The following is a 144,179-nucleotide window of genomic DNA, read 5'->3' as shown; positions in this document are numbered from 1 at the left end:
CTGACAGCACTTTAGAATGGGAAAATATAATTCACACTTTAAAAAAGATTCTTGCAATATTAGCTCAATTGTAGTCCCATCATGAAAGTATAAGGGCCAGCATTGTTTGAAAACTTAGGAAGAAATATCAATTTGTAATTAAGATAGAGGAAAATAACATATATCAAGTTGTACTATGGCCAGGGAAAGCAGTAGAATATGGCCGAAGTCCTTGGACTCATGCACTCACGTGGGAGACCTGGAAGAAGCTCCTGGCTCCTGGCTTCAGATAGGTGCAGCACAGGCCATTGCAGCCAATTGGAGAGCGAACCAGCAGATGGAAGACCTCTCTCTCTCTTTCCTCTCTGCCTCTCCTTCTCACTCTATGTAACTCTGGCTTCCAAATAAATAAATAAATCTTAAAAAAAAAAAAAGAAATCAAAAGCAGAGCTAGCACTGGAACTTGATACTAATATACGATCTGGGTATCCCAAGTGTGTGTGAAATGTTTGTCTCTTGAGATATTTTAAAATACTGAACATTGTTTATACATTACAGCTATGTTTAGCAGTGCCCTAGGAAACCCATGTTATGGAGAATGCATACTAAAAATAAAAATTAAAAAGCATTCTATGTAAATAGTTCTTTTGTTACAAAATTATTTGTTTGAGACATAGAGAAGGAGAAGAACAAGGAGGATGAGGGAGCTCTCATCCATTGATTCATTTCCTAAATGTTCACAACAGCTGGTACTAGGCAAAGGTGGGAAGATGGGAACTGAGTCCAAGTTTCCCACATGGGTAGCAGGAATCCAACTACTTGAGCTGACAGCACTGTCTCTCAAGGTCATAGCAGTAACAGTAAGTTGGAATTATAAACAGGATAGGGGAACGCCAGGTACTCTGATGTGGGACTTGGGTGTCTTAACTGGTGTCTTAACACAAGGCTGAATCTCTACTATAATAAATTACTTTTCAATAACCATGTGAACAGTAAGCCTATTTAGATAAGCAAAATATAAAAGGTGAAATGTAATCAAGATAATTTATGAATCATTTGAAGAATGCTTCAAAATATTCATGGAAAAAATAGACTACACTAAAAAATTTATTTTAGCACAATATAATTTTTGAAATTATATATATGAAGGATTTTCAAAAATATAATGGAAAATGAAATGTTTATATGCACAAAAACTATGAGTGTATTTCAACATTTTTTTCACTAAAATAAATTTAATTATATTCCCCATGAACTTTTGGAGATTTTATGTATGTTTGGCCCTAGATCTGAAACTGACAGGAAGTGTTGAACACTGCAGGTTATTCTACTATCATAGAATTATCAAAATATTCAATTTTTATGATGAAGGAAACATGGAGATTTCTCTAGTTTATCCTCATTTTGTTAATAATTAATAACATATTTTCTCTTTCCCCCCATAACTTCCCTACACCCACACCCCTCCCATCTCCTGCTCCCTCTCCCATTCCATTCACATCAAGATTCATTTTCAATTCTCTTTATATATAGAAGATTGATTTATTATATATTAAGTAAAGATTTCATCAGTTTGCACCCACACAGAAACACAAAGTGTAAAATACTGTTTCAGTACTAGTTATAGCATTAATTCACATTGAAAAACACATTAAGGACAGAGATCCTACATGAGGAGTAAGTGCACAGTGATTCCTGTTGTTGACTTAACAATTTGACACTCTTGTTTATGGCATCAGTAATTACCCTAGGCTCTAGTCATGAGTTGCCAAGGCTATGGAAACCTTTTGAGTTCACCGACTTCTATCTTATTCAGACAAGGTCATAGTCAAAGTGGAAGTTCTCTCTTCCCTTCAGAGAAAGGTACTTCCTTCTTTGATGGCCCATTCTTTCCACTGGGATCTCACTTGCAGAGATCTTTCATTTAGGTCGTCTTTTTTTTTTTTTTTTTTTTTTTACAGAGTGTCTTGGCTTTCCATGCCTAAAATACTCTCATGTGCTCTTCAGCCAGAACCAAATGCCTTTGACTCTTAGACCTATCAGTGTGATCAATTGTGAACTGAAATTGATCACTTGGACTAGTGAAGTGGCATAGGTACATGCCACCTTGATGGAATTGTATTGGAATCCCCTGGCACATTTCTAACTCCACAATTTGGGGCAAGTCCGATTGAGCATGTCCCAAATTGTACATCTCCTCCCTCTCTTACTCCCACTCTTATATTTAACATGGATCACTCTCCAGTTAAATTTAAACACCTAAGAATAATTGTGAGTTAATTACAGAGTTCAACAAATAGTATTAAGTAGAACAAAAAAATACTAAAAGGGATAAAGTATTAAATTGTACATTAACAGTCAGGACAAGGGCTGATCAAGTCACTGTTTCTTATAGTGTCCCTTTCACTTCAACAGGTTTCCTTTTTGGTGCTTGGTTAATTGTCACTGATCATGGAGAACATATTATATTTGTCCCTTTGGGACTGGCTTAATTCACTCAGCATGATGTGTTCCAGATTCCTCCATTTTGTTGCAACTGACCGGATTGCATTGTTTTTGAGTGTTATATAGTATTCTATAGAATACATGTCCCATAATTTCTTTATCCAGTCTACTGTTGATGGGCATTTGGGTTGATTCCAAGTCTTAGCTATTGTGAATTGAGCTGCAATAAACATTAAGGTGCAGACAGCTTTTTTGTTTGCCAATTTAATTTCCTTTGGGTAAATTCCAAGGAGTAGGATGGCTGGGTTGTATGGTAGGGTTATGTTCAGGTTTCTGAGGAATCTCCAGACTGACTTCCATAGTGGCTTAACCAGTTTGCATTCCCACCAACAGTGGGTTAGTGTCCCTTTTTCCCCACATCCTCACCAGCATCTGTTGTTGGTGCATTTCTGAATATGAGCCATTCTAACCGGGGTGAGGCTAAACCTCATTTGGTTTTGATTTGAATTTCCCTGATTGTTAGTGATCCTGAACATTTTTTCATGTGTCTGTTGACCATTTGGATTTCCTCTTTTGAAAAATGTCTATTGAGGTCCTTTGCCCATCTCTTGAGTGGGATGTTTGTTTTGATGTTGTGGAGTTTCTTGATCTATTTGAGATTCTGGTTATTAATCCTTTATCTGTTGCATAGTTTGCAAATAGTTTTTCCAATTCTGTTGATTGCCTCTTCACTTTCCTGACTGTTTCTTTTGCAGTACAGAAACTTCTCAATTTGATGCAATACCAATAGTTCATTTTAGCTTTGACTGCCTGTGCTTCCTGGGTCTTTTCCAAGAAGTCTTTGCCGGTACCTATATCTTGTAGGGTTCCTCCAATGTTCTCTAATAATTTGATGGTGTTGGGTCGTAGATTTAGATCTTTAATCCATGTTGAATGGATTTTTGTATAAGGTGTAATGTAGAGGTCTTGCTTCATGCTTCTGCATGTGGAAATCCAGTTTTCCCAGCACCATTTGTTGAATAGACTGTCCTTGTTCCAGGAATTGATTTTAGATCCTTGATCAAATATAAGCTGGTTGTAGATGTTTGGATTTATTACTGCTGTTTCTATTCTGTTCCATTGGTCTATCCATCTGTTTGTGTACCAGATTTTCTTAAACTTACAGTGGCCTGTATCTTTTTTCTCAGTAGAGTTTGATATTTGAACACTCATTAAGCGTTAGGTACTGTGTTAAGTACATTAAAAGCATTTTCTCTGAATTCTAATCATTATTCTATTAGGTTGGTGTCACAGGCATAATGAAATTATTTCTTTTAGAAGGATTTTTTAGTTATTAAGTTGAAAATTTTTAGTCAATTTTTTCCTTGTGAAATGCTTTAGAAGGTATTATGTGGAAAATTAATGCAAAATTTCTCCACAGAAACTTTCAGCTGAATTTTGCGTTTATTTCTATCACTTTATCATTGATTGAGTTAGATAAAGTACTTGGGTTGCTACACATGATAAATAGATCTCTTTAAATGCCACTGACATAATCAAAGACTTTCAGAAACCTAATGATTATTTTGGAGTAATCTTTCACTGAGTGGAATAGAAAGCAGTTCACAACATTTAATTTTCTACCATCAGATTTCTATTTTTCAGGGATCACACACTTACCTTTGTGTAAGATAAAAACACTTGGTTAAAATTTACTGTATTAAACTTTGGTTTTCTTATAAAGGGAGGAAATAGGTATTAGAGACCTTATGTAACTTACTTGAAGTTAACATAACTAGAAATAGGTAAAGCTTGATTTATAACATTTATCTAAGACTTCTAAACTTTTGTTTCTATCTTTTGGCTTAAACTGGTCTGAAGCTCAGAGAAATCCAATTAACAGCCACCTAACCATTAATAGTATAACTAGAATGAACAACTCCTATGTCACTGTATCCCTGTAGAATATATTCTCATTTAATAAATTCGGAAGCTGAATCAAACATCATGAAAACAGCTACAGTTTTAAAATAAAATTTTACTATAAAACAACTTCAGAAATTTATGAAAATTACAGATTGTACCTTGAGTATCCATGCACCCAAGGTTTATTTTTTTCTACCATTTACATCTTATATTAGGATGGTGCCTTTGCTACAATTAATAAACCAATATTGATTCATTAAATGAACTAAAGACTATTGTATTCAGGGTTACTTAGCTTTTACCTAAAGTCATGGTTCCTCATTCTGAGATCTCATCTAGGATAACACATTGTATTTAAACATCTGGGGGTCGTTTTGGCTATAATGACTTATTAGTTTTAGATGACCTCTACGGTTTAGAGGGATACTGGTCAAATATTTTGTGTAATTTCCATCAACTGATCTAAGTCTGATGTTATTCTAATGATTAGGCAGGGTTGTATGTTTTGGAGAGGAATACCACTGATGTAAAGTGCATTTTCATCCCATAATATTGAGAGTATATTGTAGCAACATACCTATCACTTGTTGATGTTAACCTTGATCACTCAGGTGAAGTGGCTTTTGTTAAGGTCTCTACTGTACATGTATCGTACTTTTTTGGAAGTAAGTAATTTTGGGTAGTCCACACTTAAATAGTTGAAGAGGCAAAGGCAATTTAGGCTGCCTGACAAGGTCACAGCAGGAGGTCTGTCTCCGCAGGGCATGAGAACTACAAACTGAGGTCCTCTTGGTGGTTTCAGATTTATTGATACAAGAAAGCCAGAATTTCCTGGTGATCTTGCTGATGATCTCCATATACCTGGAAATCTGTGAGAAACGACCTCTGCTCAAAACAACCTCACTGACAGTTAAGCTGTTGGATGGACTAGATCCTCCTAGAGTAATTCAACCCCCTCTAATGCTTCAGTTAGCTGAAATAAAAACCTAGAGGGAACTCCAAACTGTAGGGTACATCGTATGTAGTTAGTCCTGATTTATGGATAAGAAGGACCTTGGGGTAGGTCTTCAGTCTCCTGCTATAATCCACTTGAGACTATGTCTTATTATAGACTAATGACTTGTAAATGAAAGTTAACAATTAAAATGGCTGAGAGAAATACAAACAGTGGTAAATACCTAGTTTGTGTGGCTTGGTGGAAAGAACATCAAGTAATTACCAAAATCAGTGAGCGAGTCCTAAATGAGCTACTAAAACTAAATAGTAGTGAAGGTTTATGGAAAGGACATATGTAATGAATGGGTTTGTTTTAGTAGGGTGTTAATGGTGACTAGTAGAGTTAAACTAAAAGGTAAATGTTCCAACCTTCATAATTAACTGTTATGAGTATATGTTCCTATTCTTTGCAAAATAACCACTACATTTTTTTGTAATCAATTATTATATAATTTAGCATCACTTTGAGTCTCTAGTGTATTATTCTTGGGATATTTGTCCATTTTTACTTCATTTATTTATATAATTAATTATATCTGTGAAAATGCATTGATATTTATTTCGTATTTTGGGTAAAAATTCAATATTACTTTATTATTTCGTTTGGTCAAATTTTTTACTTTTGTCCATCAGGAACTCTTTCAGCTAGCTCCTGTAACCTGATATAACTTTACCATTCTGTTGTGTGTGTGTGTGTGTGTGTGTTGTATAGTTTTATTTGTTAGCACTTCCTTATTTTATGTCACTATGAGATTGTCCAGGTTTATCTTGTATATTTACTTCCCTAGTTATAGAATTAGCCATTTATCAAAAGAGATATAATTTCTTTCCTTAGAGACTGGTATCCAAAAGCAACATGTGGGTACTAGGCATACTCATTGTCACTAACGAATCCTGGTTTCTAAGCTGTCTCAGATGACAGATCCTAAAAAAAAGATATGCAATTCCTAACTTGTGCATATCAAAGAAACATATCTATAAATATTTCTACATGTGATAATCTGAATGTATATTAAACAATACTGATGTCTCCAACTCGAATCTATTGTCATATGCTTCAGTCCAGTCTCTTCCCCTTCCTGGCCTATAAATTTCTAAGTAGTGATAAACCGGGCTCCCAGCATGCAACATCCATTGACTTAATTTTTCAATGCCAGTATTCACATATAGGAGTATCAGAATCATTAGCCAATGTCTCCATGGGAAATATCTTCAGCAACTGAAGGACAGCATTGCAGAGCAATTCATCTGGTCTTTACTATTTCAACAAGAGAGGTTTTAAATTCAAAACTTTATCTGAGTGGGCCAAAGATTAGAAATGGAAATAGTCGATAAAATCTTTAGATCAAATGCATGACTTCTATTATTTTTTAAAGTTATATTTAGTAGACCAGTAAACCCCATTCTGAAATGTCTTTCTCTGTAAATTACATATTATCATAATAAACTTTTGCTACTAATCAACAGAAACAACCCACTCTATTGCAGGCAAGTGGCATGCTATTTTTAGTGAATGTCTAAGTAATCTCTTCTCCAGATGATCTCAATTTTGGTTGATACGGAAACATTTTATATTAAGTACATATTCAACTGTTTTAACTGAAGTTAGTAAGACTATCTAAAAACTGGATATAAGAGTCCTCCATAAAGAGACATTTTCTTGAAAATGAATTTAAAAAAATTGAGAGAATATGGGCCAGTGTCCAGCTCAATGGGTTAAGCCACTGTTGTGATACTTACATCCCAAATCTGATTCCCTGTTTTAGTCTCAGGTACTTTGATTCCATTCAGTTTCCCACAAAAAGCCTGGGAAGTAGCACATGACAACTCAAGTACTTGAGTCCTGGCATCCACATCAGAGACCAGATAGAGTTCTGGGTCCTAGCTGTGGCTTGGCTCATAGCTGGCTGTTTTAGCTATTTGGGGAAAGAACCAGCAGATGGAGAATCTCTCTGTTTCTCCCTGTGTCTTTGTCACTCTGCCTTTCGTTTAAATAAATACATAAATCTTTTTTTAAAAAATTCATAGGACATGTACTCCATAGAATACTATACAGCAGTAAGAAACAACGAAACCCAGTCATTTGCAACAAGATGGAGCAATCTGGAAAACATCATGCTGAGTGAATTAAGCCAGTCCCAAAGAGAAAAATATCATTTGTTTTCCCTGATCGGTGACAACTGAGCGCCAAAGGGGAAACCTGTTAAGTGAAATGGACACTATAAGCAACAATGAACTGATCAGCTCCTGTCCTGACTTTAGATGTACAATGTAATACTTTATCCTTTTTAGTATTTGTTGTTGTTGTTGTGGTTCTAGTACTATTGGTTGAACTCAGTAATTAACACACAATTATTCTTAGGTGTTTAAATTTTAACTGAAAAGTGATCCCTGTTAAATCTAAGAGTGGAAAAAGAGAGGGAGGAGATGAAGAGCTATGGGTTATTTAACTATGTGCTTATTTTCAAAGACTTGAATAATCACCTTGTAACAATGATCAGATTTGGTCTATGTTATGTCATGATTTTAAGGAATCTTATTTCAACCAGATATTTTGGATTTTGATATTGGTCTATTATGCTATGTTATATGTGCGTACATATTGTATGTCCACATGGGGAAATTTTATTAAGAGTTTTATTTTAAATGGCTTTTAGATAAGATTGTCCATAAATTTAAGCTGCTAAAATCAATCAAAGATACATTTTAATTTGTATGACCTGAATCTGTGTATCATATGTTTTAAACTTGTTGGTAGAAAGAAACTAAAAACATTTTATAGGTTGTGCTTAAGTTTACTGGTTAAACAAACTACACCATGTTAGATATTTAAGACGTGTTTTCAAATACATGATTCTTAAAATTTATAGAAGGCATTGGACCTTCCGGTAAATGTTTTATTAAGTTCTTATCTAAGGGTTGAAACGGTTTGCTAAGTATTCATGTGATATTGCTATTGTCATCAAGTGATCTAGGACTTGCTCCCTCATTTCTCTATTCTAAGCCCAACTTGTTCTTTCACTTCTCTATTCTCTTCAAGGTAGGGAACTAATTCTATTATGAAGGAATCTGTAGGATGCACAATTTAATCTTTAGACCTTATAAGAGATGGCTAACATTTTTCTGTAATAGCATAGCCAAAATAAGAACTTAACTAATAATCTCATAGCTAGATTCACATCGCCATCAGCGAAGTATACAGTAAGTAAAAAAAAAAAAAAAAACCTCCCTTTCAGACCAAAGGGAAAGAAAGTTTTAAAGTGAGAATATAATTTTCCTCATGGGCATTGTCTACCTTAGAAAAACTACTACAGAACATGCCTGTGACTATAGACTTGTAGTTCAGGCCACCAAAGATTAGAGATGGGACACGGGCACTCCCTTGACTTGCATCGTCTGGTCTGCTTTAACACAAACCAGGAGGAAAAGAAAGCTAGGCATCAGAAGCAATGGGTGGCAGGCCTATTAATGGCTGATCTGTACAGTGATCTGCCCTCAAGGAGACCCAACAGGCCAGTCCACTGCAGTGGCTTTCAATGTGGTAAGCCTCGGCTTCAGCAGAAGTCAGCTTGTGAAGAGCCCTGGCAGCTCTGCCAAGAGTTGGATCACTGGAAATGGACCTGCCCTGGAATCGAAGGATGCCCAGGTCAGAGCCACAGATCTTATTGGCTCCAAGCTGAAAAGCCCTTCACTCAGCCCAACTTCCAAAGTGACCACTGCAGTTGAGGGGACAGCCAAGTAGGGTCAGCAACATTGCAGGCAGAACTGTAAATTTCTTGTTAGAGATGCCCCCTGCCTTTACCTGGCCAGCTCTCCTCCCAGGCCAGCCAAGTAATGAAAGTCAACAGAGTGCCTTCCCCTAGGAGGTTCACACCTCCCTTAGGATATACCCCATGTGAAGAGATAGACAGGTCTGGGCCTCTTAACTTACAAGGCCTAAAGCCCAACAGATTATTATCAAGCCCCTTCTATCAGGTTCTATTTGCCTCTCAATCAGAAAAATTACTTGTAGCTTAGACAGCACCTTTCTTAGCTCCTCTAATAATGACTCTGTCCTTTGTTCTAGACCCTGTCTAGTCCACTTGGGCCTCATTCCTTTGTAATCATAACCTCTACTCTACCACCAATGGCTCTACTCCCAACCTGTGTGTACTGATGGTCCTCTTCCCCACTTAATGCTGTATAATTGTTCAGACCTGGTTAAGGCCACTCTTAGGATCATTGGTTACTATCCTCAACCTGTCTTTTATGACCTTGTCTAAATATGATCAGAGTCGGGGAACTTGGAAGGCTTCCATAGCCTTGGCAACTCATGACGACAGCCTAGGGTGGTTACTGGCGCCATAAACTAGAGTGTCAATTTGTTGGGTCAACAACAGGAGCCACTGTGCGCTTGCTCCTCATGTGGGATCTCTGTCCTTAATGTACTGTACATTTTGATTTAATGCTATAACTAGTACTCAAACAGTATGTTTCACTTTGTGTTTCTATGTGGGTGCAAACTGTTGAAGTATTTATACTAAATTGATCTTCTGTATATAAATAGAATTGAAAATGAATCTTGATGTGAATGGAAAGGGAGAGGGAGCGGGAGAGGGGAGGGTTGCGGGTGGGAGGGAAATTATGGGAAGGGGAAGCCATTGTAATCCATAAGCTGTATACTGGAAATTTATATTCATTAAATAAAAGTTAAAAAAAAATTCATAGGAGAAACATGATGCTTCTTCAAGTCAAGCATTATGACTTTGATAAATGATAAAATTTGTTATTTTTACTAATTCTTATAAGGGCTGGCATTGTGGTGCAGCATGTTAAGCCACTGCCTTCAATGCCAGCATCCGACAAGGGTGCGATTCATGTTCACATGGCTCCACATCTGATTCAGCTCCCTGCAAATATACCTGGAAAAGTAGCAGAAGATGGTCCAAATCCTTCAGCCCCTGTATCCAGGTGAGAGATCCAGATGAAATTCTATGATCCTGGCATTAGCCTGTCCCAGTGGATAGCTGATTGATAACTCTCTCTCTCCTCCTCTCTCTCTCTATTTCTCTCACTCTCTCATTCTCTCTCTCTCTCCCCATCTCTCTATCCCTCCCTCCCTCTCTTTCTCTCACCCCACACCTCCGTATCTTCAATTCAGAGTGTCCTTTGTAAATGGTAGACCTTCCAAAACTATATCTTTCATCTATATTATTTCTAACTTACTCTAAAAATGAATCCTTTGAAACAAACGCATATCTTTGGGAAATCATGTTACAATATGAATTTCTACCATCACCACTTTTAGGCATGACCTTGATTAAATTCTATAAGCTCTCTCTACTACAACTATACTATTAGCACATAATATTTTATTTCATCTTGACTTCTTTTTACTTATTGCTGCTATAAATATTCCAATCTTTTACTTCCAATCTTTTACTTGAATGTAGAAAGACCGAGGGACCTTAAGTGGAAAAAACAAAGAAATAAAAATCCAAACAATTAAATGATTTAAACTCAACATGTTTACTTCCCAGAGTAAAATATTCTATTTTCAAGCCCATAAATATGTTCCGCAAAGCATCAAATATAGGCTTCCTTAGAAAGTGGCTCATTTTGGGGCCTGCACCGTGGCTCACTTGGCCAATCCTCTGCCTGTGGCGCCAGCATCCCATATGGGCACTGGGTTCTAGTCCCAGTTGTTCCTCTTCCAGTCCAGCTTTCTGCTGTGGCCCGGGAAGGCAGTGGAGGATGGCCCAAGTCACTGGGCCCCTGCACCTATATGAGAGACCAGGAAGAAGCACCTGGCTCCGGCCGTAGCAGCCATTTAGGGAGTGAACCAATGGAAGGAAGACCTTTCTCTCTGTCTCTCTCTCTCACTGTCCAACTCTGTCAAATACACACACACACACACACAAAGAAAGTGGCTCATTTTTCCCACTGTTTTCTGTTTTATTCTTATTGATAAAGGCTAATATTTACTATTCCCTCAATAAATACTGATGGGATGAGTGAATGAATTAATACCTCTCTACAGTATATAGAGGATCATTCTCTGGTCCACAATTAATATTAAATATGCTCCTCAATACTTAATACATTCCCTCTGTTCTGAACTTACACTTCTGTCACTAGTTATTTCTAAAGCAGGGTAAAATGTGTCTTTTATATTTATACAATAGATAAATATGATTATTACTGCAGAGTTTGACAAACTTTTATGAACAAAATCTATTACCTGTTTTGACAAAGAAAGTTTATTTATTTGTGTACTTATTGACTATGGCTGCTATTTCATATTTGATAGTATTGTGAAGTTGCTATAGAGAAAATATGACCCAGGGAATCTAAAATACTTAACATCTTGAACTTTTCAAAAAAATATTGATGATCCTTTGATTTTAACAGGTGTTTAAAACACTCTGCTTTACTTGGAGTAAAAAAAAATATTCCTGCGGGGAACTATGATATTTTTCGTATTCAATTTGGAATAAGAAATAGGAATTCAGAGCTATGAGACATATTTTGTAAAAATAATTTGAAAACTTATACATCTAATTGGATGTTGCATCTTAGTATATCCATTGATGTAACAGTGAAAACACATTTTCCCTTTAATGTTGAATTTAAACTTTAGAAGCATTCAAAATGTCTCCAGTGTTAACATGATAAGATATTGTATTTGATAGCTGGCAATCAAGTTCTGGTATGAAAACAAGGAACAATGGTACTCATTTCCTTATGTGACCTGTATTCTGATACCAAAGTAATATCAAATGGAAGTTAAATATTTGGAATAAAGACACATTACAGAAATGAGAACATTGTTTACCAATGTTTAAAATTTCTAAATATAGAGCAATTCATACATTTAGATTCACATCTGGTATTAGCAAAACATACATACATAAAGTTCATTGTATCATCACTGATATTATATAACATTGTTTTACATAGCAGCTCTGATTTTGTCTTCCTGGAGAATAATTAGAACAGAATTTTAAAAAGAAACAGGTTGAGTAGGCAAATAACTTTGCTAAAAAATTAATTAACATGAAGTTTTGCCAAAATTGTAATTCAGAGAGTCAGATAACATTTCTAATATTTAGCAAAACTGACAACAGATTCTTATTCTGTTAGGGCAGAGTGACATTACACATTTTGACTACAGTGACTGTAAAAACCAATGTCAGATTGAACATAATTTTTTAGGAATGTGAGGTTATTAAATATTGCTTTGCAGATGCTCACAAAATATGTACCCATTTTTACCATATGGAAGAGACAAATGAAAGTCATCAAGGATCAACAAGAGAAAAACAAACTACCCCATATGCAGACTAAACTAAATGCCAACTTAGGATAATATCCACTTTTGAAGTGTCAGGAATAATAAGAGAGTTTTAAAACAATGGTGTGTAGATACACAATGCTAAGGACAAGGAAAACAGATTATCTTATTTTGAAATAAATGGATAGGCTATCTATTTTTGTGTTTTAAAAAATATTTTTGAGCAATGAGGCAAGGGATAACATAGTGATTGTCTATGCCTCAGCTTTAAATAGATTGTGGAAGTAAGAAACTAAGACAATATGCCAGTATGATTTTTTTCAGTGGAAGAAACTATTAAAATGCAAATATAAACTAAATACCCATTCCTCTGAAAATGACAGTAGGATACATAGAAAGATCTAATGTTAAGGATAATGTTGTTGTATTCAATTAAAATTCTATATATTCCTTCTCTTTCTATCTCTTAAGTTGACGTCCTTTCCAATACTTAACAATCTCGACAATTGGCACTACAGTGAACTGAATTGCAAACTGGAGTCAGTCACCCAGAATCTTTCTTCTTTCCCAGCTACACACAGCTACTCAGTCACCACATCCCTCTAAATTGTACCTGATAACTGGATCTCACTTGTTTTTCCCCTTATCTCCATTCCTACTTCTTCTATTTGAGTCAAATATCAATGTAGCTCATATAGTCTACTTATCATCATGAATCCTGCATAATTATTCCCCTTCCACTGGAACTCAGTTATATAGAAATAAACCAACAATGAGTCAATGTATTCACTTTTGAATATGAACAATGCTAATATTAAAAAAATCTGTATTTGGGGCCAATGTTCTGGCCTGGCAAGTTAAGCAGGTGAACTAATGATAAGATTCTGAAATGGTTGTATTAAATTATATTCCCTACCAGCATTATATGAGATAGTCTCATTCACACCTACTATGATGTTGATATTGCCAAATTCTTCAAACTTTGCAAACTAAATAGGGAAAACATTCTTTTCATTTTTAAAAAAAAATGTATTTATTTTGAAAATCAGAGTTACAGAGAGAAAGAGAGGGAGAGAAAGAGATAGAGAAAGAGAGTGAGAGAGAATCTTGCATCTGCTGGTTCACTCTCCAGATGCCTGCAATGGCCAGGGCTGAGACAGGCCAAAACCAGGACCCTGGAACTTCATCTAGGACTCCCACATGAGTGGCAGGGGCCCAAACACTTGGGTTGCCTTTGCCTGATTTTCCCAGGCCATTAGCAGGGATCTGGATTAGAAGTGGAGCATCCTGGACATGAATTAGTGCCCATACAGGATGCTGGCATTGCAGGCAGCAGCTTTACCCACACCACCATAATGCTGGCCACTAGACAAAACATTCTTATTATATTTTTTTCAACTATAATCCGCATTTCTCTAATAATTATTGAGCTGGAACATCTGTATATTATCTTCAGTTTTACCACATCCTCACCTCTGATATAAACACAGAATGCACACATGTAATTACAGCCACACATGCACATAAAAATCAGAAACTCACACTCCCCACACCCTTCACTTTCATAGTTCTTACCTATTTTGTGTCCCAACCTGAACAGCACTGTCTCTTGGAAGTTTTTTCTGATTCCCCGTGCATCTGCTTTAATACACATGTGCTCCCCACATTGTTTTCTCTTTCATAATATTTAACTATTGTGTATGTCAAAAAGATGTATACTTGTTTGAATTCCCCAATATAAGCCCATGAAATCAGAGGCTATCTCTCAAGCAGTCCCCAGTGAACAGTGGAATGAGCACTACACTAAATGGTTTTAAGTGGTGTATTTTAAAATAAATTTATGCTGATTCTAGAAAATTTTGGAAATATGAAAAATGTATCTTCCACTTAGCGATATCATACTTTTGGTATTAATATTCTTTGTTTTGTTGTCTTTGCCTTCAGCTTTTTTCAAGTAAATGTGTTTATGTGGGAATATTGAGTGACAGATTCAACCTGGATTTACACATATGGTTTTATAATTTTTCACATCTATGTAATTCAGTCTTATATATCTAAATCCTTATCAGCATGATGAGAAGAATGTTCAACCTTCTATGAACCTCCAATACTCAAAATGATTTATGGCTACTTTAAAGTTGAAGTCTCCCATAAATTGCCAAGCCATTCTATCAGTGCTTTATTGCACATCACTGCCACAACTGTTCTCTGTTGACTGAGTTCTGTGGACTATTTATTTAATCACTCCACAAATATTTTTGAGTCCTTGAATATTCTGTGTGCCTCTCTAGGCTGAAAACTCAGATATGATGATATGATCAAAACAGTAGAAGTTCCTATCCTCAAAGTCTGTGCAGAGGGGAAGCCAATGCTATCCAAGTTAAAAAAAAAAAAAGAAAAAAGAGAGAGAGAGAGAACAAATTAAAATTCAGAGAGAGAGAGAGAGAGAGAGAGAGGAGTAATGGATAAAATAACTCATTGTGGAGATATGGCTAAGTTCCTGGCTCCAGGCCGTGGCCCTAGTAAACCAGAAGATAGCATCATTTATGAATATCTGCCCCTCTAATTCTGCCATTCTGCCTGACAAAGACACAAAAATTTAAAATAAGCAAAGTGCACAGACTTTGGATTTATAAAGCAAAAGATACACAGCCTCATGGTGTTAACTTTCATGTATTCAAAAAAAGATGAAATTTAAGTGTGTTATAAACTGTGGTTTGAAGCACCTACTAGCCCTCTTTGGAATATAGTTTTAAGTTTGAGTCTAGGGGCCACCATCGTGGCTCACTAGGCTAATCCTCCGCCTGCGGCACCTGCATCCCATATGGGCACCGGGTTCTAGTCCTGGTTGCTGCTCTTCCAGTCCAGCTCTCTGCTGCAGCCCAGGAAGGCAGCGGAGGATGGCCCAAGTGCTTGGGCCCCTGCATGCGCATGGGAGACCAGGAAGAAGCACCTGGCTCCTGGCTTCAGATTAGCATAGCTCCAGCTGTAGCGGCCATTTGGGGGGTGAACCAACGGAAGGAAGACCTTTCTCTCTGTCTCTCTCTCTCACTATCTAACTACCTGTCAAATAAAAAAAAAAAGTTTGAGTCTAGCAAACTCAGAATAGAGGATTTTGGATGTTCTTTGTGTTTTCTCTTTGTTTGTTTGAAATGATGGTCACATCCTGATGTATTGAAACATAATGTTGCCCTGTAAAGATGTATTATTGGTCGGTGCCGTGGCTCAGTAGGCTATTCCTCCGCCTTACGGTGCCGGCACACCGGGTTCTAGTCCCGGTCAGGGCGCCGGATTCTGTCCCGGTTGCCCCTCTTCCAGGCTAGCTCTCTGCTGTGGCCCGGGAGTGCAGTGGAGGTTGGCCCAAATGCTTGGGCCCTGCACCCCATGGGAGACCAGGATAAGCACCTGGCTCCTGCCTTCGGTTCAGCACGGTGCGGTGCGCCGGCCGCAGTGCGCCAGCCGCGGCGGCCATTGGAGGGTGAACCAACAGCAAAGGAAGACCTTTCTCTCTGTCTCTCTCTCTCACTATCCACTCTGCCTGTCTAAAAAAAAAAAAAAAAGATGTAACATTATTGTCTGTCAATTTGAAAAAATAAAAAAATAAAATTAAAAAAAAAGATCTCTTGAGGCCATGTTGTGGACTGTTAATAAGAGGCTGAGTGAAGAGTTAAAATCAGGAGGTCACCTGTACCAGACGGGAACCCACTGTATATTTTATTTTTAGGGACTGGAGTTTAGGAATCTCTAACTTAGATAAAAATATATGATCATCTAGTCATATAATAAAGTGTGAGGACTGCTGATGTCTGTAACAACAAGAACAAGAACTCCTCAAACTGATTTAAGACAAAGAAGAACACATTGGTTTCTGAGGGCTGCTGTGACCAAGTACTAGTAAGTGGGTGGTTTAAAAGGACAGAACCTGGGACAGCACTTTGGTACAGCAGTTTAGCCTCTGCTTCGCATGTCTGCAAACCATTTCAGAGAGCCTAGTTTTTGTCCCAGTGCCTCCATTTCTAATCTAGCTTCCTGCTAATATGCTCCCTGAGAGTCAAAGGTTGATGGCTCAAGTACTTGGGCCCCAATATCCCATGTGTGAAATTTATATGGGCTCCAGCCTTTGGTCTGGCCCAGGCCCAGATGTTGCAGGCCAAATGCTTGCAATTGCTGGGGCCTGGTCAAGATGCAGTCAGTATCAGAGAACTCAGTCTAGGTCTCCCATGCATGTGGCAGAGATTCTACTCCTTGAGCCGTTCCAGCTACCTACCACGGTATACATTAGCAGGGAACTAGAATTGGGAGCAGAGCTGAGATTCGTATCCAGGCACTCCAATATAGGATGAAGGTATGTTGAGTAAGATCTTAACAGCTTCACTAAATGTCATCCCTTAAAGTATCTCTCAGTTGTCTTTGTATCACCATTAACTATTACTTCATAAGAAACAATATATACTTAACATGAGGTTTCTCATAACTACAATGAATTTAAAGTTATTTGAAATATAATTTTCATAATGTTGACATCAAGGATTTTTTAAAATAAAGCACGTCATCATTTTTTGTCTTTCAAATATGGAAGCCTTGAAGTGTAATTGACTGTCTACTCACTAAAGTTTATATTTTATCATCAAATTCTTGGCAGATATTATTTTGATTTCTCTATGATGTATTCATTAAGTAAGAGCTGTATGAAGTATGTAAAATGAAAACTTTAAATCCAGGTAACTGGGCAGGAAAAACTGCAATATTTTACAATGGGCTCAAATGCAATAAAACTATGTATGTGCTGGAGACAACTCCTCCCTGGAACAGAACTTTTTCTCTTTCCCTGTCACTACCATAGAAATCTATGAACAGGAGGAGAAACATTTAAATGATAGAAAATCTTATACATAAAGTAGACCATCCATATCCACTAGTTATGCATCCATGGATTTAACCAATAGGAGATCAAATATATTTTTAAAATTGCACTTGTCATACCTGTCATGAACATTTAAAAGCTTTGTATTTTCATTATTCCCTAAATATTATAAAATTGTGTACACAGCATTTCCATTGTTTTAGGTATTATAAGTAAGCTAGCTATTATTAAATGTGTAGCTTATATGTAAACATTACAAACTTTTATATAAGGCACTTGGACACACGTAGATTTTGGTATTCTCAGTGGGCCCTAAATCCAATGCCTTGCAGATACCAAAGGCCAACTATTATGTATTTGTGTGTAAAGCTAAAAAATAGACAAAAGAGAAGCTCTAAGATTATCTTTAATACTGTAGTTGATGATTTCCTCCCCATATAGCACTGAGTATGTTATTACTTTGGAAACTGTGCCCTAAGCTCCAGAAATTTCTAAGGTGCTCCATATTAAGAAAAAAAAGCCCCTTTATTCCATTGAATATTATTACATAAGAATCTTTTAGTAAGCAAAGAGCATTGGAATATGTGCATCTTCAAAGCAACTAGGTGGACCCTAGAGTCACCCAAGAATCACATCTATCTGTGGAAAAAAAGCTCTTTAAAAGTTTTTAAGTAAGGGCCGGCGCCGTGGCTTAACAGGCTAATCCTCTGCCTTGCGGCGCCGGCACACCGGGTTCTAGTCCCGGTTGGGGCGCCGGATTCTATCCCGCTTGCCCCTCTTCCAGGCCAGCTCTCTGCTATGGCCCGGGAAGGCAGTGGAGGATGGCCCAAGTCCTTGGGCCCTGCACCCGCATGGGAGACCAGGAGAAGCACCTGGCTCCTGGCTTCGGATCAGCGAGATGCGCCGGCCGCAGCGGCCATTGGAGGGTGAACCAACGGCAAAAAGGAAGACCTTTCTCTCTGTCTCTCTCTCTCACTATCCACTCTGCCTGTCCAAAAAAAAAAAAAAAAAAAAAAAAAGTTTGTAAGTAAGAGAGCATGTGAGTAACATGACCCATATTGCTAAAAGTCTAAAGTCAGTGCTGAACATAGGGTGCTGGAAGTATGTAGGTCAATGCATAACTGTAAAACAACCAACTCCCTATTGGACAGAAACTCAGGATATTAACTTATGAAAGGCACAGTAATGACTTAGATTTGATCTCGGATTCTAAGGCTAATTATTGGATAACTTAAAATATATTGTATTTCTGTCAATTTTATAATTATTTGTTTAATCATAAATCATGGTTGTTGTGGAGTTTATATTAAGCCAAGATACAAAAAGTTGCTTTTGAAGCAACACTGTTCTCTTCCTCTCTTCTCTCCCTTCTCCCTCTCTCTCTCTCATTCTTTTTCTTTCTCTCCAGCTGAAATAAGGAAAATCAAAACTGACATTATACATTCAATAAGATCCCCCTATGCATTCCACTAAGCTTTTAAATATTAGAGTGGGAAATGTTTATATCCCATTGGCTTATACAGTGAAATTATTTACAGCTGACATTGCTGCTGTCTTTATGATAATTTTAATGAAATCTTCTCTAGTCCTTCCCAATATAAAGGAAGTTTAAAGTCAAAGATAATGCTCAACATTTGAAAGAATATAACCAACAGGGGAGAAATGATGCAGTAATAACCAAGCAGAATTGTTGTAATGTGATTGTTCTCGTCTAACAGCCTCCTTCACTCCTTTTTATGCTCTAGATAAACTATCTTACATAGTAGTGAATAAGTAATAATGGATCATATCCCAGCTGTGAGCTGTTTTGTGGTTAGTAAAATAGGAAGCAACCAGGGATTTTCAATCTCAAATAAAACTGTGTATGACAAATGAAACTTTAGTAATTCGCAGTGAATAATTTCATACAAAAAGAATAGAAAACTATAGTTATGTAGCTGAATTCCTCACACACAATTCAGTGTATGATCATTTGATCTTTGTTTAAAATTTGAGGCTTGGGAAGGTAATATATGAGGAGATTCATCTTAGCTACATTACTTATGATAGTAGCCAAATTGTTTAACTTTCTAAAATCTTGATAATTCACATATGTCAAATAGGCAAATAAATCATACTTTTGTACATAAATCATGTAGAAGATAATGATACATGGGATTTGGTAATTTTCTCCTCCCTAATGCTCATTTCTTCTATACCTTCCATTTTATCAGCATTCAAAAACCTCAGAACTCTTCTACACAGTTTTCCTCTTGCCTTTGTGAGGACTCTTACCAGAAAACTTCACCTTATTCCTGTCTTTAAATACTATTGGTACACTGTTGATTCCCAAGATATGTCTCTAATCCAGCCCTTCTCTTCCCTGAACTCTGATTTCTTTTTTTATTGAATGAAACCAACTGCCCTCAACAATTCATAAAATCCCCTTAGATGTCTGAGGGGCATCTAACATTACATTCAAAACTGACTTCCAAATTAGTGTTCCAGTAAATAAGATAAACCTTCTTCTGTCACAACTCATATTCACTCAATTAGTAAATCCTGTCATTTCTACTTTTTAAATAATCCTGGACCTTAAAAAATTATATTGCCATTATTGTTTTTATTATCATCTAAATCAAGTTATCTCTCATCTGAATTGTTGCAATAGCCTTCAAATGAGACTTCTGGCTTTTATCTTCACACTGTTGTAGTTGGTCTATTCTTTGCTTAATAGTCAAAGTAATTCTTTTAAAACACAAAATCAGTTAATGCCACTTAGTTGTTTCCCTTATCCTGCAGAGCATGATCCAAGTACATAACATGGCTTGGATGGTATTATTATCCTCTGACTTCATCCCCTGCTACCTGCCACTTGCCTACACAGTTTTATTCAATCAGTTCCATCTGAACAAGCTCCTATCCTAAAACTTTTGAAATTTTTGTGCACTCTTTTGTGAAACTGATATGTCATCTAGGTTTGGCATGACTAGGATACTTGGGATAGAAAGATCTCTATGCACTTTTGTTCTCTTATTCTAAAATATGCTAGTTTAGGATTCTTCACAGGGTACCAGAATGTTTTCCAGCAGCAAGAGAGAGAAGATTTAATGTATTATACTCATTATGGTTATGTTTGTTGGCATGCCAATGATTAAAGATTGTGTCACATTTTCAAACCCTTAAACAATGTGGAAGAGGCTACACAAGAGCACGGGTATGTGGGGCTGTAATTTATGAATGGTGTTACTATAACAATTGTATTGGTTTTTATTCATATGATAACAAGTCACCACAAACTTCATGAATTGAAATAACAATAATGATTTACTTTACAGTTCTTGATGGACTAAATACATTTAAAGTAGCCAAAATCAGGATATCAGGGGACTATGCTCCAAAAACATGTTTTCAAAGAACAATCTGTGGTATTAAATTTTTCAACTTCTGGTAATGATTTGCTGAGTATCACATACCTCCTAAGTAGAGGAGATGTGAATAAAGCCCAGGCAGTTGACTTCAGGGTTGGCTACCTTAAACATTGCATAATAGCTTTCTGAAAACAAGGAAGTTTTACTGGCTTAAGTGGGAAGAAAAATATCACATTTAAGTGGGATTATAAGAAATGCTTTTGTGGGTTAATATGATCTATATAAAGATATATTTTTCAAGAAATAAACATTCCCAGTAGCGATCATTATACAGAATGTGTTACTGATACTTGTCTCTATGAAGAAAGATCAATATTCTTGGCTGACTGGAAAATCTGAAATTAGTTTCCCTGTAGGAGATGTAGGCTTAGGCTCAGAAGCTAGATTAAAAACATGTTATGGGAGAATATAATGAGATAAGATATCTGCCAAATTTGGAAAACAGTAGGAGTCTAACCATAGAAATAATCTAGTTAAAATGTCTTTCAAAAGACAATGGTATATAGACTAGCCTAGAATATAAGTACTACCAAAGAGTTTCTTTTAAAGCAATTTGTCTGTTTCCAAGGAAATCACTATTTATATGAATTAATATGAGTAGATGGAGAATGAAATGGATAAATAGATGAAAGATATTCTAAGAATTCCTATTCCACATGGTTTTCAACATTGTGAATTCTCAACCTATGGTTACGGAGAATTAAAAAAAAGAAACTGTTTAAGTTGACATCATCTGAAGAAATCATTTAAAAAGTTCTTTTGGAGCAGGAATTGTGCAGCAGTAGTTAAACTGTTACCTGGGACATCTGCATTCTCTATCAGAATGTCTGAGTTTGAGTTCCATTGACACTTCCAACTCAACTTCCTGCAAATGTGTACCTTGGGAGGCAACAGGTGATAGCTCAAATATTTAGGTCCCTAACTTATACTTGGGAGACTTAGATGGAGTCTCTGGCTCCTAGCTTTAGACTGACCTAGCCCCAATGGTAATGGGCATTTAGTGAATAAATCAGTACAGGGAAAATCTCTCTCTCGCTGTCTCACTCCATCTCTGTCTTTGTCTGCCTTATAACTACTCAAAAAATTATAACTATTAAAAAATATGTTTGAAATCCTCATGGCATGAAAAATGTATATGTAAAATTTCAAGTATAAAAATATATCCTCAAAAATTATATTTATATCATGTTGCTTGGTTAAAATATACAGTAATTTGGGAATTGAAGGAGAAGGACTAAAAATGTGCTTTCTGATTTTTCTTCTTAAAAACAGATAATTTTCAGGCACATAAAAGTCAACATAAAATTTGATATTGTATCTGCTAGATAGTTTCAGTGATGTGGACAATAATAGTGGATGAAACTAGAGAATCACTCGGGAAACAACAAATTTGAGGGAAACATTTATCAGTTAATACAGTTTTCTCCCCAGCTGACAAAACAGAAATGCAATGAACTTTCCAACTCCCGTGTGGTTGAATAAACTTAACATCATAGAACCTCAAGGCCTGAAAAGTCACAAAAGATGTCTCATATTGCATGCCCTGCTATCAACTGCTCCCAGAAAAATTAGAATGTATCCTATTTTTTATTATAATTCCTTAGAGCCACTATCGCTATACATCGTGTTTCATTCTGGGTGTAGTGGTGTTTCATTGCAGTTCAAATATGCATTTCTGTAATCACTAATGAGGTTGAACAATTCTTGTGCTTGCTTATGTGCCATGCACACATTTTCATTGGTAAAATCGTTACATTTATGCTATTTATTAATTGGATTATCTTCTGATTATTGATTTGATATTACATAAATTATTTTTACTGCTGAGAATGAATAATGGTATAGCCAATCTCAAAAACAGCTCAACTACTTCTTTAAGTTCAGGATAAAAGTATCATGTAACTTAAAATTTACAATCCGGGGCATTTATCTCAGAAAACATGAAGGTTCATGTGAATGTTTATAACAACTTTATTCATATTGGATAAATGTTCAAAATGACCCAGAACATATTATAAAATAAATGCTTAAATAAACTGTGATACATCTATTCCATTTAATATTGCTTTGAAGTCCCTAATATGTGGTAACTAGCAGAGTATAAAAATGTAATGTATATGAGTGAAACTGATATTTGAGGTTTGATTATTGTTTACAGTCCCTGTCTCCACTGTTGAGGAAGAGTATCCTTTTCTTCAACAACATTACCAATAAAATACTAATATTTGTTGAATTCTTTAATTAGTGGAAGCTTAAGTTTATGATTACAAAATAATCTGAAAGTATGTCATTGTAAAAATTAAAGAAGTAATAAGAAAGGGTAGTGGAGGGAAGATGGAGGTGTGGGAAGGAAGGAGGGTAGGGTAGGGTGGGAAGTGTCACTATGCTCCTAAATCTGTATATCTGACACACATGAAATTTGTTCACCTTATATATATTTCTATTTTTAACTTTTATTTAATGAATATAAATTTCCAAAGTACAGCTTATGGATTATAATGGCTTTTTCCCCCCATACCTTCCCTCCCACCCGCAACCCTCCCCTCTCCCGCTCCCTCTCCCCCTCCATTCACATCAAGATTCATTTTCAATTCTCTTTATATACAGAAGATCAATTCCACTTTGACTATGAACTTGTCTAAATATGATCAGAGTCGGTGAACTCAAAAGGCTTCCATAGCCTTGGCAACTCACGACAAGAGCCTAGGGAGATTACTGACGCCATAAACAAGAGTGTCAATTTGTTAAGTCAACAACAGGAATCACTGTGCTATTACTCCTCATGTAGGATCTCTGTCCTTAATGTGTTGTACATTGTGATTTAATGCTATAACTAGTACTGAAACAGTATTTTACACTTTGTGTTTCTGTGTGGGTGCTAACTGTTGAAATCTTTACTAGATATATGCTAAATTGACCTTATATATATTTCAAAAAGTTGAAAAATAACAAAAGAATGAAGTATTGATACATGCTAACTTAGAAGAATCTGAACAGAATTGCAGTAAGTATTTAAAAAGAACTTACCCCAAAAGTTACTGCTTGATTCCAATTATATCACATCTTTGAAATGAAAACATTTTAGAAAAGAAGAACAGTTTAATTTATGCCAGGGAGTTATACAATGAACATGGGAAAAGAAAAGTAGGTGGTAAAAAAAAAAAATGGATGTGGTTAAAAAGTACAACTCTAGAGATCCTGGTGGCGACAATGGTCTTGGTGGTCAACAATGAACTATATGGAACTGGGCTGGCCTTGTGGCATAGTGGGTTAAGCCTCCGTCTGCAGTGCCAGCATCCTATAGTGTTGCCAGTTCGTGTCCCCACTCCTCCTCTTCTTTTTTTTTTTTTTTTTTTTTTGACAGGCAGAGTGGACAGTGAGAGACACAGAGAGAAAGGTCTTCCTTTTTTGCCGTTGGTTCACCCTCCAATGGCTGCCGCGGTAGCGCGCTGCGGCTGGCGCACCGCGCTGAGCCGATGGCAGGAGCCAGGTGCTTCTCCCAGTCTCCCATGGGGTGCAGGGCCCAAGCACTTGGGCCATCCTCCACTGCACTCCCTGGCCACAGCAGAGAGCTGGCCTGGAAGAGGGGCAACCGGGACAGGATCGGTGCCCCGACCGGGACTAGAACCCTGTGTGCCGGCGCCGCAAGGCGGAGGATTAGCCTAGTGAGCCGCGGCGCCGGCCACTCCTCCTCTTCTAATCTAGCTCTCTGAAATGGCCTGGGAATGCAGTAGAAGATGGTCCAAGTCCTTGGGCCCCTGCATCCACATGGGAGACCCAGAAGAAGCTCCTGGCTCCTGGCTTTGGATTGGCTTAGCTCTAGCCATTGCAGCCATCTGGGGAGTGAATAAGAGGATGAAGGACCTCTCTCTGTATGTCTCCCTCTCTCTGTAACTCTGTCTCTCAAAAAAAAAAAAAAATACATAAATTGTATTGAAAAATATAGAACTAAACAAACTGGCATACACAAATGAGTGCAATTAAAATTTGGAGAGTCTGAATAATATTGGTGGATTGGAACAACATCAATATCCAGGTTGCAATATTATGCTATGATTTTGCAGGATAACAACACTCAGGGGAACCGAGTGAAAAATACCCACATTAGTCAGCTTTTCATTGCTTAAACAAAAAGAAAACAAAATAAAAAACAAAATCCAAGAGGAGCTTCTTTGGAAGGAGCAGGTTTATTTTGATGTACAGTTTGAAGGTTCAAAATTCAGGATCAGTCAGCCCCATTTTGAGTCTGGGGGAGGTTGGCAATGGCAGAGCAGGTATGCGGAAACAGTAACATGATGATTCAGGAGACAGAGACAGAAGCTAGACTGAACACAATCTGAATAATCAGCCCTCTTGCAAGAACTACCTTCTGAGGGAAAACTCCCAGTAACCCAAAGACCTCTCATAAGACCATCTTTCAGACTCTATAGTCAGATCAAATCTCCACCCTTAGTCCATCAACCTCTAATATTAAGACCTCAGACTTGAACATAAGCATTAGTTTGGGGCACAAAATTCCGTTCAATCTATAACAATGCCATGATTTCTCTGTATCATTTCTTGTAACTATTTCTGAATCTTTAATTATCTTAATAAAATATCAACTAAAAGTAAGTATTTCAGGTATAGCCCATAGCAGACTTATAAAGCTGCTAATGTGTATCAACTTCCTTCTAGTTTTCTTTTTTCTTTTTTTAGATTTATTTGTTTGAGAGGCAGAATTACAGAAAAGCAGAGGCAGAGAGAGGGAGACAAAGTGGGAGGGAGAGAAGGGTCTTCCATCTCTTGGTTCACTCCCACATGGCTGCAAAACCAGAGCTGCACTGATCTGAAGCCAGGAGCCAGGAACTTCTTCTGAGTCTCCCAGATGGGTGCAGGAGCTCAAGGACTTGGGCCATATTCTACTGCTTTCCCAGCCCATAACAGAGAGCTTGATTGGAAATGGAGCAGCCAGGACTCAAACCAGCACCTATATAGCATGCTGGCATTGTAGATAGTGGTTTTACCTGCTATGCCACAGCACTGGCCCCTCTTTCTACTTTTTTATTTAATGTAAATACCTCTGTATTATCAGTAAAAAGTGGGAAAAGCTATGACTCTACCTTTGGTATTATAATACCATTAACTACAAGTACATATACAGAAAGTTAAATGTCTTTGTGCTCCTGGAAAATAATGTATATGTAACAAGTATTAACATTTGTTCTCAGATACATGGATTCTGTTATAACTTGGGACCCCTTTATATTTTGGGACTGAGAGCAATGTCTGATTTTTATGAATCTCCACTAAAAGAAATACATTTTACATTATAAAGACTGTGTTCTTAACACCTGTTATTTTAGTCAAATTCTTCAGAGAAAGAGATTGTATGTGTGTGTGTATGAGTGTGTATGTATACACGTGTCTGTATATGAGTGGTCTTCAGAAAGTTTATGAAAATTTGTTAAAAACTAATAAAAATTTAAAAAATACAAAATATTTATGGAAAACAAACATGCTATGAAAGGACTATACATAAATGTCAAAAAATTATACCAAAATAAGTTCGCATTAATTTGTTACACTGTTACTGGAGTATGGCAAGGTTCTTGTCTTCAAGCAAGAAAGAATTCAGACGTGAGACAGAGTAGTGGAGAGTAAAAGTAGCAAAGCTAATTAGGGAATGGACACGCATAGGAACGGATGGGCACCTCTCCAGACAGGACCTGAGAGAGAGTGCGCAGTCGCTCAGACTAGGGGAGAGTGGGGTTACATGATTCAGTGGAGAGATTACACCTGGGCAGGCCAGGTGGGCGGCTCAGCAGAGAGGCAGAGGGCGGGGGGGGGGGGGGGGGGGGGTTAAGGAGATGGGTCTCTGTCTTCACACATCTCCTCCTGAAACAAAGGATTTTATGGATGTAAATATTAAGAAGCTCCTATCTGAGTTTTCCCCTGAAGGTATCAGACAGGAGGAAGCCTAGCTGGGCCGTCCTAACCCAGGATCTGGAACAGAGTATTTGAAATGCAGATACTGGGCTGTATCTGGAAGGTTATCTGGCAGAAGGGGCGGGGACCCCCACCTGGCAGGTTATTGGGTAGAAGGGGGCAGGGCAGGATGCAGATACTGGGCTGCCCCTGAAACCTTATTGGGATGACTTTGAGATGCAGATGCCGATGCTGGGTATAGATGTCTTTTCTTTAGGCCTCTATATCACACACACACACACATATCTGACTTCCTACCTAACAACACTATATCTGAGCAAGAGCTAATTTGAGGGACTGAGAACCATAGATGGTAGTTTGAAAAAGCCTCTATGAGAACAAAGTGAATTCTGCTAAATTTGAAGCAGGAACAAACATCCAATTAGTAGTAAAACTTGGGAGGAAGTATGGTTAAATAACGGATTTGCTATGAAATTTCTATGGGGATAATGCCCCAAAAAACAGTGGTTTACAAGTGTATTATTTGTTCTAAGAAGGGATTAGACAGTGTTGAAGATGAAACCCACAGGAGCACACTATCCACACTATCCACACTATCCACATCAATGGGCAAGAATAAAATTCAACTTGTTCATGCCCTAATTGAAGAGTACCAATAATAGCAAACACCAGAGACATCTCAACTGGAGTATCTTATACAGTACTGAATGAGAAATCAAAGTTTATCTAAAGTTCTACGCATTGGATGAAAAAAAAAAAAAAACTGTTGTACTCAGATTAGCTGAAGAGAACAGCTTTCATTCAAATTTTAACCAAGTGGAATCAAAATAAAAAAGCATTTCCTCTAAGAACTTTTTTTTTTTTTTTTGGACAGGCAGAGTTAGACTGTGAGAGAGAGAGAGACAGAGAAAAAGGTCTTCCTTTTTCCATTGGTCTACCCCCCAAGAGGCCGCTATGGCCAGTGTGTTGCGGCCGGTGCGCTGCGCTGATCCAAAGCCAGGAGCCAGGTGCTTCCTCCTGGTCTCCCATGTGGGTGCAGGGCCCAAGCACTTGGGCCAGCCTCCACTGCCTTCCTGGGCCACAGCAGAGAGCTGGACTGGAAGAGGAGCAACCAGGACAGAATCCGGTGCCCTGACCGGGACTAGAACCCAGGGTGCTGGCGCTGCAGGGGGAGGATTAGCCTAGTGAGCCGAGGTGCCGGCCTCCTCTAAGAATAAGAAGAGGAAATGAAACACATCTTTACCAGTACATTCCTAAAATCAGTACATCAAAGTAATGGGTACTAGGAAGTAGAAGGGGTTTAGTTAAAACAAAAGCAGATCAAGAGCACAGGTCATCTCCACGTTTGTTGGGATATTCAAGGCATTTTGCTTATATAATTCTTAGGTGGCCAAAACATGATAATACTTTCTTATTATAAGAATGTTTAGACAAAACTTTGCAGAAAAGAAAAAAAAAAAAAAAAACTTCACCAGATTCCTTCTCCGAGAGAGTGCTCCTACTCATTGTGTTACCAGAGAAGGCAGGGTTCTTGTCTTCTTGCAAGAAAGAATTCAGGCGTGAGACAGAGAGTAAGTGGAAAGCAAAATAGCAAGGTTTATTAGGGCAGGAACATCTATAAGAACAGACAGACAGAAACAGAGAGAGCACCCAGTCGCTCAGACTTGGGGAGAGCGAGGTTACATGGTTGAGTGGAGAGAATACACCTGGCAGGCCATGTGGGTGACCCTGCAGAAAGGCAGAAGGCTGAACGTGCAGTCCAGTTGAGGCTGGGGTTTTTTTAAGGGGATGGGTCTTGTCTCCCCACCTTCTCCTCCTGGAACAAAGGACTTTTTGGATGTAAATACAAAAAATTCCTATCTGAGTTTTCCCCCTGAAGTTAAGAGAGGAGGAAGCTTGGCTGGCTTCTCCCTGCCTTAGAGGAGCCTTAGAGGAAGGATGGTTATCTGGTAGAAGGGGCAGGGCGTTTGAAGTGCAGATACTGGGCTGCACCTGGAAGGTTATCGGGATGACTTTTTTTTTTAACTTTTATTTAATGAATGTAAATTTCCAGTGCACAGCTTATGGATTACAATGGCTTCCCCCTCCCATAACTTCCCTCCCACCCGCAACCCTCCCCTCTCCCGCTCCCTCTCCCCTTCCATTTGCATCAAGATTCATTTTCAATTCTCTTTATATACAGAAGATCAATTTAGTATAAAGATTTCAACAGTTTGCACCCACATGGAAACACAAAGTGAAACATACTGTTTGAGTACAAGTTATAGCATTAAATCACAATGTACAGAACATTAAGGACAGAGATCCCACATGAGAAGCAAGTGCCCAGTGGCTCCTGTTGTTGACCCAACAAATTGACACTCTAGTTTATGGCGCCAGTAACCACCCTAGGCTGTCATCATGAGTTGCCAAGGCTATGGAAGCCTTCCAAGTTTGCCGACTCTGATCATATTTAGACAAGGTCATAAAAGACAGAGTGAGGATAGTAACCAATGATCCTAAGAGCGGCATTTACCAGGTTTGAACAATTATACAGCATTAAGTGGGGAAGAGGACCATCAGTACACACAGGTTGGGAGTAGAGCCATTGGTGGTAGAGTAGAGGTTATGATTACAAAGGAATGAGGCCCAAGTACATTAGACAGGGTCTAGAACAAAGGACATAGTCATTATTAGAGGAGCTAAGAAAGGTGCTGTCTAAGCTACAATTAAGTTTTCTGATTAAGAGGCAAATAGAACCTGATAGAAGAGGCTTGATAATAATCTGGTGGGCTTTAGGCCTTGTAAGTTAAGAGGCCCAGACCTATCTATCTCTTCACATGGGGTATATCCTAAGGGAGGTGTGAACCTCCTAGGGGAAGGCACTCTGTTGACTTTCATTACTTGGCTGGCCTGGGAGGAGAGCTGGCCAGGTAAAGGCAGGGGGCATCTCTAACAAGAAATTTACAGTTCTGCCTGCAATGTTGCTGACCCTACTTGACCATCCCCTCAGCTGCAGTGGTCACTTTGGAAGTTGGGCTGAGTGAAGGGTTTTCAGCTTAGAGCCAAGAAGATCTGTGGCTCTGACCTGGGCATCCTTCGACTCCAGGGCAGGTCCATTTCCAGTGATCCAACTCTTGGCAGAGCTGCCAGGGCTCTTCACAAGCTGACTTCTGCTGAAGCCCAGGCTTACCACATTAAAAGCCACTGCAGTGGACTGGCCTGTTGGGTCTCCTTGAGGGCAGATCACTGTACAGATCAGCCATTAATAGGCCTGCCACCCATTGCTTCTGATGCCTAGCTTTCTTTTCCTCCTGGTTTGTATTAAAGCAGACCAGAGGATGCAAGTCAAGGGAGTGCCCAAGTCCCATCTCTAATCTTCGGTGGCCTGAACTACAAGTCTATAGTCACAGGCATGTTCTGTAGTAGTTTTTCTAAGGTAGACAATGCCCATGAGGAAAATTATATTCTCACTTTAAAACTTTCTTTCCCTTTGGTCTGAAAGGGAGGTTTTTTCTACTTACTGTATACTTCGCTAATGGCGAAGAGAATCTAGCTATGAGATTATTAGTTAAGTTCTTATTTTGGCTATGCTATTACAGAAAAATGGTAGCCATCTCTTTTATAAGGTCTAAAGATTAAATTGTGCGTCCTACAGATTCCTTCATAATAGAATTAGTTTCCTACCTTGAAGAGAATAGAGAAATGAAAGAACAAGTTGGGCTTAGAATAGAGAAATGAGGGAGCAAGTCCTAGATCGCTTGCTGACAATAGCAATATCACATGAAGACTTAGCAAACAGTTTCAACCATTAGATAACAACTTAAGAAAACTTTGAGATGCGAATGCTGGACCTAGATGTCAACTCCTTAGGCCTTTGTCACACACACATAAGTTCATTTCTAGCTTCCTACCCAACAATTTCACTCATCAAACAAGGACAGTTTTGAAGAGTTTTGATGGGAAACCATTAAATATTCATCTTACAGTTCAGATTTTCTTCAATTTGAAGTATTTTTGTTTCCTTTTCAATTTTAATTTTTTACTTATATATGGTGAACAAATTCTATGCATTAATGTGTTCTGATTTAGAGCGTAATCCTCCTTCCCACCCATGCTCCCACATTCCTTCCTCCTCCCTTTCTTACTTTTAATTTTCATAGTGACAAAATATTGAAAGGACACTCAATTTTCTGCAGATAATAATGTTAAAAATACTACATTGGGGGCCAGCACTATAGCATAGTGGGCTAAACCTCTGCCTGGGGCTCTGGAATTCCATATGGGCGCCTGTTAATGTCCTGGCTGCTCCTCTTCCAATCCAGCTTTTTGTTTATGGCCTGGGAAAGCAGTAGAAGATGGCCCAAAGGCTTGCACATGTGTGGGGGGCCTGGAAGAAGTTCCTGGCTTCTGGCTTTGGATCGGCTCAGCTCTAGCCATTGCAGCCATTTGGGGAGTGAACCATCAGATAGAAGACCTCTCTCCCTGCCTCTCTCTATCTCTGTCCATAACTCTACCTCTCAGATAAATAAATAAAATTTTTTTTATTTTTTTTTATTTTTATTTTTGACAGGCAGAGTGGACAGTGAGAGAGAGACACAGAGAGAAAGGTCTTCCTTTTGCCGTTGGTTCACCCTCCAATGGCCGCTGCGGCTGGCGCGCTGCGGCCGGCGCACCGCGCTGATCGATGGCAGGAGCCAGGTGCTTCTCCTGGTCTCCCATGGGGTGCAGGGCCCAAGCACTTGGGCCATCCTCCACTGCACTCCCTGGCCACAGCAGAGAGCTGGCCTGGAAGAGGGGCAACCGGGACAGGATCGGTGCCCCGACCGGGACTAAAACCCGGTGTGCCGGCGCCGCAAGGCAGAGGATTAGCCTAGTGAGCCGCGGCGCCGGCCGTAAATAAAATATTTTTAAAAAAGACTGCATTGATGTGGTTAAATTCCAAGGTTCCTTACTTGTTTAGGGATGGGTGTTACAAAACTGGCACAGTTTTAGCCAGGTGGCCACATGGCCCAATCTCTGGTCAAGCTCCACCCCTATCCTAATGGGATTCGCTGCTCCTGCTTCCCTGCCCGCCCTCGGGTAAAGTTTTAAAAGGGCCTGTTCTTGCACACGTGCACTCTTGGTTCTTCTCTCTTGGCTCTCCTCTCCTGCTCTCTGCTCTCCTCTCCTCCTCTCTTCTCTGCTCTATCTTCTCTCCTCACTAGCTCCTCTCCTCTGGCTCTCTCTCTTATACTTTCTCTCTCTTTCCCTTCGCCATCCCTTCACTCCCATCCATTGAGTGTTCCCCAATAAACCCTTCCCCTTATTCTGGTGTTCGGTGTGTTTTGTGACAGCTAACATTAATATATAACAATGGACTAAATGACCATTACCATCACAAGAAGCATTTTGAAATTCATGAAGATTTTGTTGAGAAATTGTCACCGGATAAAACCATGGGGTTCATTTCTTCATGCAAGAAAGAATTCAGGTGTGAGACAGAGAGAAAAGTAATAAGGTTTTATTGGGGACAGGATATTTGTCAGAATGGAAGAGATAGAGTACCCAGTCACTTGGAAGGGGGAAAGCAAGGTTACATGGTTGAATGGAGAGAATACACCTGGGCAGGCCAGGCAAGTGGTTCAACCTAGAGCAGAGAGCTGAGCACACAGTCTTTGTTTAGACTGGGGCTTATAAAGGAAAAGGGATCCAGGTTTTTCCTTCCCCTCCTCCTCCTATAGGACAAAGGTTCTGTGCAGAGTAAATTCGCAAATTCCTCCCCAGCTTTGGGGAGCCTTGACACTGGGAAAGGCAAAAAGCTTCCCCCTTAGGGCATCTGTGAAGGCTTTATTGTCCCGTGTTATCAAGTAACCCATTTGGTCCTGAAGAGAGAGAATTCTCCTAGGAGCTTTCCTTGGGGGAAGGGCTGGGACCATCTGGAATATTATCTGGGTCTATCCGCCTCTGGGGTCTCTGCAGATGCATCGGTTTCTTCAGGCTCCTCCCACATACATAGGCTAATTTCTAACTTCCTAACTAACAAAATGAAGTTTAAAGTTCATATTTTTGTATTTTAACACATTTCCTATGCCATTTTAAAGACCTATCTCATATGTATATGAACATGTTTGAACATATATAATAACACACTGAGGCTGAGAAACCCCACCTTGTGTACCTGCAATTTGGCTACCCATGAAAATCAGTGCTATAATTCAGTTTGCAGCAACATCTGGGAACTAGAGATGCTGGTAGTCTGAGACAGAAGAAAATTACTTGCTATATCCCAGCTGAATCAGGCAGGCAGGATGCAGAAGCAATGAATTTCTCCTAACTCCACCTTTTGTTCTATTTGATTCCTCAATCAGTTGAATAAGGACTATGCATATTGGGAAGAGTAATCTGTTGTACTGAATTGACCTATTCAAATGCTAATTTCTTGTAGGAATACCCTCATACATATATACAGAATCAATATTTAATCTGGGCACCTTATAGTCAGGTTGACATGTAAAATTTACCATTATATTTGATGCCCTTGTATAACAGTAAAAACAAGAATATATTCAGCTTGTTTAGTCCTAGATAAGAATAAATTGTTACTTATTTGTAGTCAAATATAAAGTTGTGATGATTTTTCTGATTTATATATGTGTTATGTTTTTGTTATGTTAATCAAATGTCTAACTTATTAACCCAAATAAAAGAGTACAAATTCTCACTGAATATATTCACTGTTTCTATTGAAGAGTGTGAATGTTGACAAAATTTGCTTGTTAAGATAAAAAAGCATCAATTTAAATGAATGATTATAGGAACAATTATTTACCAATAGTGTAAATCCAGGTAGTGGCTCAAGTACATTGATTCCTGCCGCCCATGTGAGAGACCCAGAAAAAGGTCGAAGCTCCTGACTTTGGCTTGGCCAAGGCATTTTAGGATGTGAACCAGTGGATGGAATGCCTCTCCCTTCTCTCTCCCTCTCTTACTCCCTCTCCCTCTTCCTGCCTGTCAAATAAATAAGAATCTGAAAGTAAAACACACACACACACACAGGAATTATGCCAAATTATCCTTATTGTCTGTAATTTACATAACTTCATGAAAGTCATTTATATTGACCCAATTATTGAGTTTGATTATACAGTGACACTCCTAGATTTCTGTCTCTAGTTATTTATGTCTCCTCAGTTTTATAATGGAGCAAACAAAGGGAGTCATTAAGTTACTTGCTCAGAGCCACATTAGACAGCTAAATTTAAATTTTGCTTTGTATTCAGTTTGAAAGAGTCATGAGTGTTCTTGTTAAAAAGTAAATGAAATGTTTTTAATTGAGAACAAAAGGGAATATATAAAATATGTGTGAGGGTATGTGTGTGTATATGCATATTAGATGTAAATACAAGGTATACAAGTCAATCATTTATTTTTCTCTTCATGCATTTTCTTCATATAATCTAATTATGTTTATGCTAAATGTGATCATAGTTATCATATAGTTATATAAAGGTTATGAGAAATCCCTAAATTACTATTGGGAAGAAAGTTGGATTTCTTCCATAAATATTATGTACATTTCTGAGAAGAATACTGATAGAAGTTAAGTCTTTGCCATTCTTGCTCATTGTCCAAAAGATAGACAAACATTGGGATTTATTCCTTGCATTAGGCTCAGCAATTAACATAATTGCATGATACGTCTTCTTAAAATTTTGTTTTCTAATTATTTTTCCCTTTTCTTTTTTTTGAAAAAGATTTATTTAATTATTTATTTATTTGAAAATCAGGGAGTGAGAGAGAGAGAGAGAGAGAGAGAGAGAAATCTTCCATCCACTGGTTCAATCCCCAAAAGGCTGCAATGATCAGGACTGTGTCAGGCCGAAGCTAGGAGCTAGGAGTTTCCTTTGGGTCTTCCGTGTAGGTGCAGCGGGGCAGCACTTGTACCATCCTCTTCTGTTTTCCCAGGAACATCAGCAGACAGCTGGATCAGCAGAGGAGCAGCTGGGACTCAAACCGGCACCCATATGGGATGCTGACATCACAGGCAGTAGCTTTAACTGCTATCTCATTATTTTTCAATAAATTTACAGTGTATTTTCAAAAACTTTATTAAAATATTTATGTGTGCATCAATTTCTAACACATCCATGAAAATGTATTTATGAAATGTGCATATTTTAAAAACTCAGTATATCCACTTAGTACACACATTGCATTTGCAAAATACATTAAAATCTGCAATGCAACAAAATATTTTTGTATACAATATCTGAAATGTTTTTGAAGAACTAAATTATGTTTCTATACGATCTATATCTCTTTCAAATCTCCCCACTTAATTTTTGTTAAAAGAAAACAAAATTTCTCAAATTACTACCATAAATAGTCTACCATAAATATTTGCTCTTAAACTATTATTTTTAACAAAAATTATAATGAAATTTATGATGAATATGAAACAAAAGAGAAGCTGGACATTAGTACTTTTTGGACATTAACTTCATTTCTTACATTAAAAGAACTGAAATGACTAAATATAATACTTCAATGATTAATCTTTAAGATGTAATTTATTACTGATTGAAAATGTTATGGTAGCATTTCAGTGTTGTAAAATACAAAGATTGAGCAAATCAGCAAAAATTAGGTTTTTTTGCTTACTGCTGTTGTTGAAATAACATGACATTTTCTTTTTAGTATTATCAACTCCATAATCTCTAATGCCCTCATTTTATTTTATTTGGCTACTGATTTCCAGTCTGGAAAATGCTTAAAAGAATAAAGAAAGTTCATTATGGTCATGATATACATATATCTAATCACACATCTCTCTGGCTTGTAAGGCTCAGGACATATGATCTCAGGTCTCAATTTATTATGTGAAATGCTTCCTCATACTTTATATTTTTGCTGAAATATGCTCAAACTTCTTATTTTAGGTGTGTTAATATTATACTTATTGCATTTGCATGTGTCTTGATGTTTTAACTAACTTTTGGGGAACTTGAACCTAGTAGCACTTTAATTGCATTATGTTAATTTTGTGTTAGTATTTTTGTTGTTGTCTTTGGATTAGAAGAAAAAGGAGTGTTGGTTAAGGCTTGAAATCACTGAAAAATTTTGGATAACTTTACTCATCCCAGTATGCCCCTTGAGATAAATGTACTGGGCTATCTTTCTAGAGAACTGCATGATTTCAGTTAATTTAGTAAAAATTGTTTATTTCTCTGTAGTAGTGAATGCTCATTTGGAAAATGAATTTCCAGCAGTCTAAAACAGTATGTTGCAACCAATCAACCTATCACAGCAGAAACCGAGAAGAAAAACATTGAAGAGAAAGTGGAATCACAACAATTGAATAATGACAAATATAAAGGCTAATTGGGATTGAGCATTGCTTCCCCTCAAACATCTTAAAGCACATTTATTACACTAAGAAATTAAACAAATGCATTTATTATTTTATAAAGGATATTGCACTTGTCAAATTGAGACTTTTACTACCTCTACTGTCTGCAAAGACCAAGGAGTATCAGTAAGACTATAGAGTACTGGACAATGATATGCATTAACATCATAAAAAGAAGGAAAAAAACAATATTTGTTCTAGATTTTGCAATTTATGTAGAATTACATATCCTGTTGGAAACAGTTATATGATACTATAATTTTCACAGATATTTCATAATAGAGTTGGTAAAGTGATGTAATGGAGAGGAAAGAAAGCAGAAAAAGTAAGTTGAAAATTTTTGTTTTCAAATAAAATATAAATGGATATTAAATTGAAAATACCAAGAAAACTATTAATCAATAAGATTTTCTACTTTTTTGCTAAAGTAAGCCAACAAGTGTTACTCATTTTTATAATTTGTTATTAATCTACAATTTCTTGGATCTAATCTGATTCTCCACTGAAGAACACAGGGTTTGTAATGATTGTCTGCACGTGGGAATAAGGAAAGTAAAGACAGGACAAGAAAATTAAAGCAGTGAGCACTCCTTCAGGGATGCAAAGAGAGAAGTTCACAGGAGTTTCCCTGAGCATGACATATGAAAAAAAAATGAGAAAACAGTAATTGTTTGAAAAGCCATGAATCTACATGACATTCAAAAATATGTTTAAAACATTGTATACAAATATATTTTATCTGTTTACTAAAATTGTTAATTATCAGTTTATACAATCTATATGCTCTTATCACTTTGATCAATATTTAAATCTTGTCATACCTACTTAAGATTAAATTGACTATATCTATTTGCAGTTCAAGTAAAAAAAAAATATGAAACAGGTAAACTCAAACAGTTGAGGACAGTCCAGATATTTATATACTCAATGTGTCAAACCCATCAAGTGTATTTTTTCAACTGTTGATTCCACACAGCTATCCCTGGAAAGTTCTTTTCTGCAAGAAATGTTTAGCAAAGTCAAATTTAGGGTAGAATCTTCCTGGAAGTCACACTGAAATCCAATTGACAGGGTCCTGGGTCATTAATTCCATTACAGAATCAAGGTTGTGATAGTAGGCAGTAGATGATAATTATGCTTCATTTTATTAGGAGAATGCATTCTTGTCTTGGGATGAAGAAGCATTTATTGAAAGCTTTATGTAGTTTATGTTGGTAATACAAGTACAGTAATGGGTTTTCAAGTCACTACATTATATAGACACACTTTGTTTAAAGTCGATTTGAATGGTTAAATTAATCCTGGCTATTAAATTTATGACTCTGGTTTATTAGAATTGCAGACAATACTCAAATATAAATGGATGTTTTTCTCATAAAATTTGTAGGTGTACTCTAGTAAGTGTTTAAAGTGCTTAAGATAATAAGATAAATTAAATTTTTGATTATAGATTAGATTCTAAGCAAAATTGTTTAATTAAGTATTTGAATAGAGGTTAGTATTTTAAACAGATTTTAAATATCAAGTATATATATTAGTTGAACACAAATTATAATCAAGTGAAATGACTAATTTCATTTTACAGGTAATTATTAGATTAAAACAAGTTTAAAAGCTCAAGGAAAACTCAATTTTCAAGTTATTAAGTATAATAATGAAAAATTTAATTATAGCTAAAATAACTGAACCTATTTTTTTAAAGTGCAAAAATACCCCTAAGACATGAAAAGTAACTTAAATAGGAGCTGGAATTAAGCCTATTGACTAAGATGTTGGCTTCCCACATTGGGGTACCTGGGTTCAATACCTGATTCTGGCTGCTGACACCAAATACCTGCCAGTGTAGATCCATGGAGGCAGCCATGATGGTTCAGACAATTGGATTTCTGCCACTCATTTGCAAGAGCTGGGTTGAGTTCCTGGCTCCCAAAACTTGACACTGCTCAGCCTGGCTCTTGTGGGCCATGGGGAGTAAACCAGAGTTTCTGTCTCTCTCCCTCTCTCTCTCCCTCTCCCTCGCACCCCCCTTTGCCTTTCCAATAAGAAAAAAAAAATAAGAAATATATTAAAAAACCTTAAGTGGCCTTAGGTTACATATGTACTATAATATGCATCACTGCAATATGAGCATATAAATTTTACTTACCTTGTTTCGATGTAAGAAGCAAAAATGATGTTCTACAATTAAAAGAAAGACAAAATTTAGACTTCTAACTGTAAGGTTTCTCAACTCAAATTCATATTCACTCTCCATGACTTAGAATACACTTGGGTAGTCATGAGATGAACTTTGAACCAAGCTTATTTGCAATGAATCAGGAAAGATAAGTAAAAATAAAACCAGCTTTCATTATCTTTCAAATACTATAAAGCCTTGACTGAGTAAAACAAAGGAAGCTGAATATACCAAATCAGATTTTAAGTAATTTAGGAATTTTCTACAAAGCAACTGATTTCTTTCAAAAGGTAAATCCAATGAAAACTCAGAATACAACAGTGATTTTTGGCCTGAGCACTGGAAGGAAAGAGACATCATCAGAGAGACATAGCTCAGTAGTTTGGAATGACACGTGTGACTGTTGAAGCTCCTGTCTCCTAACTGACAGAGAGTTTCAAGAGGAAATATCTTCCAAAATGGAAAATAAATAAAATTTATCAATGAATAATTTTATGTATCCTGGATATTCTGTGCTCCTGTTCTACCAGATTAGAGCCAATTGACAGATTAAGAAGACTACTGTAAAGACAATACATCAGATTTTTCTCTCCTTTTCCTCCTAAACTCTGATCTATTTAAGGCTTATAGGGAAACATACATGAATAATTCACACAAAGGTTTAAAAACAGAATTAAAAATTGACATTTATTGAGGAAGTGCCTCTTGATTTGAACACACACTTTCTATACTCTGCTTTGTGAGTAGAAAATGAGACAGAAGCCTGCAAAACACATTTTCTTGGCAAGTTGGCTCTATACTATTTTCTACCAACAGGAAGCATCGAGGACTCACAAAGCCAGAAACAGGGAATGAGAATGTACTTCTTCTATTTGCTTGCCATTCCTATTTTTAATTCTAGCTCCTTTTTATGTTTCTTGATACACTAGTATCACTATGGCAATGCTTCCTCTTAATCTGAGAGTTTGTCCAAATGTAGACCTGGACTTAGCTCCTTCCTCCACACTTTGGCTTGCTCAACAATTAATTGTTGAACAAGAGGTAAGCACTTTAACAGATAAAATGTTAACTTAGAGATCGAAAAAATGACAAGCCGTTTACCTGAAAAATCTGTTCTATGGCCATTTTTGTGTATGTTGTTATATTTTTCTAAAGTGTCTTTATAATAAGCATATGGGTTGAAGTTCCTTATGGTTCCACCTACTCCCAATTGCCTTAAATCCAATTACTTCATGCATTTTATTATGTACCTCGCATCTGGTGGAATATGAGTTCATGACCTCTGGTTAAAGAGTGCTATAAATTTAATGAAAATAATTTCATGGACACTAGAAGTAGTTGAGCCTTTATAATTTGGCAGATATCTCAGAAATAGAATTGAAAAAGTACTGCCATTCAAAAAAACAAAACTGTGAAAACTGTCACTGTAATATCACCAATGCTACAAAATACATCTGGTTTGCTATGTGACCCAGAACAGTGCATCGTTTCCTCAAATTTTCTTAGCTAGTGCCTTTAGTCTGAATATCGATATAAATATAAAATAAAATTTATTTATAAAAACTTTAAATTATTTTTCATTATGTCATTGTGCCTAGTATAATTTATATAAATCTATTATTCAGCTCTACTTGATGACTACTGGTAGACTGGTAGTTATGTGCCAGTCCGTTTATTAGGAATAAACAGTACAAAAAAGTATATAAATAGATTGTTCAAGGAAGTTATTGAAATTGATGTTTTGAGATCTTGAATGTTTACAGGGCACTCTAATAAAACTGCTACAACAACACATTATAAAATAAGCCTCCATTGACAAGGTCATATCATAAAGCTCTCCTTTAATATAAAGCAGAAAAAATAAACAACACAGGATAATCTCTTTTCTGACGCCTCCACTTATATAGCAAGTTGTTTTTTTTTTTGTTTGTTTGGTTTTGTTTTTTTGATAGGCAGAGTTAGACAGTGAGAGAGAGAGAGAGAGAGAGAAAGGTCTTCCTTCCGTTGGTTCATCCCCCAAATGGCCGCTACAGCTGGCGTGCTTCGCTCATCTGAAGCCAGGAGCCAGGTGCTTCTCCTGGTCTCCCATGCGGGTACAGGGCCCAAGCACTTGGGCCATCTTCCACTGCCTTCCCAGGCCACAGCAGAGAGCTGGACTGGAAGAGGAGCAACCGGGACAGAACTGGCGCCCCAACCAGGACTAGAACCCGGGGTGCGGACGCCATAGGCAGAGGATTAGCCAAGTGAGCCGCAGCACCAGCTAAATATATATATAATATATATATATATATTATATATATATATTATATATATATTTATACCAAGGTTCATGTCATATGATAGAGTTGGAATCAAGTTAAGGTTAAGGTTGAAAATTAGTCCTTGGTTTTTTCCATTCCTGTTTCCTAGCTATAAAGTCAGTAGAAAAGACACTGCCTAGATTTCTTGGAACTAGGAAATCCTGATTCCTGTTGGAAAAAAGCAAAAATCCACAGGAGGTAGTCTCAAGAACCCCAGTGGCTGCCTGATATTGCAAATAGTGCAGAAACCAAAGCATGACACTTTTCCCTACTATTCATAACTCTGATGAAGTTTGATTTGTGTTAGATACAGCAAGAGACTAGAAGTAATAACTGTAGTTTTAAAATTAATTATTACAAAATACTGTTATAAAAGTAATGAATGTGGTTTGTTTCTCTCACAATAACTTGTTTTACTATATCCACAGTTTTTCAGACCATAGTTATCCATGGGTAGCTGAAACCATAGACCTAAATCATGTAGATCTAAAAGCAGATCTCGGATTGGGCTGGTCAAGGACATATTTCTCCTTAAAGCATCCAGATTTCTTTTCATATGGTAGCGAGTGAAAATAGGATGATGGTTGTAGCTTTAGGATAGAGTCTCTCTACCTCTCTCTCTCTCTCTGGTCTCATCCAAGTCTCTCAGGTGGGTGCAGGGAACAAAGCACTTGGACTATCTTCTGATGTTTTCCCAGGTGCATTACCAGGGAGCCGGCTCAGAAGTGGAGCAGCCAGGACTTTAACTGGTGTCCTAATGGGGTGCGGGCATTGCAGGCAGTAGCTTTACCTGAATCCACAGCACTGACCCCTACAATGTTTCTTACTGAAGGATTTTAAGCTATCAACATTTTGAACATTCATATCACTGTCTGGAGTAGGCTAACCAACAAAATAAGTCTTTAATAGCTGGAGACATGACTATTTTTTTCATTTATTTATTCTATATATTTTTTACCTCTTTTATCTGATTTTCCCACCTGCACGAAGGCTGGAGGACTCTTAAGAGTAATTTTCTACTGTTTCTTTCTACATTTTTCTCCTGCTTATTTCCTCTTTATTCAAAGTTGTTTGTGGTGTCAGATACAACTTATGTATTTAGAATCTGTGTGTTATTATCATTAGCAATATTTTGTATTTGTCTCTGGAGCATGAGACAACAGAAAACTTAGAGAAACGCACACACACATACATACACACACATACCAGGTAAACCTTAGGGGATATTTGTTATTTTGGGTTCTGATGTGATTAAAATGAAAATAACATATTAAAACAAGTGCACATTGCAGATTTCAATCTGCCTCAGTGGCAACCATCTGTTAATGTAAAACCCAACTGACTTTGAAACAGTGCAAGACTTTACCTAATATGTGAGGCAACATAAGGGAAATCTAAAATTCAGAAAGTTAGGAATGTTAGGTGGAAAATACTGAATGTCCTTTGAATGGGTCAATAGTCAATTCTATAGCCTCGTGTTCTAAGGATTGGCATGTAATATGCTATGGTACTCTTTAAAATCATGACACTGGAAAAGTTTTTTACTAATTTGGAATTCAAATGGCCAAGATTTCCTTAGAATACTAAAAAAAAGTGACTACTTATTCACATAGTTTTATGTTTATGTGTGTCTCCTAGAATGTTTATCTTCAAAATCTGGCCAAAAACAGTATCCAGTTCTTTTGTAATGGGAAAAAGGCAACTAGCTAAAATTTCATACTCATTAGATTGGTAAAAATTAGAAAATAAATAAAGCCAATTGTGAATGTTCTATAAAGCAAATTGTCATCACCTACACAATAAAAGCAAGACAGAGTTACTTCACATACTCATCTGCATACAGAAAACGCTAAGATAAACAACATAATTCATCACATAATGATGAGTTTTAAATGAATGTATTTTGTAAGAAATTCATGTGTTGCTCAAAAATCTATCATCAAAGAACAATATAAAGTGTATCAGGTCATACATGCTCTATGGATAATCATGACCCAAGATGAGAACTGCTGCAGGTTTATCTCAGTATAGCATGAATTAGCAGAATTAAAGGAACACATAGTCCTAGAACACATACGCATATAATTCTTTCAAAGAAAGACATTTTAATAGATGTTGAATTTCAGTGAGATCTAAAGTTAAAAATTAGTTAAAATAAATGAATGAAGAACATGAGGTTTGTGTACACAATGGGAAATTTTTCAACTGTATGAAGAATGAACCCCTTTCATCTGCAGGAAAGTGGATGGAATTGGAGGACGTTAAGTGAAATGATCCAGATACACAAAGACAAGTACTGCATATTCTCCTTTATAATTAAACATTTTAAATAGTCCATTGAACATATAATGGTGATTACTAGAGGCTGGGAGGGATGGTGGTGAGCAGAGTTAGAATGAGGTTCGATAACAGTTACCACCAAATCACGGTAGACAGAAGGAATAATAACTTGCTAGTGTTACACAGTGAAGTGAATTAAGTGAAGTTTACAACAACTTATTTGAAGAGTACACAGCCTATACATTCATTGAAATGGCAAATAGCACCCCATAAATATGTACAAATATCATCAAAAAGTATTTTAAATATTTAAAGAGATGGAAATGCTAAATAATCTTTTAATCTTTATGAATTCAATACTTGTGCTGATTTTTCACATTTTAATTATAAATAAGTACAATTAAAATAATAATAATATTAATAAATGAATTAAGTGTGGTCCTAGTATTTAATATCAGCCAGCCTGAGGGTAGGTTTCACATTTTCTTTTGAATGATGAATGCTTAGAAAGGTCTCATCCCCAATACTATATATCACTGAGCACTACTGACTCCTTAGAAGACCATCAGAAAAGCAGGCTGGAAATCCTAAGAGGATTAGTAGTCCTACCAAGTTAGAAATAACATCACCCTGAGAGAGTCTTAATATTTCCTAAGATGAAGGTAAGAGTTACTTGTTTTCATTTTTCAAACATTTTGGATTAACATTTCATGATTGTACATTTTTAATGGTTGAGTGTGATACCTCAACACATTTACACAGCAAAAACATCATATCATACAACTAGCCTTTCCATTACATTGTTTTCCTTGTGTTTGAAACCTACCAGCTGGTCTGTTCCAGTTATTTATATAGAATTTAATATCTTCCAGTCAAAGGAGAGTATTTATAGTTTTGGGAGCTGTGCTCAATCAGTTTAGTGGGGAGGGGAATGGCTTGAAATTGGGCAGAGTTTATAAGACAATAGCTTTGGTTGGGTGGAAACAAAATGATGGTCTCTTAGTGAGTCTTGGTGAAAGATGAGTGATGAGTAATGCCTTTAGTTTTGCAAAGACAACAATATAAATCAATGTATAGTCTAAACTTTGAGGTAAGCATGTCCCTGAACAAACAACCAACAGTTTTTTTTTTATCTTAATGTTTTGTGCTCAACATCAACTGTACATTCAGTCCTGATATTTATCTAAACAAAAGCAGGCAATTATGCTGATTTCTCTTCTAAACATTATGCTCTGAAAATTGTCAAAGAGCAAACTGTCAAACATCCAGAGTAATTTCAGAAACTAAATGTGTTCAATATTTTAAAGAATAAAAAGATGTTCATCATTTTAAAACAATAACTAGGTATCATTACTTTCCAGTTATAATGTTTAAACCCCAAAACCAATCTCTGACCAGGATACAAAACAAGAACTCTCATTTGTTTCTATTGTGTGAACACAAAATGGGACAGTACTTTGGAAGGCATTCTAGAAATTTCCTAGGAAGCTTAAATAGTATTATTATATGATTTAGAATTCATGCTCCTAAGCATTTTAGGTAACTTCTATGAAAAAATATTTATTGAGGCCTGTGTTATGGCATAATAGGCAAAGCCACTGCCTACTATGCCTGCATCCCATATGGGTACCAGTTCAAGGCCTGGCAGCTCCACTTCTGATCCAGCTTCCTGCTCACGTAACTAGGAAAGCAACAGAAGATGGCCCAAGTGCTTCGGCTCCTGCACCCATGTGGGAGACCCAGAAGAAGCTCCTGGATCCTGGCTTTGGCCTGGCCTAGCCCTGGCCATTGCAACCATTTGAGTGAACCAGCTGATAGAAGACCCACCAACCCCTTTCTCGCTCACTCTTCCTCTCTCTTTAATTCTGCCTTTCAAATAAAAAAAAAAATAAGTGACTATACACACACCCACAGTTGTCTACAGAAAAATTTATATAAATACATACAATTGTCTGTAGACAAATTTTCCTAATTAATAAAAACTAGAATTTACCAAGATGTTCATCAAAAGGTGAATGGATATCGTATGTTGCATCCTCACAGTGCTATGTTGTTCAGTGATTCAGAAATAAATGGTTGGGTTAGGAATTTGGTCTTCTGATTAGGCCAGCTGTGGCCCATATTGGAGTACCTGGGTTTCATGCTTAGCTCCACTCCTGTTACAGCTTCCTGCTAATGCAGATTCTAGGAGGCAGTGGCAATGGTTCAAGTGATTGGGTTCCTGCCACCCAAATGGATTGCATTCCCAGCTCCTGCATTTGGCACTAGTCAGGAGCCATTTTGTGTATTTGGGGAGCAAACCAGTGAATGAGAATGTTCATTCTCTTCTGTGTGCGCGCTCTCTCTCTCTCCCTCTCTTCCTCTCTCCCTCTCAAAAAAAAATTTTTTTTTTAATAAAAGAGAACAAATTTGAAATGACTTCACTAGAAAGGGTAGAGGAAAAAGTGCTGACCTAAGTAACTTTGAAAATGAGTGGATACAATCTAACTAATGGAAATGCAAACAGAACATAAGCACCATGCTCTAGCTGGTGTGCATATATTCTCCTGGAGATAACAGATGAAGCGTTCTAATGCAGTATACATATATAATGCCATCGAGAAATCAAGTATTGAATGGCAGACAGTGGGAGCCAACTTTCTCATGGTTAGAATGAGAATTTACAAATGTTTGGAGAGAGAGGGGTAGAATTAAACATATTGTATTGGTTTACAGTTGGAGATAGTAATGATATAAAGTATTTCCTCATTTTGTCAGTGAGAGGACCTTCAAGACAAGCCTCTTCAGGAGAAACAACACATCTAGCACTGAACTTTTGGAGAATAGGTCAGCTCTAGGTAGCACATAGGCAAAAAATAAATAAAAGTAAAGACGTTCTTAAGAAGTTCCACAACAATGGACTCCTTAGGCTTTTTATAGAAATCTTTTAGAAAATATACTGAAATTTTATGTGTAAACACCAAGACTAAAGTATTCAAAATAATCAACAAATAAGAAAAAAAAGATGACTTATGATTTCAAAATATTTTCCACAAAATATTTTACAAGGCTATAGATTTATAACAGTATTGGACAGCATGTAAACAGACATAAATCTCACTGTGATTTTGATTTTCAAAGCCACTGTGAGATATCACTTTACTTCAGTCAGATTGACTATTACCAAAACGGTATAACATAACAAGCATCTGTTACAATATCGAGGAAAGGAAATACTAGCCATTCTCAGTGTGAATGTAATTTAAAATAGCCAATGTGGTAAAATATGGAAATTCATCAAAAAACAAAAAATGGAACTATCATGTGATCGCCAGTATTCCCACTACTAAGTATATATTGAAGGGAAATGAAATCAGTCTAGAATAGACACCTGCTCTTCCAACTTTAAGGTGGCACTACCCACAACAGCCAAGAAATTGAAACAAATTCATTCCCTGATGAATACATAAGGAAAATGTGGGACATAGACACAATGTATACTATTTCATCATTTTAAAATAAAAGGATGAAATATTGCCATTTGCAGCAACAAGGATGGAGCAGGAGATCACTGTGTCAAGTGAAATAAGCCAGGCAGAGAAAGACAGTATCAAATTCTCTCACTTGTATGTGGAATGGAGCAATGTTAATCACACAGAAGCTAAGAGTATAACTGTACTGACCAGAGGCTGGGGAGAATGGCAGCTGGTGGGAGAAAGAAGATTGGCTGTTGGGAACTAATTTATACATAGCAGTAACAAGTTTGGTGTTGTATTACACGTAGGATGACTATATAGATAAGGATAATGTAATGAATATTTTTCTTTTAAAGAAAGCTAGGAGAAATGATTTTGAATGTTTACATCATAAAGGAAAGGAAAAACTTAGCTAGGTAAGTTCACCCTGATTGGACATTGCATAATGTATAAACGTATGGAGACACCATAAATATGTCCCAATTTATGTCAATAAAAAATTTTAAAAAATTAAAAATCCTTACCTATAAAGACCAATGAAATGGAAGAGACCAGAAATCGAAATCAGTCCATTCATAGATAGTTCATTTTTGACCAAAATATACAATAAGGATATATTCTACAACAAATGATGTCAAGAAAATTGGAAATTCACATTAAAATAAAAACTTTGAAATTGAACCTCACCATACAACTAAAACTAAAACTCCCAGAAATAATATAGGGAAAAAGCCTTCTCTACATTGATCTTGGCAATGATTTCATGAGTATAACAATAAAAGCACAGCAAAACAGGAAGAAAAGACAAATGGGAGTACATCAAAATAAAACTTTCTGAATAATGAAGGAGATAATCAAAAAGTGGAAACACATTTGTAAACAGGAGAAAATATTTGGAAACTATAATTAAGATAAAGATTTAATATCTAGTATATATTAAGCACTCCTACAACTCAATCACCAAAAACACTAATATCTAGTTATAAATGGTGTAAAGACTTGCAAGAAGATTTACAAATAACCAATAGGCATTATGTAGAATAATGCTCAGTTTCACTAACCATCACGAAAATGAAAATCAAAAGCATAATCAGATATCACCAAATGTTTGTTAGAATGGTTCTCAGCAAATAAACAATACAAGTGCCTATTAATTATGGATGACCTAGAAGTCTTGCAAACTACTGGTAAGAATACAAAAAGGTGCAGCCACTAGGGAAAATTATATGGAGATTCCAGAAATTCAATTTCTGGGTTCTTATCCAAAATAAACAAAGAATGGTATCTAGAGATATTAGCACTAACATGTTTACTGTGACATTATTCAGAGCCAAGATATGGAAACAATCAAAAAGCCTACTGATGAATAAATGGATAAAGAGAATATGATATATACAAATAGCTGACTGCTATTGACACTTAAAGAGAATGGAATCCTGCAATATGCAAAAACATATATGAACTTTCAAAACACTGTACTAAGTAAAATAAGCCAGCCACTGAAGGACAAATACTCTATAATCCCACATATATGAAAGATATATTATAGTCAAACTCATAGAACTGCAGAGTAAAATATTGGTCACCAGAGACTGAAATGAGGAGTTATGAATTAATGGGAATAATATCTCAATTTAAAAAGAAACTAAATTTACAAGGTAAAAAAGTAAATAAAGTAGGCTACTTTTAAAAGATAGATTTATTTATTTATTATTTATTTATTTATTTATTTATTATTTTCAAAGTGAGAGAGAAAGCAAGCGAGAGCATTCCTGTCTGATGGTTTGTTCCCCAGATTGTCTTGGTTTGTTCCAAGAGTCAGTGCTGGGCCTTTCTCCGAAGGGAGGAGAGAACTTCCACTTTGACTATGACCCTATCGGAATAAGATCAAAGTCAGCGAACTCTAAAGGCTTCCATAGCCTTGGCAACTCATGACTACAGCCTAGGGAGATTACTGACGCCATAGACAAGAGTGTCAAATTGTTAAGTCAGCAACAGGAGTCACTGTGTACTTTCATCTCATGTGGGATCTGTCCTTAATGTGTTGTCTAATGTGAAGTGATGCTATAACTAGTACTGAAACAGTATTTTTACACTTTGTGTTTCTGTGTGGGTGCAAACTGATGAAATCTTTACTAAGTATATGCAGAATCGATCTTCTGTATATAAAGATAATTGGAAATGAAAAAAAAAAACCTGGTGTTAAATTGGAAATGGCATAGAAAATTAATTAATTTTTAAAAAATGTCATGTAGGATCTCTGTCTTTAATATGCTGTACACTCTTATTTAATGCTATAACTAGTACTCCAACAGTATTTTTTCACTTTCTGTTGCTATATGGGGGCAAACTGTTGAAATCATTACCTAATATATACTAAACTGATCTTCTGTATATAAAGAGAATTGAAAATGAATCATGATGTGAATGGAAGGGAAGAGGGAGCGGGAAAGGGGAGGGTTGTGGGTGGGAGGGAAGTTATGGGAGGGGGGAAGCCAATATAATTCATAAGCTGTACTTTGGAAATTTATATTCATTAAATAAAAGTTTTTAATAAAAAAAGAAAGAAAGAAAAAGCAGAGTCAGCTGGAGTCTATGAAGTTAAAACTACTTAAATATGATCGTCCTATTATTTTATATAGCTTTAGAATCAATTTAAGGCTGGATTAGAGCCTCCAGAAGCTCCTTCTTGCTTGTGTGTGAAATAAATTGACTCTACCATACCAGGAAAATCATTATTTGTTTTGATATAAATTCCAAATTAAGCATATCCATCTATCAGCTGCTATATTATTTCATTTCTTTAAAGGATTTACCATAGATGCTAAAGCAAAGAGGCCATCCCCCCAAAAAAGATTGATTCATGCAGAATGTGTTTCATTGTAAGCACACACTGTATTACTAAAAGTTAATTTATCACTGTAACTCTAAAATTTATTATCTCCTGCAGGATTTGTGCCAGGAGAGTTAGGCAGTGTCTTCGAATGAATTTAAAATATTCCAGAGATGCTTTGCTGACCCACTTAAAACTATTCTGCATTTTTTTGTGACAAAGTTAATAGTTGAACTCATTTCACATGTATATTTTAGTGCAGACTGATGGTCTGACTCCCATCTGTTCATACGGCTGCTGCCTGCTTACAAACAGCTTCGTTGAGTCTGTAGAATAGAAAATGACATATCCCAACAGAAACTACAAAAGGTATTTTCATAGTTTTGACATTTGGCAACAGGTAGCGAAATAATGTGCATTGTTGATATGACGGCAAATAAAATACAACGATGGAGAGAATGAAGAAGTTCCTACAGACTGATCTCTTCCATGTCAACTCCTCTAAGTTATCATAAAAACAGAATTACCCACATGTATGTCAAACCTCAGTGTGCTAATAGAAGTATAGTCTTCTCTCAGGCAAGTAAATATGTGTGGGAAATGTTGTCCTAAATTGTAGTCTCAAGGACATTTGTCTACACTCTGGGATGTGGTGTGTCTGAATTTGTGTTTACGTATATGTGTGACCGTGTGTTAGAAGAAAACCTGGATTTCATAAATGTAAAAAGGACCCTAAAAATCTGTTTTGTTTCTCTTGAGATTATTTTTCCTAATTCAGATGGAATTCAGAATAGAAGGCTAAAATCACCAAGCCATTTAGATTTTATTCTATGATTGAAAAGAAATTTGAAATGAAAATTCTTATCAAAATAATTTTAATGACAAAAATAGTGATTTACAAACACAATTTTTAATGTAATTTTCCTTACAAGTAGAATCCACAGTGAGGATTTTGTAAAATAAGAACTGTTAATCAGAGGCCAGTACTTTGGCTGTAAAGCTACCACCTGCAGCGCTGGCATTCCATATGGGCATTGGCATGAGTCCCAGCTGCTCTACCTCCCATTCAGCTCTCTGCTTTGGCTTGGGAAATCAATAGAAGATGGCCCAAGTTCTTGGGCCCTTTCACCTACATGGGAGATCCTGAAAAAGCCCCTGGTTCCTGGCTTATGATTGGCCCAGCTCTGGCCATCGCAGCCATTTGGGGAGTGAATCAACAGATGGAAGACCTCTCTCTCTCTCTCTGTCTGTCTGCCTCTGCCTCACTGTAACTTTAACTTTGAAATAAATAAATCTTTAAACAAAAAAAAATATTGTTAATCAGTGTATACTCTTAGAAGAATATAAGTCATATTTGATATATAACTAAATACACATTGTAGGGGCTGGAGCTGTGGCTCATTTGGTTAATCCTCCGCCTGTGGTGCCGACACCCCATACGGGTGCTGGGTTCTTTCTTTCTCTCTTTCTCCCTCACTGTCTAACTCTGTCAAATAAAAATAAATAAATAATAAATAAATAAATAAATACGCATTTTAGCTAGAAATCCTTACTTGGACAGTTGTTTGTGTTTATTGCCAATAGTGTGAATGTGCAAACATTAGCTTTATCAAACATCTTCTCTTATTTATTTCAGATGAATGTTCATTTTTTGTTCTTTTTTTCATTGCTTCATTTTTCTCTACATATAAAATCACTGTGTCTTATACTAAATTTTTTTCTCAGATGATGATTTTAACTTATAAATGCAACTCTTTTTGTTTATATTCACTCTTCAAATAATGTTTAACTTTTTAATTGAGAAGAAACTTATTTTGTATTTGATAAAAACAGAACCATTTCCTATTTTGATTTAGACTCTGCATGATTATCTCAATCAGGTATTCAACAGGACAATGCATATGTTTCATCTCAAATGTCAATCCTTGTTTAGAATTGGTAGAAAACAATCTCAGACACAATAAAAAATTCACTGTGTTTATCTGAGCATGAATCAGAAAGCTCTAAAACCAAAGTGATTCCACCAAAGGAAAGCAGCCGTGAACTCTTTATAGGGCAAACACAGAAGTGAAGCAAATATTTGGCTAAAATTAGACACTTGCTCTATGACATCTATCCTATAGGAAACTCCCTGGTTATATAATTATGTTTGGTGGCCACCTCTGATGGTTTGAAATTAAGTTCTTTCCCTTAATACAGGCAGTTACAGGAAATAGAACACATTACACTTATGTTTGCAAATCAAGCACATTGGAGGTCACAGGCTTGGTCTTCATTTTATTTATTTATTTATTTTTTGACAGGCAGAGTTAGACAGTGAGAGAGAGAGAGACAGAGAGAGAGTTATAGACAGCGAGAGAGAGACAGAGAGAAAGGTCTTCCTACCGCTGGTTCACTCCCCTAATGGCCACCATGGCCAGCACTGTGCTGATCCAGGCCAGGAGCCAGGTGCTTCCTCTCGGTCTCCCATACGGGTGCAGGGACCCAAGCACTTGGGCCATCCTCCACTGCCCTCCCGGGCCACAGCAGAGAGCTGGACTGGAAGAAGAGCAACCGGGACTAGTCCCCGGCGTCCCGACCGGGACTAGAATCCGGGGTGCCGGCACTACAGGCGGAGGATTACCCAAGTGAGCCAAGGTGCCGGCCTTTATTTTAATTTATTTTAAAAGAGTAAAGAACATGTTGAATTAAAAAACCCTAAACATAATTTACACAAAATATTTTGGAGTTTGTTTATATATAATTAATGCCATGTTATTTAATAGTATATTGTTATATTTAAAAAAAAAAACTTTACTCTTACTTTCCTACTATTTTCTCTTATACTTTATTGTTTTTATCTTATAATTATATAATTTTGTCCTTCAACTCTTTGTCTACTATTCAATGTTTTCTTCACTTTAATCTTTTCAAATATTCTGAATTTAAACATTACCCCAAACTTAAATTTTACCATGCTGCTAGAAATAGAACTCTGTTAGCATATGAAAAAAAAAAAAGTTTAGTTATCTGGTACTATGCATGTAACACAGAAAAAAAATTTTTGTGTATAAAACAGTAAAAAAATTTGTTGGGTTACAAAATGCTCTGAATCTATGAATCATGAGATTATAGGCATATCTAATTTTTTCCAGAATATATATATATTTGAGGGTATATGAAGATTAAGAAATGAGGGAGAAAAGGCATGGGTACAAACTGCTGTGATCTTTACTAATAATATACAGAATCGATCTTCTGTATATAAAGATAATTGGAAATGAAAAAAAAAAAAACCCTGATGTTAAATTGGAAATGACATAGAAAATTAATTAATTTTTTTAAAAAAATATATTATGTAGGATCTCTGTCTTTAATGTGCTGCACACTCTTATTTAATGCTATAACTAGTACTCCAACAGTATTTTTTTTTCACTATGTGTTGCTATATGGGGGCAAACTGTTGAAATCGTTACCTAATATATACTAAACTGATCTTCTGTATATAAAGAGAATTGAAAATGAATCTTGATGTGATTGGAAGGGGAGAGGGAGCGGGAAAGGGGAGGGTTGCGGGTGGGAGGGAAGTTTTGGGAGGGGGAAGCCATTGTAACCCATAAGCTGTACTTTGGAAATTTATATTCATTAAATAAAAGTTTAATTTAAAAAAAAATAATCAGGAAGGTAAAAAAAAAAAAAAAGAAATGAGGGAGAAAAGGATCATAAACCACTTCATATTATCTATCCAGAGAAAGAGAAGAAAAGCAACATATCTGAGCAAAAATAGCCAAATCTCCAACAAAACTCCATGAATATCCAACATTACTGTAAAATCACTTGTAGTTCCTAAATAAGTTTTAAATAAATTTAAATAAATAAGTTTTAAATAAATTGTGCTATTCTGTCCTGCGTGTATTTTGAAAGATATTATTTGCTTATTTTAGAAATTAAGAACTGGATGGTGTTTCCGAGTTTGTGCCTATTCCAAAGTTAACAGAATGTCCTAAAATAGCAGTACAGGATAAAGCATCTTACAATGGAAAATAGTAGCATGAAGAATATGAAGAAACCTTGTGGCAGTAATTACAACTTCCACTGGAGTTTTTCTCAATCTTACCTATATATTAAGTGTCAGACAGACAGAAACGTGGAGCTTATTTAACATTCCTTACATCTCCATTTCATTTTTCCACAATAGTTTATCTATTTATTTATATCTGTATCTGTATCTATATCTATATTTATATCAATCTCTAGCTTTAACTATACCTTTATATGACATACATCATATCATGGTATTCTAAGGACCAAGGCAACCATTCTTTATTTCTCCACAGGTATAAGCCTGTGCTTTCCCAAGAAGAATTCCTAATCTGATTAATTTAAATTATCCTTCAAGAGCTTAAGTGATGATTAAATACATGTATTGTGTTGACATTTTTTTTAATGTTATAACTTTTTAAAAGGGTTCATTTATTTTTGTTCATTTACTCAAAAGGCAGAGAGAGAGAGACAGACAGACAAATCTTTAGTCCTCCTATTCACTCACCAAATGCCCACAACAGCCAGGGCTGGGACAGATCAAAGGCAGGAGCCTGGAACTGAATCCAGGTCTTCCACCTGGGTGTCAGGGACCTCACTACTTGAGCCATTACCTGCTATCTCCAGAGCGCCCATCTGAAGGGAAGCCAGTACTTAGACCCAGACACTCCAACACGGGATGTGGGCACCCTAAGCGGCACCTCACCCACTGCACCAGACACCGTTGTGCAATGTTGCAGAAATATCCCCTTGCCATCACGCGGGACTGCTGGGAATGCTGCATTAATTTTCGAGTGCCTCCACAACCACAAATTAGAAACTAGTAAGAAGCAAGAGACACACTCAGCAGTGGCAGGAAAGTATATTCCATTTTGCATGAATCTGTTGCATGCAGGATATCCATGAGGCAGAAAGAATATAATCAGTTAATTAATTTGCCTTTATTCTTATCCAAGCGTGTCCACTGCTCAAAATGCCCACCCTCTGAAGGCCAGAATCTGTCTCTGACGTCGGCAGCAGCACAGCACACAAAACGTCGTGGCATCCAGACACAGATTCCTTTTGATTCATGGACATAGGGCAGGCGATGCACGAGCGCTTCCCTGGGGCCTGGATGGTGCTACTGGTGAGAGCGGATGTTCAGGGCTGTCGGGTGTGCTCTGCCAACGCTGACCTCGGCACCCTCAGTGACGGGGTGCTCCAGCGTTCATTCATCAGGTGCTCATGCTGGGTGAGAAATATTAAAGCACAAGCTCAGAGAAGGGTGCTTTGGGCCTGAGTCTTGCCAGATGATGAATGACTCCAGTAGACGCTGGTGTGGATGGGCGATGGCTGACAATCACACACTCAGAACAGACAAGACAGTGAACCATAAAGTTTCATTTTTTGAGTATTCCTCTGGGAAATCTTCCCTAATCCCTCTTCTCCCTTTTTGTTTTAATTAAACTTTTATTTAATGAATATAAATTTCCAAAGTACAGCTTATGGGTTACAATGGCTTCCCCCTCCCAAAACTTCCCTCCCACCCGCAAACCTCCCCTTTCCCGCTCCCTCTCCCCTTCCAATCACATCAAGATTCATTTTCAATTCTCTTTATATACAGAAGATCAGTTTAGTATATATTAGGTAACGATTTCAACAGTTTGCCCCCATATAGCAACACAAAGTGAAAAAATACTGTTGGAGTACTAGTTATAGCATTAAATAAGAGTGTGCAGCATATTAAAGACAGAGATACTACATAATATATTTTTTAAAAAAATTAATTAACTTTCTATGCCATTTCCAATTTAACACCAGTTTTTTTTTTCATTTCCAATTATCTTTATATACAGAAGATCGATTCAGTATATAATTAGTAAAGATCTCATCAGTTTGTGCCCACATAGAAACAAAAAGTGTAAAAATACTGTTTCAGTACGAGTTACAGCATCACTGCACATTAGACAACACATTAAGGACAGATCTCACATGGGATGTAAGTACACAGTGACTTCTGTTGCTGACTTAACAATTTGACACTCCTGTTCATGGTGTCAGTTATCTCCCTAGGCTCTAGTCATGAGTTGCCAGGGCTATGGAAGCCTTTAGAGTTTTCTGACTTTGATCTTATTCCGATAGGGTCATAGTCAAAGTGGAAGTTCTCTCCTCCCTTCAGAGAAAGGTACCTCCTTCTTTGATGGCCCTGTTCTTTCCATTGGGATCTCACTCACAGAGATCTTTCATTTAGGTCTTCTTCTTTTTTTCTTTTCCATGGTATCTTGGCTTTCCATGCCTACAATGCTCTCATGGGCTCTTCAGCCAGATCCGAATGCCTTAAGGGCTGATTCTGAGGCCAGAGTGTTGTTAGGACGTCTGCTATTCTATGAGTCTGCTGTGTATCCCACTTCCCATGTTGGATCTTTCTCTCCCTTTTTGATTCTATCAGTTAGTATTAGCAGACACTTGTCTTGTTTGTGTGATCCCTTTGATTCTTAGACCTATCGGAGCCATCGAATGTGAACTGAAATCGATCACTTGGACTAGTGAGATGGCATTGGTACATGCCACCTTGATAGGATTGTATTGGAATCCCCTAGCACATTTCTAACTCCATCATTTGGGGCAAGTCTGATTGCAGTGTTAAGAGGAAAGTTTATATCAATAGGTGCCTACATCAAGAAATTGGAAAGGCACCAAATAGATGAGCTTTCAAGTCATCTCAAGGATCTAGAAAATCTGCAGCAAACCAAACCCAAACCCAGTAGGAGAAGAGAAATAATTAAAATCAAAGAAGAAATCAACAGGATTGAATCCAAGAAAAAAAATTACAAAAAATCAGGCAAACAAGGAGCTTGTTTTTTGAAAAAGTAACCAAAATTGACACCCCATTGGCCCAACTAACTAAAAAAAGAAAAGACCCAAATTAATAGGATCAGAGATGAAAATGGAAACGTAACAACAGACACCACAGAAATAAAAAGAATCATCAGAAATTACTACAAGGACTTGTATGCCAGCAAACAGGAAATCTATCAGAAATGGACAGATTCTTGGACACATACAACCTACCTAAATTGAGCCAGGAAGACAGAGAAAACATAAACAGACCCATAACTGACACAGAAATTGAAACAGTAATAAAGGCCCTCCCAACAAAGAAAAGCCCAGGACCAGATGGATTCACTGCTGAGTTCTACCAGACATTTAGAGAAGAACTAACTCCAATTCTTCTCAAACTATTCAGAGCAATCGAAAAAGAGGGAATCCTCCCAAATTCTTTCTATGAAGCCAGCATCACCTTAATTCCTAAGCCGGAAAAAGATGCAACATTGAAAGAGAATTACAGACCAATATCCCTGATGAACATAGATGCAAAAATACTCAATAAAATTCTGGCCAATAGAATGCAACAACACATCAGAAAGATCATCCAGCCAGACCAAGTGGGATTTATCCCTGGTATGCAGGGATGGTTCAACATTCGCAAAACAATCAACGTAATACACTACATTAAGAGACTGCAGAAGGAAAACCATATGATTCTCTCAATAGATGCAGAGAAAGCATTTGATAAAATACAACACCCTTTCGTGATGAAAACTCTAAGCAAACTGGGTATGGAAGGAACATTCCTCAATACAATCAAAGCAATATATGAAAAGCCCACGGCCAACATCCTATTGAATGGGGAAAAGTTGGAAGCATTTCCACTGAAATCTGGTACCAGACAGGGATGCCCACTCTCACCACTGCTATTCAATATAGTTCTGGAAGTTTTAGCCAGAGCTATTAGGCAAGAAAAAGAAATTAAAGGGATACAAATTGGGAAGGAAGAACTCAAACTATCCCTCTTTGCAGATGATATGATTCTTTATTTAGGGGACCCAAAGAACTCTACTAAGAGACTACTGGAACTCATCGAAGACTTTGGCAAAGTAGCAGGATATAAAATCAATGCACAAAAATCAACAGCCTTTGTATACACAGGCAATGCCACGGCTGAGGAAGAACTTCTAAGATCAATCCCATTCACAATAGCTACAAAAACAATCAAATACCTTGGAATAAACTTAACCAAGGACGTTAAAGATCTCTACGATGAAAACTACAAAACCTTACAGAAAGAAATAGAAGAGGATACCAAAAAATGGAGAAATCTTCCATGCTCATGGATTGGAGAATCAATATCATCAATATGTCTATTCTCCCAAAAGCAATTTATACATTCAATACAATACCAATCAAGACACCGAAGACCTTCTTCTCAGATCTGGAAAAAATGATGCTGAAATTCATATGGAGACACAGAAGACCTCGAATAGCTAAAGCAATCTTGTACAACAAAAACAAAGCCGGAGGCATCACAATACCAGATTTTAGGACATACTACAGGGCAGTTGTTATCAAAACAGCATGGTACTGGTACAGAAACAGATGGATAGACCAATGGAACAGAATAGAAACACCAGAAATCAATCCAAACATCTACAGCCAACTTATATTTGATCAAAGATCCAAAACTAATCCCTGGAATAAGGACAGTCTATTCAATAAATGGTGCTGGGAAAATTGGATTTCCACATGCAGAAGCTTGAAGCAAGACCCATACCTATCACCTTACACAAAAATTCACTCTACATGGATTAAAGACTTAAATCTACGACCCGAAACCATCAAATTATTAGAGAGCATTGGAGAAACCCTGCAAGATATAGGCACAGGCAAAGACTTCTTGGAAAAGACCCCAGGAGCACAGGCAGTCAAAGCCAAAATTAACTATTGGGATTGCATCAAATTGAGAAGTTTCTGTACTGCAAAAGAAACAGTCAGGAAAGTGAAGAGGCAACCGACAGAATGGGAAAAAATATTTGCAAACTATACTACAGATAAAGGGTTGATAACCAGAATCTACAAAGAAATCAAGAAAATCCACAACAACAGAACAAGCAACCCACTTAAGAGATGGGCCAACGACCTCAATAGGCATTTTTCGAAAGAAGAAATCCAAATAGCCAACAGACACATGAAAAAATGTTCAAGATCACTAGAAATCAGAGAAATGCAAATCAAAACCACAATGACGTTCCATCTCACCCTGGTGAGAATGGCTCACATTCAGAAATCAATAGATGCTGGAGAAGATGTGGGGAAAAATGGACACTAACCCAGTGTTGGTGGGAATGCAAACTGGTTAAGCCACTATGGAAGTCAGTCTGGAGATTCCTCAGAAACCTGAACATAACCCTCCCATACAACCCAGCCATCCCACTCCTTGGAATTTACCCAAAGGAAATTAATTTGGCAAATAAAAAAGCGGTCTGCACATTAATGTTTATTGCAGCTCAATTCACAATAGCTAAGACCTGGAACCAACCCAAATGCCCATCAACAGTAGAATGGATAAAGAAATTATGGGACATGTACTCCATAGAATACTATACAGCAGTAAGGAACAATGAAACCCAGTCATTTGCAACAAAATGGAGGAATCTGGAAAACATCATGCTGAGTGAATGAAGCCAGTCCCAAAGAGACAAATATCATTTGTTTTCCCTGATCGGCGACAACTGAGCACCAAAGGGGAAACCTGTTGAAGTGAAATGGACACTATAAGAAACAATGACCTGATCAGCTCTTGTCCTGACTCTAGATGTACAATGTAATACTTTATCCTTTTTAGTATTTGTTGTTGTTGTTGTTGTTGTTGTTGTTGTTGTTGTTGTTCTAGTACTAGTGGTTGAACTCTGTAATTAACACACAATTATTCTTAGGTGTTTAAATTTTAACTGAAAGGTGATCCCTGTTAAATTTAAGAGTGGAACAAGAGAGGGAGGAGATGTACAATTTGGGACATGCACAATCAGACTTGCCCCAAATGATGGAGTTAGAAATGTGTTGACATTAATAATTTATTAATGGTGGCCAATGCTGTGCCATAGTAGGTTAAGCCTCTGCCTATGGTGCCAGCATCCCATATGGTGCCAGTTCAAGTCCTGGCTTGCTCTGCTTTCAATCCAGCTCCCAGCTAATTACCTGGGAAAGCAGTAGAAGATGGCCCAAATGCTTGGGCCACTGCACCTGCATGAGAGACCTGGAAAAATCTTCTGGCTCTTGTCTTCAGATCTTCTAAGCGCTGGCTGTTTTGGCCATTTGGGGAGTGAACTAAAGATGGAAGACCTTTCTCTGTCTCTCCTTCTCTGCCTGTAACTCTGGCGCTCAAATAAGTAAAATCTTTTAAAAAGTAGTTTAATAGTGAGAAATTATATTCTGAAGTATATTATTCATTTCTGATGTTAAAAGCCTTGTGAGTTTACTGAAAACTGATTTTTCTTTCGTTTAAGTACATCTACGTACTATTGTGAACTATGCACTTAAACCTCCTAATGATGCCCTAGTACAGTGAAAAATTACCACATATAAGGGCATAAAATTAGTTTGTCTAGTAGTACAAAATTACCAAACATTATTTTAAAATATGATAAATCTTATAATAACTTGGAAAAATAAAGCAGTATGAACTTTACCAGGGATTACTTACTGGAAACAACAGTAATAAAGCACTTATTTTACTAGCTAATGTAAAAAATGGAATTACAGCATTCCACAAGGTACTAAAAGGTAGTTGTTTTACTATTTTCTGAAATAGAAGACTACATGAAAAACTGTTCTTTCTCAATATCTTTTGAATGAGAAGTTTGGGAATTAGGTAGCTTTCAGAAAATTGTACTTTTCTCATGCAAAGATGTAATACTGGAATAGAATGAACATGAACTCAGAGAAAATGGAGTATTTTCATACATTGTTTCCTCTTCCTTTTACTCTACAGGACTGCTTAAACGACGATGGTACGAAGGTGACTATTTGTCAACATAATGGATTTTACTTCTTTTACAAAATTCTTCAAAATTTTACAAAGTAAAAGCTCTCTCTGAATAAATTTATGGTTGGGAAATTAAAGAATGTTTGTTTTGATAACTTATTTACAGATTATAGATATTAGATTTTTTAGAGTATTATTTAGAATCTCATGAGATCTGAAAATACAATCTTAAATCAATGATTACATAGCTCAGTGGGCCAATGCAGAAGCAGTGAACTACTAATCAAAACTTTTATGTCACGTTCTCTCCCTCTACCTATATGAATGTTTTTGAATTTGAGTAAGTAGAAAAATCCTTGGTGGTTGTAACTTTAGAGCTAATAAAATGTATGTGAAAATCTCATGCTTAGTGAACTTTGGCCAGAGACATACATGATTTGTTCCCATGATGTAGGGTTACAAATTGATCCACTCAACATGAAAGCAGTGTATATGCCTACTTATGATGTAGCAACTACACTCCTAAATTTTGACTCCAGAGGAATGAATGCGTATGTGCATGAAGGCACATATATAAGAATGTTCATAAATGCTTCATTAGTGATTGCCAAAACATGGAAATAACTCAAATATATTCCAACGTGAGTCACATATAGTCATACACAGGAGCTCTATTCAGCAAAAAAAGAAAACTCAATTCAGACAACATAAATGATTTGCATTTATAATGATAACCATATAAAAAGAATATGAACTATATAGTTCTATTTATACGAAGTTCAATAAAAAAAGGAAAACATAATTGTTGGTGATAGAAGATAGGATAGCTTGTATTGCTGCCAGAATGATAGGGACATAAGAGAGTTCAATGAGGCTGAAATTATTTAATATCTTGATCTAGGGAGGTGTGCATAATCACACACCACATGTATACACACAGGCACACAGACAAATGCATGTAGACATTAAAGTGAAGGCTGAGTTATTGTCTCAATTTTATAAATGAAGAAATGGAGGTGTAGGGAGCTTATGTAGAGATGTAGGGTTGGGTGTTGGGTGTAATAGTTAGGACACTGCTTAGGATACCTGAATTCCACATTGGAATGCCTGTGTTGGAGTCTAGTATCACTCTTCATTTCATATTCCCGCTAAAGAGCCCCAAGGGAGGAAGCAGGTGATGGGTCAAGTATTTGTGTCTCTGTATCACATTGAAGACCTATATTCAGTTTCTAGTCCCTGATTTCAGCCTGGCTCAGGACCAGGATGGGCAATCTCTGTATGTGCCTGTCTTTCAATTATATAAAATATTAAAAACTACTGAAGAAAAGAACTTATATAAACGCCTATGATCTGATTGAGAAATGGCAGAATTGGATAAAAATTTTATAATATTAAAAACTGTTTGAAAATATAATTTTTTTGATAGAATGGACAGTGAGAGAGAGAGAGACAGAGAGAAAGGTCTTTCATTTCCGTTGGTTCACCCCACAATGGCTGCTGTGGCTGGCGCACCACACTGATCTGAAGCCAGAAGCCAGGTGTTTCTCCTGGTCTCCCATGCGGGTGCAGGGCCCAAGCATTTGGGCCACCCTCCACTGCATTTCTGGGTCACAGCAGAGAGCTGGACTGGAAGAGGAGCAACCAGGACAGAATCCGGTGCCCCGACCAGGACTAGAACCCGGGGTGCTGGCGCTGCAGGTGGAGGATTAGCCTATTGAGCTGTGGCTCCAGCCCTGAAAATATAATTTAAAAATCCATGTCATTTAATATTTCATAGCAAATTCTTTTAATCATATCTAATTTAAAAATAAAATTGACTACAGTTTAAATAGAGTAAATTTTTACCTTTCATTACTATTTTATTAAAGAAGCAAGCTATTTGGAAAAGTTTTCCCAAGTTATAATTCACAAATGTTTACCAAGTAGAATTTTTTGACAAATATATTTGTATCATCTCAGGACAGTTTGATATTAAAAGTAAATGTTGACATTTCCTGGTTACAGCATTTTAAATAACAGAGTATTATAAATTTTAAAGGTTATATCTTTATGATTAATTAAATTCATTTCTTCATTACCTTAACACATGTTCTTTTTCACTTCTATTTTATTCAGATTATTGAAACACATTCTACTTTACTTTTCTGAATATATAGGGTGGCCTAAAGACATATTTTTTAATTTCCCTGTTGTTTATGTATAAAGTATTTCACAAAAATGGTTTATGTTCTATAATTATAAACACATGAAAAAATCAGGTTAACTGAAGAGAACTTTACATCTATATACTAGAATAGAAAGAACTGTGCACAATCTTGATCTTTGAACCAATGCAATTTTAAGTGAATTCTATTGGATAGTGCTCAGAACTGTGTTGTCAGGTCATGTAACAGTTGTACAACCTCATTACATATGTTGTCATATTCAGTTCTGACTGCTGTAACAAAACACCGGACTAAGAGACTTCAACAACACAAATTCATTTTTTTTTTTTTACAGTTGTAGTTGCTGGAAGTCTAAGACCAAGTTGCCACTATTGTAATTTTCTGGTGAGGGCTCACTTCCTGGCTTCTAAAGGGCCTTCTTCTCACTGTGTCCTCACATAGTAAAGAGAGTAGAGAAGGAATAGAAAGAGAGGGTGAAAGAAGGGGGCAAGGAGGAAGGAGAACCACAAGGTCTTTGCCATTCCTTCTTAAACTTGTCATAATGGCTAACACCCTTGACCTCATCTAAATCCAATTATCTACCAAAGTTCACATAGGCAAATACCATTCTACTGAGGATTACGGAATATGGCCTAAATATTTGAATTTTTGTGTGATACAATTCAGTCCATGTTAGTGGTTACCCTAGAATTGGGGGCACAAGTTTTTTTTTTTTTATTTTTTAAGATTTACTTATTATTTATTTGTTTGAAAGTCAGAGTTACAAAGTGAGAGGAGAGTCAGAGAAAGAGAGAGGTCTTCCATCCATTGGTTCACTCACCAGTTGGCCATAACAGTTGGAGCTGTGCTGATACAAAGCCAGGAGCCAAGAGATTCTTCTGGGTCTCCCACATGGGTGCAGAGGCCCAAGGACTTGGGCCATCTGCAACTGCTGTCCCAGTCCATAGCAGAGAGCTGGATCAGAAGTGGAGAAGCTGGGACTAAAACTGATGCCCATATGGGATGCCAGCCCTGCAGGCGGTGGCTTTACCTGCTAAGCCATGCGCCGGCCCTGGGGCACAAGATTTAATAGGCTTATCTTTCCCTCATTTATGCCTCATAAAGTCACTTTGTTTAATGTTACAGTGTTTTCTGTTCATTAATCAGTTTTCCATTTTATTTGTCACTTTTCTAAAGAACTCAGATTCTACAAACAAAAACTTGAAATTCACTAAGAATATAATGAAGTTATAATTTATATTCTCATTTTAATTGGTAAAATAACACCAGGGTATGCAAACTACTGCTGAAGTGTTATATGTTTATTTGGAGATCAATAACTCCAAATACAGTGCATATTCTTTTGTGCAAAGTGCTAAATATTATTTATATTATTACGGATCTTCCTTTCTTTCTTGTCCATGTGCTTTCTTAGTTCCAGAATGGCACTCTTGTCAATTTTCCATTTTCAAATTCTTTTTTTGGGGAAATGCCTTAAAATGCCTTTCCTGTTACATGAGTTTCAAAGGGGGACAAAAGTGGATGCCAAGGCCGGCGCCACGGCTCACTAGGCTAATCCTCCGCCTTGCGCCGCCGGCACACCGGGTTCTAGTCCTGGTCGGGGCGCCGGATCCTGTCCTGGTTGCCCCTCTTCCAGGCCAGCTCTCTGATGTGGCCAGGGAGTGCAGTGGAGGATGGCCCAAGTGCTTGGGCCCTGCACCCCATGGGAGACCAGGAGAAGCACCTGGCTCCTGCCATCGGATCAGCGCGGTGTGCCGGCTGCAGTGCGCTACCGCGGCGGCCATTGGAGGGTGAACCAACGGCAAAAGGAAGACCTTTCTCTCTGTCTCTCTCTCTCACTGTCCACTCTGCCTGTCAAAAAAAAAAAAAAAAAGTGGATGCCAAATTTCATGTTGATATTTTGAACCAGTTCCTTTATTTGAAACATAAAATACTATATTTAATTTTGCTTTGTCTTTATATGTCTTTATAACATAAATATAGAAATTTGTCATTAATTAAAGTTTTTGCATGAAAATCACAGTTCTAACTTTTTTTAATTGTATAGGCTTGACATACCTTTATTTGTCCTGGAATTTTGAATAATAATTAAAATGACTACAGAATTTGTGTTAACAGGTTTTACTTCCTCACAGACTTATATTTTTGTTATTCACAGCTATTTTTGAGAAATTTTCTAGCAGGTAAATTGTCATTTTATATATGTTTGTGTATATCTAAGTATAGTAAATATACTATAAGAATTTTATCTTGTTACTTAATTATAGTAGGTAAAATGATCTCCCAAATTCCTGGCACCTGGTATGCATACACGTTCAATCAAACATAAATCCAGGTACTGTTTATGTGACGAGATTTTGCAAGTATAATTAAAATCACAATGTAGCTTACCCTATGAAAAGGAAATTATCTGTGTGTTATACCTGACTTAATCTCATGAGTTCTTTAAAGATGGGACCAGAGGGAAATCCAGAGACTCAAAGTTAGGAAGAATTTGATGGACTACTGTTGCCATCAAGATGGATAGGATATGTGGCAAAAGATGCAGGCAGATTGTGATACCTACTTGGAGTCCCTGGCTGACAATTATCAAGGAAATGGACATCTCCATTCTATATCCTCAAGGAAGTCAGTTCTCTTGGTAATAATAATGAGCTTTGGAAGAGACTTTCCATCTCAGCCTCCAGATGAAAACTACACCTGACCAACACTTTGATTTGACTGTGATGTATGGAACAGAGAATCAATCCATACTCTGCTGGACTTTTGACCTAGAGAAATGTGACTAAATAAATCAGGTGATTTATTAAGCAATAAAAAACTAGTACAAAGATACCCTGAAGTTTGGCTATACTTTCTCTATTGTGATTTCATTTGTATTTATCATTGACATTATTCACTGTGGTCTTCAGCATGAAAGTTAATGTGTTTCGTAAGTTAAACTTATAGCTAGAACTTTCTAAATGTCTGTTGTATACTTGGTCCTCTGTTTTCTAGTCTTGGAATTTCTATTACCTACAAATGTGGTTTAATTTCTCCTTCATGTGTCCACAACTTTATATTCTTATGCTGGGATCTGGGCCAATTTTACAGTATTCTATATTCATATGACTTCAACTTAGCATTTGTCCTTTATGCATTCTCTTATAATTAGTTATATATTTAATTTAGGCATCTCTGCTTAGCCTCTTTTGTCATTTTGCTGTATCTCAAAACCATAATTACAATATTGTTTTGCTCTGTGGATGCCATTTATTTCTTTTTAAAATATTTTTAATTAATTGTTTTCTTAATAATAAAGGAAGAGAAGACTTCATGTATTTCATACATACAATTCCAAGAACGTAATGATACTTATCTCCTTTCCCTCTTTCCTCCTTCTTTCTTAATTTTTGCAATAACATGCTTTCAGGTTTTTTATAATCACAGTCTTCATGATCAACTAAATATTGTGTTCAGCAAGTAAAAATTAGAAATATCACAGTTTGGCTGGAATATAGACAAGTGATTTAAACAATAATCATACCATAGTATGCCAATTTCACTCATGAATTTAGTTTTATTATACCATCTATATTATCTTCCACAAATCAGAGATAAATATTATATATGCCTTTCAGTATGGTTGATTTCATTAAGCATAATAATGGAATCCAGTTGCATCCATTTTCTTGCAAAAGACAGGATTTTATTTTTTTGTGGCTCAGTAGTATTTCATTGTGAATATATCACATTTTCTTTGTCCAGTCATCAGATAATGGAAAATGTGAGGTAATTCCATATTTTAGCTATTGTAAATTGAGCTGATATAAACATGGGTTACAGATAACTCTTTTATATTATATTCTGGTTTCATTTCTTTTGGGTAAGTTCCCAACAGTGAAATGGCCTGATCATATGGTAGTTAATTGTACAGATTTCTGAGGAATCTCAATACTGTCTTCCATTATGGTTGTACCAGTTTACATTCTCATTAGCACCATATTAGGGTACCTTTTTCTCCACATCTTCACCAGAACTTGCTATGTTTTTTTTTTTTAATTTTTGGATAATAGCCATTCTACCTGTGGTGAGATGTTACCACATTGTAGTTTTATTTGCATTTCCCTGATGTCTAGTGATCCTGAATATCTTTTCATGTGTCTGATTGCTATTTGTTTTTCACCTTTTAAATATACCTGTCCATGTCCTTTACTTATTTCTTAACTTGTTTATTTTCTTGTTGCCAAATTTCTTGAGCTGTTATATATTCTGGTTATTAATCCTACATCAGACTACAGTTGACAAACATTTTCCCCTATTGCGTGTGTTGCCTCTTCACTTTGTTGAGTGTTTCCTTTGCTGTGCAGAAGTTCCTTAGCTGGATGTAATCTCATTTGTCTATTGCGTATGCTTCTGGGCTTTCACCTGGTCTGACTCCAAAAGCTCAGAACTTCCTGACTTCTGGGGAGGGACATCACAGAGGGCTCCATACTTTCACTACTGAGCACATAGGTCCTTTGTGTGGATGTCCACCTGAGAGGGTGGGTTGCACCCTAAGCAATTATTTCACCTTGCCTCAGGGAAAGGCTGAGTCAGAGAAACCAGCAGAAGGTGCAATCATCCCTTCCCAAAGCTGATGGTAGAGGAGACTTGCCATGTCCAACTTGAGTGTTATTCTGGATTCTTGCCCCGTTCTCAAATTCTGGCCAGAGCCCCCTGGCCCCACCCAACACACACCTCTGTATATTCCTGAAGGTGTAGGCATTCTAGTAAGCCATATAGACACATTTCTAAGAACACAGTCTTCAGGAGAAATACCAACAATTGTTTCCCTGGATGCATAAAAAAATAGAAACATACACAAAAAAACGTAAACAGGGAAGACAAGTGACCCTCCAAAAAGAACAAAATAATACTTCAATATTAGACTGTGAGGACAAGGAGATTGATGAAAAGCCTGAAAAGTAATTCAAAAGAATGAGTGTAAGATTACTCAAAAATACAATGAAGCAATTACATGAAGTAAGGAAATCCACATGACATTAATGAGACATTTTGCTGAGGGAAGATACATCAAAGAAAAATCAAACTGATTCAGTATGTTAAGTAAAAATTCCAGTGGGAATCCTTAAAAACAGATTCAGTGAGGCATTTTCAAGTTCATCAAAAGATTGCCCATATATGAGTATTTCAGCTTAAACAGAAATGATCATCCCACTGGTTACAAATGGTTTTGTGTCTTTATAATATTCTTTGCTTGCTTGTTTGGAAATCTTATTATGTAGGGTCAGCTCCTCTTTTTCATTTATTTTAAAAAATTTATTTGACAGAGATACAGCAGGATCTCATTCACTGTTCCATTCCAGATAGGACTGCGACAACCAAGGCTGATATGACTAAAGCTGGGAGCCAGGAACTCAATCCAGGTGGCCTACATGGGTGGCAGGAACCAAATTCTTTCTCCTCTACACAAATAGAGTTATGTAGTTGGTGTGACCTGGATATAGATTCTAGAACCAAGATATATATTAAGAGTTTGGTACTCTATTACTGAACTGTCCTCTAAGAGACTGTGTAGCTTGACTCTGGTCATGGTGGTAGACACAGAAATTATAGATTTCAGCCTTCATTTTGCTCACAATGACATTTTAGTTTTCATGCATGGTGGTTCCACAGTCTTACAATGACATCAAGGAAAGTTTACTTGTTTCTGTATCCTGAAGGGTCTGAATTATTCATTAATACATCTATCTATCCCTATCCAAAGAGCTTAAAGTCTCCCACATTCTTTAATGATTTTTTTTGTTAGAGATTTATTTATTTATTTGAAAGTCAGAGTTACAGAGAGAGAGTAGAGGCAGAGAGAGAGAGAGGCCTTCCATCTGCTGGTTCACTCCCTAGATGGCTGCAACGGCTGGAGCTACACCAAATCCTGAAGCCAAGAGCCAGGATTTTCTTCCAGGTCTCCCACATGGGTGCAGGGGCCCAAGAACTTGGGTCATCTTCCACTGCTTTCCAAGGCCATAGCAGAGAGCTGGATTGGAAGTGGAGCAGCCGAGTCTCAAACCGGTGCCCATATGGGATGCTTGCACCTCAGGTCAAGGCATTAACCTGCTGCGCCACAGCACCAACCCGTGATTTTTTTTTTTTGTATTTCAAATCAACAAAAATGAGATTATTGACTTTTTTGCTGGTTGAAATTCCTATTTTAATATATTTAAAATAATTTTATTATTGCTTCATGTCTGAATTGCATTCATATGAAAAGATACCACAATCTTTTTTACTTGGAATCTCTAGTATTATATATTTATGATACACATAATTTCTGTTATAACAAAATTGGAAAACGAACATATAGACAAGAAGTTACATCATTTCTCAACTGAGTAATGCACACTAGATCTCACTAAAGACAGGTGGAGCCATTCAGTATGTTACATATTTCCTATTCCTATGCCTTTTACTTCCACATATGTACAGAAAAATTCCACTGGAATGACTACCATGTGAGGAGAAAATATCATGTTAAATATTAATTACTTCTGGAAGATCTGATGTTTTTGCCTCAAAATTATTGCAATAATACTTATAATAATGCAACTTATTGTACATTTATTATATGTCAGACATTGTGTATTTCATCTTTTTTTAAAAAATTATTTGACAGAGTTAGTGAGACAGAGAAAGGTCTTCTGTTGGTTCACCCCCAAAATGGCCACTACGGCTGGAGTTAAGCCAACCTGAAGCCAGGAGCCAGGTGCTTCCTCCTGGTCTCCCATGTGGGTGCAGGGGCCCAAGCACTTGGGCCATCCTCTATGGCCTTCGTGGGCCACAGCAGAGAGCTGGACTGGAAGAGGAGCAGCCGGGACTAGAAGCCGGCGCCCATATGGGATGCATGCATTTCATCTTTAAACTACTCAGTGAAATAGGTGGTGTTGATTAGAATTGAGCTGAAGCCCTAATAAATTCAACTCAAGTGATTGTCAATTCTTGAAACAAGAGGAAATTTAGAACTCTGGAAAATCCTAGAAGTTAATAATTATTAGTTACATGCTATGTCTTCTGGCATGTAGTTACAATATTAGGTCATTTTCTTTTCATCTATAACTCAATTAGAGAAAGATAACTATGCATACCACTGCATAGATAAGGAAACAAAGGTTTAATTATGTGCAAAGAACTCAAGTCACACAATTTCCTGTGGTTTACCATAAATTACCAAGTAGTACAATTAACAAATGACTTTGTGATGACTAAACCTATACTGTTATCATTAAATAATACCATATCTGAGCAATTTTGAGCCACAGACACATACTTCATTTATTTTTGAGTATTCCATATGATCGATATTTCATACATTTTGGCTGCAGCATTAGTGATAAACTCTAAATAAAATTTAGAAAATGAAAAAAGACCATCACTATTTTTGTATATGAGGAAATATCGTCAATTAATTTTGCTTGACCTTTACTACATCTATATAATTAATTTATTCTTCTTTTAATTGCTTAGTGCATGCCGGCTCTGCAGCTCAATAGGCTAATCCTCTGCTTTGCAGTGCTGGCACACCGGGTTCTAGTCCCAGTTGGGGTGTTGGATTCTATCCCGGTTGCCCCTCTTCCAGGCCAGCTCTCTGCTGTGGCCAGGGAGAATGGCCCTGCACCCTGTGGGAGACCAGGATAAGCACCTGGCTCCTGCCTTCGGATCAGCGTGGTGCGCCAGCCACAGCACGCCGGCCGCGGTGGCCATTGGAGGGTGAACCAACGGCAAAGGAAGACCTTTCTCTCTGTCTCTCTCACTTTGCATTCTGCCTGTCAAAAAAAAATTTCTTAGTGCAAATGTACATTTTCTTTCTTGTTGGCCAATATGTGATACAGTAATCTTTTTTTTTTAACTTTTATTTAATGAATAAAATTTCCAAAGTACAGCTTATGGATTACAAAGGCTTTCCCCCCTCATAACTTCCCTTCCACCTGCAACCCTCCCCTTTCCCGCTCCCTCTCCCCTTCCATTCACATCAACATTCATTTTCAATTCTCTTTATACACAGAAGATCAGTTTAGTATATATTAAGTAAAGATTTCAACAGTTTGTACCCACATAGAAACACAAAGTGAAACATACTGTTTGAGTATTAGTTATAGCATTAAATCACAATGTACAGCACATTAAGGACAGAGATCCTAAGAGGAGTAAGTGCACAGTGACTCCTGTTGTTGACTTAACAATCTGACACTCTTGTTTATGGCGTCAGTAATCTCCCTAGGCTCTTGTCATGAGTTGCCAAGGCTATGGAAGCCTTTTGAGTTCACTGACTCTGATCATATTTGACAAGGTCATAGTCAAAGTGGAAGTTCTCTTCTCCCTTCAGAGAAAGGTACCTCCTTCTTTGATGGCCCATTCTTTCTACTGGGATCTCACTTGCAGAGATATTTCATTTAGGTCGTTTTTTTGTTTGGTTGGTTGGTTTTTTTTTTTTTTTTTTTTTGCCAAAGTGTCTTGACTTTCCATGCCTGAAATACTCTCATGGGCTTTTCAGCTGGGTCCGAATGCCTTAAGGGCTGATTGTGAGGCCAGAATGCTGTTTAGGACATCCGCCATTCTATGAGTCTGCTGTGTATCCCACTTCCCATGTTGGATCGTTCTTTCCCTTTTTTGTTCTATTGGTTAGTATTTTCAGACACTAGTCTTGTTTATGTGATCCCTTTGACTCTTAGTCCTATCATTATGATCAATTGTGAACAGAAATTGATCAAATGGACTAGTGAGATGGCATTTGTACATGCCACCTTGATGGGATTGAATTGGAATCTCCTGGTATGTTTCTAACTCTACTGTTTGGGGCAAGTCAGCTTGAGCATGTCCCAGATTGTACATCTCTTTCCTCTCTTATTCCCACTCTTATATTTAACAGGGATCACTTTTCAGTTAACTTTAAAGTGTGTTAATTACAGAATTAAACCAATAGTATTAAGTAGAACAGAGAAAAAAAATACTAAGAGGGATAACGTATTAAGTTGTTCATCAACAGTCAGGGCAAGGGCTGATAAAGTCACCATTTCTCATAGTGTCCATTTCACTTTAACAGGTTTCCTTTTTGGTGCTCGGTTAGTTGTCACTGATCATGGAGAACATATGATACATGTCCCTTTGGGACTGGCTTATTCCACTCAGCATAATGTTTTCCAGATTCCTCCATTTTGTTGCAAATGACCGCATTTCATTGTTTTTGACTGCTGTATAGTATTCTGTAGAGTACATGTCCCATAATTTCTTTATCCATTCTACTGTTGATGGGCATGTGGGTTGATTCCAGGTCTTAGCTATTGTGAATTGAGCAGCAATAAACATTAAGGTGCAGACCGCTTTTTTGTTTGCCAATTTAATTTCCTTTGGGTAAATTCCAAGGAGTGGGATGGCTGGGTTGTATGGTAGGGTTATGTTCAGGTTTCTGAGGAATCTCCAGACTGACTTCCATAGTGGCTTAACCAGTTTGCATTCCCACCAACAGTGGGTAAGTGTCCCTTTTTCCCCACATCCTCTCCAGCATCTGTTGTTGGTGCATTTCTGAATGTGAGCCATTCTAACCGGGGTGAGGTGAAACCTCATTGTGGTTTTGATTTGCATTTCCCTGATTGCATCACAATACCAGATTTCAGGATATACTACAGGGCAGTTGTAATCAAAACAGCATGTTACTGGTACAGAAACAGATGGATAGACCAATGGAACAGAATAGAAACACCAGAAATCAACCCAAACATCTAGAGCCAACTTACATTTGATCAAGGATCTAAAACCAATTCCTGGAACAAGGACAGTCTATTCAATAAATGGTGCTGGGAAAACTGGATTTCCACGTGCAGAAGCATGAAACAAAACCCCTAACTTACACCTTACACAAAAATCCACTCAACATGGATTAAATATCTAAATCTACGACCTGAAACCATCAAATTATTAGAAAATATTGGAGAAACCTGCAATTGGAGAATCCTGCAAGATATTGGCACTGGCAAAGAATTCTTGGAAAAGACCCTAGAGGCGCAGGCAGTCAAAGCCAAAATTAACTATTGGGATTACATCTAATTGAGAAGTTTCTGTACTGCAAAGGAAACAGGTGAGTGAAGAGGTAACCGACAGAATGGGAAAAAGTATTTGCAAACTATGCTACAGATAAAGGATTAATAACCAGAATCTACAGCAATCTTCTTATTTCTCATACTGATATGAATACAACTTAATGGGCACATGGTACCTAGAAAATATTATTTTAAATAATTAAGATTCTCAAGGGCCTATGATTTGAGATATTTATGGATATTACATGAATTTAAAATCTTCAAGAAGAAGCAAAGGGCACAAAATATATTCTTCACTTACTCTACTTCATCCCAGTATGACTTTTTTTCTTTTTGTAAGTGTTTTTCTGGACTTTTAAAGATGCTTTGCCTTTTTCTTTGATTCAGTTTTCCCATTTATGAATAGATGGGATTTTAACAGACTATGCTCAAGTGTAGCACATTCCACAGGTTATTGTTATCCTGTGGATTAGAGACTGCTGAACCAACAAGTCTATCATTCCATCAGATATTCCATTAAAGTAATTTTGTGTTGTACAGTTCAACAGCTTGCCTCTGGAAACACCTCTATCCTTAATCAGTATGCAATCATGGCCTATGGACAGTCGAGAAATTGAAATAGATGGGGTCAGATGTATTATTTTGATAGAGTTACTATAACATAGCGACACATCTAGATAATTTTTAAAAGTATTTATTCAGTCTGGAGGCTGGAAGCTAAGACCAAGGTGTCAGAAAGGTCAATTCCTTGAGAGGTCTCACTCCTAGACTTGTAAATAGTCGTCTTCTCCCTGTGTCTTCACATGGTCTTTCCACGATATATGTCTGCTGCATATTATCAAAAATCAAAAACACAAAAAAATCTCTGTTCCTCTCCATTTGGTAATTTGCCCTCTCCCTTGTATTTTTGCACTCTGCTTTCTGTAAATCTAAATACCCTGTACATGAATCATTTTACAGGCTTTAATCCTCCATGTAATGATTTATGCTGAAAATGATTTATGCCCTGAAAAATTGGGCTTTCTCAAGGACTTTTTTTTCTCTGTTGCCTGAAAAAGCCAAGTAATTTATTCTCTCCTACTTATACCAGAGATCAGTTTTTCTAGTTGGTATATTTCTACACCACAGCTTCCATTAAGTTCTGGAAACCCATCAGTTGCCTTTTATGGTTCCTCTTGTGATTAACCACCTGGTCCCTCACTCCAGCTCAACTTTTCACCTTATATTTTCTAGCACCCTCCCTTCAACTTGAGAAACACCAAAGTTCATATGAGTGAAGCTTCCACCTTTCTGTGAACATGTTTTCATTTTTTCTCTCCTTTATCAAAATGACGATAATGATAATACTCAATTGATTCTCTACCTCCTTTCAGCTATCAACCCTTTTCACTTTTCACGTCAATTCCCTGTTTGTCTTATTTTTGCTCAGGCTAGTTTGGGAACCATTATTTTGTTGATCTATAATCCAGTGGAAATCTTAAAAATCATTTTACATATTAGCATGTCTGTAACTCTCCCCAGCAATAGGAACAAATAATTTCTCAATACTGCTAATGTTTTTGGCAAATCTCTGACCGGCTTGTCTGAAATACCATTCACATAGAAGCTGAAAATTTCATTTACCTAACACATCGAGTCAGACTCAATAACTAGCACTTTTCTTGGTACATTTTAAATGTCAACTTTCATTTACTCATGCATACTGTTGGAGCCTTTACTGAGAAATCTATACAAAACCAGTCTCATAAGTTATCATCAACAAAATTATCTTTTATGCTGATACAGATTTTTGAATTCCACAATATTATATATATTATCATAAATATAATATATTATATTTTATACTATAATTATAATTGTATATTATATTATAATATATATTTTATATATAGCCTATATATTTGTGTATCCTTAGTTTACCATTTCCTTTGACATACAACATATTTTATCCTATCAACAGACTTGTGGGGGCCAGCACTGTGGCCTAGCAGGTAAAGGGGCCACCTGCAGTGCCAGCATCCCATATGGGCACTGGTTCAAGTCCTGGCTGCTCCACTTCTGATCAGCTTTCTATTATGGCCTGGGAAAGCAGTAAAAGATGGCCTATGTCCTTGGGCCCCTGCGACCATGCGGGAGTCCCAGAAGAAGCTCCTGGCTCCTGGCTTCGGATCGTTGCAGCTCCAGCCATTGTGGCCATCTGGAGAGGGAACCAGCGGATGGAAGACTCTCTCTCTGCCTCTCCTTCTCCCTCTGTGTAACTGTGACTTTCAAATAAATAAGTAAATCTCAAAAAAAAAAAAAAACCAGACTTGTGAAGATAGCATGTCAGGTGCTATTTTCAACTTATTGACAAGGATACAGAGTTTCAGAAATGTTTCTATATAAATATTAGATCTCAGATTGCAAACTACTATGCATTCTCTAAGCCTCAGAATTCTTATTGAGTTTAATGACATATTATTTAATTACTGATAAAATACTATCAGAAATCTCACAAGTTTATAAATACTATGTAGAATTTGAGAAAATGGAGTATGTAGATATGTAGATATATGGATAGATGATAGATAGATAGATAGATAGAGAGTTCAAGCTGTTAATGTCCCACATTTCAATGCAGGCAATCACCAGCATAAAGTTAAGCAATTTGGACTGCCTGAATATGTAATGATAGATTCATGGAATGTTAATATTTTGAGGCAGCTTAGTACCAATACAAACGAATATCCCTAAATACCGTAAATAGTCATCATTATTTTAAAATTAAGATGCCTAAAATGCATATTGAGAACTTCTTAAAAGCAATCTACTCAGATACTCAACATCCCATTCAGTACTTAACCCCAAACTGAGGTATTGCCATATCAGTTTTACAGATGAAGATACTAAATCTTAAGAAAGCAAATAACAATTTTATTATAGATTTCATATATGAAAATCAAATGAATTTATTATGATTATTCTTTCATATGTTACAAGTTGTCAAAGAAGTACATGGTAGTTACTGGGTTCTGTGTGGTTATGGAAAATCTTTTTTATTTAAAAAGTGATTTATTATTACTGTTTTCCCATGGCAAGATTATTGATTCTGATTCTCCATTGTTCTAAGTTAAAATTATATAAACTCTTCTATCATTACATTTTAAAAATACTTAGTGTAATTTATTTTACTAATAATTTATCTTTTATTTCTGTGATGTTAAAAGTAGCACACTGAAACTATCTGTATCACAAAAGTATAGTACGTTGGATTTAAGATAGTACAGACCCTTTACTCTAATGGGAGAATCACTCTTAGTTTTCTTTCCTCTTAAAAGCTGCCTGTGATAGTCTTTGGATAGTGCTAGACTGAAGAAGGTCAGTTTTGTTACTAGACGTTTTCAAGCCAGTTTCAAACTGCTGAGAAGCAATTTTGGTAAACATGGCAACTTAATGCTGCATTCCTTGTCGGCTCAATACAGGAAAGGTTCACAGATTGAAAACAATCAATATAAACCAGCAGACAACTCAGCCGTTAATGCTTACCCTCCTTACAAGTTCCAAATAAAAGCTTACAACAGTGAAGAAACTCATGGCACCAGCAAAATCAAAACTAAAATGGCAATCTTCTGAGCTCAGAGTATCTAAAGTCTCATAATGATCTGATTTAATCTCTCCAGACTTCACATAATTTTGGATTATTGCTGTCACGTATTTGGGACTGTTTTTCCATTTTGTCCACTGACATAACGTTAACTTACACTGACAGAGCACCTTCTGAACTTGATTCCATTTCATATTATCTTCTACCACTTTCCAGAGGAGTGAAAACTTTCTAGTATAAATTACTAGGGTAAAACATGACAGAGTGAGCTCAGGTCTAGAAATAAGTCTCATCTTCAGAAGGAAAATAGCTACTCAAATCTTTACACTTTTGAGCAATAACAGACACTTTATATAAATGTGGCATTACATTTGCAAAAAAAAAAACTATTGCAATACTAAAAGTGTAATCCTTTTAGTTACTCCTATTTTCAAAATTTTTGAGATTCAGTAGATGTAATGCCTCTATTTAAATACATATCATCATATTCTCAGAATTGTCTCTACAAACTGTGTTGAATTTGTTAAAAATAATTAAAATAAAAAATAATTAGAATGGTTTAAAAAAATATCACTGAACAGAGAAGGTATTTTCCCTTCCAGCCTGCCACCTGAGAACTGTGAAACTCTGGAAAAGAAGATGGCAATAAACACTAATTAGCAGGCACTACTTTATACCAGGTACTGTTTTAGACAATTTAATTATGTTCCTTCTGATAATCATCACAACATACATAAGTCTTTGATATTAATATCATTCCCAATTTACAGAGGAGGAAAGTATGGGGATCTAAGTACATCAGACACAAGAGGAAAAAACCCTGCGACTCCTCTGGACTTCTGTGTATCCATCTGAATATATTCAACTGGTTTGTTGCTGAGAATTTCTTCATTTTGCATTACTCTCATGAGTGGGAAGGGGGAAAACCTTTATTCGTACACACATGCATTGAGAGAAATTATTGAATTCAACAACATTAACTTTGGCCGTCAGTCACATGGGCACAGCATTTATGTTTGTGCCATAAAACTTCGTATGATAATGTATCTAATTGCATGGCTTGAGGTTTTTCTTGCTCTGGTTAGAATAAACTTTGTAGGAAATGTGAAGCTTTCTTTTCTGATTTTGAATGTGTAAATTATATTTTTGCAATATTTAAGATAATCCTGAATATGGAAGGTACCAAAAAAGTGTTACTGAATGATCTGAATTCAGTTGTCAAATCATACAATGAAAGTGTTTTACTTTTTTTTAAAGATTTATTTTCTTTATTTGAAAGACAAAATTACAGGGAGAGGCAGAGTCAGAGGGAGAGCGAGGTCTTCCTTTCCGCTGCTTCACTCTCCAAATGACCGCAACGGCCAGAGCTGATCTGATCTGAAGCCAGGAGCCAGGAGCCAGGAGTTTCTTCCAGATCTCCCACGTGGGTTTAAGGGCCCAAGGACTTGGGCCATCTTCTACTGCTTTTGCACGCCAAAGCAGAGAGCTGGTTTGGAAGTGGGACTAGAAATGGCACCCAAATGGGATGCTGGCTCTGTAGGCTGGGGCTTTAATCTGCTGCACCACAACGCCAGCCCTGAAAGGGCTTCACTGTTATTTTAAAATCTATTTAAATGAAATATATCTATCACATGAAGGTAAAGTAAGCCAAAAGTGATAAAAAAAAAAAACTCAGTAAAACTCATTTCATTCCACAATAAATAACCAATTTAAATTTTTGTTGACATCCAGTCAGTTTTCTCTGCATGCAAACATCCCTATTATATATTTACATAACCACTGTATACACAATTTTGTATGCAATTTTATTGACTTGTTTAGATAGGTTTTTCATGTTATTATGTCTAAATTACAGTATAATGTAAGAATTTTCAAAAAATAAGTCGCGATATATTTTTTAAAATATAAAATAATATTTTATCCAATATATTTACATTGCTTTATTTAAAATCCCAAAAAAGTTTGGAACGATACAGAGAAGGTTAGCATGGCCCCTGCGCAAGGATGATACGCAAATTCGTGAAGCATTCCATAGTTAAAAAAAAATCCCCCCAAATTTAGACTATTGTTTTACTTAAATATTTCTGTTACTATAATGATTTTTAATATCATTGAGAATATACATTCATTTAGGAATTTCTACCTAAGTAAAAGGCTGAATAGCCATTTTCTCTGAAGTAATTTTTCCTCTAACTGGAAAAAGCATAGACTTGAAACTTTCTCTCTAAAATCTGGTACCCTAAGATTTGTATCACTTAATTCCTAAATAAAATATTTCATAAATTATTATGAGAGGAGATAAGTATACCATCTTTTCTGCTGAAATACTATATTATACCATTTTGTAAAAAATGTTTTATGGGCCAACACTGTGGTATAGCAGGTTAATTCTCCTGGGTCACTGGCATCCCATATGGGCACCAGTTTGTGTCCCCACTGCTCCTCTTCCAATCCAGATCTCTGCTAATGGCCTGAGAAACAGTGCAAGATGGCCTAAGTGCTTGGGTCCCTGCCCATGTGAAAGACCCAAAAGAAGCTCCTGGCTACTGGCTTCAGATTGGCCCAGTTTTGGCCATTGTAGCCTTTTAGGGAGTGAAACAGCAAATAGAAGACCCCTCTCTCTCTCTCTGTCTCTCCTTCTGTCTATAACTCTGCTTCTCAAATAAATCTTTAAAAAATGTGTTATTGTTCTTAGAAGAGATCAGAGAAATTAGGAAACTCAAGAAATAAAAAGAAAAAAGATAGTGTTTTACTTTATTTTTGAATTGTTCTTAATACATTGACTATAGTTTCTGTGACAGTTTTCTTTAAAGATAACAGCACTTTTATTTGAAGTAGACATTAGTAAAAGTTGGAATAGTTAAGTAATAGTAAATAATGCATTTTTAAATGAAGTCTTCTATTGTTCACAAGGGGAATTTTTTAACCTATCAACCTTTTGCTATGAAACATATAAAAACTAATTTTCTAAGAGGTCATATTCCATCATTCCCATTTTTTTTTTTGGTAGATGATAATCCTCATACAGAACATAAATGGAAACAAATGATGATGCTTCAAAAGCTTGAGAATTTAGGCCAGTGGTGCCAACACTTGCTCCTTGAGGTATGACTTTTCAATATTTCAAAGTTGTAGCCCATTATTTATTAAACTATTTGTTAAAAATGGCTAAAATATAGGGTTGATACTTGAAGATCAGGAGTAGATATAGAGTGTATGATTTATGTGTTTAATTTTTCATTTTTTGATTTTTTTGGAAACGTTTGTCCATTGTCTTGCTTTATAGAATGATTTCAAAAGTGAGATATCAGTCTAATTCTTTTGTCCTAGTATATTATTTTCTCCACCATTGCTGGAGAAGTCATCAAGTGCAAGCAAAAGAAAATATTTTCTTTACAGTCACATAAAATTATTTTTCTAGGACATAGAGTTTATTGTTTGGATTTAATTTTCCCACTTCCTGAAGGATTCATTCATGATGTATTTATGGAAGATGTTCTTGGATACAATTTTAAATTTGTTATGTTGTTAAAACTTTTTTTTAAAATTTATTTAAAAGGCAGAGGGAGGGAGGAAGGGAGGGAGAGAGAAAGAGAGAGAAGGAGAGAGAGAGAGAGCTGTTCATCCACTGATACACTTCCCAAAAGCCTGCATCATCCAAGGTGGGGCTAGGTCAAAGAAAGAAACTCAGTCTGGGTCCCCCAAACCAGTGGCAGGGACCCAACTACTTGAACCATCAGTTGCTACCTCCCTGGATGTGGCTGGCTGGAACCTTGAATCGCAGACAGGACTTGAACTCTCTCATGCAGATATGGAATGCAGGCATCCCAAGCATATCTTAATCCCTACATCAAAGACTTACCAAAAATGAAGGATGCGAATTTGAATGGATAAAGTACTATCTAACGAACTGGCTAAACATTAGTTGTCGTATACCTGAGAAGGGGTCCACAGAGCAGATTGTATGTGATTCTGAGTGGACAAAGTAGAGAAGATCTGTCCTGTATGTGAGTGGGCACTATCTAATCATGAAGGGAAAAGACAGAACACAAAGGCAAAGAGGGGTGGCATATAACCTATAGCGGTTAACACACCAATGTAGGCATCTGTGTCTGACATGAGAGTACCCAAGTTCAATACTCAGCTCTGCCTTCTGACTATAATTCTCCTTTATTGTAGACCATGGTGGGCAACAGGGATGTCTCTAATGCCTGGATTTGTATCATCCATGTGATGTTACTCATGTTCAGTTCCTGGCTCCTGGCTTCTAGCTCTGGCCATTGCAGGCATTTGTAGAGCTAATAGTGGATGGGAGAGCTCTCTTTGTCATTATCTCTGTCCATTTTTCCCTCACTTTCTCTGTGCCATCAAATTCCAGAGTATGCCTTAATTGTCTTTTCATTTTCTCATACCGAGACATTACTTGTCACTTCAGATCATACTTACCTGGAAGTTCCTTCCCTGCAACCCATGCTCTTAATCACAAGTTTCATTTTTAACATTTTTAGTCATATTCAACATAATGACCCTGTGATCTGTTATTTGCAGTTCCTTTCAGAGTATTTTTACTCACCTCAAAGGCTTATGATTGGGTAGAGATGTAATGATTTGGTTGTATTTACTTTAAATTATTTTTGTATTTGGACATTTTATAATGTAAATCATTTTGATTTAGTGCATATTTATTTGTTTTGTTGTCCTTGATTTTTTTAAAGAAAATACCTGAGCTATTAGAAAGCTTTGACTACAATTTTAAATTTATTTTAAAGATATATATTGTTGGGTATCATCTTATTACATGTCTTTAATTTTTATTTGTGCACACTTAAATGGAGGTTTCTTTTTTTTTCAACCTTATCCTTTTGTTATTGCACCCTATTTCCAGATTTAGTTTCCATTTTGCTAAGTATTTGGGATAATTTTTTGCTTCCAATAAAACTTTGTGCTCAGTTGTATTCAATTTTCATAAAATTATCTAGATATTTGTAATTGTGTTTCTATTAACCTAATATACTATAAGTTGAAAACGTTTAATTTGAAAATGGCCTGTAGTAATCTTAAAATTCTCTTTTCATAGCATAGGAAAACTCACAGAGACCATTTGTGTGGTACAAAGGGTTAAACATCCGCTTGTGACACTTGTAATCTCACATAAGCACCAGTTCAAGTCCAGGCCACTTCACTTTGTATCCAGGTCCCAGCTAATGCACATGAGAAAGCACCAGCAGATGGCCTGCGTGTTTGGGCTGCCACCACTCATGTGGGAATTCATACGCCAGGATTTGGCTTGGCCCCGTCCCAGCTGTTGCAACCTTCTGGGGAGTGAACTAGTAAATGGAAGATCTCTCTGTCTCTGCTTCTCTCTCACTACACTGCCTTTCAAATAAGCAAATACATTTTTTTTAAATAGAAAACTCTCCAGAAGTAATACTGAAAAACAACAAAAAAACAAAAAAACACCAAGGAATATTTGCCTGAAGGTAATTTTCTATTTGTTGCCCAATTGTGAAATAATGGACTTTTTTGGCAAAGAAGAAACCCACCCCTGGAAATTTCATATATAGGTAAAATCCTTTTATTAATCAATGTTTAAAATTATAAAACCATAGTCTTGCAACACTTCCAAACAATACTACATGCTATGTTTTAATAATGTAAAACATTGATTGCTTCATTCATAAAACATAAAAACATTTAAAAAATCAAGTATTGAAAATAACTGTTGAGAGCTCTGGGATCCCTCCTCAAAAACTACTTGCAGAGAATTACACTATAAATTTATTTATAAACATACCTTTGCTAAATGGGCTTGAATTATTAGAATGATGATATAGAATAATATTAATAATTTAAATTTAATTTCTATTTTTATAACATATAATACTGTACATTTTGTTAACATTTTGAAAAAGACTGTCATAAAACTATATATGTCCACAGAGAGCTTCAAAGTCATGGGTTAGTATAAGGTATACATAAAATATCTTCTGTTTTTAATTATCTTTTTTTAAGAGAAGCACCCTGAAGAAAACTGCAAGATGCCACAGATCCAGTGGAACAGAAAAAGTATAGCAATACCTAGAAATTTCATTACTTCTTCAACACTCTAGCAGCTGGCAAAGGCAGATGTTTGCTCTTCCTTTCCTTTCTATTTTATAGAGTTTATTGAAAAGAATAATAAAAACACTGGAGCTCAATTTAAACTCGCACTTTTTCTCATTTGCTTAACTGCATACCAAGGTAAGGAGTTAAAATCTTAAATTTATAACTAAAAATCCAAATAACAGATGGTTTTATAATTGGATATTTCTATTCCCCAGAGCAAACCAGACTTTCTGAAAGATGAAGACAGGATCTCAAAATATGTGTGTAAGTAATATCCAGTCCCTGTACTTTGTAATAGGTAACCTGAAGACATAAGAAAGCAAAATGAAACAAACAAACAAAAAACCTTCTTTAATTATTGATGAATCTGGAGACTTGGGCCAAATTAAATTTCTTAAGAGATTTATATTTGAATGATCCATTGTATATTGATTTCTGTTCTGTCATTCTGAGTGTTCTATACAATTTAATATAGCAATTTTTGAAAGAAAAAGAACATATACAAACCTAGAAATTTTAGTTAATATATTTTAACACAGCATGTAAAATAATAAAAAAGACAAACCAAATGAAATATAATAACAAATTAGAAATAACTATCTTTGCGATGTACAAGTTCCAATATGAAAATGGTTGGAAAAATTGAAGTATGTTGTATTTAGGTTTTCAAATATGCATTATGTGGTATGCTAAATAATGGCTTTTTAGAACAGCTAGCTCTTAAAGTTTGGAAGCTGTGAACCTTCCTTTATATGGGAAAAGGGACTTTCCATATATGATCAGGCTGAGGACTTTGAAACGTGAAGATTATCCTGGATTTTCAGAGTGGATGCTAACTGTAGTCACAAGCCTTGTAGAGGGGAGGAGAAACAGGGATTTGAGTAGAGAGAGAGAAGACAATATGGCTACTGAAGCTGGTTTTGAAGATGTAGGAAAGAGCCTCATGTCAGTGAATTCAAGGAACGCAGGTGACCTCCAGAAGCTGGAAATCCCAAGAAAATGGTTTTCCTCAGCCTTCAAGAAGTACAGCCCCATAAAGCTTTGATTTAAGTCAAGTGAAATAGATTTCAGTCTTCTTTCTCCAGATCTGTAGGAGAGTATGTGCTACTTACAGCACTAAGGCCGCAGTGATTTGTCATAGAAAACATTGGAAACTAACAATCTTTATAATGTTATTAATTTTAATAACTGCAGCATTTATGTACATCACAAAAGTAATGAAACAAATCTCTTTCACAACTGGATTTTTTTGTCATTGAATTTCTTGAGCTACTTATATATTCTAGATATTAGTCCTTTATCACATGTATAGTTTACAAACTTTTCTCCCCTTGTGTCTATTGTCTTTTCAATATGTTGATTATTCCCTTTGTTGTGCAGAGGTTTCTTAATTCAATATAACCTCATTTAATTTTGCTATATTTCCTGCATTTTGTAGGCATTATGCTGAGATTTTGGAGTGTTTTTCCTATGTTTTCCTCTAACAGTTTCCTAGTTTAGATCTTGCATTTAGATATTTGATCAATTTTAAGTTAATTTTTGTATAGGGTGTAAAGGTCTTGTTTCAACTTCTGCATGTGGCAATCAATTTTCCCACCACTGTTTATTAAAGAGAGTGTCCTATATCTAGTTAGCACCTTTCTAAAATGGGCAAAGGATCTGAACAGACATTTTTCTAAGGAAGAAATCCACATGGCCATCAAACACATCAGAAGAATGCAAGTCAAACCCACAATGGTGTATCACCTTATTCTAGTCAAATGGCTATTATTAAAAAGTAAAAAAAAAAAAAAATGGGGAGGTTGTGGATAAAAAAAAAACACTAAAACATTTTTAAGAATGCAAATTAGTACAGATATTATGAAAACAGTATGGAGAATCCTCAGAAATTTAAAAATAGATCTTCTATGTGACCTTCATCTCCCACATACACAAAGGTAACGATGTCAGCACATGAAGAGTTACCTGCACCCTGATGTATATTACAGCCCATTCAGAATATCAAAGATATGGAATCAAGCTTGCTGTTCATCAGTAGATGAATGGATAAAGAAAATATAGTATATATACAAAAGATAATATTTCTTAATCAAAAAAGAATGAAATGTTGACCTTTGTAACAAAATGGATAGAACTGGAGATTTGACGAGTGAAATTACCAGATACAGAGAAATACCAGATTACTTTCAGAGGAACTCCAATTAGACTCACAGATGACTACTTATCAGAAATACTACAAACTAGGAGAGAATGGAGAAACATAGCCCAAGTTTCAAGAAAAAAGTAAAACTGTCAACCCAGAATACTGTAGCCTGCAGAGTTCTCATTTATGGATGAAGGTGAACTAAAGACCTTCCTTAACAAACAGATATTGAAAGAATTTGTCACTATTCATGCAGGCTTACAAAATATGCTTAAAGATGTGTAATACAGAAACACAGAAGGATAGTCATCATTATGAAGAATGTGAAGGCAAAAATCTCCCAGTAAAAGAACAAAGGAAATCCAAATTAAACAATAATAATATTTATGGGAAAAAATGACAGGGCCAAGTCATTACTTATTAATAGTCACCTTGAATGTAAATGGCCTCAACTCTACAGTTAAAAGAAACATATTGGCTGAATGGATTAAAAAGGAGACCCATCCATTGCTGACTATCAGAAACACACATCATCAACAAAGATACACACATATGCAAAGTGAAATGATGGGAAAAGATATTCCATGCTAACAGAAATGAAAAAAAGAACAGGTGTAACCATCATAATATCAGACAAAATAGACTTTAACACAACAACTATTAAAAGTGACCAAGAAGGGCACTATGTAATGATTAAGGGGTCATTCCCATAGGATGATGAGTCTAATGTATCTATAATAAATGTGTATGCATGGAATTACAGGGTATATGGCTATTTAAAAGAAATGTTGTTAACCAAAGGGAGACATAGACTCCAATATAATAGTAATAAAGAAATTCAACATACCACTTTCATGAATAGGCAGATCAACCAAATAGAAAATCAATAAAGAAACAACAGAGATAACTGACACTATAGATCAAATGGACCTAACTGATATATACAGAACTTTTCATCACACAGTTGCAGCATACACACTATTCTCATTAGTGCATGACACTCTCTCTAATTAGACCATATGCTAGGAAATAAAGCAAGTCTCAACAAATTTCAAAAATTTGAAATCATACTATGCCTATTCTCTGACAACAATAGATTGAAGCTGAAAATCAAGAAATCAAGAATCTCTAGAACATATGCAAATACATGGAGACTGAACAAAATGGTCATGAATGAGCAATGGGTTAAAGAAAAAATCAAAACAGAAATAAAAAAAAATCTGGAAATGAATGAATATAATACATCATATCAAAACTTATGAGATACTGAAAAAGCGGTGTTAAGAGAGAAGTTTATAGCATTTGATGCCTACATCATGAAATTGCAAAGGCACCAAATAACTGAGATATCAATGCATCTCAAGAATCTTGAAAAACAACAACAAACCAAACTCAAATTTAGTAGGAAAGAATAATTAGAGAAGAAATAAACAAAATTGAAACAAAAAATACAAAAAATCAGTGAAATAGTTTTTTTTTTCAAAAAATAAACAAATTGATACACCATTAGAATAACTAACCATAAGACAAGTGGATAAGATCCAAATTAATAAAATCAGAGATGAAAAAGGAAATGCAACAACAGATAGCACAGAAATAAAAAGGATCATCAGAATTACTACAAAGAGCTGTTTGCCAACAAACTGAGAAACCTAGAAGAAATGGATTGATTCCTGAACACATATATTTATCAAAATTGAGTCATGAAGACAGAGAAAACCTAAACAGACCAATAGCCAAGGTGGAGATTGAATCAGTAATATGATCTTCCCAACAAAGAAAAGCCCATGACCAGATGCATTCTCCATTGAATTCTACCAGACATTTAATGCAGAACTAATTCCAATTATTCTCAAGCTATTCAAAATAACTGAAAGGGAGGGAATCCTCCAAGCTCCTTCTACAAAGCCAACTTTACCTTATTTTCTAAGTCAGAAAAAGATTCAACGGAGAAAGAAAACTATAGATCAATAATGCTGATGAATGAAGACACAAAAATCTTCAATAAAATACTAGCTCATTGAATCCAACAAACATTAGAAATATCATTTACCCAGGACAATTGGGATTTATGTCTGGTGTGTAGGGATGTTTCACCATTCATAAATCAATAAACGTGATACATAAAATTAACAAATTAAAGAACAAAAGCCATACGATTACCTCAATAGATGTAGAGAAAGCATTTGAGAAAACACGACATCCTTTCATGATGAAAATCTTAAGCAAATTGGGTATAGATGGAACATTCATCAACAAAATCAAGACAATTTATGACAAACACAAAGCCAACATCTTATTGAATGGGGAATAGTTGGAAGCATTCCCACTAAATCTGGAACCAGATAAGAATGCCTACTTTCACTATTACTATTCAATTTAGTCCTGGAAGTTGTAATCAGAGCCATTAGGTAAGAAAAATAAATCAATTTTTTTATCTAAAAAGGGAATACATTTTGTCCATTTCATATATACAGTTTTAGAACATAATGATCCTTCACACCCTATTCTGCCTTGTTCCCATTGTCCCATCATCCCTTTTATTATATTTATTTTAATCTTTACATAGCCTACAGTCAATTTTCTTTATAATCACAAGCTTAACTGTCTACTAAATAATCTAAAAAGTAATAAGTAGAAAAGCCACTGTTAGCCAAGAGTATAGACAAGGAAGTAAACAATGATCAAATCTCAAAATCTCAATTTGCTCATGTATATTACTATTTTTATACTCTGTATACTAGTTACCACAAATCTAGGAAAATATATGATATGTGTCTTTTTAGAAGTGGCTTATTCACTAAGCATAATGGTCTCCAACTTTGTCCATTTTGCTCAAAAGGTGGGATTTCAGTCTTTTTAAAGCTGAGTAGTACTCCATTGTGTATGTTTACCATAAGTTCTTTATTCAGTCATTTGTTGGTGAACATCTGAGTATATGCTATATCTTAGCTATTGTGAGTTCAGCTGCTATAAATATGGGGGTACAGATAATTCATTCATATGCTGATTTAATGTCTTTGGGTAAACCCCAAGTATGGGAAGCCTGAGTCATATGGAAGCTAAATTTTCAGATTTCCGAGGAATCTCCATACCCTCATCCATAGTGGTTCTACTAGTTTATATTCCTATCAATAGTGTATTAGGTTACCTTTTTCCCCAAATCCTCGCTACTATATGTATGTATGCATATATAGATATAGATATAGATTGGCACAAGACTAGACACATTGCCAAATAGAACAAAGACCCCAGAAATTAATTTGCATATATATATGTATATGAAAGGAATAGTTACAGAGAGACAGAGAGAGGCAGAAATAGAATTAGATCTCACATCCACTGGTACACTGCCTGAATGGCCACAAAGTCTGGAGCTGGGCCTATTTGCAGCTTGTACTGATGCCCTATGGGATTCTGGTGCTATAGGTGGCAGCTTTACCTGTTATGCCACAGTGCCTAACATCCTGCATTTATTATTTTTGATTTTTGAATGATAGCCATTCTAACTTGACTGAGTTGAAACCTCATTTTGGTTTTTATATGGATTTCCCTGATGGCTAGTCATCTTGAGAATCTTTTCTTGTGTCTGTTAGCTACTTGTGTTGCATCCTTTAAAAAAAATGCCTGTTCATATCTTTTGCCCATTTCTTAACTGAATTGCTCATTTTGTTGTTGAGTTTTATGAGCTCCTTATATATTCTGGATATCCATCCTTTATCATATGTATAGGTTATAAATAATTTCTCCCATTCTGTTGGTTGCCTGTTTACTTTGTTGAGTGGTTCCATTGCTGCACAGAAGCTTTTTAGTTGGATTCAATCCCATTAGTGTATTTTTGCTTTTATTACCTATACTTCTGGGGTCTTATCCAAAAGATCTTTGCCCATGCTAATGTCTTGTGGTGTTTCCCCTGTATTCTTCTAATAATTTGAGGGTCACAGGTCTTAGATTATGTCTCTGATCCACTTGTGAATTGATTTTTGATTAGGGTGTAAGGAATGGGTCTTATTTTATGCAGGATGTGGAGATCCAATTTTTGCAACACCATTTGTTGAAGAGACTGTCCTTTGTCCTGGGAGTGATTTTTGCTCATTTGTCAAAGATCAGTTGGTTTTAGATATGTGAATTAATTACTGGGGTCTTTGCTCTATTTGTCAACATGTCTATTCTTGTGCCAAGGGCAAACTGTTTTTATTATAATTGCCCTTCATATGTCTTGAATTGGTTATTTTTATGCCCCTAGCTTTATTTTTATTGTTTAGGGTTGCTTTAGGTATTCTGGGTCTCTTGTGAATCCATATGAATTGTATTGTCTTTTAAACTTTTGATGAGATCAAAATGTGATCAGATGGCCACTATATTTCTTAATGTTGTGAGTCATTATGTAATTCAAACCCAAAATCAGGATACCAGACATTACAAAGAACAGCTCATTTAACCTCCATGTCATTTCCCTGAGCTACTTTTGTCTTTGTTCTTTTCCAGTATCATTATAGCTTGCAAGGAATCTTGTTTCAGTTATTGGAAAATTTGATTTTATCTGTGTCAGGCAGGAGAAACAAATGATTGACACAAATGTAACCTTTTCTTTCAGGAAATTCAAGATAGTGAGCTTTACTGGCAGTGATGGAAAAAATGGATTAGACACATTGAGCTTGATAAGAAGCAAATATTTACTTTGGAGCAGCTTGAAATATAAAAAAGGATAATAACATGTTTTTCTGTAGTCATTAAACACTGTCAGTATATTGACTATACTTACTTTCTATTTAATGAATTTTTGTTCTTGCCATGTCACATAAGTCATAATGCTAAGATATATATGATTAGCTTTTATAAAAATGTAATTGTAAAATGACACTTTTTAAATTTAATTTCATTTGGCATGATTCTATACTATATAAAAATAAATATGTACAAAAAAGAAACAGAGAGGAATTTATTTTTCAAAATAGTTCAGTAAATTAGAATTTTCACTATGGGATGAATGGGTGTTCCAAAACAAGTCTCAAAGGAAAACATCAGAAGTTCAGAATAGATGTTTCCCATTTTTACTACACTGATTTATTATCAACTCAGACTCATTATTCTCCTGTGTGTGTGTGTATATATGTGTGTGTGTGCATGTGTGAAAACTTTTTCTCTAGAATCTAGAGAGTTCTTGTTAAACATATAAAGCTTTGTCCTTTTTAAAATTTTTGGTTGTATTTAAAGTGAATTAAGCAAAAAAGATGAATGATTGTAAACTATACATAGAAGGAAATGTGGCTAAAATGCATTAATCATGATTTGTGCATTTAGTAGCATGATACAAACATGCACTTTATTAATTTCAATTATCTCAAGACATATATTTAAATGCCAAAATTTTTTCCAAGTCATGACAAACAACAGTTTCACATGGCTTTTCTCTGGAAACATGAGAAATTTGTATTGAAATATGAAATAAAATAGAATACAATTATATAGAAATCTGACACTTGAATAGACAATTAAGTTTGTAGATACCAACCATCTGCAGATATGTTTTGGCCATGAAGATATCCGTACTCATTAGCAAACACTGTTACTACCTGTATCCACAAATGTCCACCCTGATTTTTTTAGAATAGACTATCTCCAAAAGGTTTCATGTAGGAAACCATTGTGAGAAAATAAAAGACAGCAGACCCTCAGTTTTCCTATTGTTAGAGCACTTGCTTCACAAGACCTCAGGTAGACTCCCATACATTGCTTAGAACTTTGAAAGCCAGGGTTTCTGAAAAATAGCTAACATGTCCAATACTCAAATCAGCACAATATAAATATAAATTAAATTGGTATAATTAACAAATATATAATTTCTTACAATCACGCTAATTTGCAAACAGTGAAATTTGTTGATTGACAAGTTAATGATCAGTTTATGCTCTACTGTGCTTTAAGTTTCTTAAGGATTATGTTTTATTCTCCCCATTATTCAAGTAGAGCAGTAATATAATCTTTCCTGTTTTCATTTTCTAATATATAAGGACAGAAAAGAGGTTTATTATGATACATACAGTAAGCAGTAGATGTATGATTCCAATGCACTTGGTAATGGCAGTCTTCTCTGGGTCTACTTCTAGTTAATATATGATAATATAGTATACTAGTAACAATGGTGGGAAGTTCACAGATTAACCTGGTGGCCTAGGATGTGATTAATAATGTTCTTTTCATTCATCTAAGAAATTAGTCACTTCTAGTAGACTAGAAATAGGCTTCCTAAATCCTAAATCTTCCCTGTTGACAGTGCTAGTCTACAGCTTACTAATGTTCCCACAGCTTACTAATGTTTGCTAGCTTTTTTCATCAATCTTTTATGTAAAATATTACAAGAACCCACAAAGAAATGGAAAATGTTTTCCTAATAACTTAGTAATAAAACATTTAAAAAGGTAGTCTGGAAAGGTGGCATAGGTGAGATTCATTTGCTCTTAAACATATCCATGAAAAAAAAATACATAAAGGAAATTGAGTAGGGAACATGGTTTACCACCAAAATCTCCTGCCACCAATGTAATTGCCAGTTAAAGTAATCTAAATTAATTGCCATTTTAAGTTTAATTTTAGGTCTAATAGATACTATTAATGTATTAATGTATTAAAAAAGACAAAATCCTATATGAATATATACCATAATTATAATTCTTCTTGGAATACACATTACATTAAAAATATCCAAGAAGTAAGAATATTTAAATGCATAATAGTGTTTTCAGCTAATTATTTGCAACCAATTGGATTGTATAAACTTTTTGGAAGTGGGATTTTTAGAAGTATAAAGAAAATATAAATTAATTCAGTGAAGATGAAAGTCATTACAATATATGAAATGAATGAATTAAAAACTCCTATTGGCATTAATAACATTTATAAATAAAATAAGATCTTAACTTATATCAATATTAAGATATTGGGAGTAATAAGAATTAGCTATTTGTTGAGAAATTATTATTGTTTAGACATTATAATGTTCTTCAAATATGAGACTAGAAAATTCTGAGGGAAAATGTGATCTCATGACTCACATGTAATTTGTATTTATATTCATAGAAACACAAGATATTCAAAGAATTTTACATTGTTTGCCTTCTAGAGAATGAAAATCTTATCTGTAAAATCATGGGGCACTACATAGCCTTGATATCCATTCATTATCATACCAACTGTAACAATTGCTTATTTTAGAGGCTTAGAAAACTAACTAGAAGAATTCATTGAGAATGATACAATAAAAATATAAAAGTAGCTACATATTCTCACCATATTATTGACATACACAATTATACATTATACATATTTATATATGATAGAATACTTTTTTAATAAAATCTTAAAATTTTTGTGCTTTAGAAATATATTATTCAACTATGGTCAATAGGGAGTTTTATCTTTTCTGGTCCATTTATTTGTCTTACCACTCTCTTCCTCATCTATACACAACAGGCCATGTTTTCCTCTGCAAAAGCCTATATAATTATGCAGAAACTTCTTCCAATACCTGTTTGTTTAAATTACACATAAAACGCTGATATTATTCCTGACCAGCCTTAATTTTATACTTATTTTCTGTCACTCATGCCCAGTAAAGTTATGTTTTGGCATTCTACCATATATCTTTCTATTCTACTCAAAATTGTCTTTCTAATTTTGTTCTGTGTATCAATATTCTCTATCAGTGAGGTAAAATTGCATGGGAATGGAGAAACAGGGTCATGCTATCAGCTAGAATCTGTATGAATAATTATGATGACTGTCAGTGTTGTGGTATAGCAGATAAATCCATTGCCTTCAATGCCAGCATCCCATATGGGCATTGAATTGAATCCCAGTAGCTCCTCTTCTGATCCATATCCTTTTTTAATGCTCCAAGAAAAGCAACAGAGAATGACACAAGTATTTGGGCCCCTGTTCCCATGTGGAACAGCTGGATGGAGTTCCAGGCTCCTGGTTCCACTCTATTTCAATCTCTACTGTTGGAGACATTAGGGGAGTAAATCAGCAGATGGAAGATGTCTCTGTGTCTCCTTGTCTCTCTCTCATTCTCTCTCTCCCTCTCTGTGTGTGTGTGTCTCTGTGTGTGTGTAGCTCCTTCTTTTTGTAGTTCTGCTTTTCAAAAAATAATTAATTAATGAAACAATTATGAGGGGATTAATAAAACAATTATGGTGGATACGTTGCTGCTTGGAACATTCTCATGATCAGAGTGTCCAAGTTCATTTTCATCTCCTCAAATTCTGATTGAGTTTCCAACTAATGTACATACTAGGAAGCAGCATATGATGGCTTAAGTACTCAGGGAGTATTTCAGGCATGGAAAGCCAAGACACTCTGGAAAAAAAAAAGTTGACCTAAATGAAAGATCTCTGTGAGTGAGATCCCAGCAAAAAGAATGGGTCATCAAAGAAGGAGGTACCTTTCTCTGAAGGAAGGAGAGAACTTCCACTTGGACTATGGCCTTGTCTAAATAAAATCCAAGTTGGCAAACTCAAGAGGCTTCCATAGCCTTGGCAGCTCATGACAAGAGCCTTGGGTGATTACTGACGCCATAAATAAGAGTGTCAATTGTTAAGTCAACAACAGGAGTCACTGTGCATTTACTCCCCATGTAGGATCTCTTTCCTTCATGTGTTGTACTAGGTGAATTAACGGTATAACTAGTACTCCAACAGTACTTTATACTTTGTGTTTCTGTGTGGGTGCAAACTGTGGAAATCTTTACTTAGTATATACTAAATGGATCTTCTGTATATAAAGAGAATTGAAAATGAATCTTGATGTGAATGGGATGGGAGAGGGAGTGGGAGATGGGATGATTGCAGGGGAAGGGAAGTTATGGGGGGGAAAATCTGCTATAATCCAAAAGCTATACTTTGGAAATTTATATTTATTAAGTAAAAGTTAAAAAAAAGTACTCAGGTCCATTTTACCCACAGGGGATGGGCATTCCATTGATGGGATATCTGGCTCATGGCTTCAAACTGGCCCAGTTATGGCTGTTGTAGACATTTAGAAGGTAAACCAGTGGGTGGAAGATTTGACTATTTATGAAGAATCTTTATCTTTTTCTCCCTGCCTTTCAACTAAAATGAAAATAAATACACAGATATTTAAACAAGGTTAAAAATTTTTATTTAAAAATAATTGGTGATTGATCCTATTTTATGACAAAGTCAAAGTAAAGCAAAAACATGATTACCATATCTGAATTATATCACTATTTACTGTACCGAGTGTGTAATATTTTAGAACATCAGCATCATTCACTGTGTCAGAGTATATAATATTTTAGAACTTCAGTATCATTCCCACTAATGTATACTGAACAAGGACTTCTTTCAAAAGTTCCTTGAGTGTAATGTATGATATATCAGTTGTCTTAAATGAATTACAAATGCAACATATTAAAAGTAGAATATGACCAGCACTGTGTCTCAATAGGCTAATCCTCTGCCTGAGGCGCCGGCACACTGGGTTCTAGTCCCGGTTGGGGCACTGGATTCTGTCCTGGTTGCCCCTCTTCCAGGCCAGCTCTCTGCTATGGCCTGGAAGTGGAGGATGGCCCAGGTGCTTGGGCCCTGCACCCACATGGGAGACCAGGAGAAGCACCTGGCTCCTGGCTTCAGATCAGCGTGGTGCAGCAGCCGCAGCTCGCCGGCTGCAGTGGCCATTGGAGGGTGAACCAACGGAAAAGGAAGACCTTTCTCTCTGTCTCTCTCACTGTCCACTCTGTCAAAAAAAAAAAAAAGAACATAATAGTTCCCAGTTGTATCCAATTTGTTGTGAAATACAGGATTTCATTCTTTTTTCAAGGCTGACTAGTATTCTGTCATAGATATGGATATGGATATGGATATGGATATGGATATGGATATGGATACACACACACACACACACATACCAGTTTCTTTAACCAGTCATCAGTTTATGGGCATCTGCATTGATTCCATTTCTTAGTTATTGTGAGTTGATAAGCCACTCCCCAAAAGATAAATATCCTATTTTCCCTGCTTTGTTGTAACAAATGTATAGAGTATAAATATAGTCTGTGTGAGTGAAATAGACATTTTATGATTTGATTATTATTTATATCCCTTGTCTATACTCCTGAAGAACAGTGGCTTTTCTACTTACTACTTGCTGAATTCTTTATTTAGAAGAGGGTCAAGTTTTTGTCATCATATAAATTAAAATAAAATAAGAAAGAACAGAGAAGGCAGGGTGGGTGTGAGTGAGAGAGGGAAAATAGGGAGGGAAGTATCATTATGCTCTTGAAATGTATATATAAAATAAATGAAATGAAATTTTTTTTCCTTCTATAAATCATAAAAGTAAAAAAGCAGGAGACCAGGTATTAATAGGCATAGGTGGTATATAGAATATTTCTCTACTTCCTACTATTTTTCAGAAAAAATGAAACAAACTTTTTTTTAAAATAGTCTAATATAAGATCTACATTTTTAAATGAAGGAAATATCTCTTATATAACACTGTAATTTAAAATTTTCTAGAATCAGAAAACTTTTTCATTTTATTAATTTATATTCACTTTATAACTCATGAATTTTTTTCTCTTAGATTTTTTTAAAGGTTTATTTATTTGAAAGACAGCGTTACGGGGGTCAGTGAGACACACAGAGAGATTTTCCATCTGCTGGTTCACTACCCAAATGGCTACAATGGCTGGATGGACCTGGGCAGATTTGAAGCCAGGAGCCAGGAACTGCTTCTAGTTCTCCCACGTGGGTTCAGGGGCCATGCACTTGGGCCATCTTCCACTGCTTTTTGCAGGCACGTTAACAGGGAGCTGAATCAGAAGTGTAGCACTTGAACTGGAGTCCAAACGGGATGCCAGTGTTGCAAGAAGTGACTTTACCAGCTCCAGCATAGTGCCAGACTCACATTTTTCTTATATTTAAAAGGCATTCCATGATACTGTACACAAAAATACTAAAAAAAAAGTTGTTATTATTATTTCTCTTCCGAGAGTTCACAACGTAAGTTTATTTTATATTTTAAATTATATAAGACAATGTCATTCAGTAATGTTAAAAAAAAGCAAAATATAATGGAATTACCTGATATGCTATTCAGTCAAAATATGAATAAATTTACTGAGAATGAGTAATAAGAAGGCTTCCTTTGACTGCAGACCAGTACATTAAGTATGGATAGGTTTCTTTCCCTGGAAACAAAAATCCTAATTATATAGACAATTTTACCTAACAGGTGCCAAGCTCACAGAGAGTTCCTTTAAAGTCATACTGGGAATATTTAGCTGAGTTTATAAATAGAAATAGAGGAAATGATGGTTAGTGCAGTAATTGGTAAATCATGTGTACATGATGTTAAACAAGCCCTCCTCAGTAATTGCTTTCTAAAAATGAAGTCTAAAATTACGCTTGATTTGACAGCTGCCATTCTAATTAGTCAAAATATTGAAATGTCCAGCTATGGATTATAAGAAAACAGGAAAAATCAGGTTAATCCATTCAGTTAGAGAAGAATAGAGACATTTTAGAGGAATTCTCATGCCCAAAAATAAATATTTATTTGGCATACCTTTGGTAGAAATGGAAAATTCACCTGTTATTCTTGTCATTCAAATGATCACATTTTATAGTGACTGTTCATTAACATCACGATCATTTGAAATTATTGTAATGGATGAAGATTTCTATTTTCATGTTTCCCTCTCAGTTACCCTAAGAAGATATCACCATTTTCTCTTAGTAGTTTTCCAGATAATGTTTCCATCTCTGGAGCCTCCCCTCACCCCAGTTTGGCTTTCACTCTCTTTACCATATGCATAATCAAACTGGCTGAAAAACTGTTACAACATGTCATTATTCTCACATGTTTTCAAATGCCACTAAGTTGTATTTCTTTTCTTCTTCCTTTTTATTTTATTTCTCAAATTGAAGAAACATGGTGTCCCAGATGCCGTGTAAAAATCTTGGCCTGGAAAGCATTCAGTTGGCTTTAATTTAATTCAGGAATAATGAAATTGAAAACAAGTAAATGGGAAAGGATCAGAAACAGTGGCAAATGAAATGAGAGCCAATTAGTAGCTCAATGCATAATATTTTACTCCATTTAATTAAATTGATATTTATTGATCTCCTATTGCACACTGTGCTTGGCCCAGTGGGTGATATGATGATCAATTAAATATAACTGCTCTGTTGTCAGAACTTACAGTCTACTGATGAGATAGCAATAGTGTATAAAACAAGGTCAATTCTAGTAAGTACTGTAATTGAGTACAAAAGATAAATTCAACAAAGGGATGGGAGAGGTTATCTGTGACTAGATGCTTTGGAAATAACTTAGAACATGACTTCTAGGATGGACAATGAAAGACAAATGCTAATTTAAATATACAGAAAGGTGACTGAAGTAGAAGAAACACTATGAGTAAGCATATGTAGGTAGGAAATGGTGAATTATGATAAATAAAAATAAACAAGTTCATTATAGCTAAAGGTTATTGCCAATATATATTTCTTTTCCCAAAAATATTTCACTAAAAATACTTCTAGCCATGTATGTTTGAGAACTGAAAGACTTTCCTTTTAGAATCATATAGCTATTAAATTATTTACCCATTTAATCAACCTACATTTATTGGGTGTTGAGATTTGCTAGTTGGCCCCTAACCTAATACAGTAAATGTCAAAAACGAACAAAATTGAATTTGGTGTGTTCCTTTTGGGAAAGACATCAGGGGCAAAGGCATGTATGGCAAGTAATAGGCAAATGCAATTATCAGTTCTTTAGAAAAGTGAATATTTGTGTGATTTTATCACACTTCTAAGCTAATATGATAGTGTATCATTATTTTATGAGTGCTTTTAGAAGACACAAAGATACAGAGTCAACGATAAAATAACAGGACTTTGTTGAGCAGCAGATGAAGCTGCTGACTGGGACACTCACATCCCACATTAGAATGCTACTCTGACTTTCAAATAAATGAATAAACAAAGAGTTATTTTTAATTGATAAAAACAGTCCTGTGGAATATGGCATTTCTACTTTCTACTTGTTGAACACTGTTTTAATAAGCTTTAAGCTTGTGATTATACAGTAAATTGAAATTATGTTATTGAAAAAATTAAAGGAAAAAAGAAAGAAGGAGAGGGTTGAGGGAGGGAGAGAGGGAAGTGTTGTTATCTTCTCAGAATTGTTATTTATGAAATTCATGAAATCTATTCTCTTTATATTACTAAAAATTTTAAAACAACAGTTTGTTACTTTTCAAAATAGCAGTAACTAGAACATTTGCATTCTTCTTGCACTGATTGGCCAAGCTCCAAACTTTCCAGGTGACACAAAGTGAATTATGTGACAGTTGGGTATGCAAGTTCCATAACAGGAAAAGAAACTTAATCATTTGGAATATAAAACTTTAAAAATTTGCAGTGAACGTGATGGCCTTTTCTCCTAAAGGAAGAAGCTCTTTTGGTGTAACAGGGCTATTGATTATACTATTTAAAAAAAAAATCAGAATAAAGATAAGCAATGACTGTACTTGAAAGACATGCAGAAGTGTGAGGAACCTACAGAGAATCTTTTCTCAACAGAGTTTGGTTAAAAAAAGGGAATTATTCTTCCTGAGTAGACAGTGGAAGAGAGCAAAGTGTCATGAATGCATAAGCACTCCAGCAGCTCATCACATTATTTGGACATAAATGGTATAGGAGTGTATCATAGACAGAAACATTAACAAAAAAGTTAAATTTGCATTGGTAAAAAAATCTGCAGCATCTTTATTAAGAGAAAGTTTTACTGTAGGAAGGTTGTATGCAGAATGAGATAAAGGACAAATAATTTGGGGAAAAAGTGAGTGGCAAAGAGGGCATTTGGCATAGCATTTAAGATAGCATTAAGATTTGGATACCCGTATGTATATTGGAGTGTCAGAATTCAGGTCTGGGCTCTGCTCTGTCAGCTTCCTACTAATGGTCACCCTGAAACGTGACAGTGGTTGTGTCCTTGTCCCCCACGGGAGAGATTGAGTTCTGAGGTCCTAGTTTCAGCCTGTCCCAACCCCAGCTGTCACAGGCATTTGAGGAGTGAACTAGCAAGTGGAAAACTAATCTATCTCTATCTCTGCCTTCCAAATAAATAAGCATAAATAAGTAACTTAAAAGGTGATTGACATGTTATAGAGGTAATTGAATACTCTGTTAAATAATGCAATTTTTCCCATCGAAATAGAGTGTCATCGAAGTTATTTTATTTAAGCAGGAATGAAATAATATCATCTGACTTGCTGCATGAAGTGCTGATAGCCTGATGAAGAAGACAAGACTAACACAAGAAAAGAGAAAGAGTTAGGTTTACTAGTCATAGGTGATAAGTTCATATTTGAATTGAGAAGATTTTGGAGTTATTTGAAATTTCAACTTACAGAATCTTGACTACTTAGATTAGTGGCACAAAGGTAAAATTCACAATGCTTTCAGGGTTTTAGCTGGGTAAGGAGGAAATTATGACACTGTCAACTAAAAGCAGTCAAAAAAAGAGGACTCTAAAAAACTTTAAAAATTCATTTATTTTGTTTACCTGAAAGGAAGAAAAAAGAGAGACAGACAGACAGAAAGACATAATAATCTCTTATATACCAGCTCACTCCTCAAATGCCTGCAACAGAACTGGGCCAAGCCAAAGCCAGGAGAAAAGAACTCAAAGTGGGATTCCCGTGTGCATGGCAGGGACCTAATCTCTTTGGCAATCACTTGCTGCCTCCAAGGCTGTACATTATCAGGAAACTGGAAAAGGGAGAGGATTCCGGACTTGAATTCAGACATTCAGATGTTGGATGCTGGCATCTTAACCAGTTGGTACTGTCTTTCTCTGTTTCTCTGTGTAGTACATCCTTTGCTATCATTTGTAAGGCTGGCCTCATGGTGATAAATTCTTTCAATATTTGCTTCTCCTGGAAGGTCTTTATTGCACCCTTGTTTGTAAATCAGAGCTTCATTGGGTAAAGTGTTGTGTGCAGGTAGTTTTATTTTTTTCTTTTAGGATTAGGGCTATATTTTTCCTTCTCTCTGGGCCTATAGGGTTTCTGTTAAGAAATTTGCCGTCAATTTGATGGGAGATCATTGAAAGGTAACCTAGCATTTCTCTCTTGCTAATTTTAGGATATTCTTTTGATGTTTCACTTTTGAAAGTTTGACTATAATGTGTCATAGTGATGATCTTTTCTGATCATACCTATTCAGGGTTCTTTACACTTCCTGTACTTAGATATCTGTATCTTTCTGCAATCTAAGAAATTTTCTGCTATTATTTAATTGAAAAGTTTCCTAAGCCATTTTTGGTTTCATACCTTCAGGGAACTTCTAAGTCTTCGTCATTTAATTTCATCCCATGGAACTTGAAGACTGTTTTCAGTCTTCCAATTTTTCATCTTTTTTGTCTGATTGAGATATTTCAAAACACTTGTCCTCATGATAGATATCCTTTCTTCTGCCTCACCAAGTCTGCTGTTGAGGCTTTCTAGTGTGTTATTTATTTGAATTAATCAATCCTTTATTTCTAAATTTCTTTTTGTTTGTTCATCAATATCTCCAGATCTTTGCTGAATTTCTCATTCATTGATTTTCTCATTTCATTTAACTGTTTTTCTATATTTTTGAGTATCACAATCAAATTCCTTTTCAGGCATTTTTTTCAATCTCCCCTTTCTTCAAAATTCATTGTTAATTTAATATTGTGTTTCTATTGGAGAGACATATTGCCTGCCTTGTTTGTGTTTCTTTTGATTCTACATTAATTTTGCACATCTGGGTATCACTTGTTACTATCTCCTCTGGAGAATTTTTTTGATTGAAGGCTTTATTCCTCAAATATGCCTCTGTGATTCAGTTGAGTGTTGTGGCATACATTTAAGTTCCAGGGTTGTGAGCTGAATTGGGCCAGAGAGTTCTTGACCCTATTTTTGAGTGAAGCAAGAATCTAGATTATCAAGCAAGATGGGCATGGTGGAGTGCCTAGTGGCTTCGGTCAGTGGTGGGGAGGGGATGTCGGAGTAAGCTGGTTTGTTAATAGTGCCAAGCCTTCTTTCCATGAGGGAGAACCAGCTGATTCAAAACCTGGAGTTGGCTCACAGTGCCAGTGCACCTACTCAGCTACTCAGGCATGTGCACCATCCACTTGACCCCTCTGTGAGATGAGTCCCCAACAGGCAGGAATCTCTGAGTCTCTGCAATTAGAATGGGCTAGTACTTGGGGACCCAACCACAACCCATGACCCTCTCAGCCCGGTGTCCAGTGACCAGAATTTCCAGTCACAGCATGCAGTGAGTCAAGTCTGCTCTTTGCTCTCTCTATGCTGTCCCCATCCCTAGTGGCCTCTGGTAGACCTCATGAGATGGAGACATAAATGCGAGTCATTAAGGGATTTGTATTGCTACACCGACTTGTACACATGTGTCTTACTCTGTGTAGTGTTTTAACTTCAGGAAATTGGTATTCTCCTTATGATAATATCCAGGGCTTTTATGACTGCTGTAAGCATGCAATTTTCCCTTTGAAAGGCAGCTGTGTGGCTACTAATGGGATAGAAGATTTAACATTTCTCGGTAATGATGAATTTATGCAAAAACAGTGACACAGGTTTGAAAAAGGATGACATCACCAAGGGTAAGAATGCTGGTACAAAAGAAGACAAAGGAATAAGCCCCATGTTTCCAATTATAAGAGTTCATCAAAATGAAGTGATGGATAGGCCCTGGTAGGCATGATAGAAGTAACAGTGTCTGGTGATCTTAAAGCTAGGTGGAAATTTTGCATGCAAGAATCAATAACTGGTAGATAATGTAAGACAAGGATTGATATGCACTGGAGTTAGTGTAAGGACTTTGATAAGAAAAATCATGATAAAACCTTGACCTGAAAGCCAGACTGATGCCAGGAGAGATGATCACTGAAGGATAGGATTTGGAAACTAATCATAGAAAAGTGTTTCAAGGGAGCAGAGAAATGGGGCATTTCTGCTGGAAATAATTTATTAGAGGATGAAGAAGGTCATGGTGGATGAAATAGGATTAGCCCCTATGGATTCAACTAGATAGGAGAGTTGCGGTGAAGAAGTTTTCTACACCTTCCTCTTCACTCTGTTGATGGAGATAAAAGGTCTGGAGGAGACATAGTCTTAGTCCCCAAATGCTAATCATTCATTTTCCCTTTTGTAAGAGGATCCATTTTATTCTGGTTATTGTATTCTGAGTCAAATCCTGCTAAAACTATGGTTTTGATTAAATGAAGTGTTATACAAACAATAGAGCCAATTAAGTGAAGAGTGAAAGTTGCTGGAAAATATGAAGGAATCTACTCTTCTCTTTCCTTCATTTCTGATCGTTTTTTTTTTCTTTTCTCATACCAAAAAGTTTAGAAAGTATCACATAATTGCAATAGGATATACGTTACACAGCTAGCTTCAAAGAGGTTGCTTACTTTTTCATGACCTTTTTTTTTCTTTTGGTTTTCTTGTAAGCGCTAGTTACCCCAAAGGTTTAAAATTTTCAGTCCAGGAGGGAAACATGAAGTCTTTTATCAATTTTATAATTAGAAAATTTTGCAGGAAATATGTAGATAATAAGCCTACAGATTGAAATTTAAAATAATAGTTTAATTGAAACTATTGCTCCAGTGTTCACTAGAAAATGATGGTCATATTTATTAACTTATTAATTTGATAATTTGCTATTGGTGATGCCATTCCTTTGTCTTGTTTTGTGATTTGTTTGTTTTGTGATTGGGGAAAACTGCAAGGCTAGTATTCTGTACTTATTTGAAAAGTTGCCACTAAGCATTATGTGGTCACTGGTAACTTGACAACATAATTTCTTTCAGTAGACATACTTTTTCAAACTGAGTATGTCACCAAAAAATAGGATAGAGATCCCTTATGTCCACTGTGATATCCAGGTTAAAACAATTTTTCCAACAGTGTTTCATCTGAGATTAAAATATGTGTACTATAAATAGAGCAAGAATGCAAGTTTTTTTTCATTTTCTCTTTGTTTCTTTGAATAATATTTATGAGGCTGAAAAAGGCTACATTTTTTAACTGATATTGTCTCTCTCTCTCTCACTGTCCACTCTGCCTGTCCAAAAAAAAGTAAGCTTTCTCATTATGATTTACCTCAGGCATATTTTTAAGAAAATAATATAGATCCAGGCACCTGAGGCCAGACATAAATCTTTTAATTGCTATAGTTTAGGATTAGAAGGCCCTTCCTGTGACCCTTCAGTCCTGTAAACTTGAATACTGCATCAGAAAGTGAGGAAAAGAAGGATGTCTATTGAAATAGTAAAGACAGACATAAGGCTGATCAATACCTCTCTCTAGATACAATATTGAGCCAGTGTTGGCTACTGGGATTTCACTTCAGTGGAAAATCTCACTTATGGCAAATGAACTAAGAATATATCCTGAACTTAGTTGACTGTATTTTTTATTTTTTTTTTCTTCTATAGACACTGATAGTCCCATGATTCCACAAGAATGATCCAGGAAAGAAATTATAAACTCAATGATGGAATATTTTGATTGTACCAATTCTCATATTTCGCTGCTCAAAAAATCAGAAAGAAGAAAGAATCCTAGTTCAGTTTTTAAATTATGTACTCAATCTATGAATTATGCTATTAAAATTGTATAGTTAGGCTGACTTTGATTTTTTTTTTCTAGATTGAAGTTCATAGAATGAATAAACAGAGCATTGAATAATATTTTTACCAGTACTTCGTGATAAGAATGAAAAAATTATTTATGGAGTATTTACAACAGGCAAGGTCCTCTGCCCTGGATAATGGATAATTTGGGTCCAGTATTATTGCTTGTTATAGAAACATAAAAATTAAAGTGATATAAGTCAGTGAGGACTTTATACTTGATGTGTTTAATCTATATTCATATATCTGTATATCTATGTATATGAATTTCTACAAGAATTTGAAGTTATTTTCTGATATCAGTTGATGTGAGTCTACTTGTGCATAGTTATCTTGGATTCATTCTCAATTTGTTCATGTGAGTCAGTTTACTTTTGTAATATTTATTTATTTGAAACTCAAAGTGACAAAGAATGAGAGAGAGAAACAGAGATATCTCCCATCCACTGGTTTATTCCTTAAAAGGCCACAGTAGTCAAGCATGGGCCAGGCTTACACAAGGAGCCAGGAACCCCATTCTGGTCTCCCTTGTGAGTGGTAGGGGCCTACGTACTTTGACCATCCTCAGCTGCCTTCCCAGGCACATTAGCAGAAGTTGGATCAGAAGCGGGTCACCCAGGACTCAAAACCAGCATTCCCATGTGGGATGTCACAGTAATAAGCACAAGCATTGACTTAATTCACTGTACCACAGAAGTCAGTCCCAAGTTTCTATATCATGTCTATATTTGAAGGGGAAAGCCATTTTCTACGTTTTTGTTTTCAGTTTCTTGCATTCCATTTGATTCATATTAGTCTTTTAATTTTTCTAAACTTAAAGAAAACCACATTTGTGTATAGAGGAGTACGTTTGGCACAGTGGTTAAGTTGCAGCTTGCAGTTCCTGCATCACAGATTGAGGTACACTGAGGCAGAGATTATATCTATCTTGTACTCTTCTGTATCATGTATCTTTTATGTTTCAACATTAAAATGCCTATTCCAAGTTGTTGCTTAGTAAGTCTTTGTTGAATGATTGCATAAATTATTTTGAATAAGACATTTGCCCTTCTGCCTGGGGAGTTATCAACATATCTAGAATAGAGGTTGTCTAGTTCTTCTGTAGCAAAAAAGGGCCATTTATCTATGTCTTCTCATTTGCCTTTAATTTCACTTCACTAAACATCGACCTCAGATATAGGTTTGATTATGAAGAATAGTTATGGGAGAGAAAAATACAGGGACATGTCATAAAGAAAATTATATGGAAGGAAGTGTAAAAAGAGAAGGAAAGAGGGTCTGAAAAGTAAATATTCAATTTCAAAAAGAGACAGCTCTGATTGTCCTGCAAGCTTATTCGTTCATATCACTTCAGCTACATTTTACAAAGATATGAGGGCCAAAAATTTTTTGTTATATTTTAGAATAGAACTTGGAATTAAGAATATCTGAAGTGTTCTGCAGAAGATTATTTGCTTTCTCTTTATATCAGAAATAGGCAAAGTGAATCCTGTTAATACATCATTCTCTAGAATAGAATGTCTTCAAAGTCCCTGTCTAACAGCCAGCAACTGCATAATCAATTCTTGAGTTCACCATGAGAGACAATAATGAGACTGCAGAAGACGTTAAGGGAAGACACTGAATGAGGATATTTAGTTATGTCAGAAGAAAATGGGGGTACCCAGTATAGGGTAGGATGACTATCCTATTGAAAGGCTCATTAAGTAAAGGGAAAGAGTATTTCATGTTCTAATTGTATTCCAACTGGTTGCTTTTGCCTCATTTCTGGCATTTCCCACATGTCTGATTAATCAGCATTGATCTCCGCCATTTCCTAACTACAGCATGTCATTTCATGTGCTGACCTGTATTATTTTCATGATTTGAAATATTTTTGTTTAATTCTGCTCTTCTCTATTCTACCTTAAAAGTACTTGCTCGTTTGTTTTTACACAAATATACATCTAAAATACTTTTTTTTCTGTAAATGCTTCTCTTATATCTCAATGTATAATGAGAAACTGACATTTTAAGTTCATAATTTAAAAATAGTTTTTATACATATACCTGTTTACTGTCTGCAAGAGGATGTGAATTCAACAAGGATTAAGTGAGTGCATAGTATCTGTTGCAGTCTACATTGTGCACAGCTAGTTTTTTTTCATTTATTTGAAAAATAAAAACTATTGTTGAATGCAACTTTGCTCTAGTTTTTTTTCTAGGTTCTGGTAATATTAGTAAACAAGTAAAAACAAGCTATTTATTCTCAAAAACAGGATAGAATTGAGAGTTCAGAGGGAAAAAGTATATACAGACACATGTATAAATAAAAGAATTTCAGAGAGTGAAATATTAAAAAAAAATGAAAATAGGAGGACACAGAATCTGGGTAGGGGAACACAGCCTCTTCACTGAGGGCCATCATTGCAATGACTCATTCTATACCTACTTGGATCTGTCATGATATGTCTAGATATCTGGTTAAATCTTTTTCCTTTCCTTTTTAAAGATGATTTATTTATTTATTTATTTGAAAGGCAAAGAGACAAAGGGAGAGATACAAAGAAAAATATATTTCACCTGCTGTTTCACTCTGCAAATAGCCTCCACTACCTAGGTCTGGACCAGGCCAAAGACAGGAGCCAGGAACTCCATCCGGGTCTCCCATAAGGATGGCTGGGATTCAAGAACTTTGGGCATACTCTCCTGCTTCCCCAAGTGCATTATCAGGGAGCTAGACTGAAAGCAAAGCATCCAGGTCTTGAACCGCTGCTCTGATACAGAATACTGGCAAAGCAAGCAGGTGGCTTAACCCAATGTGCTGCAGTGCTGGCCCCTAACCCTCATTTCTGGATGTGTTTGGGAGGATGATTCTTGAAGAGATTATCATCTGAAGTGATGAACTCAGGAGAGTAGATGTTCTATCCAAATGTGAACAGACATCGTCCAATTTGCTGAGAATCCAAACAGGAAAAAAAAAAAAAAGAAAACAGACAAAAACAACAACAAAAAAGAATAAGGTTGCTGCGTGAAATAAAACTTTCATCTTTTGCCCTTGAACTTCTGTTTTTCAGGCCTGTGAGAAGCTGCACCACTGGCTGACAAAATATCCCCAATTGATTAGCACACTGCATTTGCTTGTTACATTTTTTCAGTGTTTCTGAAATTAGGAAGTCTGCAGCATTCTTTCTTTAAAAAAAAAAAAAACACTTAAATTTTTTTTAATTGACACATATAGGAGTTGCATATATTTATGATGTGCAGTGTGATTGTTCTATGTATGCACATAATGTATAACAGCAAGATCAGAGTAATTGACATGTCCACTACCTCCAACATGTATCATTTTATTTATGTTGAAACACTCTTGATATAAAAAGCCTGCCAAGAATGATTGAGTAAATTCCTAATCACCCATTCTTCTTCCATTCATATGTAATGCTTCATAAATTATATAAAAGAATATAGGCTGAGGGATAAAAAGAACAATGTTTTCTTGACTACAGGAAATGAGAATGAAACTGATTACATATCTTTACCTCCATTTTTATTTCTTATAGAGGAAAACTATTGTATGATATTAGACAGTGTTTCTTGCAACACAATATATGGCAGACATGAACTCCTTAAGAACTTCCTCTTCTCAACTGTTTAATATTATATACAATATTTTCATAGAAATCCTAGGACAAAATAATTAGCTCTTTAGAAAAATAGTATATAGTATGCCCTGAATCATAATGTAACAGTGATTAAAAAAATCCGAGCTGTTGAATATTTTGAAATCCTGAATTTAAGTGGGTAGATATGTATATGGAACAATGTATTTTAGTGTATAAATGAGGGAAAGTTTTTGGGACTAAAGTTCCATTCTCAGTAACTTAATTTTAAATGTATTTAGCATTCAAATGTACTGTAAAATGTCCTTCTAAAAGAAGCAAGACATACTAGTAAATCTATTTTGTTTTATGATTTGAGATCATATTAATACAAAGGAAAATGTGCTAAAATGAAACACCTGTGATAATAAAAAAAACCACATATAGCACTAGTTGTCTACCAGGCAGTGTTCAAACTCCTTTAATTTGTATGCCAGGCCTATCAGGTGGCTACAATATTATGCTTCCTTTATGTCTGTGAAAATGGAACCACAAAAAAGTTAAGCGACTTTCCAAGCATCACACAATTAGTACTGAAAGAGCTGGATTTGAAATCTGGCAAAATTCAAGCCAGACCCTTAAATGTTATATTTCACATAGAATAATAATGTGAAAAGAAAAATCAGGCCATAAACTATAAACAGTAACTGAATGTATCAGAATAAGTGTCCAAATTTCAATTATTAAACATTTAAACACAAAGCAACAAACCATATTTCTAACAAAATTTTATTTTCTATTTTGCTATTTGCAATTACTTTTTGGAACCTGGACAGTTGTAGTTTAAGCTAATAGTACACACAATGACCATTTTCATAGGCACCAAACTAAGAGTCTAATATCTGGGAAAACTTCCAATGTGTTCAGTTGTTCCTAGAAAATCATTTGGAATTAGAATGTAAAGCACAGGTCAGTGAGAAAGGAGAATTATATAAAATGACTGGAACACAGGAGCACTTCCACTGTCCCAAACTGGCAGTGTTACACAGACTGTTTCCTTTGCCTCTTACTTCCCTTTCTTTCTATATTAAGGCTCCTGTTTAAGCTTATTTTGATATATGCACGTTTGAAAGCTCTGTTAAGAGTTTTATTTGAAAAACATGTTTTATTGGAAATGAGTTTTATTTCAACTTTATTTGAAAATGTTTGTTGGCTTTAGTAGAAGGAAATGAGCATGTTTCTCAAAATATATCCCTTGCCTTTTAATGCTTCCCTTAGCAAATCTAATATATGCACTCTGTATCTTATTTTATAATTTTGCAGTTCAAATGCATTACCTTCTGTTAGTTTGGGGGAAAATGCTTTTAAGATATGTAATGTGTATGATTCAAACAGTGTTTTCATATTGTAGGGTTACAGTAGGAACCAATGAAAAGATCACAACACTTAGAAAGTAATGTTTTATTCATTATGCCATTGAAAAGAGATCATGTAAAAATAACCTAAAATATTATACCAGTCTTCAGTATCTTCTTTCTGTAAGATATATTGATGGATGTAGCAAATAATTTATCATATGGGATAGCTCCAGAAATACGTCAAAACTATAAAAAACTTCAAATAATAATGATTTTATAGAAATTGTTAGCAATTCTATACCTTAAAAACAAAGGTCTGTTATACATAATTAATAGCTCAATCTTATAACTAGATAAAAATTAAAAGATGTTACATATTTTTCTTTTAGACTTAAAGTGGATATTCTATTGTGAAATACGGCTAAATAAAGGCACAGTGAATTTGGAGTCCTATCTTCAATTTCAGACTATTACTAAGAAGCCTTTATGAAGCCTATTTCAACAAACACCGCTCTGCTCTTTGCTCATTGAATATATACTTGTTGTTTTAGTATTATTACCATAGGCACTGAACTAAATTTTTTTGTACACTTCCAAGCTTAAGAAGTATTTCTCTACCTTCCTTCTAAATATGGTAATAAGTTGTAATGAATAGAAGTCAATTTGTAATCCCTCTACTATCACTTTATGTGCTACTTTTTAAACTCCCCAGAATTTACCAATACAATAGTTATCTTTCTATGGATTATATGAAGATGGTGTCAATATTTTTTCTATGGACAGATCAGCTGTTTCCCATGACTATAAAAGTGTAATATTTGGAGAATCTATGTAAGTCAAGATATAAAGAGTGAATTCCATTCCAATGGAAGTGCCTGTATGTTTTTTAGGATCTATTTTATGAAGTTGTATATGGTAATTAATAATTCTACCTAATACACAGGGCATATTGGAATCTATCAGAGGAAATATTCTCTGTGTGTCTAATTCAATATTCATGACCTCAGAATAGTTAATGGGAATATATTTGACAAATGCAGTTTCTATGTATGCATTTGTTCCATCATTCTATTTTCCATTGAAAAACTATCTGTGGAGGGATTCTTATGTTCTAGGTATCCTAGTAGACACTAGGAAAAGGATGGAAAAAAACACCTCTAAGACTTACTTCAATGAATGCAGCACAGGTCAATTTTATATCATATTATTACAGGGCATGTCTTAGGAGGGAGTATGAGAAAAGAGAGAAGTGATTATACATTAAAACTCTTAGTTCCACATCAAGGAGCTGTGGCTCTGAAATGACATCCTTCCATTCCTCTCGCTATGTTTCTACTCAGAAATGAACCAACATTTTCAACTCCAAGTCATTTTCAAATAAAATAGCATATACCCTTTTTATACTCACATACTAAAAACTACTTCTGTAAAATGTGTAACTATTTTAAAAATATTTACTGATTGGAAAGGCAGAAGGGCAAAGGAAGAGGCATCTTTCAACTGCTCATTCACCCCAGTACCTGGAGATATGCCAGGCTGAAGCCAGGAATCAGGAACTCCAGCAGGGTGTTCAGCGTGGGTGGCAGGAACACAAGTACTTGGGCCATCATTTACTGCCACCCAGGATGAAATCAGCAGGATGCTTGTTTGGAATTGAAGTAGCTGGGACTTGAACCTACAGTCCAAAATGGGATGCAGGCATAGCAAGCAGCAGCTTAATCAATTGTGCCATTATCCCCACACCTAAATATTTCTTTATAATGTCTAAAAAGTATTCAGCAGATATTTCTTGAGCACCTAATATGTATGTGTGTGTATGTGTGTGTGTATAAAAGTAAGATATATGTGTCACTTTTCTCTTTCCCCACCTACTTATTTTTCCTTTATCATGAATAAGGAGGAGAAGAGAGACTACTGATGAGGGTGGTAGTATGGAATGAAACGGGATAAAAGTAGAATAAATGGACACTAACTGGCTTCTCTCATTCATTACTCCCTTCATATTACTTTGAGGGAAACTAGAGAAATAAAATCAAAACTGGCCAGCGCCATGGCTTAACAGGCTAATCCTCCACCTTGCAGCGCCGGCACACCGGGTTCTAGTCCCGGTTGGGGCACCGGATTCTATCCCGGTTGCCCCTCTTCCAGGCCAGCTCTCTGCTATGGCCCAGGAAGGCAGTGGAGGATGGCCCAAGTCCTTGGGCCCTGCACCTGCATGGGAGACCAGGAGAAACACCTGGCTCCTGGCTTTGGATCAGCGTGATGCGCTGGCTGCAGCGGCCATTGGAGGGTGAACCAACGGTAAAAAAGGAAGACCTTTCTCTCTGTCTCTCTCTCTCACTATCCACTCTGCCTGTCAAAAAAAAAAAAAAAAATCAAAGCTGAAGTGAGTTAAAACATTTTTCAGTTTGTATGTTAACAATGAGAAGACAATAAGTAGCTCACCAATTTTTAAAAATCAGAATATTTTATATAAAAAAACACATTTCCAGTTTAGCTTTAAAACACAGAAGTTGGCCCAAACAGGGCCATTGGGTCACAGGCAGTCCCCTAGTAGGTTTCATATATCATTCAAACCAGCACTTCCTATTAATTCACTTATTTAGTTTCTATAAGATAACATTTTCCTGAATTGGCCAACTGGAAAAAATTGCAAAGGCTATTGGCTAAAAGTATAGCTGTTCAGCTTATTTTTCTGGAGGTTCTAGTTCAACAGGTCTAGGAAGGTGACCTGTATCTGTATTTTAATAAGTGTGACTGGTAATGCTTTTGCAGTTAGAAGTGCTATTGTTGGCATTTCAGTTTGTAACCCCAAAGTGATGAACAACATGCTAGTAACTTCACATTAAGAGTCAGTGATATTATCCCAGTATTAATTTGTGAGAATTTAATTAGCATGTAAGCATAAATGAAATACAATAATCTCATGTATTATTATGCCTTATAGAAATATGTATACATATGCCCATGTTTATGTCAAATTATACACAATTACTGAGGTTTTTAATATGAGTGCCCTATATTGATATAACATTGTGTTTAATGTATCATTACAGCATCTTCTTTGAGATACAGTTTGATTTTTGCCAAACTAGGTCAGTCACAGTGCTTTTAAGTTTTTGGAGGTGGGGCTCATATAGTCTCCTAAAATAAGACAATACAGGAAGAAAGTCCTAGATATTCTAATGTTCATAATGAGTTAAAATGAGTATTATAGATACAAAGCTTCATGTCTGTATTAGTAAACATTTAATCAAAAGTAGCGCTATATTGTTAACAACTTCCACTCTAGGGTGAGAAGGAAGTGCTGATTTGTAGCATAGGTCAACTTCTATGGTATGAATACTCCCACCATGGCTAATTCCAAGGTATCAATTTGATGTCACTGCAAAAAAGAATTTGAGTTTGGGGAGAAATGTGCTCGGTGAGCTCTGACACTGGCAGAACCTGTCCGCAGCATACAATGTGATTTGACACCTACTACAAATTAGGGGGTGAAGTTTAAAAAAAATGAAAAAGAAAAACAACCTTTGCTTTTATGTCCTTTATTGTATCACTGAAGTTTATACCTTTATACACAAAAACGCAAATAAGCACAGCCTTCTTCAGAGTTAAATGAGGCAATAACTAAAACCATAATGTTAATGATAAACTCAATAGTTATTCTAGTCTGAGCTTTATATTTATTAATAATATATAATTAGTTGTCCTTGTCCTGACTGTCGATGAACAACTTAATACTTTATCTCTTTTAGTATTTTTTTTTGTTCTAGTTAATACTATTGGTTGAACTCTGTAATTAACACAAAAATATTCATAGGTGTTTAAATTTAACTGAAAAGTGATCCCCTTTAAATATAAGAGTGGGACTAAGATCAGCAATGGAAGTCACTGTGTACTTACATCCCATGTGGGATCTGTCCTTAATGTGTTGTCTAATGGGCAGTGATGCTATAACTAGTACTGAAACAGTATTTTTACACTTTGTGTTTCTGCGTGGGTACAAACTGATGAGATCTTTACTAATTATATACTGAATCAATCTTCTGTATATAAAGATAATTGGAAATGAAAAAAAAAACAAAACAAAAAACCTGGTGTTAAATTGGAAATGGCATAGAAAATTAATTAATTTTTTTAAAAAATATTATGTAGGATCTCTGTCTTTAATGTGCTGTACACTCTTATTTAATGCTATAAATAGTACTCCAACAGTATTTTTTTTCACTTTGTGTTGCCATATGGGGGCAAACTGTTGAAATCGTTACCTAATATATACTAAACTGATCTTCTGTATATAAAGAGAATTTAAAATGAATCATGATGTGATTGGAAGGGGAGAGGGAGTGGGAAAGGGGAGGGTTGTGGGTGGGAGGTAAGTTTTGGGAGGGGGAAGCCATTGTAACCCATAAGCTGTACTTTGGAAATTTATATTCATTAAATAAAAGTTTAAAAAAAAAAAAGAGTGGGACTAAGAGAGGAAGGAGATAAACAATTTGGGACAGGCTCAATCGGACTTGCCCCAAATGGTGGAGCTAGAAATGTGCCAGGGGATTCCAATACAATCCCATCAAGGTGGCATGTACCAATGCCATCTCACTAGTCAAAGTGATCAACTTCAGTTCACAATTGATCACAGTGATAGGTCTAAGAGTCAAAGGGATCACACAAACAAGACTAGTGTCTGCTAATACTAACTGATAGAATCAAAAAGGGAGAGAACGATCCAACATGGGAAGTGTGATACACAGCAGACTCACAGAATGGCAGATGTCCTAAACAGCACTCTGAACTCAGAATCAGCCTTTAAGGCATTCGGATCTGGCTAAAAAGCCCATGAGAGTATTTCAGGCATGGAAAGTCAAGACACTGTGGGAAAAAAAAAAGAAAAGAAAAAAAATGACCTAAATGAAAGATCTCTGTGAGTGAGATCCCAGTGGAAAGAATGGGGCCATCAAAGAAGGAGGTACCTTTCTCTGAAGGAAGGAGAGAACTTCCACTTGGACTATGGCCTTGTCTAAATAAAATCCGAGTTGGCATACTAAAGAGGTTTCCACAGCCTTGGCAGCTCATGACAAGAGTCTTGAGTGATTACTGATGCCATAAACAAGAGTGTCAACTGTTAAATCAACAACAGCAGTCACTGTGCACTTACTCCCCATGTAGGATCTCTGTCCTTCATGTGTTGTACTATGTGAATTAACGGTATAATTAGTACTCCAACAGTACTCTATACTTTGTGTTTCTGTGTGGTTGCAAACTGTGGAAATCTTTCCTTAGTATATACTAAATTGATCTTCTGTATATAAAGAGAATTGAAAATGAATCTTAATGTGAATGGAATGGGAGTGGGAGCAGGAGATGGGAGGGTTGTGGGTGGGAGGGAAGTTATGGGGGGGGGGGAGCCACTGTAACCCAAAAGCTTTTCTTTGGAAATTTATATTTATTAAATAAAATTTTAAAAATATAATTAATTGAATGCTTATTCTGTGCTGGATGGTATTCCTAACAGTTTTCCATATTACTTCTATGATGTAACTACTATTTATCTAATTATTCAGAAAAGGAAAGAAAAGCTCAGAATAAATGTATATGCATCTTGCCTAGTTTTTCACAATTGGTAAATGGAACTATAAATGTGAACACCGGGCAATGTGACTTCAGAGCTATAATTCTATTACCATTAGTCTCACTGCCCTATTAATTTGGACAATAAGTTATACTAGAGGTCAGAAAAGGGAACAAATACCTATATGCTGTTATCAATATTAGTTTCATCATTAAATGACCTATGCACTTAGACTGTCTTCAGTTTATAATCCATTATTAATGGTGCCAATATCAATACAAAATCAGGATAAGAAGTAGTGTTTTACTGTCTGTCCCATTACAAGTAATCTATTTTATGACAAAATAGATAAAACTGTGGATTTATAAGGTGACTATTGGATATTTTCAATAAATTCACAAAATACAGTGACCAGAGTTTCCTAAAGGCTCTATTACAATAAAGTTTATTTTTCTCCCAGATTTAAGTGAAAAAAATTCCCTTGTTTTCAAGTATTTGAAACTGTTTTCACTGCAAAACTATTTAAATATTATCTTTAAAGTTAAGTGCACCTTTCTTTATTTTCTTCTATTTAATATTACTTCAATGTCTATAATTAGACTGATTGTTTTTTCTTTCTTGTTAACAGTTTTATTTTTCCTGTCTGAAAACTGGGAAATGTAGTTATTTTTTTTTTTTGACAGGCAGAGGAGAGAGAGAGAGAGAGAGAGAGAGAGAGAGAGAAAGGTCTTCCTTTGCCGTTGGTTCACCCTGCAATGGCCGCCGTGGCCGGCGCATTGTGCTGATCCGAAGCCAGGAGCCAGGTGCTTCTCCTGGTCTCCCATGCGGGTGCAGGGCCCAAGGACTTGGGCCATCCTCCCCTGCCTTCCCGGACCATAGCAGACAGCTGGCCTGGAAGAGGGGCAACTGGGATAGAATCCGGCGCCCCAACCAGGACTAGAACCCGGTGTGCCAGCGCCGCAAGGCAGAGGATTAGCCTGTTAAGCCACGGCGCCGGCCTGTAGTTATCTTTTAATTAAAAAATATATCTCCTGAGTATGTAGACTCTAACAAGGTCTGAAGTGCTTTCCATAGATTTCCCATGAATGTCAATGCATATTAAATTGATACACCAGGGCAGGCCTTACAGTAGTTAGGATGCCACTTGCTGTGATTTCCTGTATCCCGTGTAGGAATGCCTAGGTTCAAGTCTCAGATCAGTTTCTAATTCCACCTTCCTGCCAAAATGCACTGGCAGGGGTGGGGGGGAGGGAATGCCAGAGGATAACTCAGTGACATGGTTTCCTGCCACCACGTAGGAGACCCAGACTGAATTTTGTGGTCTTGGCTTCACCTTAGCATTTTGTGGGCATTTGGGCTATGAACCAGAGGATGGAGAGACCATTCTTTGTCTGTTTTTGTTTTCAAATAAGATGAAAAATAAATTAATTAATTAGAAAATAAACGTGAATACTGAACAGTTTTCCTTTACTGTTTTCTAGTATTTTCAATGTCAGCACAGATCTATAAAGAAAGGTATCAATAGGATAGGAGCTAATAGAATACTTGCTCTGATCTTTGAATAACCACAGCTTATGGTTCTTAGCTCACTATACAAGATTAAAAGACGTTTAAAACTATTTATTTATTTATTTATTTAAAATGTAGATGAAGGAGTTGGGGAGAGAATGAGAGAGAGAGAGTGAGAGAGAGAGAGAGAGAAAGAGACTGACTTCCGTCTACTAGTTTACTCCTCAAATTGCTATTGCTCAGAATGAGATAGGCTGAAGCCATGAGCCAGGAATACCATCTTGGGCCATCATCTGTTGCCTTGCCAGGCACATTAGCAGGAAGTAGAATCTGAGGAGCCTGACTGGCACGCTGATAAGGGATGTAACATTGCAAATGGCAGCTTAACATGCCCCTTAACAACACTGGCCACAAAGAGATTTTTTTTTTTTAATAATAACTGTCAAGATAACACGCAGTACTTTTTGAAAGAATACATTTAAACTAATATATTTAATCCTCACATTAATCCTAAGAGTAAGAGATTAAAATTAATGGTGAGAATGAAAAAGCTTTGTTAGTTTATGTAAGCATCCCTGTCACAAATTACAAGATACAAAGTCAAGCTTACAACCCCATTTCATGTGACTTCAAGGCATGACCTCAATTTACATGTTTAGGTGATGATTTTGTAACAATGAAAAATACTAAAATAAAACAGACACAATAGAAAAATTTTGCCAACAAGAAAATGCATGTAGTCTATGAAGACCCATAATATTCAATTCTACCAATAACAGATTAAATATTATTTCTGGGAAAATTTTTACAACACAAGTTCTTTTTTAGTTTATATTTAGGAATCTATCTGTATTTTTATGAGGTATAGATTTAATAAAATGTCAGAGAAAAGAAATTATAGAGCTCAAATTCTTGTAAAATCCCTAAATACAAAACAGTCAACTGCAATGTGTATATCACCCTTTGCATAAAATGATCAGAGATAATATTCATGGGAGATAGAATTGTACCATGATAACATATTCCCCCTCAATCCATCCCTCTGGAGATCAGCTGATGACAGCTCTCATTGCTCATGATAGAAAAATCTAATTTCACAGCCAGTTAAAAGTCTTGCTGTTTCAGCAGAGCATGCAATGGGATATGGGAATGTAAAGATAAGCCCCCATTGTAGAGCAACTAAGAAACCTATAGTATCAGGATACTCCATAGAAAACTTATAATATTTTAAAAAATGAATGATGTTTCTTTGGTGCTGGTGCCCTAGAACTCATATATAACAGCTGATCTTACATGTCTTTTGTGACTAATTCTTTTTGCCATGAATCACCATGAACAGAGTCAGAATTAAAATATTTCTATTGAGCACTAGCCTTTTGAAAGTAGGATAGAAGAGGCAGATTTAAGCTGAATTACATTAGCACTTTACTTTTTGAAGTGCATTAAAACATTCTTGATTAATATGTGAGGAATAGTTGAATAAACAAAGTTAATCCTCTCTGGATCACAGAAAATACATTCATTAATATTCATGTAACAATAGATAAATATCAGATATGACCATGTATTTCATATGATCACGTATAATCTAGCAGGGGCTGAATTTTAAGACTAGGCTTTATGAGATAATGAAGATAGACTTAGGGGTCAGCATTGTGGATGACAGCTTAATCTACTGCACCACAGTGACACTGCATATGAGCACTGGTTTGAGGCCTGGCCACTCTGCTTCTGATCCACCTCCCTACTAATGTGCCTGGGAAAGCCTTGCAAGATGGCCCAAGTCCTTGGGCCGCTGCACCCATGTGAGAGGTCCAAAAGAAGCTCCTGGCTCCTGGCCTCAGCCCAGCCCAGCTCTGGCTGTTGCAGCCATTTGGGGAGTGAACCAGTAGATGGAATATCTCTCTGTGTCTCTCTCTGTCCTTCCTCTCTCTCTCTCTCTGTAACTCTGCCTTTCAAATAAATAAATATATCTTTAAAAAACCTAAATTTTGCTCTTAACTTACTTAAAAGGAAAGTGGATCAATAATGTATAAAACTCAGTAATTGACACATTGAATGGTCAAATTTCACTTTTTTTCTACTGACTTAAAATAATGTTAAATTACATGGCTAATATTCGCCTCTTAAAGATTTGTGACACAGTAAATATCATATGGTACAAGAGTATATTCATTGTTTTATAAACTAATAAATATTTAAAATATAAAGTATAATTTAACTCCTATGAAAATTGACCTGCAAATAGCATGGAAATCTCCTTCAAATTCATAATGTTCAGTATTTAGTTTATTAAGGACATATAACATTTGCTTTTAAAGTTTTTTTTAAATATTTTATTTATGTATTTGAGAGGTAAAGTTATAGACAGTGAGAGGCAGAGGCAGAGAGATAGGTCCTCCTTCCATTGGTGTACTCCCCAGATGGCAGCAATGGCCGTAGCCGTGCTGATCCGAAGCCAGGAGCCAGGTCTTCTTCCCGTTCTTCCATGAGGGTGGAGGGGCCCAAGCACTTGGGCCGTCTTCCACTGCTTTCCCAGGCCATTGCAGAGAGCTAGATCAGAAATGGAGCAGCTAGGACTAGAACAAGTGCCCATTTGGGATGTCGGTGCCGCAGGCGGAGAATTAACCTACTGTACCATGGAGCCGGCCCCGCTTTTAAAGTTTTTTCCCTAATTTTTAGCATATTCTATGTTCTTTATTCATAAGCAACAATGTACATGAATAGAAAAATCTTGTAATTTTAAATTATTTTTATTCATTTTCATTTTACTTGAAAAAGCAGAAAGAAATATGTAGACAGACTGAAAAAAGAAAACTCATCCATCTGCTGTTTCATTCCTCAAATATTGGCAACAGCCAGCTCTTAGCCAGGTTAAGCCAAAAACCGGGTCTCCCATCCCATTTGTGTGGCAGGGACCCAAGTACTTGAGCTATCATCTGCTGCCTTCCAGGTTCATATAAACAGAAAACTGGAAACAAAATGGAGCAAACATTCAAACTTACTCCAATTTGGGCTATGAGTATCCCAAGCAGAATCTTAACCACTGTGTCAAGTGCTCACCCCTTTAACTTTTTGGGACCTTTGTCTCTAACCTGCTATAACACAAATATCATTTTAGAAATATTGTTATTTCTATAATTAGTCACAGTGATGAAAACATCGATCAAATGTGGCTTGTGATTGTTCAAGAGGAAGTATAATGTATTATCTACATTTAAAAGAAAAGCTAAGTTACGAAGTATATATCAACAGTCTCCTTGATAGAAAATTCACAGAATCTAGAAAACTTAAGCAATGTCATCAAACAAATGGACCTGTTTGACATTTATATTACACTGGACACAACATTAATAGAACACAGAGTGCATCTCAAGTGCACAGTGCATAGAACAGTCACCCAAAGAAACAAGTATGCTCACAGAGAGATGCAAAGTATGTCAATGCCGACAAATTAGAAAGCGGTTATGTGAAAACATTAGAAAATTTCCAAGATTCCAATATTTGATGATGAGACAATTTACTTCTACATAAACCATGGGTTAAAGAAAAACTCCAGAGGTAAATTAGAAAATATTTGTGCCTAAATGGAAGGAAAAACACAATGCATCAGAAGATGACTTTGCCTCTCTTTATTCAGAAGGTAGTGTTAAATCAGAGTTCAGAGTTTTACCAGCCAGTGAAGTTAACTCAGGAGAAACTGAAATTAAAGACTTCAGGGACTAAAAAGAACATGGTGAGGATGAGGTAATGAGAGTTACTGATTACAGAACTTCAACTATGTGTTACTTATTGTTCCAAGTGCTTCCATGTGTTAAAACTGGTACTCTCTACTATAATTATTCAAAATATATACTTGTAAAATATATATGTATTCATATTGTATCTTTTTTATGATCATAATCTTATCTGTATTCCATATAAATCATTTTTTCTAAGACCAAGGCAGTGTATTTCTGTACACTTGGTTTGGATCTCTTAATGCCAAATTTAATTGCTTATTTGAATTTTCTTCCTGTCTTCCTGTTTGCTTCTACCACAAATCATCCAAACTAGAAAAATAGCTTTCCCTAAATATTTACCTGCTTATTATGTCCCTTGCCATCTGTGAACTGCTAAGGCACTTTTAATATGTAAATACCAGTCTTATTATTGGAATATCTCACGCAACAGTTATATCTAAAATATCCTAGATATTTACATTCAATTTTAATATCTAGTTTGAATGGTAACATGATGCTTTGTATTTATTCTTGTGTTTTTTTATATGATCACGTGAATACTAAGAAAACTCTAAAGTAAGGAAAATGAATTATTCAAATTCAAGACTTTCCATAATAGTTGACTGGATATGAAGAAAACATTTATAATACTTTTTTTTTCAACTTTAGAGTTAACATTAAATAAAGAGGTCAATAAAGCACTAATGATTACAACTAGCATTCATGTGCAAAATGAGAGTCTTAGATTGCTAGAATATATTATTAACAAAATGGTCGCAAATTTACTTTCTAACTTATCTGAAAGTTCAAAAACAAATATCAAAATACCAAGACCTAGTCCTCACATTTTAAAATTACCTTAAATTTTAATTAAGATTGCAAGGTAAATTTCCTAAGATTTTTTTCTTGCAGCTAAATTTAAGTACCAATATAAATGTGTAATGTAACATTTGAAAATACTTGAGTTAGGTATAATTTTGAAATGTATAATCACTTTTTAACTGGATGTAACAAAAATTTAAATAAAAGTGCAAATTTCTTGGATTTTTTTAAAGAAAGTTGTAAGAGCAAAAGGTACATCAAAGTGTACTGAAAAACACAATTTAGGATACTAAACAACAACAAAAACAAAAAGGCAGAAAATAAAAGCCTAAAGAAAAATAGTGTTTAGAAGTTTGTTTTAACAAATTTAGAGAAATGTTATAAAGGCTACATGTATCCAGGTTACTTAATCCCATGTAATAATATGCATCAAGTTGAAAAGTAAACATGGTAACTAACAATTAATAAAATAAATTGAATAACCAACAATTTATAATAAAGAATTAAATATCTTTTCAGGGTTCTATGTCCTATCATGTAATCTCTTAAGAAGGCTAGAGTCTATAAAAAAATCAACTCTGACATTCAACTTGAGTCAAATAAAAGATTTTTTTAAATTCCATTACTGGGTAATGTAGTATCCAGTAATCCAGTTCAGAATTTTATTTTCTGCCAGGAAATACATCTATATTTTGTTGTCAACAACACCCTATCTTAAACACCTATTGTACCATTTCATTCATGCATACTTACTAGTTTTACTCCACATGAAACAGGAGTCTACAATAATAAAGCAGATTGTAAACCCAGTGCTAAGCTAAAAACATACTAGAAATCTTGACTCTGCTGTGTGCCACAGATACTGTCGTTCAAGTAAAGGCTAATACTGAGATACTTTCAAAGAACTTGTCTATTATCTGTATTTTTCTCTTATAAATTCCAAAATCCCCTGGATAATGTACTGTAGCATGTATATTGCGTCCAAAAATATATGCTGCAGTTCCAAACTTCAGTACATGTGAAACTGGTCTTATTTGGAAAGGTCTTTGCATATGTAATCAAGGTTAGATTATACAGGATTCTTGTTGGTCCTAACTCTGTTACTGGTGTCATCATAAAAAGGAAGATGCAGACTCGAACATGCTCATGTGAAGGTAGAGGTAGCCACTGGCAAACAATGCCAAGGATTTCCAGCAACTACCAGAAGCAAGGAATAAACAAGAAAGTATCTTTCCAATAACCTTCACAGGAGAATGGCCTACCCAACTCCTTGACTGTGAATTTCCAGCCTTCAGAACTGTGAAAGAATGCATTCATGCTGTTTTCAGATAGCTTGTACATGTTATTGTTTTATAGCAGCCCAAATACACTTGAGAAGGACATCTTTGTGCTTCATTGTATTTTCACAAAGAAATGTCATTAGGTCAGAACTTTATTGCTCCTTTCAAGTAAGGTGATGACACATTATTTTGTTGTCTGTTTAGCGTAATAGAAAGCATGTAGGAACTGAAAATTGACCACTCTACATTTGGTAAATCTAATTTGAGTGGCACATTGGGCACTTTTTTCCTTTCTTGAACTTTTCACATTATGAGGACTGAGTTTCTTGATGTACAAAATCAGTTAATATTGTATTGTCTACATCATAGGGTTGTCATTATTTGGGAAAATACAAGCTTATGGTACAATCATATAACTGATCTTATCTCTTATTCTGCTTTTTCTTTAATCAGTTACCTATTCTCTTAAAGTATATAGTTAACTAGGAAAATGTACCAGAGCTTAATGGGAATGCAATTGAATTAAACATTGATTTACAGGACAGAAGACTGCCCAAATCATTTCACCTTCATTTTCTTTTTCTCTAGGTTATGTGCCACTTCAATTTAAGGTGCAATTGAAGATTTTGATTCCTATCATTAATTATTAAAGGAAATAGGATCCTTTAATTGCTTTAACAATTCATTCTCTCTTTATCACTAAGTCTTTGGAAAAAAGTGTAAGAACCAATATGCCTCTAAGTTCTAAAATGAATCTGAGTACACAAATTAGATATGATAGTGATTTTTTACCTATATATTTTAAACATGCACTATGGAGTTTCCAATTATTATCTTTACACTGAGAAAAATATCAAAAATAGCTAAGAATGTTTAAAAGCCTGAGAATGAAAAGCTATCAGTGTACATCCATTAAATTCCAAGAATTACTTCAGTAACTTTTTTTTTAACGGTAAGAATTACTCCTTTTTTTTTTTTTTTTTTTTGCAGAAAGGTTGTTAAAATGACCGTGAAGTAGTATAGAGTAAATTTTTACATGACTATGAATGGATATACAGATATATGTGTTTCCTCCAATGAAAATTTGAGAAATTTTTATTCACAGTTTACCCATTTTGGGTATGAGAGGCTACATAGGTAGAGAAGATTAAAGCAAAGGTAGAAATACTTCACAATTATTTATCAAAATGCAGATAAGTAGAAAAAGAAACATTCGAGAGAAAATAATTTAATCCAGTTTAAAAAGTTATTTCCATTATGAAAACTTTCTAATATTCATAGAAAATAAGATGAAATTATAAAAGTATTTTAATCAATTTATGTAAAGTTGATTTTTATTAATGCATAAATAATAATCACTAGGTATACTGTATATTCTAAACATACAGATGAGAGAACATGTATATGTATAACTAAGTGAATTTTCACAAAGTCACTGCAATTATGTAACTAGCAATATAAAAAATATGGAAATAATTTTTGAGAACAATATGAAGAGCTGGAAGAATATTTCTGTAGTTGGCAAGTTTAACTGATATCAAAATTTCTGATGGATATAAAATTGAGAATCATACTATCAGGCCATGACTAAGCACAGTTTACTAATAAATAAAAACAACTTATGCTATGTAACTCATCATGCTCATATAAATTTTTCAAAGACTGTTTAAAATATCTTGCATTTTTTGCCATATTACAAATGACTGTTCCTGAGCTCATCTTTTCCTTCTGCAATACATGTTAGACAAATGTTTGTGTTAGAAATGGCAGGGAAAGCTGTCATAACAATTATACTAATGTAATAGCAGTTTGTTTTCTCACTTACTGGTCTGAAGAGGTGATCCTCATTGGCAGATGGCTCTGTTCTGGATGGTGATTCAGAGAGATACCATCATGTGCTTCTGCATAGCAACTAAAGAAACACAATGTAAAGACAGTTAACACATGTCTTAAAGACCCTGTAACGCCTTACAAGACTAGGACACATAACTTGTTCAATGGAACTCAGTTCATGTGGTAATATGTAATTGTGACACTTGGTATATATACATGATGTAATACTACTGAGCCATAAAAGAATGAAATCCTGTCATTTGCAACAAAATGGATGCAACCAGAAAACATTATGCTTAGTGAAATAATCCTGTCTCAAAAAGACAAGTACTGTGTGTTTTCTCTGATTTGTGGCAGTTAATATGGAATATAAAAAATGCGTAGTAATGAAATGGATAATTTGTGATATGGTTGTCATTTTTAGCCCTTGTTTATACTTGTGTGGAACTGTGGATTTTCTAGTTTTTATTTTTTTTAATAATATAATTAGTTGTGAATTAAGCCTGTGAATACAGAGTGGACTAAAATTATTTATTTGCAAAAACTGATGAAGAGAGGAGAGGGAGGGAAGGGACTGGAGGGGGAACACAACCGTGAGGGCAATGTGATTGTCTTCTTTCAGCTATAACTGTGGAATGCATGGAATGTTATTTTTATGTTATTTTTTAAAATTTTTTTTTAATTTTTTTTTTATTTTTTTGACAGGCAGAGTGGACAGTAGAGGGAGACAGAGAGAATGGTCTTCCTTTTTGCCATTGGTCCACCCTCCAATGGCCGCAGTGGTAGGCACACTGCGGCCGGCGCACCACGCTGTTCCGATGGCAGGAGCCAGGTGCTTATCCTGGTCTCCCCATGGGGTGCAGGGCCCAAAAACTTGGGCCATCCTCCACTGCACTCCCTGGCCACAGCAGAGAGCTGGCCTGGAAGAGGGGCAACCGGGACAGGATCGGTGCCCCGACCGGGACTAGAACCCGGTGTGCCGGTGCCGCAAGGCTGAGGATTAGCCTGTTAAGCCACGGCGCCGGCTGTTATTTATTTTTTTAAAAAAATCCATTTAAAAATAAAAAAGGCATTTGAACTCTAAAGCAGTGAATAAACATTCACAATAACAATTGCTGCTATGTAGGTAATGATATTTAGATGTAATGAATATGTGGAAATGTCAAGTGTATGATAGATAAGCTAATGTCTTTATCATTAAGATTGCTGCTTTGCCACAAAGTTAATGATCTTTAAATCTGACAAAGGTAGATATTCCATTAAGTGCTTAATGCTTTCCTAATTCTATCAGATACTGTAGAAAATATGAGGTTAGTTATATTCTATTATGAGCCAAAACACACAAGAAATTAGTACATTAAATAATCTTAATGTAATAATTCATTTTAAGTTAAAGGAATGAGGACCCAATTCACTGCATTAATTCTATTTCATTTGACAAGACTAATGATGCATCAAGCAGAAACATGCTTTATAGAGATTTTATTGACCCACTTCCTTGCAAATTTCTGTTTTTTTAACTTAATTCAGTGACAATTTCACATCTTGTTGGTGGTTACCACAGCCTTTATCCTGTTCTAATATTGTCTTTTATGGAATATTATGTTTTAAAAATCATTGAATTGATATCAATGAAATATATCACACACATCTGTCAAAACTTGAAGTTATGTATTTTATCATGTGTAAATATTATATACTATAGACTATTAAGACAAATACATGATAATGTATACTTAATGAGTAAACAAAAACGCATTGTCTGTTTGCTAACTATTGACATTTTTAAATTTTTATTTATTTGAAAGGCAGATGCACAGACACACACACACACACAAACATAGAGATACAGAAAAATGAGAGAAAGAGGGAGAGCTATCCCATCTGCTAGTTTCATCTCTATTGCTTTCCATGATTTGCAGTAGCAGGAAAGTATAGTCAGAAACTTGTAACCAGCACAAGCTCTCCCATGTGGGACTCAAGTGTTCTAACAAGATCCTAACCACAAGGCCAAACATCTGCCCCAAAGAACTTTATAAAATGATTTATTTATTTATTTCAAAGACAGAGAGAGAGAATCTTACATCCGCTGCTGGTTCACTCTACAAATGGTCACAATGCCTGGAGCTGGGCCAGTCTGAAGCCAGGAGCCAAGACTTGAACTTGTGCCTACATAAGATGCTGGTATGTAGGCAGAAGCTTTACCAGCTATGCCACACTGCCGGCACCTCTCCCAAATGATTTTTGAAAAAATGTTTCAATGTGGTAAGCCTGGGCTTCAGCAGAAGTCAGCTTGTGAAGAGCCCTGGCAGCTCTGCCAAGAGTTGGATCACTGGAAATGGACCTGCCCTGGAATCGAAGGATGCCCAGGTCAGAGCCACAGATCTTATTGGCTCCAAGCTGAAAAGCCCTTCACTCAGCCCAACTTCCAAAGTGACCACTGCAGTTGAGGGGACAGCCAAGTAGGGTCAGCAACATTGCAGGCAGAACTGTAAATTTCTTGTTAGAGATGCCCCCTGCCTTTACCTGGCCAGCTCTCCTCCCAGGCCAGCCAAGTAATGAAAGTCAACAGAGTGCCTTCCCCTAGGAGGTTCACACCTCCCTTAGGATATACCCCATGTGAAGAGATAGATAGGTCTGGGCCTCTTAACTTACAAGGCCTAAAGCCCAACAGATTATTATCAAGCCCCTTCTATCAGGTTCTATTTGCCTCTCAATCAGAAAAATTACTTGTAGCTTAGACAGCACCTTTCTTAGCTCCTCTAATAATGACTCTGTCCTTTGTTCTAGGCCCTGTCTAGTGCACTTGGGCCTCATTCCTTTGTAATCATAACCTCTACTCTACCACCAATGGCTCTACTCCCAACCTGTGTGTACTGATGGTCCTCTTCCCCACTTAATGCTGTATAATTGTTCAGACCTGGTTAAGGCCACTCTTAGGATCATTGGTTACTATCCTCAACCTGTCTTTTATGACCTTGTCTAAATATGATCAGAGTCAGGGAACTTGGAAGGCTTCCATAGCCTTGGCAACTCATGACGACAGCCTAGGGTGGTTACTGGCGCCATAAACTAGAGTGTCAATTTGTTGGGTCAACAACAGGAGCCACTGTGCGCTTGCTCCTGATGTGGGATCTCTGTCCTTAATGTACTGTACATTTTGATTTAATGTTATAACTAGTACTCAAACAGTATGTTTCACTTTGTGTTTCTATGTGGGTGCAAACTGTTGAAGTATTTATACTAAATTGATCTTCTGTATATAAATAGAATTGAAAATGAATCTTGATGTGAATGGAAGGGGAGAGGGAGCGGGAGAGGGGAGGGTTGCGGGTGGGAGGGAAATTATGGGAAGGGGAAGCCATTGTAATCCATAAGCTGTATACTGGAAATTTATATTCATTAAATAAAAGTTAAAAAAAAAAGAAAAAATGTTTTTAAACGTCTCTCCCTCTCTCTAACTGTAACTCTGTCAAATAAATAAATAAATTTTTAAAAAAAGTTCATGTGCCAACAATTGTCATTGTAGAAATAAAGTTCTTATTTATTGTTTATTAGACAGTATTTAATCACTTGGTAAGAATGTGAATGCTTCAATAAGGCATACATTGCATCTATTAATTGTTTTCAAAAACTTGAAATTAGCAATCATAGTACATATTTATTGACCACAGTGCAATACTCCAATAATGTATAAAGTGTGTGCTGATCAAACCAGGGTAATCAATATTTCCTCTTCTTTGACATAAGTTTATGATTGGTGTTCTTTTCATGTATTTGCTCATAAAGTATATACTACAGTGCTCTGAACCATAGTCAATGTGTAAAACTAGAAATTTACCCCTTCCATCTAACTCTGATTTGGTGCCAGTCATGCACACTCCACCACCCTCTATTCACCTCCGTGGTTGTGCCCATGTCTAACTTTAATATGATTTCACTTCATTTAAGGTATTACCCAGAAAAATCATTGCTTTTACCAATGTCCTGAAGTGTTCCGCCTATGTTGTCTACCATTTTCATACTTTCAGGTCTTACATTTGGGTTTGATCCGCATTTGTAAATGATTTATTTATTTGAAAGGCAGAATAATAGAGAGAGAGGGACACACACACACACACACACAAAGGAGTCAGGGAGAGAGAGTGGGAGAGAGCAAGTAAGAGATAAGGAGATCTTCTGCCTTTATCTTCACTCCATACATGGCTACAATAGCCAGAGATGAATCAAACCAAAGTTAGGATCAAGAAACTCCACCCAGGTCTCCCACATGGGTGTCAGAAGCAGAAGCACTTGGGATATAATCTGCTGCCTTCCTAGGCACATTAGCATGAAGCTGGATTGAAAGTGGAACCGGTGGGACTCAATTTCAGCACAAGATGTTAGCATTGCAATGGATGGTTTAACATGTTGCACTGCAACTCTGGCTCCTGGTCCATATTGAGTTGATTCTTCTATGTGCTGAGAGGTAGCACTCCAATCATATTTTATCACAAATTATTTTTCCTTAAAATGATTTATATGTTCATTCACCAATATTTCTAATTATCATTTATATTATAATTAAGAATCATTAGGATAATAAGTTATATGATCTATTCATTAGTGTACATCTCAGTTTTGACTCTTCTTTTATTCCATATGATGTTTCTTCTTGTGTTATTTTTATCTACTATTTTAACAGCTATTCACAGTTTTGTAAGAAATTTTGCCAAAGCCCATGATCTATTCCATATACTTTAATTTCCTTCCTGTGGTGGTAGGTCAGAACAAGATCACACATTTGTATATTTAATTTGCTATTATTCTAAATTATGTGCCTTTTAAAGCTAAAACTATACTTCATTCCTTCTTTTTATTAATATGTTTCTTTAATATTATAGGTGGTCTGCATCCTCGGCTGAATCTAGCTAAAATATGTTGCTAATTTCTCAGTCAGGGCTCTCAGATCTCCAGAACAGTGTACTGGAAAGCTTCAGAAGCATATTTAATTGAATAATTGTGCCAACTCTAAAAATTACTGAACCTCAGTATATGAATCTGCTGAAAATTCTCTAAAGTACATGTTAGGATGAAAATACAGGTACTCTATAGAGACAAAAGAAATCCCTGGTCCCTTATGTACTTTAGATTCTCTGCAGCTAAAGCATAAGTGAATTTGAATATAATCTTTTTAATTGATGATTTGTTAATAAGCATATACTTCTCTCTTGAAAACAATGGATAAACATGAATGATATATTAGGTATAATGATCACACTGAAACAAAATTCTTTAATCACACTCGGGCTTTTCATGAAAACTGATCTTATACCAGATGTTAAGTTTATATGCCAAAAAAAGACACTCCAAAAGTAAACTATTAAACTAATTATACAAAGAAAACAATGCCAAATGGGCATGAAAAAACAATAAAATTAACAGTGACTATTTAATATCATGCATTACAGATAATTAAATTTAGATTATTAAGATATAAAAAGAAATAGGATGCATTTTGTGTATTTAAAATTCATTAATATTTCTATGTTAGAATCATTGTAAAACTATATTTCAATTGAAGAGTATAAGTGATATATGAGTGAGAACACTTTTGCATTCAAGAATGGTAAATAAAACTTCAATTTAAAAAAAATAACATTATAAACCATTTTAAATACTTATTGGATATTTAGTGGTAACAGTTTATTTTAATTTTTCCAGAAATTTGAATTCCTAGTTTAAATTTCCCCAGAAATGTATAGGAAAATGTAGCATCAAGAAAAAAAATTAAATATATTTAAAATATTGCATATAATTCATTTGTGGAGTAGTTTAGTTCTAAGCCATCTGTTTAAATTCACTTTATTTATTGTGGCTATAACTAAGAAAACCTTTTCACTGTGTCAAGTTATATCTTGTGAGGTGAATTGTGATAAAATAAGCATCGTTTTGTTTGTGTAATAATAAAATTCTTTTTAATTTTAATTGAAGCATAATAATTGAACATATTTTGAGGGTACCTGGTGATAATTCAATACATGTACACATTGTGTAATATTCAGTCAGGTAATTAACATTTCCATTCCCTTAAACATTGATCATATTTTTCTGTTGGGAATCTTCAAGCATTCCTCTTTTAATTCTTTATAAATTATGTAAAAAATTCTTGTAACCTATAGTTCATTTTACTTAACATGATGTACTCTAGGTTCATCTATATTGCAGATAAATACACACACACACATACATATATATATATTATATATATGATCAAGATATGGAATCAACCTACGTGCCAATCAATGAAAGAGTGGATAAGGCAACTGATATATATATATACTGTAAATATTGTTGCAATAAACATAGATGTGCATCAATCTCTTTGATCTATTGATTTAATTTCCATAGAATACATACCTAGTAGTAGGACTGTTTTAGGTTTTTTTGAGAAATCTCCATATTATTTTCTGTAGTGGTATTACTAATTTAAACTTACCAAGAGTGTATAAAGAGTTCTGCTTTCTCCACATCCTTAGAAGAACATGTTATCTTTTGCCTTTTTAATAAATGCCATCCTAATTGGTAAGACAATATTCAATGTGGTTTTGATTTGCATTCTCCCACTTATTAGTGATGTTGAGCATATTTTCATATACTTGTCCACCATTTCTATATCTTCATTTGAGCAATGTCTATTGACTACTTGTCCATTTTTTTTTTTGACAGGCATAGTTAGACAGTGAGAGAGAGAGAGAGACAGAGAGAAAGGTCTTCCTTCTGTTGGTTCACCCCTCAAATGGCCGCTACGGCAGGAGCTACACCAATCCTAAGCCAGGAGCCAGGTGCTTCCTCCTGGTCTCCCATGCAGGTGCAGGGCCCAAGCACTTGGGCCATCCACTTGTTTATTTTTAAATCACATTACTTATATTTTATTGCTGTTGAATTGCCTAAATTCATTATATATTCCTGAGATTAATCCTTTGTTTGATGAATGGTTTAAAGATATTTTATTCCATTCTGCAGGTTGTCTCTTTTTTCTTAAGTTTTTATTTAATGAATGAAATTTTTTATAGATACAACTTTAGGAATATAGTGGTTCCTTCCCCCATATCCACCCTCCCACTTTGACTCCCAGCACACACCCCTCTACCTCTCCCATCTCCTTTTTCATTATAGTGCATTTTTAGTCTGATTTTATATACAGAGGACCAAATCCATGTTAAGCATAGATTTAAACAGTTTGCACCTCCCCCCACACACAACATATAGAGTACAGTTTGAGAACAAGATTTGCAGTCGATTCTCACAGTATAACTCATTAAGGACAGAGGTCCTACATGTGGAGTAAGTGCAATTAACACTCGTATGTTATGATGTCAGTGATCACCCAAGGCTCTTACTATGGGCTGTCATGGCTATGGAAGTTTTTTGTGACCATAGACTCTATTGATATTTGGACATGGCCATAAGCAAAGTGGATGTTCTCTCCTCCCTTCAGAGAAGAGTACATCTTTCTTTGATGGTCCTTTCTTTCCACTGAGGTCTCATAGAGCTCCTCCGTGTAGGATATTTTTTGCCACAGAGTCTTGGCTTTTCATGCCTGAAATGCTCTCACAGGCTTTTCAGCCAGATCAGGAAGCCTTAAGGGTTGATTCTGAGGTCAGAGTGTTATTTACAGTGAATGTCATTCTAGGGGTCTGCTGTGTGGACTGCTTCTCATATTGGACTTTCCTTCCTTTTTAAGTCTATTATTATTACCAGGCACTTGATGTTTTTTATGATAACCTTTTCACTTAGACCTATCTATATGTTGAATTTAACATTTAATATGATCATTTTAACAGTTAAGATGGCATTTATACCACTGATGTATATGGGTTTGGAGTCCCATGACATGTTTTTATGCTGTACCCTTCAAAGTTAAGTCTGTAGGACTGCATGCAGAACCATACTGCTTTACAGTTATAGACTACCTCCTCCCTCTTTTATTCCCCCTCTTATTTTTAACTGGGATCTTTTTCCAATTGACTTAATATACACATGATTAATTCTGTTATAAAAGAGTTCAACTTATGGTGTGAAGAAGAGAAAAGAAAAAGAAAGAAAACAAAAAAAAAAGGATATACAAAATAAAAAGTAACAATAATTCTATTGATTACTTCTTTTGCTGGGCAGACCCTTCTTTGCTTGACAGAATGCTAGTTATTTAACTGAGCTTGTATTGCTTGTACTTTCGAGGTCTTACATAAAAATCATTGCTAATACTGTTTCTTGTTGTGCTCTGTGTTTATTTTTTCCTAGTAGTTTCATGGTATCATCTCTTATATTTAAGTTTTTGATACATTTCAAGTTTATTTTTATATAGGATGGGTAAATTTGTACTCTGTCATGATTTTACATGTACATGAAAATTAAAGAAATGATCCTTTCTCCAATATATGCTTTTGGCATCTTTGCAGAAGATCAATTGGCTGTAGCTGCATTGATTTTATTTCCAAGAAATAAATAAATCTTTAAAAAAATAAAAAGCTTTTCCTCTGGTTTAATGACTAAGATGTTATTGAAAGATTTCATAAAAATAACAGTGAACAAGGATCATGTCTCTTCTCTTGTGAGACTTCTCATTGTGAGACAATGGAAAAGCCAAGTTGCAGAGAAGTCAAATTCTGTCAGTGAAGTCAAAGTATGTGAGACACAACTCATAGAGACTATTTTTATGTTATACATTGAAGAATGGATAGAAATATCTGGATATAAGTTTCTGAAATTGAGAATCAAAAAGCAATTTCACAAGTGAAATAAAGATACACACATAACAGAGCAAAAATAGCTTATTTCAACTCTTCATTAAGGGCAATGATATTTTCTCTTTTACTTAATATAATCATAAGTGAGAAAGGCTGAACAGTGAGTACTCAGCAAAAATTAAAAAAAGAATAGCAAATGGAATCTAAGAAGACACATTTTTTTTTTGCTTTTTTCCTTTCATATCAAACAGCCACAGAGATGAGAAGTTAATATCCCAAGATGTGTTTCAGTGTGAAATGTCTTAGTTTGTTTTAAAGTTTAAGTCCTAAGTTAAATAAACTTCTATAATAATTGGATGACAAATCCTCTTGAATACGAAATTTCTTTTAATTTTTATATAAGTAATTTTGGATATCAGCTCTCTCTATATATTTGTTTCAGAAAATGTTTAGGAAGACAAAAAGCATAAATAAATGAGAAGAGGGAAAATGTCTAAATTTTAGATAATTTTTAATTTGTATTTCTTTTCTGTGATTTTATATAACCTATCATCTGTTATTGAGCAAACGTGTATCCTCCAGTGTTTGATTATTGTTATTCAGACGCTGTTTCAGTTAATGAAGAAGTCACTATCATAATATAAAGATGAGGAATAAACTTCTGCTGTTTATAAGCCAGCCAGTCAGTGATACTTTGTTAAGGCAGCCTGCACTAAACACTCTGCAAGCAGTTTTTCTTCTTATCTGTCTCCATTCTCTGCATGTGTTAAATACTTCCCTATCAATGAACCAATGGAATTAAAATATTCTTTTGTCTGTATTGCTGAACTTTCAGTGAATAAAGTTCATGGTAAGTGCTGGAGATTCAATATTTTCAAATTGTAGAACTAAAAAGCAGATTTCATGTAATAGTCTTCTCATAGATAATATTGTAAAAATTTAATAGAAAGCTTTGAGGGGTTTTCAAAATGTTTGTGGAAAATGTTTATTATGAAACTACTATGCATGAATTTCAAATTTTGGCGCCAAACAAAACATCCTTTATTTCATCTTCATAAGTTTTTGAAGTGCTCTCATGTTTAACTGTTTCATCTAGCCCTATAATAGCTGACATCAAAATGCATGGTCATGTTAAAGAAATACATTATTTATAGAAAAGATATTATAAATTAATATAGTAACTATAATTTTGTACTTATAAAATAGAACAGAATAAGAACCAAGATACAATATGATATGTACCTAAGTGGATACTTGTAATTACATTTAATCTTGATGAAAACAAACTGCCAATAGATTTGTTCCCATTGCAAATGATAGTCTTGACTTTGTGAATTTGATTATTTTGAGACAGGCTCTCTCAGCAGCTGGTAATGTACTTCTGTTGAATGCTGGATATAGGTTGCCTTGGAAAGTACTTAGTCAGTGCCAGATACCTCTTATAAGAATCTTTATTTCTGGGGCCAGCTCTGTGGCACAGTGGGTGAAAGCCCCAGCTTGCAGCGCCAGCATTCCATATGGGCACCAGTTCTAGTTCCAGCTGCTCCTCTTCCGATCCAGCTCTCTGATATGCCCTAAGAAAGCAGTAGAAGATGGCCCAATTCCTTGGGCCCCTGCACCTGCGTGGGAGACCTAGAAGAAGCTCCTGACTCCTGGCTTCGGATCAGTTCAGCTCTGGCTATTGTGGTCATTTGGGGAGTGAACCAGAGGAATGGAAGACCTATCTCTCTCTGGCTCTACCTCTCTCTGTAAATCTTTCAAAGAAATAAAATAATTCTAAAAAAAATGAACCTTTTTTTCCTAGAAAATGTGTTCTATTTGTGTCTTTTAAGTAAATTGTTCTCAACAATGGTCAAGAGGCATCTCAGCTCTTTTACTGTTTTTGTTAAAAATAATATGGGCACTGTCACAATTTCTCTGGGCACTAAAGTCACAAAGGTTACTGAAAATATACTCAAAATTCCTTGGGAAATACAAGGGAATCACAAGAAAGCAATAAAATAAATAGAAAAATATGAAATAATGAACTAATTCCTAAAACAACTACTTAAAGGAGTGTAGCAGTAACTAAAATTTCTGTTTTAAGTACAAACAAAATGATTAGAGTACTGAGAACATATGTACTTAGCACCCACTCTCAACTATTTCCTCCTCAGCAAAGTCAGAAACAAATACCAAAGCATGTTTTCCAGAGATCATAATGAGGGAACAGGAGATTTTTATGCACACATAGCAGAAAGTTCAAACTCTTATTTAGGTGGAACTACACATAATGTGTTTTCAATTAAATGAGACCACTAGCAGATTAAAAAGAATCATATAGCTAGTAATAAATGAAAAATAATTAATTATGCATAGAATATTGAGAATATTATGTTTGTTATAGTATTGAGATATATAAGAATGTTTGACTTACAGATTTGCCAAAGCCAATCACTGGATAGAAGATAGAAAGGGACAAGCTGCAATAATATAAAAAATAATCATCTGGGAAATTATCTATAAATAATAAAAATAATAAAATTATCTATAGTTAACAGGAATTCTTAAATAGAAAAAAAACCTGAAAGTAGCTATGATCAGCAACAAAATTCAGAAAAGTTAAAGAAAAAAGTAAAATGAAACTTCACTGAGTGAAGTTCAAAATTTAGTTGTGAAATAAAGATATCTACATTTGAAAAAGAAATGCCTCCACCAAAGATTATTTATCAAAATAGCAATTACTGATTTTTGAATACAATAGGAAATGTTTCCAGAAAACGGTACATTAGAATATAAATAACATTCCCTCCAAATTCACACTCATCTTTCATTGGCATTCAGTCATATGAAAGTAATTTATGTTTGAACTGATCTTGTGCTAACACTCTCCTGAATCCATTTTCTTGTCTACTAGAAAACTAGAAATCTTGATTTAGACTGTTTCTGTTGTCTCAAAGTTGTTTGAAAAATGTCATCATAAATCTGTACTCTAAAATAGTCCTTACCTACAGGGCTCTGAGAGGTCTTTGTTGAAGATAAAGCACCCTCATGTAGCTGATGCAAAACCTTTTAGAGAAGCATCAGAAGAAAACATAAAGCTCGTTGACAAAAGACATAAAATGGCTCTAGTTACATTAAACTGAAAACTTCCAACAGTGAAAGATGTAATGAAACCTCTTATATGAGTAATGCAACTCACATGAAATTTGGCAGTTTTGGTAGCACGCAAAACATAAAAGTCCAGTCAAAAAAGTTTTAAGTAAAATATCTATGAAAATAATAATCGATTCTATTTTAAAGAAGTATTTTACTCTATTTTTATCAGCACTTGTGTATCCTAGGAAAGGCTGTGTCTCTTATTTTTTGTTTAAAATTATTTATCTGAGAGGAAGACAGAAGGGAAAGGAGAGAAGGGAGAGAAAAGGCTTCAGTATCTTATGAAGATCCAAAATTATAATAATATAATATCTGCCCAAGATTTTATGTGTTTTAAAGTTATCTATTTATTTATTAGGCAGGGTCTGACACATACACAAACACACACACACACACCCCACCAGAGAGAAAGAGAGAGAAAATCTTTATCAATGGTTTACTCTCTAAATACCTTGACCAGCTGGGGCTGCACACACCCCACCAGAGAGAAAGAGAGAGAAAATCTTTATCAATGGTTTACTCTCTAAATACCTTGACCAGCTGGGGCTGGACCAGGAAAAAGCCAGAAACCAGAAACTGCTTGTGTCTCCCATCTGGCTGGTAGGAATGCACACACTTGAATCATTACTTACTACTTCCTATTGAACATGGACATCCCAAGTGACCATGTTAAACCCTAGCCACAGTGCCCACCCCCACTCAAGGATTTTGTTACCTAAAGGTCTCAGAAACTATCTCTTGGCTGATAACAGGCCAAACATAATTATTGAAGCAACTCCAATATCAATGTGCAGATGAATGAATAAACATATTTCCCATGAAAATATGAATTTTCCATGAAAATATGGGAAAATATGACTTAAAAGTAAAAATATTAATTAATAGGTAAGAATTTTTGGTGTAAAGATTTGAAACTTACACATAGTTTTTTTATAATATGCATTTTCCATTACCTATTTGGAAGATTCCTTGCATGTACATGTGTGTTTTGGTATTTGTATGCATATATACACAATGGTACACTGTTTAGCTTTTAGCAGAAAGTAAGTTCTTACCCATGCTACAGTATTAATGAAACTTGAAGGACTTTTAAGTGAAATAATTATTCAGAAATGAACACAAATGCTGTAATAGACCACTTATATAAGGGACTTAGAGTAGTCAAAGTCATAGAGATAGAAGTGGAAAGGTGGTTGACATAGGCTGGGAACAAACAGAAGTGGGAAGTTCAGTTATGTACATTTTGTGGGGACAGACTTTTAGTTTCACAAGATAAAAAGAGTTGTTCAGATGGATTCTAGTGACAACTAGACAACTAGTGACAATAATGTAAATATTCTTATTAAACCTGAGCTGTACATATGAGTAAGATGGTAAATTATCTGTCATGTGTATTTTTCACAATTTTTAAAACACATAATTGTTGGAATATAAGCAACCTAATTATTATGGAAATAAAATATATCAAAATAATGATTCAAAATGACTAACCATAAATTTATATTTGTACTCAAGCACCTATATATATTATGATAGCTTATTTAATCAGAAAATCAGACTGCCTTTAAAAAAGAATATATACAAGTAGGAAAAAGATCTAGGAATGAATTATACTTAACAAAGATAAGTCCAAGAAAATGTAACTGCTTTTATTCAACCAAAATTATTCAGTTATCCTGCTTGCAAGAATTGTGTGAAGTTAAATTCTAAAACCTTTCTAGTAAGTTTCTAAAACTTTGGTGATTTTTTTATATTGAAGTTTTTTCTATTTTTTATTTTATTTTGCTTTTTTATTATTTTTAATTTACATATGATGAACGAATTTCATGTTTCCTATATACAGATTTAGGAGCACAGTTGTATTTCTCATCTTCCTTTTTCCTCCTGTCCCTGCTCCCACCCTCTCCACTCCCTTTCTTATTCTTTCTTTTAATTTTTACAATGACATACTTTCAGTTTATTTTATAATCATCAGCTTAACCATTCTCTAAGAAACAATCATGTTCCTCAACCATATAGAAAAGGACTATAAACAAAATCAAACATTAAAATGTCAATTTTGCTCATATACATAACAGTTTTTGCACTCTGTTAGTTATCACAAATCAGGGAAAAGATATGACATTTGTCTTTTGGGGATTGGCTTTTTTCACTAAGTATAATGGTTTACAGTTGCATTGATTTTGCTGCAAAAGAGAATTTCATTCTTTTTTATAGTTGAGTACTACTCCATAGTATATATATATATATATATATATATATATGCCACATTATTTATTTATTTATTTATTTAAAAGAGTTACAGTGTAAGAGGTAAAGACAAAGAAAGAGGACAGAGACCTTCCATCTGCTGTTTCACTCCCCAAATGGTCACAATGGCCAGGGCTGGGCAGGCCCAAGCCAGGAGCCATGAGCGAATGCAGGGTCCCAAGCACCCGAACCATCCTCCGCTGCTTTCCCAGGCACATTAGCAAGGAGCTGGACTGGAAGTAGAGGATCTGGAACTCCAACCTCTGCCCATAAAGAATACCGGTGCTGCAGATGGTGGCTTAACCCACTGCACAATAGTGCTGGCACCTATGTACCACATTTTTATCCGTCAATAGAAACCTGGGTTGATTCCTATGTTTATTTTTTTTTACAGTGAGCATATTTGACTTTTAATTTTCTGGCCATTTAGAAATATTCAGTCTCTATGAGTACTATTTAACCAATTATAATACACATCCTTTAAGAGATTTTATCCAGAGGGAGGAAAATACTACACAATCCTAAAATGAGAGATGTGAGCCACTTTGAATTAGAGACATAAAACAAATAAACAAAGAGAAAGTTTTTAATAGTAAGATTACAGCGATGGGTCAAGCATAATCACAGAACAACAGCACTCCCTAGTCCACATATTTACTTCAGACAAGGTATAAAATTCTTCATTGATCTGAGAGCAAAATAGACCGATGAAACACTAACAAATCAAATTCTCTGCTACTTTTTACTCAAAAGATAAGATCTCTATAAACCATTAATGGAGACTACCAAATAACCAGGCCATAAAACCAAAAGAAGCCAGTCCCAGAAATCATGTCAATGCTCAAAAATGATTAAAAATAAATTCTTTAGTGTATTATCAATGTGTATAAGAACTATTAGAGCAGGAGATAGAATGAAGTATTGATACATGGTACAAAAGGTGAAGCTTGCAAAAACAATATACCAAGTGAAAAAAGTCAGTTACCAGGGACCACACACTTACGTTTATATTTATGTGAAATGTGCAGAATACAAAGGTCTATAGAGTCAGAAAGTAGATTGTTTAATTGTTGTTTGGAGTGTGGATGGGGAGAACTGGAAAATGACTACTATTGGGCACAAGGTTTCTTTCAGGGGTGATATGAATGTTCTAAAATTAAATTGTAATTAATGATAACTTACAATTAAATATATGGGAGTGGAATCTTGCACAACTGTATACATACTAAATATCACTGAAGTGTACAGGATAATAAGGGAAATGTAACAGGTTATGAATTTATCTCAGTAAAACAACAACAACAAAAATATGCTCAAATCAAACTCCCTGTCCTCTGTCCTGTGTTAGTATGCTTTAAAAATACTAACAAGATTTATTTGTTTTATGTAATTTCTGTCTCATGAGGCTAAAATAAGTTTCACAGAGCAAGAGATTTTATGTTTATCTTTCACCAATGTACCCCCAATGGTTTGGCAGATTGTGTAATATTCAGAAATGCTTTGGTAGTTATGGGAACAGTCTGCCACTGTGATTTCGTGAGACTACATTGAATTTAGCATAAATGGCTTGGTGAACTTATGTGCCACAATGACCAGTTAACTGTTGAAGGCTTCCAACATTAAATGTGTTTAATTAAATCATTAAAAAAAGTTGAGAAAACAATATAATGCCAAAAAAAAAAACCACCAAATCCAAACACAAAAACTTTTAAGAAAGAGTGAAAAACTGAGTGATAATACACCAATAATATTCAAGTGCAGAAAAACAAAGTGTAATAATTTTACTTTGTGGTAATATAGTGACTACATGTAAAAGTATCTAAAGGTAAAAAGGCATTATATAATAATAAATGAAAATATGATAAAATACAAAGTAGATGAAAATATATGAAAAAGAACTATTGTCTTAAAAACTGTTTTCTCAAGGTTTATAATCTTCACAGGTATAGAAGGCTTTTGAAATAATAATAAAATTTTCTATTTTTTTTTTAATTTTTTGCCAGGCACAGAGATAAATTTTATATGTCTTAAATTCAGTATAGCAAGTATGAAAATAATGTCTTCCCTTGTACAAGTCTCCAAGGTAGTCACAGTCACAGAGAGAAGTACCTCATCTATTGAACTCCAAAGCTCATTCTATTCATGATCACTTAATTATGTCCTATAAAATAAAAGACCATAATTTTTCTATTTGTTATTATATTAGTTCAATGTCATAAAATAATAAAAACTCAGAAAGTTTAACATTAGCCAGTTGTATAACAGCTAGCTCATCAGGATCAGGTATTACAAAATTCAGTACAACTCAAAACTTTAAATTTCAATGGCCAAAAATTTACTCAAAAGAAAATATAGGGCTTTTAATTCTTTCTTTAATAAGATAGGAAGTGAGAGACATCTCAACAACATAGAAAAACATATTTTAAAAATGTAGAAACATGTTTTAAAGGTAAAAAGAGAAGATAAATTAAAACTAGTAAAATACACACAGTACTTGCAGTATATGAAAGAATACTATATGCAGTTATTTGAAAATATATTTTTCCCATAAAAAAGACTGTCAGATAATCTAGAATTCTTGAAAATGAGCTCTACCCATTTCTTCCTGCAAGATGTAAAATAGAAACTAAAGTCTTTTCCAGATTAATTTTGTCCTCCCTTCTGATGATTCCCTTTATATAATAATATTTTAATATAGCTGGCATGAATTTCCTTTAAAGAAAATTTCTACATGAATAATCTGTGAAAAACTGAGAGAAAGTGACAAATGTCAACTTAAACCCAGCTTTCAAATGAAGGGTGTACATTATATATGACTTTTAAGTGTTGGGGCTTTTTTTGAAAATTGTTTATTCTGTATTCTGTCAATACCATTCCAGACAGAAATCAGAAAATTGTAGTACTGAAAACTGTACCATTGTTGGTGAAGATGTGCTCACCAAAAGTAAGATCTGCCTTTCCAATTTCCACTATTCAATCAACCATAATTGTAAGAAACTATGTGGATGGTTAAAATCCCCTGTAAGAGCTGATGATTAGTGGTAGCATCAATTTTGTATTAGTTCTAGTTTTTTAATGGCAAGAGGCCCTAGCAGAACAATTTTTAAAAAGAGGGAATAAAAGACTAGTTGCAAATTAATTTAATCTAAACTTTAAGCAGAATGGAGGACCTTAGAGATTGGCTGTACAAAGCTGATTATGTCAAAAATAAAGCAAGAAGTTGAATGGATGGACACTTTGTCCTTGTCCTTTGGTATTTATCTCAGAACAGCAAGTTGTTATGCTGTAGGTAGAAAGTAGCTCCTGTACTAATATCAATGGGAGAAAACATCAGGTTTTGAAGAATCAGGGTTTCTTCAGTACAAAACAAATGTCATAGACACACACTTACTTAGATGAATGAATTTCACAGTACTTTCTAACAAACATTTTACGAAACATGAAATTAAAATTAAGAAAAAAAATTCTGCTCAGGAATGAGAGTATGTGGAAATGAAGTTTGTTGTTTTGCTATATTACAAATGAAGATGTAAGATGTGGCTTATGTTTGTTCTTGTCATAGATTCATGAGTTAATGACAATTTAAATAAACGTGTCAGAGAATGGGCATGAGAGATTACAGCAGGAATTGATATATATATCGATATATATTCCAGGAGATACCAAGCCCTATGTAATACCCATTCAAAATCTTAGCCCATTGAAAGGTATAATCAAATAACTTCCATTAATGTTGGTCATTTTAACTGAATCACTATTCATTTATTATCAAATTTTATTATCTCTTCAGCTAAATATGATAATGTGCTATGAGATTTTGGGAGTTTTCAAATAGATATTATTGCAATGGTATTGCAATTTTCACATTGTTATTACAGCAAAACATAATGAGGATCACTGAACTCTAAAGGTTCTGAAATTGAGGATACTTTCTAGTATTGTCATGTGTGACTGTGACAAAATAGTTTCTGGGCTACACTGAAAGATTCCACATTTTCTAATTCAATATCCCCTAGAACTTTCATTTGTTTCAATATCAATAAGAGTAAAAGTCAACATAAATGGATATTCATATATAATCCTACTTGTTTTTAGGATCTAGACGCACAGGATTTCTGGACAGCTAGTTTCTCAGGTTTACATTAGTTATTATGTTAACCTGAAAATAACAGAACTTCTCATTTAATTTGACACTATTTCATTTTTGTGTCCCGTGGTTTTGGTTATCCCATGGTGTGTAACAAACCAGCATAGAAGTTGTTCGTATTCTACACGATTGTTTATATCTTCTTGGCTTATCGTGACAAGTCTATTTTTCCTCATTATTTTCTCCTATTTAGTTGCTTCTGGAGTGGGAGTCATCCGAGGCTGATGTAGGATGTTAAGTGTCTGTGCTCTATTCACTCTTGTTCTCCCTCTTAGAGCTGAAGGATCTCTCCCTCTCTGTATGACTTTTTCATATGGCTCTGCCTATGGTTTCCTTGCAAAATAGCCAGATTTTTGACCTGATCAATCAGGTATCACTAAAGAAGGCATGCCAGGAATCAGAAGCTGCCAGTCTTATAAAGGCTGGCCTGAGATTATGAAAATGGAAAGGTGTGGTTCACAGTAAAGCAGAGGTTGATGGGTAGCTACTAAAACTTTTTTAGAATTAAAATATCTTACAGAATTTTTATTAAATAATAAAAATAGTCTGTCTGGAAAATACTGAGGTATTTGTATACTATAGGATATAGCTCTGGAAGGAAAAGATTAAAAGTTGGTTTCTGAGTTTTCTTCTCACCTCAGAAACAATTTGGATTTAATTTTTGAAAAAAATATTCTCAACACTAACTTCAGAATTTCATAGGAGTGTATCAAATCCAACATTCAAGAGAATTCAGTATAACTACACACTGAAATAAACATCTATACCTCAATATCAAAGTAGTTTATTCAATAATGAGTAATTGGTATTGATGGTATTTCATTGCACCAAAGAATGGAAGCTAGTTGTATTCCTCTGAGGGGTTTTTTAAAAAGAAATATATGAAATATGGTGGGATTCTAGTAACCACATATGTCCAGCATAAGCAGTGCTGGGACTGGAGGAATTTTCAGGAATTGTGAGACTTTTACTACAATGCTACTTTATTACTGTGTTTTTCCCTGCTGTATTCATTATCATGCAAAGAATCATTGGATCTGGGTGAAATATAATACATCTTATAGATCTGTTGTCAATCTGATATGAAGACCAACACTTCTGGATGAGTACAGTTTGTGAGCAAAATTCCACCTGTTTTTGTACCTTTATTCACTTACTCTTAAACATAGGAAAGCTTCCCTTTTATATAGATGTAATTGATAGTTTCAATGTCACTAAATCTTTTTGGAGGATAGCATGACTGCAATACTCTGAAAGTGTGCCTGACAGGAGTAGAGGGAGTGAACTTCTGCACTCACATCTCTTGTCACTTTGAATCAGAGCTGTGTCACCTCAGAAGCAGGGTGACTAACCTAAAATTCATTTAAGTTCTATTCTGGAGCTAATCAGCATTGTAGGACATCTAATTGCTATCAATTGAACTACCTTAGCAACGTGGAAAGGTGAGACACTACTATACATTGACAAACCTGCTTCTTTTTTTCCCTTGGTTAACAGTCAGATCATTTCTTGCAGCCTCTTTGCTTCTATGTTTATTAAAATGTTTAATTGCTGCTATGGGATATGGATGTAAATGATGTGCAACTTTCAGAATAAAATGGAAAGAAGAGACACATTTTTTTAAAGATTTATCTATTCATTTGAAAGAGTAACAGAGAGAAAAAAAACAGAGAAAAAAAATAGAAAAAAGAAAGAGTAACAGAGAGGAAGACACAGTGAGGAGCAGAGAGAGAGAGAGAGAGAGGTGTTCCATCCACTGGGTCACTCCTCAAATATCTGCTGCAGCCAGGGCTGGGCCAGGCAGAAGCCAGCAGCCTGAAACTCCATCCAGGTCTCCCACGTGCATTCAGGGGCTACAGCACTTGGGCTGTCTTCTGCTGCTTTCCCCGGTGCACCAACAGGGAATTGGGTTGGAAGAGAAACAGCCGGGAATCAAAATGGCACCCATATAGGATGCTGGCATTGCAGGTGGTAGCTTAACTAACTATGACACAATGCCTGCCCCAAGACATAATTTGTCTATCATCCAATTTTCTATACTCTCATTGTTTAACTTTTAATCTGGAACTGGAACACTCAAATTTGCGAGAACCTGGGTCTGGGAATCTGTAGCAGATACTTTCACTCCCACCACAGATATGCTATTCCTACATTTGACACCCAGTGTAAGGACCAAGAGTTGAGATTGTACTTTTATGCAACTGGGATTTCACAATTTATCTGTCTTAGCATTTAACTAATAGAGAAATCCATAAAAGTAATGAGAGTTCTGGCGTACCAAAATACTTTTAAGTACATGGTTTTGGATTGGAAGTTGGCAGTGGGTAGAAAAAGACTGCAATTAGCTGCTGAAATATTGTTGATGCACATCTTTAAATTGCAAATATTTGGAAAATATTTACTATGACAATTTAGAAGGCATGCTTGCATCTTTTAGACCTGGCATCTCCTGACAAAATTATTATAGTGAAGTTTTAATGTGTACAGACTATTTTTATCCATTTCCCAGGGTTCTAAAAGGAAGAAATGAACACAGAAGAGATTTATTTCCAAGGAAATGTGAAAGTGAATTCACAGAATTGAAGAATTTGATGCCTGGATATGTTTAGAAAATTAAAAAAAAGAGAGAAGATTAAAATATCATCTATTAGGGTAAATTTTCAGAGCTTGAAACAGTAGGAGGTGAATTATTGTTGATTACACTCTGGGCTAATGTGATATTAGTATTGAGCAGAATTGAATGCTAGAGTTCATGAAATGACTCCTTCACTTTGGGTCATGAAGTTAACTGGACACATGATTTGAGAAACATCATTTCCTTCCCTAAAGTGATCATAAGCTTGGTTCTGATTGTTTTCAGCTTCTGTTGTAAAATGAAACTACCCATGTCCTACAACCCTGTTACTCTTCTTTAACATTCATATTTGGTCCAGCACCAGTCTCTTTTTCTGGAGAGACTGGAAGTGGTGCCTAAGTTATGCACATGCATCTGTATCTCTTGTCTGAACAGTGATATTCAGCTCTGATTGGCCACTTTAGCATTCAAATAGCACTGGTGTCTATCTCAATTCCACTGAGGAAGGTGAGGTTCTCAAAGGATCTTCTCCTTCAGAAATCTCATTTCCTTTTCGAAGGCCAGCTTTTGGCTATCAATTCTGGACGTGTTAACCCCTACCTTTCCTTTGGGTTGAAAACAACAGCCCAAGAACCACGAATGAGCTGTGAATATTTCGTTGCCCCCAAAGATCACATTTCCTGAAATGTCCTTGAAAATATTTCCACAAAGAATAATGCACCTCTCGAGGAAGAGACAGGAATTGTCAAAGAATGTGAGGGGTGAGGACTGCATTGCAGCTGGAGTCTCTGGACCTTGACTGTGAGGTGCAGTGACCACACTGTGCATTCAGCCAAATGCAGAA

The 144,179-nt window shown here is 35.6% G+C and overlaps 1 non-coding gene across 1 annotated transcript; it reads left to right on the top strand.

Moving 5' to 3' along the window:
* The first annotated feature begins 77,791 nt into the window (after window positions 1-77,791).
* Window positions 77,792-77,893, top strand: LOC133772083 (U6 spliceosomal RNA). Its single transcript, XR_009867711.1, has one exon. It is a non-coding gene; the product is annotated as a U6 spliceosomal RNA (small nuclear RNA).
* The last annotated feature ends 66,286 nt before the right edge of the window (window positions 77,894-144,179 follow it).

Source organism: Lepus europaeus, chromosome 12, assembly GCF_033115175.1.
Source record: "Lepus europaeus isolate LE1 chromosome 12, mLepTim1.pri, whole genome shotgun sequence".
Taxonomy (NCBI): domain Eukaryota; kingdom Metazoa; phylum Chordata; class Mammalia; order Lagomorpha; family Leporidae; genus Lepus; species Lepus europaeus.
The sequence above is the reverse complement of the archived record's forward strand: the minus strand, read 5'-3'. Positions and strand labels throughout refer to the sequence as shown.